The sequence below is a fragment of the Malania oleifera genome, chromosome 6 (genome assembly GCF_029873635.1).
Source record: "Malania oleifera isolate guangnan ecotype guangnan chromosome 6, ASM2987363v1, whole genome shotgun sequence".
NCBI lineage: Eukaryota > Viridiplantae > Streptophyta > Magnoliopsida > Santalales > Ximeniaceae > Malania > Malania oleifera.
The window spans coordinates 45481321-45625499 of NC_080422.1; the positions used below are offsets into that span (position 1 = coordinate 45481321).

Below are 144179 nucleotides of genomic sequence, written 5' to 3' on the forward strand. Positions count from 1 at the left end.
AACAATATTCGATGTACAAAGACACTCTCGAACAAAGAAAATTAGTACAACAATTTAGCACTATAATATACTTCAAAGTAAATAACAATATGGAATGAAATTGAAGCTCAATATAAATCTATCATCGGTATAATCTTTGAATGATTGAAAGATTCAGATTTGATTGCTCAATTTTAGTGAAAGAAGATTAGCAAAAACTTAGTTGAGAGAATAGCAAGATGTGAGCAAGATAGCCTTTTAGAATTGAGAGCACTTAAGAGTATTTAATTGCTGAATAATTTCTTGGTATTTGATCCTTGGGTTTAATCATGTATTTATAGAGTTAAAAATCATAATTTTCGTGTTGCCCAAGTTGCTTGGAGTATTCCCCAAGTTTTCACAAAGTTTGGTGCTCAAGAAACCAATTTTAGAAACTTTTCCCAGCTGTTAAAATTTCAAATTATATGAAGGTCGGGCTTCTATCAAAAATGGTCAGGCTACATGTAAGAACCCAACCCGAGGTAAGTGTATTAAATAAATGAGGAAAATTTAGAAGGGTAAAAACTATAGGGCTCGTTGACAAGGCTTCCTTGCTCGTCGACGAAGTTCTGGGGCAGCTCGTCGACGAAATTCAGTAGCCCATCAACGAGGAGATGCCAAGAGATTTTGGGAAATCCTGATATCTCATATTCGTCTACGAGGCCACCTAGAGGTCATCGAACTTCCTTCTGCGGCTCATCGATGAGGATGTCGTCTCGTCAACAAGGTCAGCCAGGTCAAAAGGTTATAAATATCTTATTTAATCTGCTTAATGGTTATGAAAGCTAAAACCTCTCTCTCTCTCTCTCTCTCTAGAACTTGAAACTTCTCTCTCCCTCTCTAGGATTTTCAAGTTGTCAATTGTCGAAATCCACGATCAGACATTACCACGTGGATCAGGAGGAGAATCTCTATGTTTATAGAGGATCAGAAATTCGTTTTGAGGATTTTCGGGTTTTAACCCAAAACCGAGGTGAGGGTTCGATTTCAGTTTCATTTTGGTATATATGTATTAGTAAGAATTGTAGTGAAGTATGGTTCTTGGATGTTTAGGTTTTGGTGTCTTGGTTCATAGTTTTGGAGCCGTAAAGTTCGTATTTTGGTATTCGAGAAAAGGTAAGGGGATTCTGTTTACATCGGTTATTTTATAAATCGGGATCGATAAACCTATAGTTTACAATCGTATATATATTTTGGCTACTTATTTGGGAAAATCTATTGGGTGAAAATGTGGGGTTCTTAGGTTACAGTTTTTGGGAAAATTGGGGGTTTCGGGTATCATCTCTATTTCTGTTGGAAAAACTGTATGTTTATAAAACTGTAGTATTGATATGACCATACCTGTATTTGTATTAAACTCTATTTTTCGAACGGAAAACGATATGATTTGTTGTATACTCAAATAAGTGTGGAATGAAATGCTATTTGTAAAATGTTCTAGGGTTTTGTAAAACAGCTAGGGGCGGCTAATTACCGTACACTAATGAGTATAGGGACATGAGTTTCAAAATTATTTCAAGTTTTGTAAATCAGTTACGGGCGGCTAATTACCGTACGCTGAATCAACTAGGGGAGGCTAATTACCGTACGCTGACACCATGTCTTGGCTAATTACCGTCGGCGAGAGTGTCTGACTCTATATTTGAGGGTGTGAAATATCACCTGTTTGTTTTAGCTGGTCACTGATGGGTGTGAGTGGACACCATTCTTGCAACGATATCGCTATGAGGCTTCGGTTATCGCAGGGTATCGTGTGCTTGAGTGCAACAACAATGACTGTATATTTGGTATCGTATGTACTGGAACTGATTTGTGAAAATACTGGAACTGTATTATGTTATGTTTTATGTTGAAATAACACTTGTATGCCACACACTGATATAACCTGCTTTCTTCCTTACTAAGAGGTGTCTCACCCCAAATATACAAATGTTTTTCAAGTCCTTCAGGTAGCCAAAACTAGCATCCTAGCATTTAGAAGCGTGGGTGTCGGTTAGCTATGCTTAGTACCTATGTAGGTATGAGTTTTATAACCGGGTTGTCAATATTGGGTTTTGTAGACACCTAGAGTATGTATTGTATTTTGGGATGTATATTTCCAATTATGTATAGACTTTGGTATGGTATGATATATGTATAGAAAGAACATTTTCGCTGCGTATTTGATGTGTATGGACATGTATGTAATTGTGTATAGGGTTTACGTGTACCCCACGGGATCAAACCCTCATTCAGTATAGTATCATGTATGTTTTAAATGATACAGCAATAGGTTAGGTTACTAAAATCACACCTGGGACCCATCCCGAGTTTGGTTCGTAATAGCTTGGTATCAGAGCAAAACCAGATTGTTAGGTCTTGTAGACTTGAATAGGCATAGCTTTGTGTACATACCAGAGTATAGGATATAGGGAATGGGTAGAGTAGGTCGAGGGTTGTTTTGTTGCTAGATAGTGACTCATTGGCGGTGTTCTGTGTTTTCCCTAGAATGACAATTTTAGTAAAATCACGGCAAACCATTGATGGATTCGTGTCGGTGCGGAGGACAGAACTGGACTCTTAAGAGTAGTAGCTGACATGATTAGCTTTCAATGATTTTTTTAACTATGTAGGATACAGGAATTCTAACCAAATCCTATCTTATTTTCAGAATGGAGCCCAAAGATAACGACTTAGATAGTAGTTCTGAGGGGACTGCGAGTGATGGGTCTCCTTATGTGCCTTGGGGTTTGACGAGGCGGGTTATGTGGGAGATCGGGCATAGTGTTAGGATACATGAGCACTCTTCTACTGCTACGGGTTGTACCATAGAGAGGTTCACCCGCATGCACCCTCTGACATTTATAGGAGAACCCGATCCGATAGATGCATAGAACTAGGTGCAAAAGACCGAGAAGATATTGGAAGTTCTGCACTGCACCGACCAGTAGAAAATTCTCTATTCTACTTTTCAACTGGCAGAAGAGGCTGAAAGATGGTGAATGGTTGTGAGTCTACTTGAGAAGCACAGATCTGATCCATCTTGTATGACTTGGAACCGTTTCAAGGAGGTATTTTTCGAGAGATACTTCTCGACTTCCACTCGTGATGCGAAGGCTGATGAGTTCTCAAGCCTAACACAAGAAACCCTAATGGTGCAGAGATATGCCGCCAAATATATTGATTTATCTCGTTTCATGTCGTACTTGGTCTCGAACGAGTATGAGAAGGCTCAGAGGTTCGAGAAGGGTTTGAGGAAGGACATCCGCAAGCTTGTGGGGATGCTGCAGATCTGAGAGTTTTCTGTTCTAGTGGATAAAGCCACCATAATCGAGGCTGACCTTCAAAGGGATGAGGTGGTATAGGAACTGAGGAAAAGGCTAGTATCTTCTAGTTCTCAGGGAGATCTAGCCTCAGCACCATGCACCAAGTGCCATAAATGGCACGATGGTGAATGCATGTCGTTCTGGGGTAACTACTACAATTGTGGTAAATCGGGCCACATATCCTGAAACTTTTAGGCACTGAAGGGCGATATGCTTGTACAGAGCCAGAACCTTGGGAGTAATCAGATGCCTTAGGGGAACTATCTGGCAAACATGGCTCCGGCAAGGGTGTACTCTCTTACTCCAGAAGATGCGGAAAACATTGGGAACGTCGTGACAGGTACCACTTTATTGCTTTCGAATACAACTGTTGTTTTATTTGATTCCGAAGCAACCCATTCGTTTATATCTGCTAGTTTTGTGAAACTTTGTGGGATTGAAACCCAAATGATGGATGAATGGTTTTCTGTGGCTACACCGACTAGGAGTATAGCAATTTGTAGTAAAATGATAGGAAATTGCCCAGTGGTTGTTCAGGGAAGACTGCTATCGGGGAACCTAGTAGTGTACAACATGTGTGGATTCGACGTCATACTGGGGATGGATTGGCTATTCTCCATTTATGCGGTGATTGATTGTTGTAGGAAGGTAGTAGTGTTCAGACCTCTTGGGGAGTAGGAGTATGATTTTGTGGGATCGTGTGTGCGTTCGACGCCATAGATTCTATTAGCTGTACAAGCGAGAAGGTTACTCTTGGAGGGTTATTAGGGGTACCTAGCTTGCATGAAGGAACCACCTCGGGATGATTTGAAACTTGAAGATATCCGAGTGGTTAACGAATTTCGGAAGACTTACCCAGTTTACCTCCTGATCATGAGGTGGAGTTCACTATTGGGTTGCTTCCAAGAAAGGCACCAATTTCTAAAGCTCCATACCAGATAGCTCCAGCAAAACTTAGAGAGTTAAAGGAGCAGTTACAAGAACTACTGGACAAGGGCTTTATTCAACCTAGTGTTTCACCCTGGGGAGCTCCAGTATTGTTTGTGAAGAAAAAGGACAAGTCGAGGTGAATGTGCATTGATAATCGCAAAATCAACAAGGTAAGAGTAAAGAACCAATACCCATTGCCTCGTATAGATGATCTGTTTGACCAGTTGCAGGGAACGTAGGTCTTTTCGAAGATCAATCTGCGGTTAGAGTATCATCAGGTGAGAGTTAGGATGGAGAATGTTGTAAAAACTGCTTTCTGAACTAAATACGGTCACTACGAGTTCTAGTCATGCCATTTGGGTTGACTAACGCCCCGGAAGTATTTATGGACCTAATGAACAGGGTTTTCCATGAATACCTGGATCAGTTTGTAGTAGTGTTCATCGACGATATTCTAGTATATTCTAAGAGTTTGGAAGAGCACGGAAACCATTTAAGATTGGTACTTCAGGTTCTGCAGGAGAAGAAGTTGTATGCCAAGTTGAAAAAATGCGATTTCTGGCTGAATCAGGTCACGTTCCTAGGCCACGTCGTGCCAAAGGGTGGTATCTCAGTTGATCTTGTTAAGATAGAAGCAATTGTTGACTAGGTGAAACAGAAGAGTGTACAAGATGTTTGGAGTTTCCTAGGACTAGCTGGGTATAACCGGAGGTTTGTGGAAGGATTCTCGAAGTTATCTGGCCCTCTGACATGATTGGCAAGAAAGGTGTGAGATTTTATTGGACCAACGAGGGCGAGCAGATTTCCAGGAGTTGAAATACCAACTGGTCATTGCTCCGATTTTAACCATTCCATCTGAGGATGGTGGATTTGTGATTTACAGTGACGCATCGCTGAAGGGGTTAGGATGTGTGCTGATGCAACAAGGGAAAGTAATTGCTTATGCTTCTCGGCAACTCAAGGAGTATGAGAAGAATTACCCCACGCACGATCTGAAGTTAGTGGCAATAGTATATGCGTTGAAGATCTAGAAACACTACTTGTACGGTGAATAGTGTGAGACCTTCACGGACCACAAGAGCCTCAGATACTTTTTCACACAGAAGGAATTGAACATGAGGCAGAGGAGGTGGCTTGAATTGATCAAGGACTACAATTTCACCTTTAGCTATCATCCAGGGAAAGCTAATGTGGTAGTTGATGCGTTGAATTGGAAGTCAGAGCATGAGTCAGTATCTGCAGTGGTAGGTCAGCATCATATCAGACAAGATCTGGAGAGTCTTGGCATGGAGTTGGTGGATGGTAATCATCAGGCTTTCATTGCTAGCATGGTGATCTAGCCGGCGTTATTTGAGAGGATGAAAGCCTCGCAAGCTAATGATGTAAAGTTAGTCAAGGTTGTAGAGAAAGTGCATCAAGGGTTGGCTACAGATTTTAACATCTCAGAGGGAGGTGTGCTAAGTTTTGGGACCGGACTGTGTGTTCCAAATAATGAGGGGATAAAGAGGACGATCCTGGAAGAGGCGCATCATCCTTTGTATACGGTACATCCAGGTAGTACGAAGATGTATCGGGATTTGCGTGAATCTTATGGTGGAGTGGCATGAAATGGGAGATTGCTCAATTTGTGGAACAATGTCTGACATTTCAACAGGTGACAGTTGAACATTAAAGGCCGGCAGGGCCGTTGCAGCTATTGAGTATTCCGGAGTGGAAGTGTGAGCATATCTTCATGGATTTTGTCACCGGGTTACCACCAACACTACACGGGAAAAATGCCATCTGGGTAATCGTGGAGGGGTTGACTAAATCTGCTCACTTTATACAGATGAAGGTTAGCTACTCTTTGAGTAGGCTAGTAGATTTGTACATGCAAGAGATAGTTAGGATGCACGGGGTACCGGTGTCCATTTTTTTGGATCGAGACCCGAGGTTTACTTCTCAATTCTATAAGAGCTTGCAAGAAGCACTGGGGATGAAACTTACATTCAGTACAACGTTCCACCCCCAAACTGATGGACAGTCAGAGAGGACAATACAAATCTTGGAGGATATGTTACGGGATTTTGTATTAGACTTTGGTGTTAGTTGGATTCAATTTCTACCGTTAGTGGAGTTTGCCTATTACAACAGCTTCCAGGCTAGTATCGGGATGGCACCGTTCAAGCCATTGTACGGTCGGAGGTGTCGGTCTCCTCTATATTGGGATGAGGTCTGTGAACGGCAAATATTTGGTCCCGAATTCGTACAACAGACTTTTGAGAAGGTCAGATTGATTAGAGATAGGATTAAATCAGCTTAAAGTCCGCAAAAGAGTTACGCGGATGTTCGCCGTCGTGAGTTAGAATTCAAGGTTAGGGGTAAGATATTTCTAAGAATCGCTCCAATGAAAGGAGTGATGAGATTTGGGAAGAAGTGCAAGCTAAGCCCGAGGTACATCGGACCATTCGAGGAACTGAAACGAATGGGTCCAGTGGCCTACAGGATTGCACTACCCCCAGTGCGCTTGAGGATCCATGATGTGTTCTATGTATCCATGTTAAGAAAGTACGTGTCGAATCTTTCACATGTGATCAGTTATGAATCGTTATAGATTGGGGATGCTTTAGCGTATGAAGAGATATTCATTCAGATTCTGGTCCTTAAAGTTTACAAGTTGCGTACCAAGGAGAAACCGTAAGTAAAGGTACTGTGGCGGAATCACATGGTTGAGGAAGTTTCTTGAGAGTTAGAGACGGAAATATGCCGGAAACATCCACAGTTGTTTTGAGTAATAGTTGTGATAGCAGGATCAGTATGGGTAATTATGTATGTATGTAACATTTTGCTATTGTAGTAATATTGTGTGGTTAGACTCTGGGAGAGTTTTGTAATACTGTGAGCTCTCGAGATGGTATGTATGTAACCATGGTATTCCTCCACCATAAGTGAGGGTATGTATGTATTTGGGATGGGGCTACTATGTGGGTGGCCGCCGGCTCTTCCTAGAGTCGGGTATGCATTTGGGTATGTAGTAGGAGTTGGTAAAAGAGAGATTACAAATTTCGAGGATGAAATTTTTGTAAGGAGGGGAGGTTGTAAGAACCTGACCCGAGGTAAGTGTATTAAATAAATGAAAAAAATTAAGAAGGGTAAAAACTGCAGGGCTCATCGACGAGGCTTCTTTGCTCGTTGATGAAGTTCCAGTGCAGCTTGACAACGAAATTCAGTAGCCTATCGACGAGAAGATGCCGAGAGATTTTGGGAAATCCTAAAATGTCAGGCTCGTCGACAAGGCCACCTTAATGTCGAAGAACTTCCTTCTGCAGCTCATCGACGAGGACACCGTCTCGTCGACGAGGCTGGTCGGGTCAAAAGGTTATAAATATCTTATTTCATTTGCTTAATGGTTAAGAAAGCTAAAACCTCTCTCTCTCTCTCTCTCTCTCTCTCTCTCTCTCTAGAGCTCGAAACTTCTCTCTCCCTCTCTAGGATTTCAAGTGTCAGTTGCCGGAATCTATGATCCGACGTTACCACGTGGATCAAGAGGAGAATCTCTACGTTTATAGCGGATCAAAAATTTGTTTCGAGGATTTTTGGGTTTTGACCCAAAACCAAGGTAAGGGTCTGATTTCAATTTCATTTTGATATATATGTAGTAGTAAGAATTGTAGTGAAGTATAGTTCTAGGATGTTTAGGTTTTGGTGTCTCGGTTCGTAGTTTTGGAGCCTTAAAGTTCATATTTAGGTATTCGGGAAAAGGTAAGGGGATTCTGTTTATATTAGTTATTTTTTAAATCAGGATCAGTAAACCTGTAGTTTACAATCGTATATATGTTTTGGCTACGTATTTGGGAAAATCTATCAAGTGAAAATGCGAGGTTTTCGAGTTACAGTTTTTGGGAAAATTGGGGGTTTGGGGTATCATCTCTATTTCTGTTGGAAAAACTGTATGTTGTATAAAACTGTAGTATTGAGATGACCGTACCTATATTTGTATTAAACTGTATTTCTCAAACTGAACACGATATGATTTGTTGTATACTCAAATAAGTGTGGAATGAAATGTTGTATGTAAAATGTTCCAGGGTTTTGTAAAATAGTTAGGGGCGGCTAATCACCGTATACTGATGAGTATAGGGACATGAGTTCCAAAATTGTTCTAGGTTTTGTAAATCAGTTAGGGGCGGGCTAATTACCGTACGTTGAATTAGTTAGGGGCAGCTAATTACCATACGCTGACGCCATGTCTCGGCTAATTACCGTGGGCGAGAGTGTTTGACTCTATATCCGAGGGTGTTAAATATCTCTTGTTTGTTCCGGGTGGTCACCGATGGGTGTGAGTGGACACCATACTGGCAACAGTATTGTTGTGATGCTTAGGTTATCACAGGGTATCGTGTGCTTAAGTGTGACGACACTGACCGTATATTTGGTATCGTATGTACTGGAACTGATTTGGAAAATATTGGAACCATATTATGTTATGTTTTATGTTGAAATAACACTTGTATGTCACACACTGATATAACCTGCTTTCTTCCTTACTGAGAGGTGTCTCACCCTGAATATACAAATGTTTTTCAGGTACTTTGGGTAGCCAAAACTAGCATCCTAACATCCGGAAGTGTGGGTGTTGGTTAGCTGCATTTAGTACCTGTGTAGGTACAAGCTTTGTAATCGGGTTGTCAGTGTTGGGTTTTGTAGACACCCGAAGTATGTATTGTATTTTGGGATGTATATTTCTAGTTATGTATAGACTCTGGTATGGTATGATGTATGTATAGAAAGAACATTTTTGCTGTGTATTTGATGTGTATGGACATGTATGTAATTGTGTATAGGGTTTACATGTACCCCACGGGGTCGAACCCTCATTCAGTATAGTATCATGTATGTTTTAAATGATACAAAGACAGGTTTGGTTACTAAAATCACACCTGAGACCCATCTGCGAGTTCGGGGCATGACACTACTGCCCAGCTTTTTTTAAAGAGGCAGTAGGGTGTCAGGCGCCTGGTAGAACATGGACAAGCTTCTCAGATTGTACAGTCAAGCTTCTAGGAGAACATGGTTAGGCGCCTGTCCTACTATTAGCTTTGAGCACCCTTTAGTTTATTAGTCATAACGTTTTCTATATAACTCCAAATTTGACGTTATTGCTATCAACAGAAATCTAAGATAAAATCCCACAACTTTCATGTTGAACACTTTTTAAAATAAGGTTGATAAAGAAAAATGCCCATCAATGCGAATATAGAAAAAATAACAGCATTTGGAAAATCCTATTTTTGATGTTTTTCATTCCAAAAATGATTTTAACCTTTTTGAAATAATTTTTGACCTTATAAAAATATTTTTCAAGTATTTTAAAATGTATCTATGTCCAAATAATTAACCTAAAAGTTTCATACATCCATATTGAAATTATTCGAAGTACTTACATAAAACTTCCTTAAGATTCTAAATTCTTCAACTCTTGAAGTCTTCATATATGTCCTTACTTTGAATCCATCTTATTTTCAAGCTTTCAATGTACTTTAGGCTTTTAGCAAGTTCGCTTTAATATGCATGCTTTCATAATCTTTAGGCTTTATTAAATCATCTTTGAATTCATGCATTAAGCTTCATATGATCATCCTTATTTGAAGTATAAGTTTTTAATGGATCCTTGTGAATACTTGACCTTGCATTTTCATAATTGAGTCCTGAATGTCATCACTTAACCAAATATGTTAAGTTTCTCTTATTTGTTATCATTAAAATAAGATTTTAAGCCTTGTAAAGCCAACAAATGGCACGAAAATCCTGAAACCTAATACTCGAAGAACAACACTTCAGTATAATCTTGTATACAACAAATCTACCGGACCAAAAGCAAAAACCAACCCTTACCTCGATTTTTGGAAAAAACTCAAAAATCTCTGAAATGAAATTCTGATTCGTAGAACCTATATAAATTCCTTCCCTGATCCACGTAGCGACGTCGGATCATCAATTTTAACAACACACGGCCCAGAAATCAGAGAGAGAGAGAGAGAGAGAGAGAGAGAGAGAGAGAGAGAGAGAGAGAGAGAGAGAGAGAGAGGGTTTATAAAGAAAAACCTAACTTAGCCTTTAAGTAATCAAACTAAATATCTCTTCCAAGATATTTATATATAAATATCTCAAAATATCTCCTTTCAAAATATCTTCTCTAAAATATCACCTCCAACATATCTCTTTATTTATTTATTATATATATACTTTGATCGGGTTACTACAATAGCACATTTGATAAATCTTCTACCCATGCCAATACTTAATGGAAAATTCCCACATTAGATTTTGTTTAAAGAAAAAGCCTCATATGATCATCTCAGGGTATTTGGATGTTTGTGTTATGTTTATGTTAAACCTGTGTCACATGATAAGTTTGCTGCGAGATCTAGAAAGTGTGTATTTCTGGGATATATCTTAGGAAGGAAGGTGAAAGTGTGGTATGCTTGGATACCACTTGTTGGCCCGGGTGTATAGAGTCTAGAGGGGGGTTGAATGGACACTTTCGCGTATTTTCGCTTTTCTCTACAAAATAATAATCTTGGCAAGAAGCTAGCAATTATATCCCAATATATAAATTAAAATCATGCACAAGATATAAACAATGGAGTATAGAGAAGAGAAAGCTTAATACTGGTATTTTGACGTGGTTCGGCTCCAAGCCTACGTCCACGCCTTGAGACCCAACTCAAGGATTTCACAATCCACTAAAAAACTCCTTCACCAAAGGAGAAGCCTTACAACAAGAGAACAAATCCCTCAACGCTCACCAAGAGCCTTCACACGGGAACAAATCCCACCGCTCACCAAGAGCCGCAAGGTTCACAAAGAAGCTTTGTAAGACGGTTCACCAAGAACCTTCACCAATCGGTTTACAAAAGAACCTTACAACTTTGTTCACAAAGAACATTTTACAAGAAGATGGGTATACAAAGCAAATGCTCCTCAAAATGAGTTGATATCAAATACAAAACAATCCTCATACTATTCTCTCAAGGAAGTAATATCTAGTTGAATGTTTTTATACCTTATATGCATATAATATGGGAGAGCAAATGTTAGGGAGCTCATGCACTATATATTAAAATATGCTTTGTGTTAAGGAGTGACAATTTAATGGGGGAAAAGGGGGGGAGAGATACTGCTCTAATTGTATTCTCCAGGGATTTATGACAAATCTATGATTGCTTGTGTTAATGTTTGTATGGTTATTCTCTTGAATATGAATAATACAAGTAGTCTTTTTCATTCGGGTGTTTTGTTGCCTTGGATTGTGAAATATCTTATTGTTGTAACATTATTCAGAGTATATGAATATCTTGCTCTTGTGATGCCATATCATTCCTAGTTTCTCTTCGGTATTGAGACTCACCTTGTGCTTGTGCTTGCAGGCTTGGACATGTGACCATTGGCTGACTTGTCAGGGGAGAGCACTCAACGAGTGCCGCACGACCCTTACTTGAATCCTATTTTGGGGGTCCATGATACTTTGCTTTCTTGTGAAAGCTGATAGCTTACATTATGTTGTAATATGGTGCCTTCCGCAAGAAGCCCTTTAACCTTACATACTGATACCTATATAAAAACTAAATTGTGATGTCACACTAGTTTATGTTAGGAATTCTGGTGTGGAACCGTCGGCAGCAGCACCTCCCCATGCAGCCTATGTTGAAATGAAGACCAGCAGCCAGCAGCCCTCCACATACGCTGCAGATTTTGTTGAAATCTGCAGCCACCTTCTTTGAATTTTGCTCCCCTTCTTGTATATATATATATATATATATGTGTGTGTGGAGAGCTTTGCATGATGTGAGCAGAGTGTTGTGCAGTGCAGAGAGTTGTGAGAGAGAAGTGCAAAGAGCAGAGAGTTGTGGTGAGAGAGAGAGAGTTGAGTAGTGGCTCCTCCTTATATTGTTTCTCCCAATTTATAGTGCAGTGGTGTGTGCTCCCGTGGATGTAGGTCAGTTCGGACCGAACCACGTAAATCCAGTGTTCCATTGCGTTTGCTTGTATTTTTCTTCGTGTGTGATTGTTACTCCAGGTCTTATTCCCAACAGTTTGCTTATATTTTGATACCACATATTCTAATCCCCTGATGAGATTGAGATAAATTGTGATGCCACACTAGTTTGCTTATATTTTGATCCCTCGTAACAAAGCTGGAGCAGATTAAACTTCTAATCCCCTGACGAGATTGAGATAAATGAGCATCCTTATATTCATAAGCTAATGATTTTTGTACTATCCATATATAAAATGCTATTTTTTGTTGCTGCCAGTCTATTCTGCAGATTGATCTTAACAATTAAGTAGACAGCAAGGATATTCGACAGATCTGAATATACAGATCTTAATTAGACGGTAAGGATATTTGATTCAGATCTGAATATACTGTTTATATCATACTACAACGACATATGTCTGTTGACAAGTACGAAAATGGCTAATGAGCTAGGCAATCTTTTCTGGTGCACTGCACTGCCAGAGCTGAAGATCCATATGTCTTCTACACAGAAAGGCTTTTGTCATCATCTTCAATATACAGGCGATGGTAAACTAACATGGAAAATTTTCTCATGGATGTACTCAATTCTTTTATTGCTGAAATCGCATGTGCCTTAAAGCCTTGCCTGTCCATTTTTCTGATCACCTAATGATTCTTGAACATCTATACATGCATAGACATTAATTGATTGTTGACAGAAGAGGAAATGCTTCCGGTGGTAAAAGATAGAACAAAATCAATTCACAGACGAGTTCATTTTGTATCGGGCAAGCTCATGCAGCAACTTTGGTTTTAGACAATTTTGGAGGGCAGAGGAACCCGCCTGCGGTATTCTGCAAGAGCCCATAAAGGATAAATGTTCCTGTATTCGGCATAGTGTAACATGCAATTCTTCATGAAGACACCAGTGATTTCCTGTCATGAAAAAGGCAACAATTGTTAGCGTAATTTGGTCATCTCACAATGCCAAGGAAAGGGCATATTTTCTTCACTTGAATTGAAGTGGTGTCCCAACAGAAATGCATGCTTTACGTAGTTCAAGTGAAATGCCCATCAGAAATGCATGTTTTAAGTGGTTTATAAATTATGGTTTTTCTCAAATCAATGAAGGTATTTAGAATCACATTGTTGGTTTTAACTTTTAAGCAAATTTTGCTTTATTTTGATAATCAATATTTCAAAAAACCTTATCTTTGTGGGAGCACATAACATGTTCATGTTTCATTTTTTTTTTCATTGTGGTTATTAAGATGTGTTCAAGACATCCACCTCACCTGTTGAGGGAAGTCGCCATTTTCCAATTGAGAGTTGATCAAAAGCTTGGCTGCACGGTGAAGAGGTGTTGGGTCTCTTTCAACCTACAACAGAGGAAAATCAAGAAAAGAATTTTTAAGGTGATAAATTATACAGAAACAAGTTACTTACAGAATCTGATGTTTGAGGTGTAGACTAACCTGCCCAGCATGAATTAGACCCATCATAGCCCATGCAGTATGCACCAGATTTGACCGGTTTCCTTCTAGGGGCGTATATATCTGATTCACCAAGCAGAACGTTAGGCTATAATTTTTATGTTTTTGTGTGTATGAGAGAGAGAGAGAGACCAATATATCTAAAACGCAAGCAGATGTACAAAAATGGTACTTTTGTAAAGTAGTTAATTCAAAGGCCTTGAATGTATGAATGAAATTAATCCCTCTTATACTTGGGACTTGTACTCAAGTCTGGAGAACAATATGTTGAATGGTTTAAATGGGATATATTCTTCACATTATTCAGAGTGCACAATAATATGATTGCTAATCCATTAACGTGATCATTAATTCAGTAACCGAGCACATAATTCATGTAAAAGAATTACCTTTCTTGGGCATGAAAGATAGCTCTCTCCCCATCCGCCATCGTCCTTTTGTGATTTTAGCAGAAAATCAACACCTCTACGGATAGCAGGACAATTATAATAGTTCTTCCCTGCAGCCGCTAGCCCTCCCAGTGCAAACCATGAACCATATGTGAAGCATACTCCCCAATTTCCGTACCTGTGAATGGGATCGTTTCATTATGTCCATTAATATGTCTTTTCAACATAAAAATCTTAGCATTAAAATACAGAAAATCAAGTTCAAGTATAATGCTCAAGTGGGGAAAGCATACCAAGAACCATCGGGCGTTTGTACATCTTCCAGATACCCTACAGCATTCGCGATGAAGCTCTCGATCTCCTTCTTCCTGTGTCCAGGATATAATTTCTTGAACAGAAGTAGAGCCTGGATTGCCGAGGCAGTGCACTCGACATACCTGGATTGATATTTGTTAGTCAGTCTCAAGGCATACATATACAGTTTAGAGGAATTACGTACAGAAAGGAAGGAGGTGAAAGAATCATCATACTCATGTTCTATAACGATGTCTGCGAAAAACTCTGTAGGATTGAGCATCTGAGGGAATAAGTGCGCAAAAACAAAATGAGACCCATGGACATTTGACAACAAAGGAATTGCAAAGAGAAAAGTTTACTCGGATATGGGACTTACCTCCAACCATTCCTGGGCTCCTGCACGCTCCCATGCTGTTAGACCACCATTTTCACTCTGTGATAATTCATGTGAATTGACATTTCAAAAAATAATTCATTTGATTGTGAGTTTAGGGAAAGAGAGGCATGCTTAAAGTAGAGAGTTTCTACATCAAGGCAGTTAAAATCTGAGGGTAACAAGCCGGCAAGGGCAATGACAGATTAATCCTTACCTGCAGGGAAAGCAAGACGTTAACCGAATCATACAGTCGCTCAGGTTCCATTTGCTCGCCGACAATTTCAGGTGGCATCACTGAAAAAAGAAGACAACACTGTAACAAAAAAAGGGAAATTAATTAGAATTCGAACTGCATTAACCATTTGTTGGATATTTGAAAGTGTAAAATGGAACTTGACCGGAGAAATAAAACATTTATAATGTTATGTACCTTCAGTCCCTCTGCAGTGCAATCAGACACTTGCCAGCCGTGATCTTGGTCGGAGAAAGTCCATGATCCTTTAGAGATGTGGCGGAACATCTTTTTGAAGTCACCAGAGGGATTGTCCTTAACCTTTAACCAATATTTCCAGCAGATAGCTAGTCAGGCTAACTTAATCCCCATGTAGGTTTGATCAATTGAAGCGGAAAAATGCTTCTTGCAATTTTTTAAAGAAGAAACTTAACCTGAGAATTCTTTATGAATTCATGTCCTTTCTTGAGCGTCAGTCCAATTTCGTCGGTGAGATTACTGGCCAGCAAAGCTTGAATGGCAAAACCAGTATCCCACTCCTGACTACCAAAGCTCTGCATTTTAACAGCAATTAATTAATTGTAAAACTTCATTAATTAATTAATTAATTAACTACCACTTCAAATCTCATTGATCAATAGTTTAAAGTTCGATAGTAATTAATTGGAGAAAGTATTTAATTTTTTTGTCACCTGCATCTTCATTCCATCCTCTGCAACCCATATATAATCAGGGATCCTAGCAAGGTGCTTCTTGAAATAATCCCCATCAGGGTCTTCAACCCAACAAGCCAGCATGCACAACACCTTCTCAACGCATCCGATCGTAATGTAACGACTGTTCTCATCTTCGTAATGAATGTAGTTCATTGTGGTTTGAAGTGCCTTCTCCCTCAACTTGTTAAAGGGCCACCGGGTCAGCAGAGGCTCTGTTAATATGTACAGACCATCCCACAGCAAGTCTTGAATTAAAGGATGGGGATAGTATATATCCTCCTGCATTTGTTATTTATTATTACACAGATCAATCTTCACTGGTACTGCTTCTGCTTCGCATATATAAACATTAATATAATTCATAACCACATTTAATCAACAAAACTCTGGATCCATTCATATCTATGCAGCAGTACGTACCTGGGCGCAGACATGGCGCACTTTCTTCCAGTTGATTTCGTGGTAAGGTTGAGTGTGGAGTTCTTCTCTCAACTGGAGAATGAGAGGGGTGATGGGGCCTACGAACCTTTTCCCATACAAATATGACATTGGCATGTAAACCATCCTACAGTAGCACCACATTTTTGCTGCGCGCAAATTTAACTCATAATTAATTCTCCATGATATGATTGGCTAGCTACATATGAATTGTATATTAATGCATTTAAATATATCGATCCCTCCACCACGTACAGTGCTTAATTTGAACAGTAGTACGACAGAGATGAACAGAAAATTATATATGTGGACGTAAATAGTTATTGTTAGTGTATTTTAATATTATTATTGTATTTATTATCTTGGAAAAGAGCATGTATTTTGGAATGAGTTATAAATCTACATTTAATTAGGTCATTAATTCATATAACTCATAAACTCATAAGATTAATTATGTGAGTGTATCTTAAAATTAGATGTGTATCCATTTAATATATATACATCTTATTTATTAAGTGCATGAAGAATGAAAGGTCATTTTGTGCTTATAAATAGACCCTTAAGACATTGGCATTACGCACCAATTTCTTCTCATCATTCTCATCACTTCTTTCTTCTTTTGAGTTTAAAGAGTTTGAGAAGTGAAGAAAGGTGTTCTTTTGTGGAGCTTGGGACTCCTTCGTTTGTGCAGAATTGGCGAGAGTCGTATGATTCAAGTCGGATTGTTGTATCCTAGGGGATACAAGTCTTGAGAAATTCTACTGCATTAGTTCATGGGTTAAACCAAAAACCACAGAGCTTGAATCTCCTTGAAGAGAACAAGATATATGTGTCTCAGCCTACTTGTGAATCATGCTTATATTTTTATTTTTATTTGTATTTAAGTTTAAATTTATTGCTTTTATTTTATTAATTTTTCTAACAATTTTAAGGAGATTTAATATATGGAGCCTACAGTTAAGAAACCGAATGAAAATGTTGAAGATCTCAATAAACCTTTTCGATTTAAAGGAGTCCACTTCAAGAGATGGAAATAATGAATATGATACTGAGGAGGTAAGAGGGCAAGGTGCAATTCTGCAAGAAAATAGTAATGCCAACAATGGTAATACCACAAATGTAAATTTAATTACTTTTGAACATAATAATTTTCCTAAAGGTTTTTTTTTCTCAAAAACCCTAAATTAAAGCCTAAGAGAAGAAATATGAAAATTAATGGTAGACCTCACAAATTGAATAGGGGAAACTCTAATCAAAAGAATTTGAACCAAGGACCCCCTTACAATCAAAACAAACAAAACAACAATTAATGTTTGTTATGTTTTTGACAAAAGTGGGAATATTGCTCAAATTTGCAAATTTCGAAAATGTGGATCTATTCCTAGTTGACGAACCATTTGTGGCGATGCTTACTGATATAAACATGGTCTACAATATTGAAGGGTGGTGGGCAGACTTGGGTACTAATATGTATGTCTGTTATGATAAATTTTGGTTTAAGGTATCCATTCCTTTTAAGGAACCCAAAACTATTATACTTGGTGATTCACATATCACTCATGTATGTTGAATTGAAGTTTACTTCGATCTGGAAGATTGAGTATAGTATTAAAAGATGTATACTTTACTACTTCCATGAGAAAGATTTTGGTATCCGGTTTTCTTCTTAATAAAGTTGGATTTAAAAAAATCATGGAATCTAACCAATATGTAATTACTAAAAATGAAATATATGTGGGCAAAGGTTATTCTTGTAGATGTCTTCCTTACGGCCCAAGCCTTCGCTCCATGGACTAAGCCTTAGGATAGAAATCTCTAATTAAATAGGGGTCGGGTCGGCATCCAAATTAAAACACAACTGGACTCCACAAAAGCCCAACATTCTTGTGATGGGATATTTGAAATAAGCATTGAGAATAACAATATAACATCTTCAAGTTTTTTTTTTTTTATATGATGCTCTCTTTGTTAAATTCTTGGAGTGCTCATTTATGTCATATTAATAGTAGATATTTAGGAATCATGAGTGGTTAATCAAAAGGAATATAATAGTATTATTGGTAGCCTGATATATGCAAATGATTTAACTAGACCTGACATTAATTGCATATGCAGTAGGAATAGTTAGTAAATTTTTTGGCAATCCAAGTAGAAAACATTGGAATATGCTCTTGAGCTTATAATGAAATATTTAGTTGGTACCAAAAATTATGGCTTATTTTTGCCAAGTATTGAAGGTTTTTGTAATGTTGATTGGAATACTTTGTCAAGTGATCCTCTCTTTACCACTAGTTATATTTTTTACTTTCGGTGGTAGTGCTATTTGCTGGAAATCTAAAAAACAAACAATAATTGTAAACTCAACTATGAAAGTTGAGCTTATTGCTTTAGTATCAGTTAGTGAAGAAACAAGTTGGTTGGGAGAAATGTTGTATGAAATTTCATTTTGGTAAAAATCAATATCACCTATCCTAACTAATTGTGATAATACTATTGCAATTGGAAGAGTGAAAAAATGTTATTATAATTGTAAATCTAGACCCATAAGAAGAAAACATAATATTGTAAGATCATATTTGAGTAGTGAAATGTGAGTTATATAAAATCTTCTGAAAATCTTGCGGATTCATTAATCAAGGTCTTAGCAAGAGAAAGGATCTAGAAAACATTTAGGGGGTGGGATTGAAGCCCGTAAAATCATGAAGATACCCAACCCAAGGACCAAAGATCCTGTAATTGGGTTTAATGGGAAAAGCGAATCATATACAAGTCGTAAGAAATGCACAATAATTTTTAAGCTCATACCTATGGTGTAAGTGCATTTATCCTGTAACGGAGGAGGTTGAGTTTTTAAATCTCGTAATGATAATATGTTTCGGAGCACCCTTGACAAATTTTACCTATGTGAGCATGAAAGTGGGGCCGCTCTCTATGAGAATTTAACTCTGAATCATGACTATTAAAGCTCATGTCAATACCTAAATGATTATGTGTGACATAATGAGTTTATTTATGAATCGTGGTTATATTTTGTATTTTATTTGTGTTTAAGTTTATTGCTTTTTTTTATTAAAATTTCTAACAGTTATTAAAGAGTAGGTAGGTCAGAATTGAACCTGGATGCATTGGAAGAAAAGAAGGGAACATCCAGAACTCTGGAGGCATTGGGTTGCTGCCTGTCCACTCAAATACACCCAGTATCTGCACACATACATATGCATAAGTTGATTAATAAATATATAATAAGTAGAGAGAGAGAGAGAGAGAGAGACAGACACAGAGATAGAGAGAAAGAGGAATACTGAAAGCCATGTCTTGCCCCAGGAGGGAATGGCGGTGACACCGCCACGGTCGTGAATCCATTTACGAGCTCTGGCGCAGGCATTGTCTTTGCCGCCGCTGGGTCCTTCGCCGAGAATGCGCATGCAAATATAGCTGAGGGCTGTGCAGAACATGGTGCTGTGCCCCTCTATGTGCAGTCCCCATCCCCCATCCTCGTTCTGCATTTACGTATACATATATATTAATTATATATACAAAAACCATTTACAAAAGTAGCTAGATCTTCATCAATTCATTATATATATATATATATATAGACACACAGAGACACATATGCAGGTACCTGATGACAGTAAATGTAGCGCAGAATTTCCTTGCGATGTTCTGCTGGGAATATAGAATCAAGATGGCCCGTAATGTACACGCACATCACCTGCATGCATACATATATGCATTCAAATTGACATAAATTATTGAAATATAATTATGAAAATTAAAGAACGCGTGTGTATATATATGAACTGTACTGACGAGGGGAGGGAGGAAGAACAAAGGGCCAGCAATTTCGGCAGGCCAGTGGCCGTCGGGGGACTGCAAGGCGGAAAAGAAATGGACTGCCCTCCTCAATGCCACCGTCGCTTTCTCATAGCTTATCTCTTCTCCCTCTTCCACCTTCTCTTGCGGTATTGTTTGCTTGAAATTTTTCTCTCTCAAATACTGCATGCATTCCATTTTTTCCATGTTAGCAAAGAACATTTAAATAATAATTAAGTAAAAATATATATATATAAAAATTATCCAAGCCCTTTTTAAAATTTATATTTATATTTTTAATAGAAGTGAATATTTAATTAATTGGCTCATCCCTTGTTTGTTTTTTTTTTTTTTTTTTTTTTTTCACATTCAAGCATAGTTTTGAAAACCATACCAAAGAATCGGCCACACGTTGGATTCGAGTGTTGATTAAAAATCGAAAATGATACGAACCAACCAAGAACCGGTGCGACCTTGATTCAATGCCGGGTCAACCCGGTTCATTTAAAAATGTATCATCATAATTAAAAATTAAAAAAATTAAACCACCCACAAAGCTGAAAATATGTATATATATATATATATATATATATATATGTATATATATATATATATATAACCACCCTCGAGGGCCACGCGGGGAGAGACAAGCTCCTCGAATAGGGAGAACTTTGATTGTTTATTATTCAGCAGAAAGAAAAAAGAGGAATAAGAATAAGAAACGGAGACAGCTTTGAAAATAAATATGTTATATAATAATGGATGGGGTTGCTACACTCCACCATTCACTTAACTTAGCCCCCCATCTCATGTCTTTGTCACCACCTCCACAGTCAAACTTGCAACTCTTTTAAGAAATATTATTTAAAGAAGAATTCATTTTCAGTAAACGTATAATTACCATAAAATATCCACCCCATCAAACTACAACACTATCCAAAACTAAAATAAAATAAAATATTATATGTAAATGATAATCCCAACTAGTCAACTTCGTATGCCCTTAATATGTCACTGGATCCAAAACCCAAGTGCAAGTAAAATGGAATAAATAATATAAAATGGATAGACCTCATTTTTATAGTTTCTCTATAGTAATAACAATTCGGTTAAAAAAACTACGCTTAAAATTTTAAATTTAACAAAAAGACACAAATTTGTATTAATATTTAGAAGACAAGCGGAAAGTGTATAATAAATAAGTCAAATGTTGAAGGCTCATGAGATATTTCAAACAAAATATGAGAGATTTTTTAAACCAACTCGGTAGGAAATTCTCTTCTTTTTGACAAATCTAATAGTAATTAGTATCTGTTATAATAGTAAATTTAAACAACTTATTTTTCTAAAATATGTTCATCATTCACTCAACTCCGAGCATTATCGTTTTTTAAGATGTCGTGTATTACAATTTCTATTTTTTTTAAAATTTTAATTTAAAATAATTTATTATATATGTTTATGTGTGTCTCTGTACTATTTTTTCTTAACAAAAAAGATAAGGGACAAATAAAATTAAAGTAGAAACGAAAATCAAAAACTAAAAATTAAAAATGAGCAACTTATTTGGTTAAGGTTTATCAAACTAATACAAATTAAAATTTTAATTAAAAAAATACTCATTTTCATCTTTAAACCAAATAATATTATAAAAATATGATTAAAATAATAAAATTACAATAATAAAAATAAAGTTTATTATAATTATTGTACTTAACTTTTATACTTGAAAATTTTACTTTAAAATAAAAAATTTATTGTACATAGTACTGAAAAATAGTAAAAGTATTTTATAATTGACTTTATTATTATTTTTTAAAATTTATGTATATTTTTGTTTTAATTATATTTAAATTTATATCTGAATCAGTAAGGACGAGAATAGTTTCTTCAGTCATTTCTTCTTGTTCTGAAAGAACAGATTCAGCATCTGCATCGAGTTCTTCATTCTATAATTGCTGGGCAAGTTTTGTAGATTTTGTCCTGTTCATTGGGCATTGCTTTGCATAGTGACCTTTCTTCTTATTTTAATTTAAAAGTGTATAAAATGAATAATTTAATCTAAATAATTATTTCTAAATATTAAATCATAACATTTGATTTTTAGTATTTTAAAAAATATTAAAAATTGATAAGAAAATTAACAACATAAACGAACACATTTTTATAATTTATTTTTTCACAAAATAGAAATATAATACAGAAAATAACAATAATTCCAGCCTTAAAAATCATTTTAACTGTTTAAAAAAAATCTTAACAAGAAAAATATAGCTAAGATTTTATTTACTAAAAGGTTATTACTTTATTTTTCTTAAAAACAAGAAGAAAACAAAACTAATTATGGTAAAGATCGCCTTTTTTTTTAAAAAAAAAAAAAAAGAAGAATAAAATGATTATGAAGTTTAAAATTACTGATGAGGTAGAGAGAGAGAGAGAGACCTGCATGCGCCAGAGGAGATCGGAGCAGGGCTTGACATGGAAGCGGTTGTTCCAGAAATGAAGGCGAGCTTCTTCAACCTGAGCGCGCTCCTCAGGGGTGCCGGCGTCAGGGTCGAACTCCCATGTCTGCCTCCCGGCGTAGTTGTTTGTGCTGTAGATGTAAGGGCTGTCCCCTCCTTCTCCCACCTTCAGCCTCCACATCCTCCGATTTCTTCTCTACTACACAGCCCTAGCTAAGCTGGCTAATTGCTATGCGGTATGCACTGAAATTGTAATTGAAAAGTTTATGCTCTTTCTTCCGTGGATGGAGCTCCCTATTTATACACACACACATACCAGACCAGCTCACCTGCTCACTGCTCGCGACCAACTCCTCTTTCCTGCCCTCCCTTAATTAATTAATTAATTAATGCATGTGCTCCGGTGGTCAGTCTCCCCAACGAGACAGATGGGGTCATACCACTCATACACCTACGCATGCCTCCATCTGTCTTCCCACGACACAACTCCTTTTATCCGTAAAAGAACGCAAGTGGCTGGGAGGAAAATAAGTTTCCATTTTATTTTACATCATAGGAACACAAGTGTTTGGAATTACTTAGGCAAAGTGCTTCTTTTTAAAAAAAAAAAAAGAAACATTACATTAAATTTAATGTAGAAAGTCAGTTGTATTTTTCAAGCATCATAAATATGCTTCTATTTTATTTCATCTAAAGATGATAATTTTTTTTATTAAAAATTTAACATAATCTTTGGGGCAAGCATGAAAATTTAACACAATCGTTATTTACATACATGGTGTTAGAATCTTTCAACTCCTTAGGCCTACACGTAAAAACTACCCCTTGATTAAATGGAAGGACAAGTGCGTTGTGTGAGATTGGGTGCGAGCGTAAGGCAAAAACTTACTCCAATTATTAAGTAGAAGTACTTACTACCAAACCAGCCCCAATCGTCACCCAAGCCTTCACAGTCAACAGAGTAACGTAACCCTAACCCTAGGAATGAAACAAACACAAATAAATATTCAACTCTGCCTGCTCGCCTCAAAGGGTCAGCATCAAATATTAATGCCCAACCATACAATGCCCTCACCTTTTTGGCCCCTTTTAGAGTATTGCTACTCCTAAATAAAGTATGTATAAAATTTGTTTTGAAATGGAAGGGTGGTACAAGTGGGAGGAGGGAGAAGGGTGCAAATTTTAGTATTGAATGCAGATGCATATGATTTTTGCACGATGCTTTATTTTTATGAATAAAATAATAGTCAACTCCTGTAAATAATAATAATAATAATAATAATTAAAAATAAGAGTATTTAAATATTTGATTAGTTGGCACCCTCTAATCAGGGCAGCCCACGTTTGCCTGTGTTGGCATAGCCATTCATATATAAATAAAGAAAGGGAGAAGCGAGGCCCTCGTTGTGCACGAGCTACCACGCCACGCCGCCGTTCTGAACCGGGAGATGCTGACTGAATTATTGCGCACTCGACGGGGCCCACAACTCATCTTATTTTAAAATGGCAGCACCGTAAATTTCTACCTAGGAAACTACAAAAATTAACTATTTCAAATTTTTTATCATATTTCTTCCAAATATCGCCTATGTGCAAATACTATAGCCCTTGGATTTAGATTTGTATCGAATACAATATAAAATTGTATTGAAATTTATTTAAATTTTTTGAAATTTAAATCTAAGATCTGAAATTTGTGCTCTCAAATTCGGCCTAAGTGTTAAAAGTTCAAACCATCATCTACTATTTATTTTTAAGTCAACTTAGATTGTGTTTGGACAAAATACAGGTTGGGTCTGAACCCCTTAGGCAAGGCACTGCAAGAATAAAAAATTAGAGATGTCAAGACGTGTTTGCCTTAGTGCTATCTAGAGATAAGAAAGTTACCCTATGTTTGGAAAGGGTTTGAATTTGGATAAAATATACTATAAAGTTGTATTAAAATTTTTTTAAATTCATACAAATTCAAATTTAAGTTTCAAAATTCGTACTCCCAAACGCAGCGATTGTTTCTTTAATAGATAAACATTGCAATAGTATTGGATTGTATCTGTACTGCTTTTTATTATCGATAGTGCATATAATGTATTAGAACATACTAGAGTGATAAAATCTAAGATAAATTAGGTAGGACTGTTATATAAAATAAAAAAAAATTCCAATGTTATATAAAGGTGGAAAAGAACTATATATGATGGAATCCTATGGATGGAATGTAATAAATACAAGACTTGCCAAAACTTCAAAGTTAATAAATAAATAAATAAAAAGTATAGAATATTGGAGGTCAAGTTATAAGGAAGAAGATGTGAAGGGAATAAGGAGTATCTGAACATGACACAAAACCTTATATGAACATAATTAAAATATTTTAAGCTCTAAACATGGACAATAAATCAAAAAATGAGGATTTGTGCTTAATAAGCATGATGATGTCTTTAGAATTAGAGTTAGAATTTGAAAAAATAAACGCTAAAATTGTTTGCATCATCTTTGTGCATACCCTCACTACAAAAAGAATTGATTTTTAGTGACGAAACCATTAGTGACGGATTCAATTTCATCACTAAAAGTGGGTATTAATGTCGATTTTAGCAACTGTCACTAATATGACACTATTAGTGACGGATTTGAAACCGTCACTAATGGTTTCGGCACTAAAAATCAAAAAATATCAGGAAAAAAAAATTTTTCACGCGAAAATTATCTTAGAAAAAATATTAGCGACGATTTCGCAATACTAGTGACAAATTAAATCTGTCACTAAAATATTCTTATTAGTGACGATTAACTAACCATCACTACTATTGTTTAAAAAAATAAAATTAAAAAATTTATTTCATAATATTAGTGGCGAATTTGAAAATTCATCACAATTAGCCACCTATTAGTGACGGATTTGGAAATCGTCACTAATACTTCTAAAAAATTTTAAAAAAAAATTTATTTCGCAATATTAGTGACGAATTTGAAGATTTGTCACTATTAACCATTATTAGTGACGGATTTGAGAACTGTCACTACTACTTCTTTTATTTAAAAAAATAAAAAAGAATTTATTTCACAATATTATTGACGAATTTGAAGATTTAAATTACATGTTCCCATATATAAAAGTAAGAGTTAGAAATCTAGAAAAATAATGAAAAGATGTTTTCTAACTTTCTTGTATAAATTTAGAAAATTGAAAAAGATGGCATTTTTATAATTATTAAAAATAATAATTTATTTTCGCAAGCAAAGAGTATCAAAATTATTTGTGATGCTCATTCATTTCATACGAATATTGTAAAAGTAAAAAATAAAAATTCCTAAAATTCCCCAATACCTAATTTGCATATTTGGATGAAAACCTTTTAGAGTTCTGACAAGTCAAGCATTCTTTCTTGTACCATACGTTTGATAAAACTTTTGGCTTTCAATTCCTTTCTCTCACTCTCCAATTCTAGCGACTTTAAGGAGACATCCCACGTGGACAAACATGTGTCCTACGATTTAATAATTTTGTTAATGGAGTCTTTTGTACCTTAAGAATAAAAAAAAAAAAGGCAGTTGGAAGGGTCTTGCTTTCTCTCACCTTTAAAAGTTTAGGGAAGATGATATGATTATGTTCTAAACATGAATATATAAGATTTTGCCTTTGCTTGCTGTGAGTGTGAACTGCTGAGCAAGACAGATTGAATAGAGGGAAAGAAGGAGAGAACAGAGAAAGAGGGATGGAGAGAAATTTTCGTGTTTTCCTTCTATGTTAAAGTATTGTACAAGAGCGTATATATAGAAAGCAAAAATGGAATCAAGGAATGAGTTAGTTACTAACTACAGGAATAAAAACAAAAAAAAAAATTGGTATTCCGAACAAATTTCTATAACGGAAAAGAAGGATAATAAAATAAAATAAAAAAAAACAAAGAAAAGGAAAGGAATCTGAGCCGTTATGGACTACTGCTCGCAGACAGTTTAGCTTCCTTCAATCTTCAACAGTCCCCCACAAGATGGAGAGTAGATGTCTTCTACTCCCCTCTTGGATAAACACGAATAAAAAGCTTGTAAGCCTAAGCTCTTGCTCTGGTTATGTATCTAGGTAAAGTCTACGAAAATAGGGAAGGTCGTCCGCCAATACAAGTGACTTCCCTCTGCACTGGTATCCACAGATAATTACCAGAGCACTCACTTCCTCAGCAAGCCCTCGGGTGGAAAATTTTACTTTACCATAATTACCCATGTAATTAGAGTTACACATATTCAGTGCCGTCATTTTACAGAGTTCCACACATATACGCATACCACAACCAATCCACACAGGATAATTCGTACAGTTTTCATTCGCACCCACACAGGTTTCATATCCACACATAATACAACGTCCACACAGAACTCTAATCCATATAAAATATATGTCCACACAGGACTATCAACCACACAGGTTACACGGTCCACACAGGACTAATCATCACACAGATTACAACACATACCACCATGTTCATGGTAAATAGGTAGAACAAACTCCTCATACCACTTCCAATATTTTATCCCCCAATATAAACGCTCATCTAACGATATCCTCATACCACTGTCAACGTTATATGACGGTTATATTAGGTATGATATAATGACCTCCTCATACCATTGCCAACGATATATCGCAATTTACATGAACCATAGGACATATCAATAACAAAACTAACCACTTAAGCACATCACACATCTACCACAGCACACAATCAGATAATATCCACAACCAACCAGTATTTTCAACCAAACAAAATTCGCAACCCAAACAGTATTCACAATCACACAATAAATCATAATTTTGCAATACTTGTAACCATTTAATTATCAAAGTTGTTTTTATACCACACGATTTTTTTCCAATATAATATATAATAAAAAACAATATTTTCAATACCTATACCGTTCAGAAAATTATACCAATATATATATATATATATAGAATTTTATACTCAAAATTTAACCAATTTAAAGTTAATAAAAAAGTTGTTATAAAGTATTTCCCTTTACCTGCTTCTCAAGTTTCTGCCTAAACCGAACAGAAAACGAGACCCTATAATCCAAAATTCCCAACTCACTCAATTCTATGAAAAATACTCATTTAATGCTTCTTAGGCTCCAAATAATTTTATTTAGCAAGAAAACTCCAAAATAATTCGCTTACTCTAATTTTGGTATGGTGCTCCAAAATCTTAAATCAACAATCAACTCCCGCAGCTTTGTAGAGAACGATCCTACGAATCTCGTGGTGGTTCCAGATCATCAAACTAAGTCAAATCTTGCCTGGAATCGAAGAGAGAAGGCAGAGGGACCATTTTTCTAAAGAGAGAGAGAGAGAGAGGCTTCATGCAAGATTTCTCGCTAAAAATGAAGGAACTCACTATTTATAGACAAGAACTCGTCGACGAGACATGTGGATTCGTCGACGATCCCATGAAGAACACTCGTCGACGAGACCATGAGTTTGTCAACGAGTTTCAAAATACCTTGAACCCTCTCGGTAACTCCTCGTCGACGAGACATTGCCCTCGTCAACGAGCCAAAGAAGAATGCTTGTCGACGAGACTAGTTGGTTCGTCGATGAGTTCTCGCTGACACCCATTTTAATTATTCATTTTTCTTCCCTTCTCTCTTTCGTTTCCTTTTCTTTTATTATTTTTATTAATTAAATTTTTTCCGGGTCGGAGTATATAAGTTTCTATTGAGAACACATCTTTTGAAATTTTGGCATTCCATGTCCCTTGTACAGTATTCCACTAAAGCTTTTTAATCTTGAATATTCTAGTTCTCTCCCCAATTTTATTAGAGCTTACTTGTATCCTGATTTTTTTCATGACTATTGCTTTTTATAGGACCAAATCTCCAATCTTGAAATCTCTAAGCTTTGCTCTAGTATTCTAATGCCAAGTTACGTGTTCTTGATCATTCAACATTTGTACTGTGAACATCTCTCTTTATTCGTCTCGTAAGTTTATATTGGCAAGAGGGCTATCATTTTTGCTTTTAGGATAAGAGCTTGTGGGCATGGTCAAGAGGATGATTTCCACTAGGGTTATTTCTTCTAATAGAATGACCATGCTTAAGGGAGTTTCCCTTATCATAAACATGATTGTAGAGTAGACTAGCAATTCATTAGGCCATGTTCCTAGGGTGCAAACTATCCATATCCTTTTACCAAACAAATTAATTATATAGTTCAACTTGTTGCTTCCACCAAACCATTTCTTTATAATCATATATTTTATTTAGTGAAAAGAAGGAAAATGAGCACGAAAATCATTTCTCATTGATTTTTCTTTCTATATCAAATAATACTAAAAATAAAAATTTGTACTAATACAATTAAATTTTTTAAAAAAAAAAAATCAAATGTTAATGGTGTGTAATCAATTTAACATATTTTTTTATATTTTTTTCATCAATTTGAAATATTTTTCATTTCTTTCTCACTTGTTTTGATAAACATATATGAAAAAATGGATTATTTCATTTTTGCCTTTGTGCCATGTTTTCATTTTGTGCCATGAACACCCCATCAGGCTCCATTATGGGCGACAATCATATGGGGGACTCTGCTTCTATGCATTTCATGAAATAGTGAACGTTAACAAAAAATTTTGGGATGCTTAATTTTTAAGATATAAAATTTCACATCCCAATCTGTCCGTTTTCTATAAAGATTTTCCAAATTTCAAAAACTCATACTTAGAAAGATTTCTGAAGATAAGGAAAAGGGCTTAGCATCAATTTTGAAAATTTTCAAGCTAATCCGGATGGGGAAAGATAAATTGATTTGAAAAGTATTTTGCACTCAAAATGGTAAATGAATGCTTTAATAAAGTTGAAGCAAGAGAGTTGTTCTCCCTAATAAGAAAACAATATTTCAAACTTCCTAAAGCAAAACATTATCCCGAGGAAACAGAAGCTTATGTCGAGGGACACATAACTCAATCATAAGTGCATATACAACCAGATCATGGATTGGCACCATTGATGTATCTTATTCTATAGGGATAACTTTTAACTTTATTTGACATATACTTGCAGCAGTATATATATATTCATATGACCAAGTAACAACTCATAGGCACCCTGTTTTGTAAACATTCTAACTTGCTAATAAAACTATTTCCTTAATTTTCCTTGTGGCTCTTTTTTTTAGGTACGTCAGGTTTCCCGAGCTTACGCGACAGACTAATCTCATGCCTACGCCAGCTGTTCCTTCAGCAAACGCATAATTAAAACCTGAACCATCCTCCAAGGTAAGAAGCTTGCCAAAATTAGCCCAAACCCTTGCATGGGAATTATATATCTGTGACCACCTCCAAGGTAGCTCTAAACTGGTTCAATTATGATAAGGTATTGTCCGCCTTAACTTGCCAGTCTTTCGATTTTATCCTATAAAGAATATATCACATAATTAAAACCTGAACCATCTTGTAAATAAAACCTGACATTGGGATACATTCTCAGGGCAAGGCAGTGTCCTATCTTTCTAAGACAATAACATAACATTGCATTGTCGTCGGAAATGGCAGCTATTATTCATGTGCCCCCTCCAAATGGTAAGTGAGAGTGTGAGAGGCATCAGCCACCCCAGTCCCCACTTAGATTTGTACTGGAAAAGTCCAAACCAGGTCGGCCCACCTGGATCTAGCAGTGCACATCTTATGTCAAAATAATGAAGTACAATGGGTCAAAGCACAGGAATATCTCATTAGCATTGAGTTGAACACTTGTAGGCACTCTAACGAGATAAAAGTAAAAATTAGACAACTCAAAATATCTATTCCTAAAACTAAAACAGTCAATACAAAAATTAGACAACTCAGAATAACTTCTTCATAAAGCAAATCACAGTAAACGACTCGTTAAATAAAATCAATAGCAAATATTTCCAAATTTCACTATAAATATGTTTATTCTATCGTATCGGATTAAATAATACAAACTTTTCTTTATGTACAACTTAAATCATTGTCTCCATATATAATTGTTATTTCATTCCCTGGTATATAATTGCTATTTCATTCCCTCCTCATCCCATCTGTCGATCACCTTTTCCTCTCAAGGACAAAGCCATATGACCCTATGGGTTTAAACAGAACATACCTTAACTACAGCCACAAGGCCTAAATCTTTAGACCCTGCTTCTGTATTCGAGAAAGCATGATCCTCAGAAATTAGAAATTAAAAAAGAACCCTGAAATTTGTTACTAGCAACAGATTAACAATGTATCTTTAAACAGCGACAATAATTTACAGTAACTAATATTAAGGTCGTGTATATATATTAGAAGGGATCATCAATAATATCATTAATAATCGAAGTCGTCTCTCCGGCGAGAAGCAGCAGGATCATCTCCTCTTTTGTTCATGCTCGAGCGCTGAACCAACCGGACCAATGCCTGCACCACCTCTGACATAGGTGGCCGGAATTCAGGCTCCAACTAAAACAGATGCGCACAGACAACGTCAGAATTCTTACACACATGAATGATTAATTGTTAAATAGTAATTACTGCTGAAAAATGTCCCAGTATTCTTAAGAAATTATTCGTATATCAATGTCATCGTTTGGACAGGACCCTACCCAGGTATCAGTAGGTCAAATGACTGTTGATAACAATAGGATCAAAACAAAATATCAGTTAAAAAGGTGTCATATTCGCCCAGCCAAGAGCCAAAATTGCACGGGAAAATATATGCTAATACCATAGAACTTTTGGAGAAGACAATATGGAAATAAGCTCAAGCCAGATTATATATTTGATCATTCATATAGATTCCATGGTGCAGCTTTGTCAAATTTTAAGTACAAGATCCAAGCTCATCTTCAGTGTTTCATTTGTTCGATTTCCTTCCCTTTTGTTTTATTATTTTTATAAAAAATTTTAACTCCCATTCCTTTTGTTTTTTTTTTTCTTCCTTTTTCCCTTGTTGGGGTCGAAGGATTTTGGGTGCATTTTGTGCTCAGGGGTGTGCAGGAGGTGTTGGATTTGAGGCACTCACCTGCACACATAGAGCTATGATATCAGCAAATCGGGAAAGCGACTTGGGAGGGTACAGTCCACGCAAGGCAGGATCCACCATTTTTTCCAATGCATCAATATCATGCAGTTGTGGGGTGGCCCAGCTAACTAGTGACTGCTCTGTTCTTGATTTTGAACTGAAACAAAGAAACAAAAATAACCAGTTCAGGTATGGATTTTCTTGAATTTCACTCATAATAATTATAATAATAATAATAATAATAATAACAAATTTGAATTCCCAATGCATGACAAACCTGTCAAAAGGCATCCTCCCAGTCAATAACTCCAACATGACCACCCCAAAACTGTAAACATCACTCTTTAGGGTATAAGCTGAGGGCTTTGTGCATTCTGGAGCATTGTATCCCAACCCCAGGTTTTGGCTGGTACGCTGATGAGAAAAACCACAATTTTATAAAATAATTTTTTAACATGTGTGCGTGTGTATAAGATCCTATAAAATATTTTTCTAGAAAGCAGTTTTCCTATTTTCTGTTGTTTGGTCCATGCATAATATAAAGCAACTGCGTTACATAAAGCATATGCCTCGTAGGCAAACAATGTGTGTCTCAGCCCGATGGCACATGGAGAGGAACAAAGAATGAACAGCACCCCCATAGAGAACATAATTTTTCATAAACAGGCAATAAATGCAGGCAACAAGAACAGAACCCATGACCTCCAAGCTGGCTCTGATACCATGTTAAGCAATCACTTTGCATAAACGTTAAGCAGTTATGTGGTGGGCTAACAGTGTATATCAAGCCTTAACGCATAAAAAAGGGAAAGATATATTTAGCAGAACACGGCTTCAATTTAGTGTAGAAAACAAGATTAAAATGGAGTTCAAAAGAAAGGGCCAGTTATCTTGTCTCAAGATTACGAGGTTCAGCCAACTTGGCCTACGTCATCGCCTTGAGCAACCACTCAAGGATTTCACTAAAATCTCTGCTCCTTAAATTGAGACGGAGCTTCCTCTTCTACCACTTTCCCTTTTAGTGATGCCCTCGGTGATCGGTTTATCAAGAAACAAGTCATACTAATTGTCTCGGCCCAAAAGTTCTTCGGTAGCCCTGCATTAAGCCTGAGACACCGAGCTCTTTAAGCTAGAGTTCGGTTCATCCTTCCAGACCCACCAAATCTCTAGGCCTTCCTGAATTCATCGGGTATCATGAAGGGAGCAAAACGCGACAGTTCCAAGAATTTGACAGCATACTATGGCACTGTCAAATGGCCCTGCGTTAAATTTAGGAACTCCTGCATCTTGACATCCCTAACTGAGCAAATCAGTGGCTATTCCATTAATTCCTAATGCGAAATTGAAAAAGGATGATGGTGGAAAGAAAGTGGATGCATCGATCTATAGAAGTCTTGTGGGAAGCTTGTTGTATTTGTGTAATACCAGACCAAATATCCTGCATGCCACTAGTTTACTTTCAAGATTTATGTAATGTCCTACAAAAATGATCATAGTACCAATGGGCCATTGAAGAAGTAGAAACAGCCTCCAGTTAGCAAACAAGAAAGCAACACTGAATTACACATTTGAATTACGCATTTCAGCAAACTGGACAAATCACCATGCAAGCTTAAACTTCCCACTATTCTGTATATAATCACAGCTGGGGCATCTCTATAACTCCAATTAAATTGTAAACCTAGTGTAAGGTTCCAGCACATTGCAAATATCCTTTTATGCTCACTTTTCGAAAGGACCACAACATTTACTGTTCAAATGTGGTGATATCTAAGGAGTGTTTGGATGCTTCTTCATCAAGCGTGATTTGGACCAATTTTACAGAACTACAAATGAAGTTGTATTTTTATATTTCTTTTTCCCCTTTAAAGCACATTTTTTCACAAGATAAGTTTTCTTTGAAAGTTAATTTTTACTAGTTGAACAAAAAATTCAGGAGAAAGATGAGTAATTGCAAAAGAGCTGCATGGTAAGATCTTAACAAAGATTTTGCACAATGTTTCTACATCCCATCTATCTTATCCTTTTCCCAAATTTTTTGTGAAAGAAAGATGAACTCATCCCATCCCAATCAGCATCACCAATGAAAACCAATTTCCAAGAAATCACTAATGATTACATTACACAGCAAATATCTGGCCACAAATAAAATGGTTCAAAACCATAAATCACCCTACCAAAGGAATCCCATCTACCTCAAAGAGGGCAAAGCCAAAAAAGTCTTCACATCTCTTGCAAATTAATTTCTGAAGCCCCACCACATAACTACCTCACCTTATGAAGGAAGCACGCCATTTTTTACAAAACCATATTTAGCCAAAATTACTTCCCTTCAAAAATTTCCCTTCTCTAAAAATTCCACAACTGCTTAACTAAGAGAGCTTAACGAAAAGGGAGTATTACTCTAATTCCCAACCCGCTTCTAGGAAGAGGTGATCTAATGAGTTCTCATTTGACAAGGTGACAGAAGTCATCTCCAAAATTAACCCAAAGAAATATTCTCTATTTTTCTTCAAGTTTGGTAAAGAAATGACTTAGAAATGAGAAAACATGAGAGGAAGTAGGACCTTTCTGTGGTGCAAGGTATTGACTGCTTTTGGTTTGCTATTTTTCCTATCCCTTACTCTCTGCTGGCCCATGTGATCAAATTGTGTAGAACCTTTCTGTGGGGGGTGTTAGAAGGAGGCCCATGGTGGCTTGGAGGGATGTATGTCTCCCAAACCTTTCTGTGGGGGGGGTGGTGTTAGAAGGAGGCCCATGGTGGCTTGGAGGGATGCATGTCTCCCAAAAAATGGAGGGCTGGGGGTGCTAGACCTAAAAAGCTGGAACAAGGCCCTGCTGACTAAGGCATTATGGAACATTCATAGTAAGAAGGACTCACTCTGGGCTAAGTGGGTTAGCCATGTATACCTGAGGGGTGGAAGTATTTGGGAAGCTTCAACGAAACATGAGGACTCCCCATTGTTCAAGAGATAGTAGAGATTAAAAACCTGGTCCTTCAGCAATGCAGTGACATAGACACTGCAGCTCATCAGATTGAACAGTGGACTGTGGGTGGGAATTTTGTTTGCTCAAAAGCTTATCAGTTTTGGAGAAATAGGGGATGCAATGTTCATTGGAAGAATCTGGTGTGGAAAAATGGATGCATACCGAAACACTCTTTTGTTTTGTGGCTTGCTCCTAAGGGTAAACTGCAGACTTGAGACAGGATCAGTGTGGAAGAACTAAACCAAATCTGTGTTCTCTGTAACTCAGAAATGGAGACACTTGACCATCTTTTCTTTCGATGCAGAATGTCTGCTGCTGTGTGGAGTAGTTTGAGGGGCTGGCTTGGCATAACAAGATCCATGTCCACTATTAAAGCAGCCCTCAAATGGCTTCAAAAAGAGGTCAAGGGTACAGGAGTGCAGGCTGTCTCTAAGAGGGCCTGCCTGGTCATCACGGTATATAGCATCTGGCATTTTAGAAACAGAAGGAGATTTGAAGGCACGGTTACACATCAGGATGCTATAATCAAAGTTGTTCAGACTCACTTTTATAGAATTTTTTATGAGAAGTTTCCTTTCCTTTGTATTTGAGTTGTAGTTTATGGCCTTTGGCACCTGGGAATGTCCAGGTTTTGATGTAATTGAGTAGTAGTTGATATGGCTCTGGACCCTGGGAATGCCCAGGTTCTTGATGTATTTGAGTTCTGTTTGCTGCTTGCAGTCTTGGCCTTTGTTTGGCTCTTGATTGTACTGCTTTGCAGTTGCTTGTTGGGGAGTTCTGCTCTCCCTCTCCTGGGTATACCCAGTGAGACTGTACATGTCCTTTTGGTCTTATAATTATAATTTTCAGATAAAAAAAAAAATGAGTTAAGGGATTCCACCCAGCTAATTTCCTGTTGGGTATTCCTACAGTTGGATGCGACATCACCTTGTCCTTGAAGTTGGTCCCTTGGAGAGGGCATGAACAAGTAATAAGAGATTCTTTAAGGTAGCATCCAAAAGCTCCAGCCAGAAGTTGCCCAGCAAGTTTACCAACTTGATAATCTCCTCAGCCCCAGAACAACAAATGAAACCAATACAGCAAACATTCTTAAACGGCCCATAAAGCTCAAAAGAACATCTCAATGATCAACAAACTGTATCGAACCAGGATGATGGTGGTGGTGACGATAACAAGGATAATGATGAGAATACAACAACAGTAATAATTAACTAACAAATGTTGGCAGATGGATCCAAGTGAGTTTGTTGAGACTAGCAAACTTTTCAAAGCAGTCAAATGGGAGCATCAGTAATATTACTAGGCTAACTTCTTTGCTAGTATTTGACATGCATACACAACATCCAATGCACAAGGCCCTCTCACAATATCAGATATTTTGGGAGGGCATTTAGACTATTTCTGTTACTTGAAAGTGACGATCTTTTGAGTGTAACATGTTTACAATTGGGTTGAGGCTTGCCCTCATAATATTCCTCATGCATACCCAAGCTTAAAATTTTCAATTAGCCATTGTTTATAATTTTTAAATGGTTTAGACTAGATTATATATATGTACCATAAAACAATTAACCAGAACAAACTAAAATAAAATAAAAGCAGCAGAAAAATAAAATAAAATAAGAAAGCCACAACTTTTGACTGAACCCATGAAATAAATTTGCGAACAAGGATAAGTCACTATGTCATGACTTCCACTCTGTGACACAAATAATTTTTTTTTTTAAGATTAAATCTAAAAAATCCAACATTTGGACAAGTTCCTAGTATTTATTTCTCTTAGGAAACTGCGGTATAATTTATAAATAGCATGCAGAAAGCCTTGGGCAAATAAAATGATGAGTCCCAAATAGAATGAAGCGATTCATAAACAATTCATTTACATAACGTTTGGTTTGCAAAATGATATGGGATAGGAATGGAATGGAATGAAAAACTTGAATGGAAAATCTGAAAAAGTTAAGAAATAAATTTGATTCCATTCCCATACAATTCCATTCCACTCCTACATACCAAACATTCAGTTAGAAAGTACATATAATTATATGGATACATCTAATATAATAAAACATTTAGCTTTACAAATCATATTATCTTAGACATTTTTTTCATATATAATTCAAAATATGTACATCCAATTAACTGTTAAAAGCACAGGGATATTTTTGTATTCCAATCTATTTATTTGATTACATTATTTTGCGAGCAGTCAGCCCTAGGTCTGGTGCTATAATTTTTCCCCTTCTCTCCTATTATTATTCTCGGATCAGACCATGGTATCATAGCAATGAAGATCCATTCTCTACCCAAGGTCATCTAGAGTCCTTTTCTTCTTTCTTCATCATTATCATCTTCTTATTCTTCTTCCCTTGCCTTTTAAAAAATAAATAAATAAAATTAAAAAAATTTGGATGCCAAAAGAAGATTAGTGCATTAAAAAGGAAGAATGTACAAAAAGGAGAATAAGAAACCCTTCAAACCAAAACGGAAAAAACAAAAATAAGGAAGAAACAACCAAACCAAAAAATCTCATCAGTCCCATTACATGTCAAAGAATCTTACTCCTTTAAAGCACCGGCATCAACACACTAGAGTAATGCTAAGTAATGAATCTTGTCTCAACAAAGAAATTTTCAACTTCTACCCGGTAAATATACATGCATAACATTCGAGCCATACACCCCACCACACTGCAAGTACATATCTCCATAAAGCTACAGCATCCTTGCTTCTACTAAAACCAGAAAAAGAGATGACCAACAAATCCTCCACTATATCCAGGCAAATCCAAACTTTCTCCCAATAGACCAAAAAGCTTATTCCACACCTTCCATGCACAATCAAAGTGCAAAAACAGATGAGGAACTGTTTCTAAACTGTCTAATGGAAATAAAAGAAAAAAGAAAATCATCTGGAGAAAGTACCTTTGAAGGTCTCCTACTCTACAACATATTGTTGGTGCTAACTCTATTAAGAACAACCAACCAATTAAAAGCCTTGATTTTTTTAGGGAACTTTGACCTTCCAAATTATTTCAAGGAGTGGAAAAGAGAAAGTATTCAAAAGATCAAAACGAGATTTAAATGAAAAAAAAGCCCTGAAGAATCTAAAGACCAAGAATGACTATCCACTCCAAAGGAGAGATAACTTTCCAACATCATTAACAAAAAAGAAAGCTTTTCCCCAGTTCCCTATGATTAAGAGATCCATGAAAGTAGAAATCCCAAGAAGGCATATGACCATCAAAAACCAAAAAAAGAATAAATAACAAAATTATGCCAAAAAGTTGAACAATTATGCTTGATGGTTTTATGGCCTATCTAAAGACCCGTCTTGTTACTAAGGGATACACTCAGGTGTATGGTCTAGATTATTCTAATACTTTTTCTCTAATTGCCAAAGTTACATCCGTATGTATGTTCATCTCCTTAGCTACTACTTGTCATTGGCTTTTGCATCAACTAGATGTGAAAAATGTGTTCTTGCATGGTGACCTTGAGGAGGAGGTTTATATGGAGCAACCAACTGGGTTTGTTTCTTAGAGGTAGTTAGGCTTATTGTATCAACTCAAGAAGGCTTTATATGGTTTAAAACAGTCTCTCAGAGCATGGTTTGGTCTTTTTAGTGTTGTAGTACTTGAGTTTGGTCTTCGGAGGTGTGTTGTGGATCATTCTATGTTTTATCGTCATACTTCATTGGGTAGGATACTTCTTGTTGTTTATGTCGATGGTATTGTTATACAGGTGATGATAATAAAGGTATTCAGAGTCTAAAACTTTTCCTATAGACTAAGTTTCAAATAGAAGATTTGGAACCATTAAAATACTTCTTTGGTATAGAAGTATCTAAATCTCGTATAGGAACCGTTGTGTCACAGAGGAAGTATGTTCTTGATTTGTTGGATGAAACTGGCTTGTTGGGATCTAAACCGGTTGATACACCCATGGATCCTAACAACAAGTTAATGTCAGATATGGGTGATTTGCTACCTAATCCTAGACAATACCGGAGACTTGTTGGAAAGTTGAATTATCTCACAGTTACTTGGCCAAATATATCTTTTGCAACAAGTGTTGTGAGTCAATTTCTAGATTCTCCGCGGGCAAGTCATTGGGACACAACAATTTGCATCTTGAGATATCTCAAAGGCGCACCTAGTAGAGGTCTTTTATATCGTGATAAGGGTCACACTTATATTCATAGATATACAGATGCAGATTCGGCTGGATCGCCTTCCGATCGGAGATCCACCACTGGGTACTATATCTTGGTTGGTGGTAATTTGATTTCTTGGAAAAGTAAGAAACAAACTATGGTGGCAAGATCAAGTGCTGAATCAGAATATAGAGCTATGGCTCAAACTATCCGTGAACTTGTCTAGTTGAATTCTCAGCCAATGAAGTTGATGTTTAATAATCAAACTACTCTTCGTATTGCCTCCAACCTGTTCTTTCATGAAGTTGATTGCCACTTTGTTCAAGAGAAACTTGTGCAGAAGCTCATTACAACCACTTATGTGAAGTCGAATATGCAGCTTGCTGATTTGTTTACTAAAGCGTTGGGGGGTGCTCGTGTTAAATTGATTTGTAACAAGCTAGGAGCTTATGACATTTATGCTCCAGCTTGAGGGGAGTGTTAGAGGTTATATATGTCTTTTAGATATTATTGAGTGTGTTAATATGTTAATTAGTGAGAGTTAGTAAGGGTATTATTGTTATTAGAATATATTTAATTTGTATTATAAATATAGGGAGAGACCTATCTTCAAGTTAGGTCATTCATTTTAATCAAATCTTAACAAACCCATTTAAATTTAATCTTCTTCTTCAATCTCCAACTTCCTTTATCAAATCCTCTAGCTCATTTTCCAATGAAACATGATTAACCTCCTCACTCTCTAAAAGACCATCATCTTCTTCTCTCTCTACAAAATCCAACTCATCCAAAATGCTAACCTTCCTAATCCAAATATCACCAAACACCTTGTTATTCCACCCTTCCAAGGTGCACTTAAGCTTCTTCATAAACATATACCTTTCCTAATCCATAACAAATACTGAAAGGAATCATGCTCAAGCCACATATTCTCAAAATGAAAAGGAGGACTCTGATTAACCTACTAGACTCCAAACAGACACAAATATGATCGCACAAGTCTAGATAAAATAGTTTGTGAGATTCAAAAACTCATCCTCCCACAAACCAAGAGAAAAGCATGTTACCCAAAGGGAGATCCCTCAAACAATAATCTCTAATGAACCCATCAAAACTTTGCATGCTCTAAGTAACCTTCCCACCCCCTTTTTCTCCTTGGGAAACCAAAGTACATTAAAGTCACCACCTATAATCCACCTAGGGAAACAAAAGCCAAAAACAGCATATAACTCATCCCAAAAAAAAAATAAGTCCTAAGAGTGGGTCTAGAAAGCCTTTAAGCAGAAAAGACCCACCATTGACACCTACCTTTCGAATCTACCAGACCAAGGGGGAGATAAACCCAACAGGGCTATCAAGTTTAGAAATGGAGTGAACACCCCACAAAATACAAATGACCTTACACAAGCTCCTAGAAGGAAGAAACTCCCAATCCTCACATATATCCTCCAAAGGCTCCTCACTAACCCCCTCCCCCAAAATAACAAAGAAAAAAAAAAATCAACAATCTTAAGCTTAGTTTCCTGAAGAAACACAATATTAGGAGAATGTCTAAACAAAACTTCTCTAATCAGACCCATCTTCATAAGATCCCATAAACCTAATATTTCAACTAGTGATATTCATAATTTAACTTTTTCCCTACACCCTTACCCCCCCCCCCCCCCTCTTTCCCAACTGCAGCAAAAAAAAATTACAAATAAAAATAAAAACACCATAATTGATAGATGAAGCTAAAATTTTAAGTTCTTTCTGAACCTCTTTTTTTGTCCTCTCATAGGTTCTAGGAGTAACCCCAACCTTCACCTCCTACCCTAAAGGACTCATTAACTTTAAACCCAGGTCCTTAAGGAGTTTTTGCGAACCTAAAGTCTATTTCAACCCCCACAAGACTAATCAAAGAGGCATCTCCCTCATCGAAAACCTCCCTCTGGCTGAAAGTATTAGATGTAATGACCGAATAGGAATGCGAAGAATGCCTTGTTTAAAATTAGAAATTTCAAGATCCTCCACTGAAACGTCTTTCACATCATCACTCACCTCCTCCATCAGAATTGGATAACCCAAAATATCAATTATATTTTGCCCATGATATCTCATTAGGAGAGAAGTGGAGAGAAGAGAAAAGTAACTCATTTCTCTCCACCTTGTTGGGTTTAATAAAAGAGAACTTGGAGAGAAATATGGGGAAGGAAGACAAAAGTCAGTTGTCATTTACAAGAATGTTCCCCAAATGGCTACTTTTTAAAGTTGCCTAAAGTATTTTAGCCTTTTTTCCCAAGCTTTTGTCCATTTTATGTCTGATTTGAGGGAGAAACAAAGTGATCCCTCTTTCACCTTTCTTCTCTCCTCTTCTTTTCTCTTATCTCCACCTTATGTCAACTTAACAAGAGAATTGGAGAGAGAGTTATTCTTTTCTCTTCTCCTCTCTTCTTTCCACTTTTCTCCAAACAAACAAACTCTTAGAATTTTGTACGACTAATCATAGGACTCAAGGCACTAGATTGCTGATGTGAGCACTACATGATTGTTATAAGGGCAGGTCAAAATGAACATGGCCTGAAGCATGAGGCATCTCAACAAGCAGCATTAACATTTACTCCAAGTTGCATAAACTCTAATCATTCAAATGCATTTTACAAAATATTTCCGAGGGAGATTCTATTTAATTGCTTGTAACCTTATTAATAGAATACCAACTTCAGCTCTCAACAGCCAAACCGCCTTATTCACTTTGGTAATAGATAGGCACTTATTTTGACTATGTATTTTGGAGTGCTAGCTTTGCTCGCCCCTTGACTCAAGGAAATGATAAATTGTGTTAGGATTCTCCAATCAATTAGGATTGAGTCCATTAAGGACTTGGATTGGGATATTTTACATTCCTAATAGGATTTAGTTTCTCTACCCTATATATATGTAACCCTACAAGGGTTTTCCATCCAAAAAATAACATAATTCATAGCCTTTGGCTAATTTGGAGGCAGATTCCCTCAAAGTGATCAAACCCCATTTTCTCTTACTATTTTCCCTTCTTAAAATTTCCCCAATTTCTCCACGATAAAAATTAGGGTCTTAGGATTTGGTATCAAAGTCGGCATTCTCTTGGATGCTGCTTATCCGCCAACAAAAGCAAGATCTTGGAATTCTTGACCTTCACTTATACACAATGGCCTCAAAAAATTCAGCAAAGTCCTATATGGAAGCTAGGCTAAAGGTTGAACTTAGCAATATGTTTAAATCTCAATTTGAAGAGATCCAGGCATCGATATCTAAACTACTCATTACATCTTCCCACAAAGAGAGAGAAGATGATGCCTCTACATCAGCAAATCGTAGGGAGCAGCTGTACGCACGTGAAGGAGGTTGCCAAGGAGAATGCGATTGTGGTCATTCTTGTATGAAGGTGGAATTTCCTCGATAGGACAATGATGACTCTACCGGTTAGGTTTCTAGGGCTGAAAAATACTTTCGCTTTCACCAAACTTCAGAAGCATCTAAAGTTGAGGTTGCTCCTATTAGTCTAGATGGCAATGCAATTCAATGGTATGACTAGTTTGAAGCCCGTTATGGAATGCCTTTATGGGCAGAATTTGTTTCTGGATTACTTATCCAATTTGGGCCCACTAGACATAAGAATATCGATGGAGTGCTACGTCAAACTAGCACTATCTTGGAGTACGAAACAGGATTTGAGTGGCTATTAAACAGGACTAAAGATTGGAATGAAAGCCAACTCGTCGATACTTTTATTGAAGGCCTCCTACCTAACATTTGACATTAGGTCGAAGTATTTGGCCACAAACTATGACTGCTACAATTTCCTTTGCATAGTTAGAAGAAAGAAGTTGGGAGAAGAACAACGTCACTCCAACAAGACCATTAGCAAGAAGAATGTCAGTAGCACTATCACGCCACCTGCTCCTCACAATTCTCTTGCCAAAAGATTGACTCAAGGGGAACTTAAAGAGATAATGACAAAAGATTTGTGCTAGTATTGTAATGAAAAGTGGCATAGAGGGCACTGTTGCAAAAAGGGACAATTGCTGATGATTGAAGCAGTGATGGAGCTAGAAGAGTTTAAGGGTGACCCCCCTTATTTAGATTAGGAAGGTACAGAATCTAATTATGATGATGAATCTAGCACTTCTTTAGTTCATGCCTTAGCTGGTTATGCTAATCCTCAAGCCAATAAAATTATTGGCTTCCTAAAATGCCAACTTATTACTATCTTAGTTGATACGGGTAACACTAATAATTTCATGGACACTAAAATTGCTACAGAGCTAGCCTATCCTGTGGAGCAACGTGAAAAGTTTGATGTGAAGGTTGCAAATGGAAGAACCTTAACATTTTAGAGCAAGCGTCCTCAGGTTAAACTTACTATGCAAAACCATGGCTTGTATGTTGAATTCTCTTTTCTGCCACTAGAAAACTATGAAGTGTTTTTGGGTATTGAATGGTTAAGGACTTTAGGTGATATACCATGGAATTTCTCTAAATTGGTTATGAAGTTTGCCATGAATGGCCGGAGAGTGACTCTTAAAAGCAAACATTGTGCTAACCTCACTACAATTTCAAGCCATCATATGGAGAAGCTCCTTAAAAAGAGCAACGTGATTGTTGGTACAACTTCAAGCACTAGAGTTACAACATCAATCTAGCTAGGACAAAGGGCTAGACTCTCTTATTTTAGAATTTTCTGACATATTTAAAGAGCCACAGGGATTACCATCTCAACGAACACATGATCACCGTATTCCTCTATTTCCAAGTAGTGTCCCTTCTAATGTCCGCCGTTATCGCTATCCTTATTTTCATAAAGAAGAAATAGAAAATATAGTGAAAGAAATGTTAGATGTGGGCATAATTCAACCAAGTGTCAGTCCATATTCTTGTCCTATCTTATTGGTGAAGAATAAGGATGGCTCTTGGCAGATGTGTGTTGATTATCGAGCACTAAACAAGAACACTGTGGAGGATAAATATCATAATAGTCAAAGGTGCAAGGCACACCGAGGTGCAAACGGTACTTTGAGCCTATGCGCAAGGCATGAGGCAAAGGCGCACAATTCTTAAAATTGTGTACAATGCCTATTTGGTGGGTAATTGATATATGAACACATCAATAGTAATATTAGAATTTAAAATGCCAAAATATTCAGAAAAATGTATAGTTTGTATACTACATTTCCAAACAAATTACAAAACAGCAGCTAAATTCAATAAAAAATGTTATATATTAATTATAAACTTGCATTAAACTACATAATTAATTAAGACGAAGAAGAAGATGATGATGACTTACTAGTTTGAACTTCAAAGCAGTTTGAACTTCGAAGCAGCCTGATGACTCATGAAGGCTCGAACCTCAAAGACGAAGGGCTCTTGCTCGTTTGAAGGCTCGAAGAAGAAAGGTTCAAGCTAGTTCAAAGGGTCAAAGATGAAGGACTCCTGCTGGTTTCATGCTGCTTCAAAGGGTCGAAGACAAAGGGCTCCTTCTGGTTTCATGCTGGTTGGTTTCGTGCTGCTTCGAAGGGTCGAAGACAAAGGTCTCCTTCTGGTTTCATGCTGGTTCAAAGGGTAGAAGATGAATCCTTTCAAGTCGAAGGGTCGAAGACAAAGGGCTATGACAGTAGGGTGGGTTTGAGTCGAAGGCTGGGTTGGAAGAGGGCTAGGGCTGGTTCTGGGCCTTCTGGCTATGTTTTCTTTATTAACAGGTTCAAAAATTTCAAGGCTGGACTCACTGCACCTGGAGCATCAGTGCGCTTCAGTGCGCCTGGCTGCACCTCTTGAAGTCACCTCACCTCAACAGGATTAAGGCGCTGGCCTCATTGCACCGCTGTGCCTCACCTCTGGTGCGCTTTTGACTACTATGATATAAATCCTATCCCTATTGTATATGAATTGTTAGATGAGTTGGGAGGTTCCTAGCAGTTCACCAAACTTAACTTGAGATCAGGCTATCACCAGATTCGGGTACACAAGGATAACATTCAGAAGGCTGCGTCTAGAACTCACGACGGCCATTACAAGTTCTTGGTTAAGCCTTTTGGATTAACCAATGTGCTTCAACCTTCCAAAGTCTCATGAATGACATTTTCTGACCTTACCTACATAAGTTTGTTCTCATATGTTTTGATGATATCCTGATATATAGCTCATCTCTTGAAGATCATTTAGGTCCTTTGCGAATTGTACTCACCATTCCTCATGAGCATCATCTGTTTGTCAAGAAATCTAAATGCAATTTTGCTCGATCACATGTGGAATACCTTAGGCATACTTTTTCCCAAGAAGATGTTTCAGTTGACCCTTCAAAAATAAAAGTGATGACAGACTGGCCTATTCCACAAACAATCAAAATGCTATGAGGATTTTGGGGATTAACTAGTTACTACTGCAAGTTTGTCAAGGATTACAAAAAATTTGTGCTCCACTGACCCCTATATTGAAAAAGGATGCATTCAAATGGAGTGAGGAAGCTGAACAAGCCTTTGTCAACTTATGCATGCAATATCCACCACACTAGTTCTTGCCTGGCCAGATTTTAACACGGTGTTCATCATTGAGTCCGACGCATCAGGAGTTGGCATTGGTGCAGTCCCATTGCTTTTAACAGTAAGGCTCTTTCTCTATCCCACATGGGAATGCCTTATGACAAAGAGATGCTAGCCATAGTGCATGCAGTTTCAAAGTGGAGACTAAAAGTATTGGTCGGCATTTCCAAATCCAAACTGATCACAAGTATTTTTTTGAGCCATAAATCTCTTCCATGGAACAACAAAAGTGGGTCACTAAGTTGTTGGGCTACGACTATGAGATTTAGAAGAAAGGAACCGAGAATATGGTGGCAGATGCACTCTCATGACTTCTTGAACAAGTTGAACTTATAGCTATTTTCTATACCTGCATGTACTACTCTTGAACAAATAAGGAATGGTAGCAAAATCTGCAGACTAGAGATATTATCCAAAAGCTACAAAAAGGGCCAACTTTTGTCCCTCCTTACCTTTGGGACTCTTTACCTTTGGGACTCTTTAATTCAGCCCACAAGAAAACCATACTGCCAGAATTACATGCATCACTGACTGCAAGTCACTCTGATTTTCTTAGAACCTACAAGAGCATTTCTCAGGAATTTTACTGGAAGGGAATGAAGGGTGAAATTAAAAAGTTTCTGGCAGAATGTGATGCTTGTCAACGACAGAAAGGGGTAACTGTGGCACAAGTCCAAGCTTTCTACAACCTCTTCCTATTCCAGAAGAAGCTTGGACTGGTAGCTCCCTGGATTTCATTGAGGGACTACCATCTTCTCAGGGAAAGTCTACTATTTTCGTTGTTGCGGACTTCTCACAAAATATGCTTATTTTTGTGCCATAACTCACCCTTATACTGCTATAAGTGTTGCTCATACTTTTGTTGAGAATATTGTCAAGTTGCATGGAATTCCTCAGTCTATTGTCAGTGATTATGACATAGTCTTTACCAGCAACTTTTGGAAAGAGCTTTTCTAGTTTGCAAGGAACACAATTGAATATGAGCACTGCATATCATCCACAATCAAATGGGAAAACTGAAGTTGTTAATAGGTGCTTGGAGACTTATCTTCATTGCTTTACTAGCGACAACCCAAAGGATTGGGTGTGATGACTCCCATGGGCATAATGGTGGTATAATACCATTTATCATTTCTCCATCAAGTTGACTCCATTCGAGGCTGTTTATGGTCGAGCTCCTCCTATTTTTGCTAGGTATTCAGCTGGATCATCCAGAGTTGATCAAGTTGACGAGATTGAGACAAAATGCTTTAGCTTCTCAAGGAAAATCTTGTTGTAGCTTAAGCTCGTATGAAACAAAAAGGAAATTCACAGTGGGAGATTGGGTATTTCTTAGGCTAGAGCCCTATAGACAGATATCTGTGACTATTCTTTCTTTAATAAAGTTGTCTCCTCGATTCTACAGGCCTTATAAGATCTTAAAACTTATAGGCCTTGTTGCTCATCATCTAGACTTAACAACAGGTTCTAAGGTACATCTAGTTTTTCATTTCTCTTTCCTCAAAAAGAAGTTAGGAGATCAAGTTACTGTGCAGCGCCACTTGCCTGATGTTGCACCTACAGGTGAGGTCCAAGTGCAGCCAGAAGAAACTTTGGATCGCTGGGTGGTCAAAAATAGAAGTCGAGACATCATAGAAGTTTTAGTTCACTAGTCTCACTTCCCATATAAAGATGCAACTTGGGAAACTTATCAATCCTTGGAGGAGAGATTCCCAGAGTTTATTGCTGCTTAGCCTCGAGGACAAGGCTGATTTGAAAAAAGTGAAAATGTTAGGATTCCCAAATCAATTGGGATTTTTATTTAATGTGTTAGGATTCCCAAATCAATTGGGATTGAGTCCATTAAGTACTTGGATTGGGATATTTTACATTTCTAATAGGAGTAAGTTTCCCTACGCTATATATATGTAACCTTACAAGGCTTTTCCATCCAAGCAATAACATAATTCATAGCCTTTGGCTAACTTGGAGGCAGATCCCCTCGTAGTGATCAAACCTTATTTTCACTTACGATTTTCCTTTCTTAAAATTTCCCCAATTTCTCCACGATAAAACCCTAGAGTCTTATCAAATTGTCCCTTAGGTTCTTGTGCCCAAAAGAGTTATTAAATGTTGGAACCCTCAAACTCGCCATCACATGGAATGAATTGTGATCCTAAGCGGGGACAACAGGGTGTGTGCTATTGCTTTTTCCCCTTCTCTCTCTTTATTCTTCTAGGATTTAAAAAATTTGGATAGATATAATTAAATAATTAAACTTATAAAACAGATTGCCATGCAGACCTTTTCTTAGGTAAAATACAAAAATATCATACATTAAACCAAAATTTTAAACAATTTCTTCGAATTTAACCCTTTATTTATCACACCAAGAATTAACATGAAAATATTCACAAAGTTTTTAAAATATTTTGGACATGCTAGGTAATTTAATTACCATTAGAATCAATAGCTATTCCTCTTCAAAAACATAAGAAAGTGATTTATTATCTCATTAATTAATAATTTATGGGGAAAAAAGAAAATTACTAACCTGATAAAAGGTTGCGCAACCACAGTCAGAGAGATGGGGATTGAGTTCAACGTCAAGAAAAATGTTGGAAGACTTGATGTTCTTGTGAACCAAGGATGGAGAATGAACCTCATGGAGATACCTAGAAATGGAAGTGTTTGCCCAAAGAATTAGAAGGTCCAAAATAGTCATTGATAATTCTTGTGCAACTATAAATGGGATTCAAAATTAAGAACATAAGGAGATAATCCAACAATGTCGATGCATGCACAGAAAGCCCAATTCTTGTAACAATATTCCCCACTACAATCTGATATGTGTGTAAATTTATCTATTCATAATTCAACATCACTTATGTGCTTATATATACTGAAGCACAACTGTTCAAGCATGCATAGATACATACAATGTGGTTTGTGAAGAAATATGCGTGCTTATACATCATATTGAGTTTTATCTCCAGTATATTGCTCACTACAACCAACAAACTAGACCGATCTCTAAAAACATAATTTGGTTGGAAAAATCTAGTTCACTAGCTAAACGGTGTCAGTTTAATTTTTTGGGGCTAATAAATCAAATAGGTTTAAGCTAAGTCAGTTATAAATCTAGGTTTGATGGATAAAACCCAGATTGAGGTTAGACATTGTAAGAGGCATAATTATCAAAATAGCATAATTTGATTTGATTCACTAGCCCAATAATTTCAATCTAATAAGCTGACTAAAAATAAGCAATCTTTGACAATGAAACTGCAATCCTCAATTCAAATATTACAATTCAGATTCATATGTTACATTTAGCAATTCAGTAAACAGTCAATCCAATCAAGATCCAACATATCCAATTGGTTCCCAGTCAAACCATAATACCTTACCATCTAAAAATCCAGAAAATAACCAATTTGTTAATACAAAAAGCCTTCAAACCTTTTTGAAGGACCTCTGGAATCAAAATAAACAAAATTCTTCAATTTTGGTATCTCTATTGAATTGTTTTAAAAATTAAGGCTTCCTAAACTATTTATAGATTTTTATCCAATAAGTCTTCACTTGTTTTTTTTTTTTTTTTTCTAAATGAAACCTAAAAGTGGTTAGTTAAGGAGATTTTTCAAAGGTGAGCTATGTTCACTTTTACAACTTTCTCATAAATAGCACACTTTTTATTCATACACAGATGCATATGAATGAATATTAAGGTGTGAATGAATATTAAGGCGCATGATCATTCAATTTTCTTTAATATATTTCATTTTTTTAATGCAATCTGTTTGTTTAAGACGAAAAAAGTATGATATAACAAAGTTCTTAGAACTTGTGGGAAATCTTATATTCATTTCAATTCTCAATTCTCAATTCACAAAATTTAGATTTTGATTCACAATTCAATTCTCGATTACACAGGTATGGTCAGGGGGAAAGAGTAGAGCTAGAAAATTTTGGATTTACGTAGTAAAGAAGGATTTTACAGACCACCAATTTTTATTTTTATTTTTTGTCTTCCTGGATCAAACAGAACGACGGAAAAAAGATTGACATAGCGGAGCTTGAATTGAAGGACTTAAGGATTTTTGGTGTTTATTGTTATTTTTGGATAACGAGTTGCTCCCAAACACATTACATACATGAGAAAACTCAAACATACGATGGTTTAAAGTTTTAAAATTGGGGATTTATATATTGAAAGGACAACTATGTCTTGAATATTAAATATTAGTACTGCGATATTACAGTATGGACCACTGTGAATAAACCAGCCATACCAAATGCAAATATAGATAAATCATCTCAAAATTATTACCAGTGTGTGATGATTCCATTGCATAGACATCCAACCACCACTCACACACACACACACAAATATACAGAGAGAGAAGGGATTCCAGGGTTACCAAGACTCATGCCAACCATAAAGCGTACAACACTATAGCTAGACACTTATTATGTATCTTCACTATTAGTCACAGCAGTAAAGGACATAACGAATATTCCAAAATATAGTTTAAACATTGACTTACTCAACAGCACGTGCCGTGCCAAGAGCAATTCTAATTCTGGTATTCCAAGTAAGTGGGTTGCTGTAGTCATCAGACAAGTGTAGGAACTCATGAAGTGAGCCATTCCTGAAATATTCATAGACTAACATGTTATGCCTCTGTTCTGAACAATAACCAACAAGTTCAGCAATGTTTGGATGGTGAATCTTGGAGATGCTTGAAACAATATCTGTAAAATCTTCCACACTCTGCTCTTGAAAAAGTGAGGAGTCTATCTTTTTCACAGCTAAAACCTGCAGGGCAAAAATAGCTAATATTTAATCATAGATATCTAACAACCAAATACATTCCGGTGCAAGGTAGTGGAGTATTAAAGTGTAAATTGATCAAAATATTGGCTAAGAACAAAGAATTCAGCAGCAAGCAGATTATAATGTCATATAATTAGCCCACTTGAATCTTTTAAAGACTTTGAAAAGCACAACAAAGATCAATGAAAGAAACACAGATTTCTTCAAAGAATGAAGGATAAAACCATAGAATTTAAACCAAGAACAATTATTCATGTATTAACATGAATTGCAGCGGTAAATAGAATATGACGAAAAAATGCAAAAGATGAAATTACATAAAAATTTACACAAATTGGTGTCAAGTATATGGACAGAAATGGAAGGGCATTCTAAAGACTTTTAAAAGCACAACAAAGATCAATGAAAGAAACACAGATTTCTTCAAAATGAAGGATAAAACCAGAGTTTAAACCAAGAACAATTATTCATGTATTAACATGAATTGCAGCGGTAGATAGAATATGATGAAAAAATACAAAAGATGAAATTACATTAAAATCTACAGTAATTGGTGTCAATTAGAGTATAGATATGAACAGAAATGGAAGTGCTGAGTAAAACTGTTGACGTATCCACCAAATCTGTTCTAGCCTAAGCAAACCCTATAAGAATGTTCTGTCCTCATGAATAATGATACATTTTTTCAGATAGAAATGAAGAAGTCAAAAAACAACCATGATAATAAACAAGTTCAGAAGCAGTGGGCAGGAAAACCAGAAAACAAATGGAAAGTAGGAACACTAGAAAAACTATATTTACACAGGTAAATAAAAAATTAAAGCCTAGTTAGAAAATAGTTATAATGTTTGTTAGACACAACAGATAAAGATGACAAATAAAAAAACTCAAAAAAACAAAGATTTAACTTTTTTAGGCAAGTAGATAATACCGAAGGACCTAATCAATAGAAAAAGTGTTCATGTTTATAACTCTGCAGTTAATTCTTGTTTTCATAATGTTTTCAAGTCAGTTGAGACCCAAAGCCATCCTCTCTGTTACATGCTTGATGCAAGATCTTTCCAACCCAACACCATAACAAAAAATCAGGATTACAGCACCCTGTAACACTACATCAATTTGATGTTTTTCCGGCTTAAATGTAGGATTAGTTACAATTAAAGCATTCAATAATTACTTTTTCATTGGGTTAAGTATGCTTCCTGACAAGCAAGAAGCCTAAAACAGTTCTATGCTCTCAAAAGAATGCACCCTTCATAATCAAGATATGGCTATAATAATATCCCCCATGTGAAAAGATCAACACTATCGAGTACATTGTAGGATCCATAGACTATTAGCAAAACAACTGACAAGCTACATCACCAAGCAATCTGTGTTATTTTTCACTTCATAATGGATGATTTCTCATTCGACTAAGCTTGATTTCCATGGGAGTTGGGAATAAACAAAAAAGAACATGTATTATCACTGGCATAATTGTACACCATTTGCTTAGTGACCTAAAGACAACTCAAAAGCAAGTGTATACTTTGATAAGGATATATGTCAATATATAGAGTATGCAAAAAATGAAATTTTGCATTCAATGGAAATTTTAAGCAGCACAAAATATGGAAATGCAGATGAATATATCAACCTCTATTTTGAAAAAATAACGACTTAGAATTAAAATGTAGAAATTTAAAATCAAATCCAGGAAAGTGCTAACAGTGAAAATGTTAATAATAAAAAAAATAAAAACACTGCAATTAAAATGCCTAAATTATAAATATGCACTGTAGAGTGAAAGAAGTATACCTTAATTTGTATATAAAAATCTATAGAGTTTAGTTATGAACCTGATAACCAATAAACAACAATTGCAGTCTAAACATATTGGAGGGGTTGGCCAGAAAAAGAAGTATGCATGCACAAGGGCATTGCACATAAGGGAAGGGGATGGAGAAGTGACCAAATGAAGGAGCACAGAGTAAGTGTAAAGCAATCCTTACAGGAGTTCATTGCAAGCCTTGGTCTTAAGAGGAATGGTATCTCAGTAGAATAACGAATTTAATTAGTTGATAGGATGAGGCATTCAGTGTACTTGAGAAAAAAAAAATCAAAATCAATGATACCAGAAGCCTTGAGGGAAAAACAAAGGATTGTCATACCCAGCTTGCTAAAAGATAAGTTTGTCAAGCCAGAAAAAAAAAAAAAATGCTGTATTCTTTGTTCTGCCAGAAACAAAAGCCTTGAAAAGAAAATCAAAGTAGGTTCCAACGTGTGAGATGCTGGGAGGAAACAATATCTTCTCTATGAAATTCAGCAAACATGCTCCACGGAGAAAACAAACAGTTCTCAGAAGAGTTCCAATCCACTCTTACGATTGCAATTTCAGATTCTTGCACCGGTATTGAGTTCAGTGCTAGACGATGACTGCTTTAGAATTTTCAAGGGAAGTGTTCACAACTCAAGTCTTCTCCCTCATAGGAGGTACCAATACACCTATTATTTTGCTTACTTTTTTCTACCGTCAAATTTATTGCATTTTTTAGGGAGGATGATTCATGATATCAGAAAAACTTAAGATAAGTTATGTCCTTAATAAAATAATCATTGAACTTGATAAAACTGAGAACCAAAAACTTCTAAAAATAAAGCAGTGCTCCTAGCATAACCATCTAGACAAAATTTACATGTCTTTTTATGATCACTTTGCTTAAGGATTAACAAAAGGGAAGTACACAAATGATAATGCCAACTCAGTGGCAGAGAATAAGTTATGAAAGGAAGCATACCCTCCCATCAGTATATTTGGCCCTATAAACGCGTCCAATGGATCCCTCACCAAGAAGGCGGCCAGTTGCAAAGTTGCCTGTCGCTGATTGTAAATCTGACAAAGGATAGCATCTAGCATGAACAGAAGTGCTTCTTTTGACATTCAGGCGATTTGCAAACTCATTATCATTAAATGACCTAATTCGATCAGAAGGTGGTGGCTTAAGGCCAGCTGAAGGAGAAGTCTGCAAAACCTTTACAGCAATTGAAGAAGATGAATCAAATGACTTCAGCCCTGTCGCAGTATAGCATTTGATCAGTTCAATAATATCAAATTATCCATAAACACTACTAGATGCAACATTGGCATGAGAAAGATAGCCTAGTATCATAAAGCAAAGATGAGTCAAATGAATTCAGCCTGTCACTAATGTAGTGTTTGCTCACTTCAATTATACCGAATTATACATATTCAATGCAAAATTGGCATTAACAAATCGCCCTGGGGGCAATAATTTAAAATATAAAAAAAAAAGTCTAAGTATAGACAACCCACCAATAAATTAATCACAAACCTTTAACCAATGGCCACCGGCTTCCACTGATCACTCAGGATTTTGGGCTTGATGGCAATTGGCAAGACAGCATCCAGCAAAAGTTTCATTTGAAATAATATGCATTTGATGTATTTTCACAATAATAATGAATTTCATTATATTCAAAGCAGAGTCTCACAGCTCATGACCAGAGCTGACATGCCAGAAAAAAATTTACAGTCAATCAACAAACAAATTCACAGCCCAAAAAAAGTGTGTTTATATAATTACTTTCTATACCCAAACTTCTTGTCAACAAAATTTCAATAGTTACAGCAAAGATGCTCCAGGACTTTTGCATTGCACATCACAATAGGCAAAGCTGCACCAATGAAGTTATTTAAAAAAGGAGCAAACCTGTTTTAAAGTATTCAAAGATTTATGAATTAACAAGATTATTATAATAATCCATAAAATATTCCCCAAAGAAATGGTGATATGAATAAAGGGTTACCTTTAAAATCCTTGTGTGCATCTGCATGTAAATCAGAGGACAGCTCTTGGGATGAGAGGGGGCTAAATGATCTAAGCTGGCCAAGCCTCTCTTCATCAAGAAAATGTGGAGCAGGAGAAGCAGATTTTCTTGAAAGCAAAACTATTACAATTACAAGTGCCAGCAAAACACCCAAAGCTATCCCAGCTATGGCAGCTCCACTCAGACCAGACTTATCTTCTTTTCCATCTTTGCTTGTATGCCTACTAGAATGATGGTACGAAGGAGGAGCTGGCCCTGATGACCAAGAATTTCCTCCAGTCCTTAACATACGATAGTTGCAAGTCAGGATAGCTAAAAGAGAATTGCATCCTGAAGTAAATACATTTCTAAAAGAATACTCACTGTATACTTTTTATATTTTTCAGATCATCAGGGATCCAGCCAGTAAATCGGTTATTTGCAATGTTCCTGTCAATACAATAATGACTTGTATAAAATTCTTCATATTATCTATATGCAACTTCAGCAGGTACAAGCAACACTTGAGGATCAATATATTGAGAAGGGGTCGGAAATGTCTTAATTCAGGAAAATATTATAAAGCAGCAGTAAAGTTAACCTAGCCATGCCTTCTCCCAATTGTTTTTTTTTTATATATATTTAAGAAAAAGAAATATATTAAGAAAAAGGAATGTACACAGAGGATGAGAAATCTTCAAAAAACAAAAGTAAAAAAAAAAAGAAACAGAGAAATCTAATACAAAAAGAAAACCAAGACTAGATTAAAAGAGCCACCACGTCGCAATGAATATCATCAGAAGCCATATTACCAGAACACCATGTAGTGAACACCCAAATGGACACTAAAAATACAATTGGTCCCAAATCAAATTCACAAAATACCCATGATGTTGAAAAATCCAAGAGTTTCTCTCTGACCATATAACCCAAATAACAGGGGGGAAAAAAAGCATCACCACATGGTCCTAACACCTTTACGCCTTCCAAACCTCTAAAATCAACCATCAAGAAGGCCTCCAAATGGCAGACCCAGCACTTTGCCAGTAAACCAAAGAGCTCGTTCCTGAGACTCAGCTATAGTGCAATGCAAGAATAGATGAGCATGATCCCCATTACTAATGTAATAAATAGCACTAACATCAGGGGATATAGCCATGTATGGTATTCAAACCTGCAGCACATCATTGGTGTTAAACCTATTGAGAATGGCAATCCACACAAAAGCCTTTACCTTTGAAGGGAGTTAAGCTCTCAAAAAATCTATTGGCCAGGGAGAAAAGAATGAAAATACCTATTTAGATGAGCATAGAAGGATTTACAAGAGAAAACACCCGAATTATCCAAATAACAGATCCTAACATCCCCGCAACGAAAATGACAAAAACAATCCAACAACACCAGGAGGGAGGAAAGATCACCAATCTCCCTATCATTACGATCACGATGAAAGTTTAAATCCCAAGAAACCTCAGAAACATCCATAACAAGAAAGAACATGATAGGAGCATCAAGATGCAAAGAGAGACAAAAAATGGAGGGAAAGGTGATAGACAAGGAAACATCCCCAATCCAAACATCCTTCAAAAACCGAACCCTACACCCATTCCCCACATTATATTTGATACAAGGGAAGAACAAAAAGGTTTCCTACCAGATGAATTTCCAAGTTCTTACATGCAAAGATCTAGCTGACTGAGCTAGTAATCCTAACTCCTTGTTTTGGGATCCAGTGGGCGGTAGGTTGGAGGGTTGGAAGAGGGTATATTTATCCTTAAGATGTCATACTACTCTCACCAATGTTGCTCTTTCTAATATCACCATTTGTTTCCTCTCTTTTTAAAATTCCAGTGGGGGTGGCTGATGCCTTGGAGAGGCTTATGAAGGATTTTTTGTGCTCAGGATCAAGGGAGGGTAAGAGGAATCATCTTGTTAGATGGGATAAGGTTTGAAGACCTAAGTATGAGGGGGATTTGGGCCTCAGGAATGTCGTGTCTAAAAATATTTTTCTAGTCGACAAATGGCTATGGGGTTCCCCTTAAAGGTTGATTCCCTTTGGCACAGGACAATTAGAAGTAAGGTTGGTTTGCATGGCAACTGATGGGATGCTAGATTTAGTGGCAATGCTTCTCATGCAAGCTGTCATAAGTTCATTTCTCAGATACTCATTTATTCTACATGTCTACCCTCTAACTCATTTCCAAGTTGTAAATAGGAATTTCATTCAGTTTTGGGAAGATAATTGTGTGGGAGAGGTTTGACTGGAGTTGGACCCTCATCTTTTCTTGCACACATAATGCCTTAATCTCCTCCTTTTTTTTTTGTGGGGGGGGGTGGCACTCTCTTTCTTGAGATTCTAATTTCAAATCTTAATGGAAGAGAGGAGGATCATATAACCATTTATTGAGAGTGTTGGATTCTTTCACTCCTTAAGTGAGAAATGACTCAGTGACTTGGATAGGGATACCTCTGGCTCTTTCTCTACAAAATCTTTTTTCTCTGAGCTCATCCCTGAATCCTTCTTCTTTCCCCTTGAATAATTTCATCTGGAAGGCAAAGGCTCCTTTCAAGATCAGGGCTTTCATGTGAACTATAGCTCTTTGTAGGATTAATACTAATTATATGCTGCAGATGCAGACACTTTATAAGACAACCAGGTCAGATATCCATTTTATGTTTTTTGAGTGAGTGAAAGTACTGACAACTTGTTTCTTAATTATTGGGTCGCCAAGCAGCTTTTGGGTCCTTCTGTTTTCAGTTTTTAATGAGACTTTGGTGCTACCTCGGACTGTTGACACTTTCTTGGTCGTGCAGTACAGAGGTTTTGGGAGGAGTAAGAAAGGGCTGGCCTTATGGATATGTACTATCTTTATCTCTTTTGAACTTTGTGAATTTGGAAGGAATGCAAGGACTTTTAATGGCAAAACAACCCTCTCTTATATTTATGGGATAAAGTTGTTTTCCTTGCTTCCTTTTGGGCTCGCTCTTTCGGTTTTTTTCCAGGGAGTTTCAAAGGGATCAGAGGGGTCCTTATTGTAATTGTTTTTTTTTTTTTTTTTTTTTTTTTTTTTTCTTTTAGGATGATATCTTATTAATCTCTGTAATTTCTTCTCCTTTCTGCTAATGGCGGTTCTTTTTCTATAACAAAAATAATAATATGATAATGCAATGTATAACCTAGAGAGAAACCAAGTCCAACAAAACTTAAAGTTAGAGCAAGAATGGGCAGTGATTGTTTACAATTTGATGAAAAATTATCAATTCAAAGTTCATTAAAAAATTGGGACAGATACTTACAAATCATCCAGGGGAAGGTCAGCAAGGGCATTTATTGAACCAGTGAATTGATTGTTCTGCAAATGCCTGCATAATGACAAAAAAAATACTGTTAGAAGCAAGAAATCCTAAAGATATAAAATAACTGTCTTATTTCTTACAATGTAGCAAGGCTTGAGAGAGATCCAAAACTCTGAGGCAAATTGCCTGAAAGTGAATTGTAGGACAGATCCCTGTATACCATCAAACGAGTTAGCTAATAAATACAACTTCCTACAAAGTGAGATACTGAAAGCAACTAAATGAGAATGAAATTGCAACAAAACATACGCACAATAATTTCTTCATAAAAATTTCCAAAAACAAAGAATAGAGTTGATTTTTTTGTTTCTACCATCAATATTTTATTAAAAGATACTCCTTCCAGCCTGATGAGGATACCATGTCATTCTATAATTTATGTACACTAAATAGGATCAATAATTTCATGGTAATACTCAAATTGGCAGCCTTCCAGATAAAAGGTATCAATACTTCTGTTTTGAGGTTCACTGTCAGCAAGTTCAGCTCATGTACTAAATATGCAAGAATTTGAAGTACTGATCAAAACTGCTACTAATTATTTATGCAATCAAGAGAATCTCACAGCTATGCCTATCAATGAAGTTGAAAATGTAGTAGGATATCAAATCCTAAGCTTTTCTCGCATAACTAAATTTTCTCCTTTTCCTTTATATTTTAATCAGTTTTTTTAGCCCTGATATCAGCACAAAACAAAGTGTTAAGAGCAGCAACATACATACTACACAAAATGATATATAGGGTAGCTACAGCTAGGCACTAGGAAAAAGTTGAGCTTTAAGAAAACATAAGAAATGTTGAAAGGAGAAAAATAAAATACTTGTCTTTTGTTAGAGATGTGTTGGATATTATGTGTTTATCATGTTTATGTGGGTGTATTTTTTCATATGAGGAAGAGTGTGTTGGATTTTTTGGGGGCCTTTACATGCAAATGTTTCTCTGAGTTTTTTATCCAGGAGAACATGTCTTTTTTATTCTAACATAGTATTTAGAAAGCCAAAGTTCATCCTAAAATTAAGGATTTTATTTGGTTGATTGTCATTAATAGAGTAAGCAATAACAATATGTGGCAAAGTAGGAGGCCCTCTAAAGGCATTATCTCTGGGTGTGTACATCCTTTGCTTTGATGGTTCTGAATTTGCCTCACATTTGTTTATGCACTGTTCTTCCTCATGGAGGATATGGAATCAGCTTTTTTCATTTGATTAGGGAAAGATGATTTTTTTCAGTCGATAGAGGATATGTTGAGCATATTTTTTGAGGTTATAAGCAAAGACAGGTCAGCCCCATGGAGATGTGGGTTATATGATGTGCTGTGAGATATTAGGAACGAAAGGAACACTCATATTCTTAGAGGAAGAAGACTTGGTCTTCGGTTTGGGATAGGATTCAATCTCTGGCATCATCATGGGCTGTTGTTGCAGGTTGTGTAAAGGGAATGTGTTTTGAGGATATTGGGCATGATTATTTGGCTGTTTTATATTAACTGTTTTCGTTTTTTCTTTTTCTTTTTTGATAAACAATGACATTATTAGAAGGTAGAAGAATGTACAACTGAAAAAATAAAAGGGAAAGAAAAAATAAAAGGGAAGGAAAAAATAAAAAAATAACAGGGAGAATAATAAATCCTCCTTTTACATCAAAAGCAATTTGTTACAAAGAGAACACAACATAAACTGAAATCTAACTCAATGAAAACATGATGACAAAAGTCATTAGCCAACACCCACAGCAACACAACATAAACCACTCTACTCCAAAGCAAATTGTTAGCAGTAGCCACACCTTCGAAAATTCTAGCACTCCCCTCCAACCAAGCATGAAATAATAGCCATAATGTGCATCGCAGCAAGGCTTTCCTATCCTTTCCCTTGCCAGTGATAGTACACAAGGCCTTCAAAATGGAGGAGCAAACCCATTTTTCACCAAATTATCCAAATAATTATTCCAATTAGTGTGAAATGGGCAATAAAGAAACATATGTGAGCAAGTCTCTCTACTCCTAAAACAAAAGACACAAACATCTGGCCACCGGGCCTTATTAAGCCTTCTCTTTTGATGCAAATCATTGGTGTTCATCCTTTCAAGCATTGCAATCCAAATAAAAGCTTTTAATTTTGAGGAAGCTTTAGATTTTCAGATCAAAGAATACAGAGCAAAAGGATCAGCATTAGAGTCATGAGTCAAGTAGGTGAAAAAACATTTACAAAGGAATACCCCATTGGGCTCTAAACTCCAAACCCTTGTATCACTCCCTAAATGAACATGAAAAGAGTCAAGCAAACTAGTTAAGAGAGCAAACTCATTAATCTCTCAATTAAGATTTCTCCTAAAATGGAAATTCCAAGAAAGATCTTCCCTACAAAAGAAAAAAAAAAAAAAAAAGCAGAAATAGGGGTATCATAAAGACTAGATAATTGAAACAGACAAGGGAAAGTAATAGATAAATGCATCTCCCCCACCCAATTGTGCTCCCAAAGACAAAATTGTTCCCCATTACCCAGCATATACTTCACTTTTAGAAGGAAATAATCATAAAAATGAGACAGAAACTCCCAAGGACTCAGATAAGTAATATAAACCCCTCTTTAACCCCAAGGCCAAATTTACTGCAAATTACCTTATGCCAAAGAATTAGATTCTAAAGGGAAGTGCCATAACCATTTCCCCACCAAAGAAATGTTTTTGGACACTAAATTACCTCAACTCAAGCCTCCCTCGCTTTTATATCTACACTTAGTCTCCCAAACAACAAGGAATATTTATTCTCCTCCTTAGGGCAACCTTTCTCTATTAATATAATTCTTCTTTTCCGATGAAACAAAAGAAAATATATTAGGAAAGAGAACATACAATCATAATGAAGATATTAAATCCTCAAAAAGAAACAAAAAAGAAATTAAAAACTCTAATAAGAAAAAAAAATAAAAGCAAAAATAAAGAAAAACTGATATTTTCGGCCCAGAAATCACCTCCCATCATAGTTCTATGAACACTTCAAATTAGCTAGTTCCCTTTGACCCTCTTCACCTTTGATTTTTCCCCTATCAAGCCCAACTTCATTTCCTCCTTTATCAGACAACTCAAGGCCCAATCCATCCAACAAACACTGAGTTTCAATGTCTTTCCCAGAGATTTCTTGGACTGGAGTAGACAGAATTCCATCCTTAACCTTACGTTCAACTTTAGCAACATCATCATCTAAAGGAGAAGGCGGCACATAAGATAAATCCCCGAGGTGATCAGTACAAGAATCCAAGGAATATCCAAACTGATCCCAAATAGAGTCCAAAAGTAAACCTTTTTCGCATTCATAATCACTACTCCCTACACTATCCCAAGGTCTTAAATTTCGATTTCGACTCAAATTTCGAAGCTCCAAAAGTACGGAAATTTCAACGGAAATTTTGATTTCGATGTCAATCTCGATTTCAATTTGAAAAAATAAAGGAAATCAGTAGTGAAGCATGAAATTATTTGTGAAACTTTAGAAATAGTTAAAAAGCATAATAATGTAAGTTTTAGGACTAATATATTACAAGTTAAATACATCTATGTTGTATATGAAATGGAAAAGTTGTAATATAGTATGTGTATCAAACATATTTGTAAGATATTGTGTACAGTAAACATATTCAGCTAATACAAATGAAATTCATAAATCATTTAAATATTATTTATTATACAAATAATGATAATTTAGACATAAATGGTTAAATAAAATGCTGCTGTAAGTTTATTTTTTCATATAATTTCAAAAGAATTTTTAATAATATTTTGTTTCGATAAAATAAATTAAGAAAGAAATTTCACTTCACTCCTAAATCTATTATTTGAATTTCAAGGAAATTTCATTGTATAGTTAAAATTTCGACAAGTTTCACTGAAATTTCGAGATTTCGATAAATTTTGGGATGATTCGTTGAGATTTCGGTGGAAATTATGCAAGACGGAAATCGATTGCCATTTCGATTTTGAGGATGACGGAAACTGGAAATTTTGACAGAAATTTTGACAATTTCATGGAAATTTAAGACCATGCACTATCCTCATCCAAAACATCTCCCCATCTCTTACTATCCTTGCACCATTTGGTCCTCTTGCCAATTGGCCCCTGCACGATACTGAACATCTTTGGAATCACTCTTAATAATTTTATGCGTTTTCTCACCTAACAAATCTTGCATATCTCCATCAAGTTTCCTCCCCTCAATACCAGTTTGCACTTCCTTATGACAGGCATAAACCTTTCCACTTCTCAAGTTATCCGAATTGACTTCCTTACCATCAAGATCTCCAACTGACTCAAACATGAAGTTCTAGTTTTCAAACTCCCAAGAATTAAGTTCCTAAATACTCTATAGCAAAATAAATTCATTAGTAGGAAGAGAATTTAAAAGAGGGAGAAAAAGCATCTTCCAAAAAAATCTAGAACAAACCAGAAAAAAACTAAATGAAAAAAGCAGAAATCAATCCAACCAATTCCTCCAATCCCTATTTAAATCCTGAAAGCTAGCTTCTCTTAAAATTCCAAACCCGATACACCATAAAGAAGTCAAGAACTGAATATTTTCTCACACCAAACACGAATTCAACTTCTTCTCAGAAAAAATTCCCACATTACGTTCCAACTAAAAACCCCATACATTTGCATACTTACTACACTTCCACAGAGCTGCCCTTTCCTTCCTTCTTCCAAAGCCCGCAAAAGAAATGAGTACAAATTTCCCATTGAATACAGGCAGACCCAACTCTCTTCCATAACACCGAACAATTTATTCCAAATCCTCCATGCAAAATCATGATGCAGAAAGAGGTAAGAAGCTGTTTCAGAATTCCTGTAACAGAGCACACAAACATCTGGAGAGAGAGCCTTCAAATGTCTCCTAATCTGCAGCAAGTTATTGGTATTAATTCTGTTAAGCACAACCAACCAAGTAAATGTTTTAATTTTTTGGGGAACTTTAACCTTCCAAATAAATGAACAAAGAAGAAAAGTATATCAAAAATTTAGAGAATGATTTACAAGAAAACACCCTCCAAATGATTTTAGGCACCAAGAACGAACATCCCTACCTAAGGATAATTTGCAATTCTTCACTAAGAACAACAAAGAAGACAACTCCACCATCTTGCTATCATTCAGAGGTATCCTGAAATGAAGATTCCAAGAGACTAGAAAGCCCCTCCCACTATCCACAAAGAAAAAAATAGCTCTGATTGGCTCAGAGCACAATCTAGAAAGACCCAAAAAAGAAATGGAAAAAGAATCGGTCCTGAGCCACGGGTCTTTCCAAAAACTCAAATCTGAGATCCCCTCCCTACTACAAATTTAGTGTGACGAGTAAAACTAGAGTAAATCTGGGAAATAAAACCTCCACAGAATCCCCAAAGAACATCTCAAAATAGAACTAGAACCCCCCCCCCCCCTTTTTCATCCCTGAAACTTCCCGTATTATCATTGTTCTCCTGCTGAGGAGGAGCACCTCGACTTCCTACTTCCATCACCTGCTCTTTGCTGTTATCGGAACATCCCTCCTGATGACAGCCGAGGATGTTGCTAGAAGAGAAGCACAACTTAGGACCTTTAATATCATCTTGTACCTCGTCTGAAGATGACCACTAATCATCTTCCTTCTGCTCTGAAAAACTCTGAACTCCCATAGCCTCCCTAGATTTGGGCTGAAGGAATTCCTTTTGGTTAGGGACCTATAAGGACTTATGGGCCTGCTCATTTAATTGACCCGTCTGCATTTTATCACTGCCCAAGCCCAGTGATAAATCATAAAATTGCTCTCGGTCCCCCCCTTAACCAACAAGCCCAGCAAAGAGTTTAGAAGAGATTTATTACTCTCTAGCAGCAGGCCCAAGTCTAGATTAATCGTTAAACCAGGCCCAGCCCACTCAATCTTCATCAACTCATCACCCTGCACAAAACCCTAGCTGCCCCTAATCTTGGCTGCTCAGCCGAATGCAAAGGCCTTACTGCTGACTATTGATCATGCGATGCTGATGGAATGAATTTCTCTTGCATTCTTCCCCTGCAGCAAGCACAGACCACCTCTGGCACACTCTTAGGGATCAAATGACCTCCATCATCATTTGCGCTGCTTGAAACAGTCCGACTCCATGAACGATTATCATTCCTCTTGTTATCTGCTGCATTAGATCCTGACTGGCGAAGAGCTCTCCAAACCAACAAACGCATCCCCGAATAGAGACCATCCTTCCTCTTTCAGCCCTTAAAGAACAAAAATGGAATACTTTTAACCCCTCCATCCATGCCCTATTTCCATGAACGTCCTTTCCCTAGTCGCGTGAATCCCCATCCAGTAATTGACATATCCGACTCAAACTCTTCAAAAACCTTTGCACAACCTAGAAACAGGAGATGAGAATCCCTAAGAAAACCATGAAGTTGCAACAGAAGAGAGACTTACCCACTGATTTGCACTAGTCAGTTCATGCTAGCAACATGATTTCATGCAAAAAAGAGACATGCAAAAGAGGGTTTTTTGCAAAAAGGCAAAACCATCACACCCAAAAAAACTAAAAAAAAGATATGATTCTCTCCTCTAGCAAATGCACTTCTCTTCTTCTCCTTCTTTCTCCAATTCTAACCCTAACTTCATTTTTTCTTCATTTTTTTTTTTTTTTTTGGATAGTAAAAGAAAGTATATTAGATAGGGAAAAAAGAAAGAAGGTACAACATGTGGGGACAAGGAGTGCACCAAAAAAACAGAAATAAATAAATAAAAATAAAAAACTAAAATAAAAAAATCGAAGATCACACAATGAAACTAGATAAAATTAACCAAGAAAACCCCTTTTCAGACTCTTTCCATCACAATTTACCAAACTCTTCAAATTTGCTAATTCTCTTTGACCCTTCAATTTATGACTTTTGCCATCATCCAAGTGAACCTCATTTCCTCGAATATCACTCAACTTTTAATCCATCTTATCCAAAAGATCTTGGGCTTTTAAATCCTCCTTGGGAATTTCTTCCACAGAAGTAGGCAATATTCCATCCCTACACTGTGAATTGTTGACTAAACCATCATCTTCAAAAATAAAGACTCCCTCCAAACCTTCCAATGGGGCAGGATGAACTTCAGATAAATCCCCTACTTCGTCACAATAATCAAATACCTACCCATATTATTTCCAAATCTCATCCAACAACAACCCCCACCCCCACCCCCCCCCCCCACTATGGTCAAGTTCACTCAAATCATCACTTTCTAAATCTAAAATATCCACTCATTTCTTAACCTCCTTTTTTTTCCATTCCCTGTTGCTGCCCCCAACCTCCTTTGTAAGCATGGTCTTAAATTTCCACAAAATTGTCGAAATGTCCGATTTCCGTCACCCTCAAAATCGAAATGGCAATCAATTGTAGTTTTACATAATTTCCATCAAAATATCAACAATCATCCTATATTTATTGGAATCTTGAAATTTTGGTGAAACTTGTCAAAATTTTGACCACAAAACGAAAGTCCTCAGAATTCAAATGAGAGTCTCTCTAGGAGCGCAAAGAAATTTCTTTCTTAATTTATTTTATTTGTTTATTGAAACAAAAAGATTAATACAAGGGATTCTGAAATTATATGAAAAAATAAACTTAAAACAACATCTTTTTTATCTACCCATTCATGTCTAAGTTATCATTATTTGTATATAATATTTAAATGATTTAGGAATGGCATTTGTAATAACTAAATATGTATAATGCACATTATCTTACAAATATATTTGATACACAAATTATATTATAACTTTCCACCTCATACATGACATAGATGTATTTAGCATGTAATATATTAGTCCTAGAACTTATATTATTAAGCCTATTAACCATTTCTCAAGTTTCATAAAAGAATTCCATGCTTTACTATTGATAGTCTAGGTATATACTAGAGTTTGATCTACCCCAACTTGAAGTTTGGAGTGATGGACTCTAAATGTGTAATTTAACGTCCTCCTTCCCACTACTTGTTTCTTGGGCTCTAAGGACTGAAATATGGTCCTTCCCATTCTTGAGATTCAACTTTGACTTGTCTAATTCCCTATTTCCTTGTCCAGCATCCTTACCTTCACCATTTACCTTCTAAATACAACCCAAGGAGTGAGGACTTGCCCTAGACTCCTCATTAGAACCACTGTCTTAAATTTCCACGAAATTGTTGAATTTTCCATTGAAATTTCAAGTTTTCGTCACGCTCGAAATCGAAATGGCAGTCGATTTCCGTCTTTCATAATTTCCATCAAAATCTCAACGAATCATCCAAAATTTATTGAAATCTCAAAATTTTAGCGAAACTTGTAGAAATTTTAACTATACAATGAAATTTCCTCAAAAGTGAAATGAGAGGTTTAGGAGTGAAGTGAAATTTCTATTTTAATTTATTTTATTTATTTTTATTGAAACAAAATATTATTACAAGTGATTTTGAAATTATATGAAAAAAATAAACTTTCAACAACATTTTATTTAACCATTCATGTCTAAATTATCATTATTTGTATAATAAATAATATTTAATGATTTATGAATTTCATTTGTATTAACTGAATATGTTTAATGTACATTATCTTACAAATACATATGATACACATACTATTTTACAACTTTTCCACCTCATACACAATAAATGTATTTAACTCGTAATATTTTAGTCCTAAAACTTACATTATTATGTCTGTTAACCATTTCTAAAGTTTCACAAAGAATTCCATGTTTTACTACTGATTTCTATTATCTTTTCAAATTGAAATCAAAATTGACATTGAAATTGAATTTTCCATTGAAATTTCCATACTTTTGGAGCTTCAAAATTTGAATCAAGATCAAAATTTAAGACCTTGATTAGAACCCAACTTGGATATACCCAAGTCTTGGAAGGTAATAGAAGACAACTTGAGGGGGAAGGGGCAATTAAAAGTTTTAGTCTAGAAATGATCTCACAAATATTAGAAAGAAATTTTTTTTAGCCAGATTCTGAGAATGCTCAAGTAGGTATAAATTTTATTAATAATAATTTTGATAATTTGATATCTTTAAATAATGTGGGACTTTTGTCTTCCGACACTGGCCTTGGGCTCAATATTTCTCTTGTGTGTAATCCTATTATTCCTGTTGATATTACTGTATTAATGTTGGATGTTTAAAATTTAGAAAAAAAAATACATGTTTACTAAATATTATATCATCAAATTTATTTTAATTAAGTATACATTAAATTTACTGTATTAGTTTTAACTTTTTTAAAACATTAACTACTACTTTACCGGTTTTGTTAACCCTAGTGGCTAAGGTTCTTCATTCCAGCATGTTTTGATGATAACAACCCATTAGTGGTTCTTAAGTTAGCTAATATTTTTCCTCAAGTTCAGTTTAGATAAATAGGATAAAACCAAAGCAAGCATGAAGGCTAGACATTTATCAAAGAAGCAATGAGCAAAGGGTCATAACCAAAACACATACATGGAACACCCAAAGCACAACCAACCGGAGCATATATGAAAGCTTGTATTTTTTACATGTTTGTTGGGTTGTGTGTGAGGTAGGAATTATGCTGTAACTCTTGTGCGTATGATGTGTATGAGAATCTTGCAAGAGCTGAGAAATTGCATATGCATTTGATTCATACTAGGTTAAAACATTAAAATCGAGTTTTCACATGCATACCAAGTCACCTAATTGCATAAGATGTCAAAACGAGTATTCAAACATGGTTTATCAATCAAGACATCTTACACTTGGTCAAAATTACTTTTGGACAAGGTTGGATCTTTATTAGAACAATCACACTTTATTTGAACTTGTCCTAGTACATTTAGAGACCTTTTTAAGAAGTAAAACAAAGTGATTCGTCGACGAGAATAGAGGACTCATTGACAAGTAAATACAGGGGATCGTCGACTAGAAGATCCCAAGACCACCTGAGATTGCAAAGGTGACTCGTCGATGAGAACAGGGGACTCGTCAACTAGTATATAAAGGTGACTCGTCGACGAAGAGATACCGAGACCTGTCTGAGCCCTGCAGAGAAGACTTGTCGACGATAATAGGGCACTCGTCGACTAGTCCATTGACTCGTCGATGAGTGACCTTGAGCAGACTGTAATAAATGCGCGATAACGACTAGTTTTTGCCTTGTCTCTTCTCCATTAATGCCCAACGGCTAGCCAGCGACATGCTCGTCTTTTTGGCAATAAATATACCTCATTAGCATTCATTTTTGATTGATTAAGCATTGGTGGTTGAGCATATTCATTGTGCATTCATTCTAGGTCTCATATTTGCTCTCTTGCTCTTTATTCTTGTTTACACATCATTTGCAACAGAGAGTAGTGTGAGGTTTGAACTTGTAATATCAGCTCAAGGAGGAGCATTTTGTATTGTACCCACTTGCTATTGATTCATTGTACTTAAAGGTTCTTTGAGAACCATTGTGAAGGAGGTTCTTGGGGAACTCCTTGTTGTAGCTCTTGGTGAGCAGCTAGGATAGAGTCCCATCTTGTAAAGGCTTCTCCGGCTTGAAAGGAGATTGTTTAGTGGAATTGGGAATCCTTGGCTTGGAGCTAACGCGTGGACGTAGGCTTGGAGCCGAACCACGTTAAATCATTGTGTTGAGCTTCTCTCTCTCTGTCATCTATTTATTTGTTTGTGTTTATTTGCTTTGGAACAATTGTGATACATTTCACTTGCTTCTTGCCTAGTCATTTTATTTTGTAGAAAAATATATATATATATCCGCGAAAGACATCTATTCACCCCCCCTATAGATGCACCCCGGGCCGACAGGTTTCCTATTTATGATGCTGGAAGTTGTACTTAATTTTACTTCTATAAACTGTGATCTAGCTTCATGTCAAGATACAATTTTTCTTCTTCAAAATAACTTTATCTTCCACTCTTTCTTAAGATTTATATTTTGTTGGGTAACTAAATAACAATACATATCCTATAGCTCTGGTGTTTGTGAGTGCACACAAAACTGAGCCAACTGATCAATTCTGGAGGTCATGTGCACACTGACTATATGCACCAAGAAATGTTCTTCGTAGGAGCAAAATCAGCTTTAAGGATAGTGGTCCTTCCAAGCCTCAACTTTTGATAAGTATTTGTATTTTTATTCAATATTAATTTTATTAGTAAATATTTTTCCTTTTATTATATTTCCAACAATTCCTTCTTGTGGTATTGGGGGGATATGAGTCTAAGAAGGGTGATTGATCCTGGTCCATCTAGTATTTGTAAAGATATCCTTCCTCTTCCTACTCAACACATTCTCTCTTCAGAAACATATGCAAAGGGAAGACTCTAATAGAAGGAAGGGATGTGGATTTAGCTTTAAGGGTGCTAAGAGAGATAGCATACACTCACAAAAACTTCTTGGGGATCTAGGCCTGAAATCATTACTAGGAATCTAGTAAGGGTAGGTTTGAGCCCTAGAATGTACTAGAAAGAGTTAAAAGGGTAAGGAAGCAGAGGAAACATGTCAAATTATGAAGATAGTAAGTTGGAATACTAAAGTTTTACGCAGGGGGGAGGGGGGGGGACTAGGAAAAGGAACTTGGTGAAATCAATCTTGGTAAATTACTCCTCGAACATAGTTCTTATTCAAGAAACTAAACAAAAATGGTGGACTAGGGGTTATTAGAAGTATTTGGGGAGCTTGTAGCACGGATTGGGATTTTTCGCCCGCACATAACACATCTAATGGCATCCTTGTCATGCAGGATTCTTAGCATGTATCCAAAGTGAACACACTAGTGGGGATTTGTTTCCCTTACAATGCTTTTTGAAGCGATAGGGAAAGGGCAGTGGTGGGTTTCATTAGTATATAGGCCTTCACGTCCAATTTTTAAAAGCTATTTCTAGGAAGAATTTTACACTATTTATGGTTTCTGCTCCCCCAACTGGATAGTGGGAGGAGATTTTTAGGGGGAGAGGGGCGGGGGGAGCTTATGCTAGTATGCAGAACTTTGATTCTTTGATTAGGGATTGTTGTTTGAGAGAGTACCCTTAGGGAAAGCCTCTTTTTTGGTCCGTGGTGGGGTGGGGGTGGGGGTGGGTGGGGGCTAAAGAGGTGGCTAGTAGATTGGAAAAATTCTTATTTTGCACAGAGCGAGAGGAGTTTCCAAACCTTAATCAAAGTACTCTCCCGAGGACCACTTCCAACCATTTTCGTAAGGGTCCTACGCCTTTTAGGTTCAAAAATACGTGGTTGGACCATGCGACTTTCAACTCTAGTTAGGGAGTCTTGGGGAAAGAAACAAAAAGGGACTAGGAACTAGGAAGGTTTTACATTCATGAGAAAATTGAAATGCTTGAAGGAGAGGCTGATATTTTGGAATAAAGAGGAGTCTGAGGATGTTAGAATTATAGAACCTAGCATTATGAGTGAGTTGGTTGCATTGGATAGGGAGGAGGAGGAGACTAGTCTCTCAAAAAGTAGGGAGAGAAGGAGAGTCTCCTTGAAGAATGAGCTAGAAGAGGTAATCTTCTAGGAATTGGGGAGTTGGAAGCAAAAAACCAAATTTAAATGGGTAAAAGATGGAGATTGTAACTCCTTTCTCTTTCACAAGTTAGCCAATGGTAAGAGGAGTAAGAATTTGATTAGGGAGTTAGACGTGGGGTGTAGGAGAGTTACTAATGACCAACAACAAATCGCTTCCGTTACTACGAACTTCTCCCAAAATTTGTATTTGGAGAATTACTTTAGTAAACCAATGTTAGAGGGACTAGAGAGGAATCCTATAGCCTTTGATCAAAAGAGTTGGCTAGAGAGACCGTTTGAAAAGGAGGAAATGAGGGGGTGGTTTTCAAGACAAAGAGATAAGGCCCCAAACCTTGATGGTTTCAACATTGCTTTTTTCCAAGATTGTTGCTCAGAGCGATTTGTTGAAAGTTTTTACTAAATTCTTCAGGAATGGGACTTTCACTGAGAGCATCAAATCCTATTTTATAGCCTTGGTGACTAAAAAATCAAATTAATTAAGGTTAAGGATTTTAGACCTATTAGTCTTGTCTCTAGTGTGTACAAGATTATCACTAAAGCCTTAGCTAATAGGTTGAGAGTGATGCTTGCTAATACTTATATATATATATATATATATATATATATATAAGTTATCATTAATAAAAAGAGATTTTACAAGAGGGAGAATGAGAAATCTCTCAAGACAACCTAAGACTCTCCAAGACTAAACAAAAAACATAAAAAATGTCCAAGAAAAAAAAATTATCTAGTAAACATGTTCCTCCAATCACTTCGCAACTCCTGAAAGTTTGCCTCTTTAGAAAATCCATACCCAACACACCACAAAGAGGCCAAATACACATTTTTTTCCCAAATCAACAACTAATTTAACTTTCTCCTAGAAAATATCTGAGTATTACATTCCGTCCATAAACCTTATAATACTAAAAAAAAAAATAACCACACTTCCGTAAAGTTGCCTTGTCCTTTCATCTACCAAAACCTGTGAAGGACATTTCTAAAAATTCTTCCACCGAGGGAGGGCAAACCCAACTTTCTCCCACAACACCGAAAAGCATATTCCAACTACTCCAAGAAAATTCACATTGCAAAAGAAGGTGAGAAGTTGTCTCAAAGTTCTTGTAACAAAGCACACATACATCAGGAGAGAGAGACTTCATAAGTCTCTTAATTTGCAACAAGTTAGTAGTATTTATCTTATTAAGCACAACCAACCAAGTGAAAGCCTTTATTTTAGGGGGAACCTTAGCCTTCCAAATACTAGACTACAGCAAGAAAGGAGAGTCAAAATGAGTGAAAAACTTCTATATATATATATATATATATATATATTGAATGGAACATCAAAAATTCAAATAATATTATTTCTAGCATTCAAAGTACATTTGTGGTGGTGGGGGGGGGGGGGGGGGGGCAAATAGTGTATGTTATTCTAGTGCCCTATTAGGTGGTAGAGGATGGTTGTAGGAATAAGAAGAGGGGGTTAGTTTTTAAATAAGATTTTGAGAAAGCCTATAACCAAGGTCTTAAATTTTGATTTTGACTCAAATTTTGAAGCTCAAAAAGTATGGAAATTTCAACGGAAATTTCAATTCCAATGTCAATTTCAATTTCGATTTGAAAAAATAATGGAAACCAGTAGTAGAACATGGAATTTTTTATGAATCTTTAAAATGATTAATAGACATAATAATGTAAGTTTTAGGACTAATATATTACAAGTAAATACATCTATGTTGTGTATAAAGTGGAGAAGCTGTAATATAATATGTACGTCAAACATATTTGTAAGATAATGTACATTAAACATATTTAGTGAATCAATTAATACAAATGAAATTCATAAATCATTTAAATATTATTTATTATACAAATAATGATAATTTAGAAATGAGTGGTTAAATAAAATGCTGTTGTAAGTTTATTTTTGCATATAATTTCAAAAGCACTTGTAATAATCATTTGTTTTGATAAAAATAAATTAAAAAAGAAATTTCATTTTACTCCTAAATTCCTCATTTGAATTTCGAGGAAATTTCATTACATAGTTCAAATTTCGACAAGTTTTGCTAAAATTTCGCAATTTCGATAAATTTCAGATGATTGGTTGAGATTTCAACGGAAATTATGCAAGACAGAAATAGACAACCATTTCGATTTCGAGGGTGACGGAAATTTCGACAATTTCGTGGAAATTTAAGACCATGCCTATAGCTATGATTAAGTTGGAGCTTTTATGATAAAATCTCTGCAAGAAAGGGTTTTATTGAGTGTTAGCATCATTGGATAAGGGGATGTTTCTTTAGTGTGTGGTTCTCAGTGATAGTGAATAGTGAACCCATATCCTAGCGTAGAGCTTCGAGGAGGCATTCAAAAAGAAGACCCTTTATCCCCCTTTTTATTTGTTCTTGTAGCTGATGTTTTGAGCAAGATGGTAGAAATGGCTATGGAGAGCGAGTTGGTTAGAGACTTAGAGCTAGGGAGAGAGGGAGTGATGCTATCCCACCTCTAATTTGTTGATGGTACCATTTTCTTCCTTGATGATCATAGAGCTTCTTTTAGGAGATTTTTGGGTATTCTCCAAATCTTTGAGAGGGTGTCTAGCCTTGAAATTAATATAAGGAAGGGAGGTTTAGCAACTTTGAATATGCAAGGAGTGGGTCATGGAGTGGGCCGCTAAAGTAGGGCGTGGCATTCTAGATTGGCGTTTGACTTACTTAGGGGTCCCTTTGGGGGGTAAGTGGTAACCTTAGGGCTACGAAGTTTTGGAATCCAGTTGTGGGGAGGGTGACGAAGCGGTTAGATGGGTGGAAAGGGGCTCTTCTCTTTTGGGGGAAGAATTACCCTAATTCAGGCTTGTCTTTCTAGCATTATGCTTTATTTTTGGTTTGTCTTCAAAATCCAACAGGGATTGCTAGTAAGCTCGAGAGAATTATGAGAGACTATGTATTCCAGTGGGGGGGTCACAAGGACCAGTTAGTCAGATGGAAAGAGGTCTGTAGGTCTAAGAAGGCGACAGGGCTGAGTCTTGGCAAGTTAGAGTCCACCACTCTTTTAGCTAAATGATATGGCGCTTCCCTTTAGAAGAATCTTTCCTTTGGCATAGAGTAATAAGAAAGGAGTTTGATTGGATAAGAATGGATGGGACACCAATATTTGTTAGAAGTAGTAGCCCGGCAGTATGTACGTGTGCCCCGCAGCGGATATGCAACATAGAGTCAGAGGGGGGGGTGAATGGCTCTTTTCACATATTTGAAAATTCTCTCTACAAAACAAAATACTTGGCAAGATTCAAGCAATTATATCACAATATATGGAATTTAAATCATGCACAAGATAAACAATAAAGAGTAGGGAGAGAGAAGCTTAACATGGGGATTTAACGTGGTTCGGCACCCAGCCTACATCCACGTCTTAGCACCAAGCCAAGGATTCCACAATCCACTATAATCGCTCCTTCCCCGGCAGAGCAAGTCTTACAAACTTAGGAACAAATCCCTACCGCTCACAAAGAGCCTTCACCGATTCGGTTCACAAAGAACCTTACAACTTGGTTCACAAAGAACCTTTCACAAGAAAATGGAAGATTACAAAGAATGTTCCTTACAATGAGCAAATATGATTTACAACTCAAACCTCACACAACTCTCTCAAGAAATTATTCAAACAAGATTTAGAGGACAAGAGAATTTGAGCACTTTGTGAATATGAACTATATGCACGGTGCAATGTGCTAGGTTTTTGGATTTAAAGATATTTCTCACAAACATGATCAACAATAATCAAAAACCTTCCTAAACAAGTTTTGGAACTTGTATTTATAGCCCAAAGCCCCTAATATCCGTTAACTAGCCGTTCGGAGCACTCCCCAAAAAAACTAGCCGTTTTCTGCCCATTAGGATGCTAGGCTCGAGAACGCTCGTCGACGAGTCCACATACACGTTGACGAGCCCCACATACACACTAGTCGACGAGTGCCTGTTCTCGTCGACGAGACTCCTCTGCAATTCTCAATTGGGTCTCTGTATCTCTTCATCAATGATTCCCCTGCATACGTCGGCAAGTAACCTTCACACACCAGTCGACGAATCCCCTATATTCGTTGACGAGTCACCTCTACAATTTCAAATGCTCTCGGGATCTTTTCGTCGACGAGTACCCTGTGTACGTCGATGAGTTCCTCATACATACTAGTCGACGAGACCACGTGCTCGTCCACAAGTCACCTGGGGCTGAAACTCTCATACTGTTTATTCTTTGTTCAAAAAAACCTTTTAACACTTAAAACATTTCTTAGACAAAATATGAGAAAGATATTAAGTCTAATGAAGTTCAAAAACTTGTCCAAGTGAGTTTCCGATTGATTATAAGATATCTTGTTAATAAAAACCCATTTGAAAGCTCGTTTGATATCTTATATGCCATTATCTCCTTTTATGAAAAATACTTGACTTCTTTGAAGCTTTTGGACATAAGACTCGTTTTGACACATTTGGGACCAAGTATGAAAATGTTTGTAAAACCAAGATGTTAAAAACTTGTCCCTTTGAAAACCATGTTTGAGTTTAGGATTCATTTAACAAACTCTTTAAGTTTAACTTTGAAAACCATGAAAGGTGAGTTTGTGTTTATGACTTTAGTGCAATCCTATAAACTCATGTGTCCTAGTATGCATGTGCTTTGCTCAACTCTTGCTCAGAAATCATGCAAAAACAAAATGCAAGAGTTACAAACTGAACCTACCACTCACACAACCTTTATTACAAATAATTCAACAATTATAAAACATCCGGTTATGCTTGGGTCCTTCCAAGTATGTGTCCAGTAGATCTTTCCTTCTTGACGCCTACTCAGTCCGATCTTTGCCTCTCACTTGGTACTTCAAGCATTTGCCACTTGTACCTCTACTAACCATAACTGCAAAGATGGGAAAACACTAGGAACACACAAATAGGTCAATATCATCAAAACACATTAAATATGATATTGTAGCCAACAAGGCTAACAATATTAATTTAAGATGTTCTTCGAGGAGTACGTGGGGATCCATCTCATATTTATTCCTCCTTCGCTCCTCATGCTAAACTTGAGGTGAGGAGGGGTTCACGTATTGTTTCTGGAAATACCCTTGGCTAGGGAATGTAGCTTTTTCCACTTCTTTCCCTTGTTTCTTTTGTTTGAGAGCTGAGCAAAATAAAGTCATGTCTTTCTTTGTTGGGGCTTTGTAAAGTCCTTTGGTTTCCTAGAATCTACATTTTTTAAGGTGACCTCTTACAAATAAGGAGATAATGGACTTGTCTTCTTAGGTATCTTTATTGAATGGACGTAACCTTTCATGTATGAGGTATGTTTGTTCTTGGTCCTCGGATCACTGAGTGTGTATTCATGCAAATATTTTTTTTGAATTCTTGATCCGTTCTACCTCTTCATTTCCACTCTAACCTATTATATATAAGGCAAAGGCTTTCCTAATTAAGGCTTTCACTTGGTTGGTTGTGCTTAATAAAATAAATACTAATAATTTGCTGCAAATCAGAAGACATTTGAAAGCTCTCTCTCCCAAAGTATGTGTGCTCTGTTACAAGAACTCCGAGACAGCTTCTCATCTCCTTTTGCACTGTGATTTTTCTTGGGGGATTTGGAATAAGATTTTTGGCATTGTAGAAGAAAGTTGGGAATGCCCTACATCAGTAGAAGATTTATTAGCCATTTCTTTCACAGGTTTTGGTAGATGGAGGATTGGCAGCCTTATGGAGGCGTGGCATGTTTGCAGTTTTATGGGGGATATAGATGGAGCATAAAGCACAGATTTTCTCTGGGAAAAAATTAAATTGGGAGCGGGTCTGGGGTAAAATTCAGCATTCAACATCAATGTGGTGCGTTAATTTAGATTTTTTCATAATAGGGGGCAGGTGTGGCACTTCTGGTGGTTTATATTGATGATATCATCATCAAAGACAGTGATCCTAGAGGGATTGTAGATCTTGAGTGTTGGCTTAAGAAAAATTTAAAATCAAGGACTTGGGCACTCATTGTTATTTTCTTGATCATGAGATTGCACAATGCAAAAATGGTTTAAATCTGTCTAAACAAAAATAACCATTGAACATGCTAAATGACAGCAGTGTGTTGGGATTTAAACTGACAATATCCAATGGATCCTGAAGTTGTATAGGGGTGCTGGGCCTGAATTAAGACGACAACATTCTAACGAAGCCAGTTGGCAAGTTGATGTCATTTTTTTTTTTTTTGGTTGACAAGGAACCTGGGATCACCAAGGCCCTTCGGACCCTTACCTCCTTGCCAAAACCAAGGGTGAATTGACCAAGCCTGCAACAGCCAGCATCAAGCAGATCAGAGGTGACCCAGTGAGGAATCAAACCCAGGACCTCTTTCAGTTCTTCGTCCGCCCTTAACAGAGCCACGCCCTGGCAGGATGGTTGGCAAGTTGATTTATTTGACTATCACTACACCTAACATATCTTTGTTGTGGGGTTGGTGAATCAGTTTATGAAGAATCCCAAGCAAAAACACTAGGATGCTATTTGTAGGATTCTTTAGTATCTCAAGAACTCTCTTGGAAAAAGCTTGGAACATAAATGTAACAGAAACTGTGATATTATTGGATATTCTGATGCAGATTGGGCTGGCTTTGAAGAGGTAATCTTGTTACATGGAATCGCATGAAATAATATACCCAGCAAGATCTAGAGCTGAGGCAGAGTTCTATACTGAGGCACATTCAGTAAATTAGTGTGGTTGAAGTCTCTTATGTCTGAGACAAGTTTCCTGATAACAAAGATCATGGATATGTTTTGTGACAGTCTGCCATTTATATGGCTATCAATCATGTGTCTCCTGAGAGGGCAAAGCACATTGAAGTTGACAGTCATTTTGTGAGCAATGCTGTGATAAAGGTTGTGAGCACTTCATTTGTTAAGTCTTCTGATGAAATACGAGATTCATTAAAGGCTTTATTCAAACCTAACTTGACTAATATTGTATCATGTTGGGGTTAGGTGACAGTAATACAGATCCAGCTTAAGAGGCAGTGTAAGACAGGAATAGGGTATAATGTGTTTACTTTGTGCATATCAGATAATTTTTCATATGAATTTTATTAATCAAATAGGATCTGATCTGGAGGGAGAATAACATAAGATTCTCCCTGTGGAAAACAGCACTTCTCCTTCTTTCTCTTGCTATAACCCTAAGGTTATGTTTGGTTTGCGGAATGCCAATTCCCAGGAATAGATTAGTTTAGTAGGTTAGTTACAATTAGTTATACAAGAAATTATGTTGTTACTATAAAGATAAAAAACAATGTGAAACATTTTATGAGTCCATAATAAGGAACAAATAAGAAACAACTATTCCTAAATTTCATCATGAGGATGTCTATTTCTTTCTTATTACATGTTAAATGAAATAATTAGGAATATATAAGGAATAACTATCCCCTTGATTCCCAAAATTTAAACTATATTCCATCTTATTCCAATGAACAGCTATTCCGCTGAATCAAATGAGCCTTAAATTCATTATTTCTTCATTAACCCAATTAGTTTGTTTCAGATCTACGACATTCTTATGCATTAAATTCAAAGCTCACGAAAAAAGATATTAGCTCTATACCAATGAGGGCCACCATAAGAATTTTCTAGAAAAAAACATGGTAACTATAAGAAACAGTGAGGAAATAGTAGTGTAAAATTGAGTCATGATGGATGAGCCTTGAGCCTGAACTTTCTTGGGTTCATTGATATGGACGTGCAACATCACACGGTGCAAGATGATAGAAAGACATTTGATTTCAAGTTGCTAGATGATTCATCATGATGCAATACTAAAAAAACTGCGGATGATCTTCATCTGTGATTTTAGAGGAAGATGAATTTAAATGGCTAGTCCACAGGTGTGTGCACTCTGTGCAATAAATCAATCTGCCTGAAATTGTTAGCAACTAACAAAGGTCCCAACTAGTCTCTGCGGAGGATTATGCAACAGGGTTGTGCCACGAATTGTCAAAGATTCCTTCATGGCCATGTTTCGGTTTTGTGAGTAAGAAAGGGATGCTTTCACGGAAGTGTGCCATGTTTGCTCTTTTTTGGACTTTAAGGCATGAGAGAAATGCTAAAGGATCTTTAATGACAGATCAATTTCTTCCTATTTATGAAGAGATAAGAGTTGTTTTTTCTAGCTTCACTTTGGGCTCACACTGGATTTTCAGGGATTTTTGTTGTCTGATCTTTAAAGGAATTGATGGATGGCCTTAATGTAATTTTTTCTATGGTTGCATTTAGGAGGATGTCTTATTCCCTCATTTCTGTAATTCTCTCTCTTTTATTTTAATTATATTCTCTTTCGACCAGGGTAAAAAAAAAGGCACCTTTTATCATAGAGTTCTTCCAACATTTCTTCATTGAATGTTCGTCTAAAAAACTACTTTTCTTCACATTGGTTTCATTTCCTAGCAAAGTCATACAAACAAGTCAGAATGCTTAAAAAGGCATTAATGTTTCTATATGAAACTTTTGCCATTAACACAAAGAAGTTCATTTAAGGTTTCAAGGATATAATGGGCATTTCAACCAAATAAGAGAGAAAAGAAAACGGAAAAAAAATAGATGAAGAGAGAATCAAGCAGATGATGCTATAAGCAACCAGGCGAAGTTAAAAGGCCTGTTGTATTTGTGGGATGAATTGCAAATGGATCTGGAGATGAACCAAAATTTCCCTTTTAAGTTTAGTCTTTGGGGTCTTCAGATTATGTTATTATACTTTCCCCCACTATGTACATGCTGCGAATTGGTGGGGCTGCCTCCTCTACTTTAATAGAAGTATACTTCATTTAAAAATTTTGTTTATCTGCTTTACTCTGAAAATACCCAATAAATTAGCTTCCATTTTTCAATAACCTTCTCACAGAAAATTGGATGCAAAAAAAATAAAATAAAAAATGACGCCATAATAATGCTTACAGTGATGAGAGTTTCTGCAGTTGTCCAAACATATCACTCAACTGTCCATTAAGCTTATTATGACCAAGATTTCTGCGCCCACACCAAAATATTCAGGACAGGGAGCAACAGTTTTCTACCAACAGATAAACAGTGCTTACAGGTGTTTAAGCTCAGACATCTGAGAAATAGAATAAGGCACACCACCAGTGAAACTATTCCCAGAAAGATCCCTGCATACGAAGGCCAAAAACGTAAGTACAGTGGGCACAGTAGGTCAGTCAACCAATATCTTACATTTGAAGAATGCTTGAGCAATGACAAGAATCTAGTAGTACAGTACAACTTTTGAAATGAGGATTGTCTTAAGTATAAGTTCTTTTGCCATATGGATCACAAAATTCCAAATTTACCATATTTAAAATGTGATCAAATTCTGATAGTAACATATGGTTGCATGATGCACCCATCTTTAAAGTGATATCAAGAACATCTCACAGAAAATCTAACCTACTCTGGTCATTCTAGCCAGCCTACATGTAGACAAGCAGGAAAAATGTCACAATATGAACAAAATTAAAGAAAAGACTCGAAAAAATTGTACCAGAGAAACAACATAAAACCACATAATTCTTATATACGCCCATAAAATGTAACTGTGGCTACGCAGGTTTTTATGGTGTCATATACACTACAACTTGTGCTGAATTAATAAATGCACCTGATTATAGTAATTATTTTCCTGCTGACTTACATGTCAACCACATTAGGAGGAAGTTGATATGGTATATCACCTTTAAGGTTGTTGTGGCTCAAATCGCTGTACTATGACAAACAAATGCATCAGCTTCAGAATGAAGTTAGTTCTTACAAAAGAAAAATAAATGACAAGTGTGTGCCAGTGCTCAAAAGCTGAGGCCTCACAAGGAAGTGACTGATGTCAAGCTTGATAGCTGATATCCCATTGATCCAGTGAGTCCAAGACCAGATAAATTTCTGCAAAATTTTGAACAGAAATAAGCACAGCTAAAATATTCATGAACATATCCCCTTTAAATTTCTGGTAGCCTTTGAAATGATTGCAAAATTCACGAAAAGTATATATGGATATCCCAAGAGCCCCACAAAACTGTAGATGGTATTCCAATGAAACCGCCATAATAAAAATAGCTGTGAGCTCACAAATATGGCATAGAATTTGAAATATTGTCATTTCAAGCAAATATTAAAATGATTCCAAACAATCCAGTGTGATGAAATCCATCATTGTCTTTTTAGTGGTCCAATTCGACATGGGATCATATTCTACATGAGAATTCTTGTCATAAAAGGTTATAAAGAAAAGCAATTAATGGGCATTTGAATTCCAAGGACATCCAAGGTCCAACACACCCTAAACAGATTTTTATAAATGCAATTATGCAAGTAGCGATGCATAAACAGCAGTGTTACTACATTTCAGTTACAGATGAACCCGAGCATTTGATTCCTATCCAGTCTTCACCACACGGGTCACCTCCACTTGATTTCCAACCAGTCAGCTGGGAAGGAGAATTTAAACTGCTATACATGACTGTGAGAGCAGAGACTGCAAAGACATTTATCAAACATCAGAATGTTAAACTACAATTGGAGATACATAAAGATACAACTGTGCATTGCTTTCACAGAGAACAAACCAGTCATAAGTTTTATTTTAAAAACAATTGCAGTCATGATAGTTGAATATTAGGAAAGAAAAAGCCTATGAATCTGCTCCAATAATGCAGGAAATATGGTCAAAATTCTTAGGCATGGCCTAGATGACTAAGAGCTGATATTGATTTACATGTCATATACACTGCTTTATTTTAGCTACATCAGCGACCTACATATATAGTATGTGCTTATATTACTTTGGCTAAAACATTCACCAGATTCACCACCAATAGTAAAGATGCATTTCAATGTCCCACAGAAATTTAATGACACCATCATATTTTTCTGATGCAAAAAAGACATGAATCAAGAAAAAGCAAATTTACGGCAGCACTTTATTTGTAGTGTATCTGTTGATTGTTTGAAGCATCAAATCTTAGAGGCAGTCATAATATTATAATTTCCAGGTGAAGAGTTGTCATTTATAATTTTAAGGGGATGGAGTTGTAATTTTCATACTTTAAAATATTTTTCATGGGCTATTTAGAGGACCTTATGCACTTATCAATTTCAGAGATGAATGAATAAGAATTCTAGCATTGATGCTTTCTCTTGGCCATGTCGATTACTCACAAATCCTAAATGGATCTATCATGTTCTATTCTTCTTCTCTTTATATTCTTTCCTCTATTTAAAATTCAATTCAAGCCTAATTCCTCAGCCTCTGTAATTATAAAACCCTGGCTTAGTCTCCCCAACACATAACCAGAAGCTTGGAACTTCAAATGATACAATGTAATTACTGTTTTTGGCACTGTTCATGGCTTAAACTTTTAGAACACCTACTATCTCCTTGCATTCTTCTTCTTCTTTTTTTTTTTTCCTTTTTTTGGATAGCCAAATAACATGATTAACTAAAGCCGCCAAAAGGGCACAAGGTGCACAATCCAAGCACAGAAACAAAGATCACAATGAGAAGGAATCAATAAAATCATTGGAAACTAAGGAATTAACAAAATGCAGCCATTGATCCAGAAATGCAAAATTTTAATAAATCAGTATTTTACTCCATTTATTAACAATTCAGTAACCATAAATGCTCCTCTATTTCTTTCCCTTCACACCAGCCAAAAAATGGTCTAAGGAATCATCTGCACAAGGTCTCTGTATTCCTTTCCATGCCCACAGTTCTCCCTTATACAACCTGTGCTGCCTAATGATTCCCCACAAAGCTGCAGCATAGTCCGAAAATATCCTGGTCCAACTGCAGTAAATAAAAAATCCCACTCCCTGAACTTTTTGATCTCACTCCATTGTCCTACCTAATATGGCAAATCGCTCATATACAGTAGACAAATTATGGGAAACTCTCCAATTTTATTGAGCCTTCAATAGAATGCCATATCTCAGGCAATCCTCCCAGCTGAGTTTTAGTAATTCAAGCTAACCAAAGTTTCCTTTTTACTAGGTGGTGCAGATAGAGCCTTGTGTTCCAGGCAATTTCTAGCTAGTGAGATATTGGGGCTTTGGAAAGAGCAGAAAAAGCCAGAAATGGAAGAACTTTATGGCAGCGTACGGTCATTGTTATTCTGTGGACCCTCTGGATTGAGAGGAACATAAGAACTCCTCTTATTGACATTTTCTTTTAATAATTTAATGCATATCAAATGTTACTTTGCTTAACATTGGTGTAAAAAAAATTGAAGAGACCTCTACTCAGGTTAGAGAGCTTTTGCACTATTAATTCATATTTGATTTTATATTTTTAGCTGAAGTTATTCTCTCATTCTCTGTACCCCAATAATTTTTTTCTCTAGTGTCAATTTATTATGGTCAGTTCAAGGCTTCTAGTGCAATTTCCAAATGTGTTGCTCAGTTGGGGCCGAATTACAATTAAATTCATGCAAGGTAATTTCTAAAATGCTTCTTGGTAAGGCTGAATGGCAATCATATGCTAGTCCAGTAATGAGGATCTAAGGTGATCTCTATAACTACATGATTAAATGTAAAAAACTCTATATTTTCTTTTCTTTTCTCAACATTTTATACTTGTTCATGAGAAGGTGTAAACTCGATGCCCCTTCTCCCATTTTTTTTCCATTGGAGTTACATAATTTGGAAGGTAAAGGTTCCTTTGAAGATTCAGAGCTAGATCTGGCTATGTCTCTAAATAAAATTAATATGATTGATTTGTTACAGACAAGAAGACCCTACAAATCTATCAGTCCTAATATGTGCTTCATGAATCGTCAGTCCTATTATGTACCTTGTTTCGGTCTTCAAAAAATTTCTCTCTTATCCAAGAAAAAAACTATATTATATTAAAATTGAGTAATTGACTCCAAATGCCTCAATCTTGCTCATACTTGACCTCTTGACATTTTCTATCAATACTTGGTCAAACTATAGGGAAAACCTGTTCTGTCCAGAATAGACCAGTTCTTTAGTGGTAAGAGCACTTCCTCAACGCTGTACAAAAACTTTTATCTATGATCAACATCCTATTTTGCTGGATTTTTAGGGGTTTGCAGAGGAGGCTCACACCATTATTTGAAAACATGGGCTAAAAGGTTAGGGTTACAAAGATATAGGGTTGGGGGTTGGGGCTTTCCAGTTACTTGGTGACTTCTAAACTTAAGGGATTGAAAGCCAAATTGAAGAAATGAAACGGAGAAGTGTTTTGGTGATGTTAGAGTGGGAAAGGAGAACCTTATCCATGTAATCAATTAGCTGGATGATAAAGAAGCTACATAGGGAATTTCTTTCTATTGTGCAGGGTGGCCTGAATGCCAATGCACAGCGGAATAACACAAATTGAATTAGGAACAAATAATGCAAGCAACCAACGATAAATATACGGAAATAATCAATCACAAAGAGAATAAAACAAAGCAATAAGAACACACGACACAAGAATTTACGTGGTTCAGCAATGTGCCTACGTCCACGGGAGCAAGCGGCTGATTTTCACTATCAATTCGTCAAGCTTACATCAAGGATTACAAATATAGTTTATATATCGACCCTATGCGCACAAAAGAATTAGACTATATCAAAAACACTCCTGTAGCAATCCCCAGAGGAAAATCCTCCAAAATCTCCCAATCTACTGATCTCTTGATTCAAAATCCGTGATCTGCACTGAACAAAACCATCGACAGTTTTAGCAAACCGTCGACTGTATGGACTGAAATTATCTACCAAGGCTAAACCCTCGATCATACGTCGACCAAACAGCCGACACTTTCTTCCTGCAGCCCCCTTCCTTGTTCTTTGCTTCACCATGCTTTCCCAGTGCATGCGTTCCACTCAATATGAGCCACATATCCAACACTTTTCAAAAAAGAGATAGGAGATTTATGGTGAATTAGAGAACTGGTTGATGTAATTGAGATGAAGAAGATCTTTTGGAGACAAAAGTAGAAGGCTTTTGGGTTTAAGTAGAGGGATTAAAACACAATTTTTTTCATAGAATAGTCAAAGAGATTGGAGGAACCTACTGCCTTGTTGATCTTTTCTTTTTTTCTCATTTTTTAGGTGTTTTTCTCTGGTTGTTCCAGTTCTTTTTCAGGCTATGTCTCATTCACCCTCACTTAAATTCTTTTCCTAAATGAAATTTTCTTTTGCTATCAAAAAAAAAAAGGTCAAATTCTACTGCACAAAAAACTTTATCAGTGAGGTGGAGGTGGAAGGTAGGGAGATTGGATGGGCAAAGAAAAGTGAAGTCAGTCATATGTAGTTACTACTTACTACTTACTACCAAAACCTTCATATGAAGACACCCAACTGGAGACCATTGTGAAGAATGCAAGGAATTTGAAAGAATAAGAATAGGACAAGAGAAGACATGCGGCTGGAAAATTCTTAAGATTACAATGAGGTTGAAGCAGCCCTTTAGGCATGCTATAGAGTCAAAGCGCTGGGACCAGACAGGTTTACTACAGCATTTCTTTAGGAGAATTGGGAAGTGCTTAAGAATGACATTATTTAGTTGTTTGAGAATTTTTTTGATAGTAATTTTGTTTTGAATTCGCTTTTGATAACAAAAATAAAATGGGGTGATCAATATTGAGGACTTTAGGCATATCAGCATAGGGGAAGGTCACCAAATCCTTGATGCTGCCCTTACTATTAATGAAGTAATGGATAGTAAATTAAAATTATATTTGGTTTATGGAATGTGTATTCCTAGGAATAGAATCATCATGGTATAGGAATTTAATAGCACGCAAAAAAAGAAAAAGTTTTAGTCATCATAGAGTAAATCACAACACAAAAACTTTTATGAATACCTAACATACAGAATAGACAAGGAATGATTATTCCTAAATTTCACCTTGGGAATGCCTATTCCTATACTTTTCCAATTTCCATGTTTAATGGAATCCATAACACAGAATAGAAAAGGAATGATTATTTCCAAATTTCATAATCAAAATGTCTATTTCTATCTTGTTCCATATTTGATTGAACATAAACTTTTACATTATCATTTGCTCTGTTATGATAACACTTTTCTTTTGTAAACTATCAAATCCTTATAATATGCCCATTCTATTAACAGGAAAAGACATTCCGTGAACCAAACATAACCTAAGGAAGGTATTTATTGGCTGATTTGTCAATTGGACGTGGAAAAAGCGTATGATCACGTCTTTTATGAGTTCCTCTTCTATGCTTTGGGTCTAGGGGAGGGAAACAGGTCAGGTTTGTTTCTTCTTCATCCTCCTTAATGGCCTGTCTTCCGCCCCTTTCAATTGCTCAAAGGTAATAAGGCAAAGGGATGCCCTTACCCTTGTCCTATTCATTTTGGTGGTGGAAGTTCTCAGTAATATCCACTAGGGCAGAGGATAACAGCGTCGTGTTTGAGTTTACAGTGAGTAGGAGAGTGCAAGACAGAAAGATCATATCTCGCCTTATCATTGCAGATGGTGCCATGATTTTTTCTGGTGCAAACTTTTTTTTTATAAAGGAAAAGAAACTTTATTAAAAGCAGGCAGAGAAAATATACAAAAAAAAAAAAAGCAGAACAAGAAGTCCTAAGAAAACAGAACATCTTAATAAAGCTCAATCCTAATCACCATGTGCCATAGTTAGAGAGATGTTTTTAGATATCATATTACCAAGCCCAGTCACCCTTCAGGTTTAGGTCTTCCAACCACCTCCCAGCTAACAAGATGATCCGCTTATTACCCCAATACTCAATCGAAGAAAATCATGCATCAACCTCTCTAGCAAGCACCCTAGTGACGCTCGTGGGAAGTCTAAAATGAGATTAAAGTAAATGGACATATTGGAAAGGAAAGCACTAACAAGCATAACACAATCCTCAAGAGAAAGATACACCTTTTTCTGCCCTTACAATCTCCTACCCACCCTCTCAACCACAGGATCCCAAAAAGCCAAGACAGTAGGATTGCCCCCTAGAGGGATATCTAAACAGGACAGTGGCCAAGCTAATGATGGAACCAGATAAAGTCTGAACCTCTCTAACACCACCTAAATTAATGCCCACCACCCCACTATTGAACATATTGATCTTTAATCCTATATCTTTTGAAAACTCTCAAATAAAACAATGACCTCCTGAAATTTCACAACTTTATCTACCAAAAAATTATAGTATCATCAATTGAAGATTGAGACACCTCAAACTTTTCTCTCCCTGTTGATAAACCTCTAATCACCCACAAGCCATCAGCAAGCAAGATCAGCTTACTTAAACCATTGACCCCCTGTGTAAACAAAAATGGTGATAAGGACCCCTTTGCCTTAACCACAAGAAGCCCTAAACCTCTCTATCAGCTGATCATGAACAATTATTGACATATTAGTCAAACTTAAACATCCACTTATCCACTTCCTCCATACCAGCCCAAAACCTTTCCAACCAATCACTTCATCCAAAAACCCAGGGCACCATGTCATACGCAGAGTCCTTCATAGAGATAGTTGATTTTTTGTCTTTTATTTGATTTTGTCCCTGGGTTGTCATCCCCTTGTTGCCCCTCGATGACAGATCTACCTCTTTACTCATCAGAAAAAATAATTAAAAATATATATCACAGGAATCTAAGAAACCCAGCTAATCCATGAGATTCCCTCCCATTTTAACCATTCCTCATTCGTAGGGGTAAACTGCTGTGTAGTCTAGGGCTAGACCAGTGGACCACCAAACAGAACAATGAATAAATAAATAATAAATTTTTGCCCCCAATGGCTAATGTTCCTCTCTCTGCCACTTGGGTCCTTTACGGACTTATGGACTAAACAATCAGTACTTTTCATCAATACAGTGGTAAAACTTCTGTCCATTATGAGTGTACAGTTGGCTCTGCCATGCCTCACTGATCTAGTATGATTACATAGAAACAAATACTCGTCAATTTTTATTAGGCTAAACTATATTAGGCTTGATTAGGCCTTGGACAGAAAAGTTGTGTTCATCTAGGAGTTGTGTGACACTAACGAATGTAAAGAAAAAGCTGTTCTTGCTGGAGGCTAAATCTCAGACAGCCCAATTTAAAATGGCAGTTTCCACAATTCATTGAGGCAGAAAATTTGTTATTTTTTATTCTTCATTGATGCTTCTACTGTTCAAAATTGACAAATATAGCTCTACCCTATCAATTCAATTCAACGGTGATGATTGTATCAACAAGTTTCTGCATTGAGCCAAAAATTAAAAATAAATAAAAACTCAATGTAAATGCCACGACAACCGCCTATAACTATGTTTCTGTCAATGAATATCAGAATCATTAACATTTCAAAAAAAACATCCATAAACAAATACAAGTATTCATATAAAATAAGGGAAAGAAGGATTGAGAGAGTACTATCTGGGGAATCGGTCTTGCAATGGACGAGGGGGTTCAGCAGCGCCAAGAACAAAGCAGTCCATAGCCCTACAATTCTTGGGACGGGCACCATCTTCCCAGGAACAAATGCAATGCTTGAATGGCAAGACAAATTTCAGAGAGCAAAGATGTTGATTCCGCGGCGACTGTGTCATAACCTTATAGAAGGATAACAGAAATATATTTCTGCAATTGGGTTGGTTGCGGTTTGGGATTCCAGTTGGAATTTTTGCAGTTTTCGGAAAATGGCAGGCGAGATTAAGGGGAAGAGAGCTAGAAATAGGGATGGGAGTCGAGAGCAGAGACATTGGAGTCAAGACAGCGAGAGGCGCGGCCCAAAGCTGGGAATGGCAGAGCCTGACAGTGTTTTCCGGAGTTCAACTGCGTCCTCTCTCTCTCTCTCTCTCTCTCTCTCTCTCACCCTGTTTCATCTGTGCATACAATACATTCCATAATACAACGTAATCAACGAACCAACCATGATGTTGTGTTTTGAAACCCTGAACCGGCCAACTCGGTGGACTCACCCGGTCAATTATTATTATATTATGTCACAATCGGTTTACAGATTGAATTTTGAAAATGATGCCCATATTTTATTTTCTAGTTTTTCAAAAAATTTATAAAAACTTTAGTTTATTTTTAAATTTGTCAATATTCCTATTAAAATGATAGAAAATAAAGAGTTAATTTAAATATTCAAAAAATTATTTTTTATTTTTAGATTTCAAAATAATCACAAAAAAAACTTTATTAAAAATTTTTTAAAATTTATTTTACATAATATTTAAAATCATGAATTTTGGAATTTGAATTTAGACTCATGTAGGCTTAAAAGAAACTCTATACATAATTTACACAAATTAAAGTTTAAAATTTGAATTCCATACACCCATACATAAAACTTTTTACATAAATTCAAAAAATTAAAAAATAAAGTCACATTTTTGTAATTATTCAAAAATTATAAATAAAAAATAAAAATATTTCCACAAGCAAATAGTGTCAAAATTGTTTATTGTTCTTCATTTATTTCATACAAATGTTACAAAAATGAAAAATTAACTAACTTTTTGTAATTTTTAGAAATAAAAGTAAAAATAAAAACTATTTCTCACAAGTCTTTGATGGTTTTGAAATTTATTTTTATTAAATTATACTTATATTTTAATTATCAATCAATTAAGTTATAATTTAGTTATTTTTATCTATTAATTGTCAATATATGTTATTTTAATGACAATTTCAATCTCTAAGATTAAATATATAATTTGATAATACCATGAGATCTATTATTATAAATTCGATAGATAATTTGAACTCTTAATATCCCAAAATGTGATTTAATAATTATAAGATATAAATTATATTAATTTAAGGATTGTATTAGAATATTTAATAATAATAATAATAATAATAATAATAATACTAATAATAATAATAATAATAACATGGATCAAGGAAGGCATAAAGAAAGTTTCTATAAATAGCAAATAGTAAAAAAACTATTTTGACAACAATATCAATCTTTGAAGATAAATAAATTAAATATATAATTTAATAATAATATAATATTTATTTTAATAAATTAAGTAAATAATTTCAATACTTAATATTTAAAATTTTTGTTTAATAGCTATGAGATATATAATATAATAATTTAAAAATTGTATTAGAAGAGAAGAAAGTTCCTAGAAATAGATAATAATAATAATAATAATAATAATAATAATAATAATAATAATAATATTTTGTTCACAATTAAAGGGATGGTAGATAAAAAGAAAGAGTAAAAGAAAATAAAAAAATAAAATAAAATAAAAGAAAATAAAAAGAAGAACTAGTCGAGAGAGAAGAATGAGGAGGGAAAAGAAAAGAAAAAAATTTAAGAAATTTTATAATTTTAATACGTGTCAATGTAATCTAGTTAGATTTTTTCAAGTGGTAAGGATAAAGTTGGACTTTGGTGACCTCAAGGTTTCATGTTTGACTTCCTACTTGTGACAGTTTGCCTAGTTAATTATCAGAAATGTGTCAATGAAAGGGCAACACTGTTTTCATTCCCTGAATTTGGTGTTGCCTAGGTGGATCTGAAGGGTTTGTCCAAGTTATAGTTTTGAATCATTAAAAAAAGTGTCGATGTAAATTCAACATGATACACATATTTCTATATTTTTTATAACTTAAATTAATTTTATAATTGTAATGTATGTAAATATAAATGGAGAACAAAAAAGTGGGACCAATAATTTGTGCTAGCCTTAGAGGTTACGTGAGTTTAATTGTATTGTTTTGATGATAACAACTCATTAGTGGTTCTAGGTGAACTTGTCTTTGCATAATAAGTTATTGTAAGTCAAACTCAAGTACAAAGATTAAGTAAATTATTAATAGGTTAGATATTATGAAAAAAGGGGAGAATGTTAGCATTGTTGGCTACACTATCATGGTCTTATGTGTTTTGATGATATTAACATATATATGGTTTTTAGTGTTTTCCATCTTTGCATGTCATGTTTAGTGCAAGTTCTGTGGCAATTACATGAAGTACTAAGATCAAAGATAAAGATCAGACCAAGTTAACGTTCGAATAGGAAAATCAAATGGACACGCACTTGAAAGGATCCAAGCACAACCAAAGGAAGTTTAACTATTGAATTATTTGTAATAAGGGTTGTGTGAGGTACTATGTTTTGTAACTCTTGCTGGTTTTGTTTTTGTATGATTTTTGAGTAAGAGTTGAGCAATGCACATGCGTATAGGACACAAGAGTTTATAGGATTTCATAAAGTCACAAACTCAACTTTCATGGTTCTCAAAGTTAAAACAAAGAGTTTGTTAAAAAAAATCCTAAACTCAAGATATGTTTTAAAAGGGACAAGTTTTCAATATTTTCGTATTTTGAACATCTTCATACTTAGTCTCAATTTTATCAAAACGAGTCTTATGTCCATAAGCTTTAAGAAGTCAAGCATATTTTTATTAAAGGACATATTGACATATAAGATATCAAAACGAGCTTTCAAATGCGTTTTATCAAACAAGATATCTTATATGCAAGGGGAAACTCACTTGGACAAGTTTTAATCTTTAATAAACTTAATATTTTTTATATACTTTTGTCCAAGAATGTTTTAAGTCTTTAAAAGACTTTTTGGCAAAGAAAAACAGAGCAATTGCCGACAAACGTAGTGCAGTCTTAAGTCTTGAGCACCTTTCGGTATTTGGGGCATAACTTTTGCTAGAAAAGTTTAAAAAAGACGATCTTGGTGTCCCTAGAAAGGTAAGAAAAAATTCCACAACTTTCATGTTGATGACTTTATTTTTATTCTGAACACTCGTCGATGAGTATAGGACACTTGTCGACGAGTCGTAGTGTATCACTAGTCGACGAGTGCAGGGGACTAGTCGATGAGCCCAACGGACAGAATGACGCTAACGCGCAAAAACGGCTAGTTTTGTTTGGGAATTGCTCCCAACAGTCCAATAACGACTAGTTGAGTATTTTGGCTGTAAATACAAACTATTAAACTTGCTTAGACAAGATTTTTGATCATTTTAGTCAATTATATCTTTGATTTACAAAACCTAACACTTTGCACCTTGCATATTAGTCATTCATTCACAAAGTGTTCAGTCCTCTCTTGCTCATTGATCTTGTGTGAATCATTCCTTGATAGATAAGAGTGAGAATTTGATTGTATTTCATATCAACTCATTTGAGGAGCATTTCTTTGTATATCATCCTCATTGTAATAAGTTATTTGTGAATCGCTTGGTGAAGGTTCTGTGTGAACCGAAGTGAAGGCTCTTTGTGAGCATGTAGGGTTGTGTATCCTAGTTGTAAGGTTTACTCCATCGGGGAAGGAGCGTCTATAGTGGATTGTGGAATCCTTAACTTGGTACTAAGGCGTGGACATAGGCTTGGTGTCGAACCATGTTAAAATCCGGTGTTAAACTTTTCTCTCCCTACTCTTTATTGTTTATCTTTTGCACAATTTACATTCCATATATTGTGATATAATTGTTTGAATCTTGTCAAATATTTTATTTTATAGAGAATTTTTAAAAACGCAAAAAGAGTCATTCAACCCCCTTCTAACTTTATATTGCATATCTGCTACAAGGCACACGTATATACTCTCGGGCTACGACCGTTTAACAATTTGGATTAGTTTGATAATTTGAACACCCAACTTTTACTTTTCTCAAAAGTAGAAAATTTAGAGGAAGAAAAAAATATAAAAGAATTAATTTTTCACATTTAGTTATTGATAGAAAGAGAAAAATACAATAAAAAATTTCATTTTTTACTTATTTTTTTTCAAATGACATCTTTAAATTAAATTTTTTTGAAAAATAAAACTTAAAAGGCAAAAAAAGGAGAGAGAATGAGATGCAGCCACATGGGCATTCAAGGGGAGAGAGAGAACTTAAAAAAGACAAAAAAATATATAATGTCACATCAGTTATGGTTTTTTTTTTGTTTTTTTTGTGATGAATAGAGTTCTCCAATAAAATGACACATAATTATGAAGGAGTGATTACTTAATGTTTTAGAACAAGCTGATTGACAAAGGAAAATTCATAAAATTAACCCACCTTACAGCTTAACAAAAAAAACATTTAACAATTCTTTCAGCTGGAAGAAGGATTGGATTAGCTATCACCGTATACTTTATTTGGTACTTTAGAAATAGGAAAAGATTTGAAAACTATGCATTATCCCCTATGGAATTAATTAAAGTAATCCAAAGACATATCTATAGGGCGGTTTTTGATAAATTTGATATGTACTCAGTTTGATATTGTTGAGCATATTGATGCTCTTGTAATATTTTGGACACATTATCTCTTGATTGGTCATTGTGGCTCCCGGGTATGCCCGGGTTTTGATATAATGTTTTGGATGCATATTCAGTTTATCACACTTGTATCTAGTTGACCTGGGTATGCTCAGAGTAGTTGTATATATACAGTTAATCAATACATTTACCCATTTGATAAAAAAAAACATTTAACAAAAGCAGCATTTGATATTTATGAGCACTAATTTGGTTGTCATGTGGTAATCTTGTGCATTAGCCACTTGTACCCAATGCCCATATTTTATGCAAGTACAATTCACTTTCTTTTAAGGATAAGTTCTAATTATAAGAAAAATGTTACCTGCCCTCAAGATGACTTAAGCTTTGTGATTATTTTTGTTGCTACAACAATAATAACAATAGCAAAAAGAACAATCTAAAAAAAATGCACGTTTAAAATTGGACAATCTAACCACAAGCCTTAACATTTATCCTTTACGAATGCTTGGCTGCGGTTATTTCATTTGAAATCTAGTCTCTAAAAATTTCAATGCTAAAATTTTGCCATGTTTGGATTAAGGAATTTATTAGAAAAGAGAGAAAGAAAGAAAGAAAGAAAAAATACATTTTTCTTTGTATTTTTCCTCTGTATCAAATAATTTTAAAAATTAAATTTTATTATAATATGATTAAAAATTAAAAAAAAATAAATGTTAATTATGTATAAAATTAAATTTTATTCATTAATTTGCTACACATTTTATTTTCCTTCTCACTTTCCTCAATAACCAAACATGAAATATTGAATTCTTCCATATTTTTCTTATCCTCATATTTTTCAAATTCCAAGCATAACCTTCAAACTTTTTGGAATCATACACCATACCTTAGATTTATGAAAATGCCTGCCTTAGAGAATGCAAATTACTCCCAAAATGTAATTGGCTACCTTTCATGGCAATTTTGATTCCAATGGAACAATAAAAGTCCAACTTTATGGGAAAATACTCTTCCCATTCATCACGCATGGAAAAAAAAAAAAGTTATTTCCTGTTGGCAATTGTATATTAGATACAATGCGTCCAAACTCTTTGACACTAGGAATCTACCAAAATAGCAAGCTCATCCCTCTACCACTCTCCACTTAAATATCAAAATTTAAAATAATATTCTATAAGAAATATAATTACTAATAATAATAATAATAATTATTATTATTATTATTATTATTATTATATATCAAACAATAGTCATGTAACCTCAAGGACCCTAATGAGCAGAAAAAAATAACTAGCCTGCCATGGAACAAATTTTCAATCCTTGGCTAATCCCCTAAAGCAATATGAGGGGCAAATACAACACTTAACACTCCCAGTACCAAATGCCTGTACATAAAAATAAATAAATAAATAACCCACTACCATCTGCTATCTTGGGAGAATAAAGCATTCACATACATACGTGTGCGCGCGCGCTACGGCTTCAAAGGCCTATTGAATGAATGAACAAAATAAACAGAAACAAATAATGAAACTACATCAGAAAAACTGAACAACTAGCACTGGTGGAATCAACTGCTGCTATCAACACGGCAGATTTGTTTCTACGGGGAAAATAATAACAGCCTCCTAACACAAATCTGCACTTGTGCGATAATCTGCCAGTCATTTCACTGATGTCTTCACTGATTACTAAACCGACCATTTCACTATCATCTTTGATCCGGCATAAAATGACAATCTCTTCTGCCTCCACTAGCTTCAATACCAATACAGCATCTCTCCACAGAGCTGGCTTATGATTTATGGTGACGTGCGCTCCAAGTCCCTGCATGTTTGGACCACATAATTATTGCCACAGGCACAGCTGCACAATTTTTCACAAAAACCAAGTGAAACCTTCTATTCCGCGTCTCAGATCAAAACCACTTAGTGGATGAGTTGTCATTCCTTGCAGTGGAATGCACCAGTTTCAACAGCTTGAACCATACCATTATGGAAAATTAAGAATGGCATGCACGAATACATTTAAAGTTCAAGGAAGCACATGGGGTAGAGGAATATATTTATGCACATAAATTCAACAAAGGAGACAGTGGCAAACAACTTACAAGAATACATTTACTTGGTGTGTACAGAAAGGAAACAATAACAGCTGTTACATGGGTTAACAATTGCGCCAGATGTCAGAGCTAGTATATGATATGTGAGGAGCAGCATAAAAACTAAGAACTTATATTGTAATAATTATAACAGCAGCTATGCGATAAACCAGTGTCAACTTAGCCTGGTTTGGCTGGATTGGGAATCATGTCTGGTCAGCTTTTTCAAGATGAATGCCATGGCAACTTTAGCGCCCAGGGAAGAGTGACCACGAGATAGGCAGATCAAACCACCAAGTATAAGCAATCCATTGGCTATCAATTTCTTTGACGGCCTTCTTGAGGACTTCTGCCCACTGGCTTCACTAGTGATTTGTTCATGGCTGACACTTGCTGCAGAGGTTGCTCGAGGAGCTGCACAGGTTATGCCATCAACTGCTTCTAGTCCAGGTGGGACCTAAGTGCAAAAGAGAAATATATTTATTAGCACAACAGCAAGCTGAGGATCTCCCAAACATGAATAAAATCAATTACTAAATCCAGAATCTTCTACCAAGCCATAAGAGTTAATCACTGCTTTAAATAATGTTTTGCAAATCCGAATAGCTACAATCCCATTCAGTTGATGGATGAGTCGTAGTATACTTTTTGAAAAACTCATGAAAGGGTGAAGGAAGAGTTGTTGAACCCCTACTTAAAAGCCATATTTATTAGGGGTTGTGGCTTGAAGGATACAGCTCTTTCAAATGCTCATTTTATTTGGTTCACTAATGGCTCTAGATATGTAGCTACTAGGATAGATAGGTTCCTGTTTACTTATTGGAAAGATGCTTTTCCTACTTACTCAAGAAGTACTCCTAGAGTTGTTTCTGATCATTGCCCCTTGATTCTTGAATCTAATTCTGTTAAATGGGGCCTGACTCTCTTTCAGTTTGAAAACGTGTGGCTTACTCATACTGATTTTGGGAGTTTGAATAGGAGTTGGTGGGGGGAGTCCACTGGAAGGGTGGGAAGGTTTTTGCTTATGAAAAAACTATAGTATTTGAAAGAGAAATTGAAACTTGCAATATTGAGACCTTCAGTGATGTTAGATCTAATATATATATATATATATTCTTGAGGAATTGGGGCAATTGATACACTAACTGAGGAGGGTCTCATTTCCAGGAACATTGCTAGAAGACGTACCCAGTTGTTCAATGAGTTTGAGCAGGTTGTTCTAAGGGAAGAAATGAGCTAGAGGCAAAGATCTAGGATAAATTGGGTCAGGAGCGGGGATTGTAATTCTAGACTCTTACGTAAGGTGGGAAATGGCAGGAGAATAAAGAATTTTATTAAAAAGCTTGAGGATGAAAGAGGAGAGGTTATTAGGGATTCAGATCGTATTTGGGGCCAATTACTTCAATTCATCAAGGTTCTTTTGGGATTTATTGGTCGACAAATGATGGTCACCTGTCTTTAGTCCAAATATTGATAGTTAACACAGAAAATTTATCACACACTAGATTAAATAAAACAATGCTTTATTCATCTTAAGCACAACATGTTAAATCAAATGTTTGAAAACATAACTGAGTGCATAGTTAATCGCATTCATCTAATGTAAAGCTTTGCTGGACCAAGGTTATTGGTTCTTTTTTCTCTTTCAAGGCATGCCCAGTTGGCTATTTTCTTCTTGGAATTGTGTAAATTCATTCGTTGGCATTGGAGGCTTTGCTTCGCATGATTTTTATTCATTTGCATTTTTATTATGAACTTCCTTTTTCTTTTTCTTTTGCTCAATTCATAATTTTTCTTTTCCTTTTGAATTTTGATTTTTCATACTTCCTTTTCTTTTTCACTAGCACCTTCAAAACTGCCCTAATGTGGGGGGTGATCCTTTAACAGATGATCAAGAAATATATGCATAGGCTCAATTGAATTTAGCAAAGGATAATGTTATTTTAAAATTCAACAACTGAAAGATAACCTGCCTTCATTTTGGCATTTGTCATTATCTCAATTAAATCATCATTTACCAAGGACCCCAGACCCTAGGTTATTTTAGGTAAGTGACTAAAAAAGAAATTAGCTTACTCACTTAGGCTCAATAGGCTAACAAATGGGAATCTCTTTTCAGAGGATGACGGAAGAGTTATGGTTGAGGGGCTGGACTGGTGTCCTATATCAGCTGATAAAGCCAAAGACTTTAGACCAATTAGCTAAGCCAAAAGTGTGTACAAGATTTTGACTAAGGTGTTATCTAAGAGATTAGCTACTATTCTAGCGGATACTACCTCTCTAGTTAGAGTGCTTTTATAGGTGATAGGCAAATCCTTGATGCTGCATTTATAGCTAGAGGGGTCTAGTGCTGAAACTGGATTTTGAAAAGCCTATGTTAGGGTGGAACTAGAGTTTCTTGGACACAGTTATGGATAGAAAAGGTTTCAGACTAAGGTGGAAGAAATGGATTAGAGGGCGTTTATCTTCTGAGGTCTTCTCTGTTTTAGTTAGCAGTGAGGCTAAGTCTTGGTTTCAAGCATCCAGGGGTCTTAGATAGGGGGATCCCCTCTCCCCTTTTCTCTTTACTATTGTAGTTGATGGTTCGAGCAGGATGGTTGAGAGATTAGTTGATAGAGGGCTGATGAAGGGGATTAAGGTAGGAAATGAGGAGTGCTTCATTTCGCTTCTCCAATTTGCAGATGAAACTATTCTCTTCCTCACAGATAACATGGGTTGCTTCTCTTGCTAACTATCCTTTAGATTTTTTAGAAAGCTTCTAGTTTTGAAGATTAACTTTTCTAAGAGTGGTCTAGTAGGACTTAGCATTAATGTTAACCCTCTTGTTAGGTTCGTGGGCTGTGCAGTTTGAATTGGCTGATTATCTATTTAGGTGTCCCCTTAGACGGTAATCCTAATGTTAATTCTTTCAGGGATCCTGCTTTTGAGAGAGTGGCTAGGAGACTTGATTGGTGGAAAGGAGCTTTCTTCACCTTAGGGGGTATGATTACTCTTATCCACGCACGCCTATCTTCCATTTAGTTGTATTCTCTCTCTCTTTTTAGATTTCCTGCAATAGTGTCACGCAGGCTTGAAAAACTAGTACAGTATTTCGTCTGGTTGAGAAGGGAACAGAGTCAAAGAGATCACCTTGTAGGTTAGGAGACTGTGTGTAGGCCTAAAAGAGAGGGACGTCTGGGTTTTGGTAATTAGGTATCCAAAAACATTTCTTCGGGGGGAAATGGTTATGGTGCTTTCCTTTTGAATCTAGTTCTCTTTGGCCTAAGGTAATTCAGAGTCAATTTGGTATGCTACGGACTGGGTGGGATGCTAAAGTTGGGGTTAATATTAGTCATATGAGTCCTTGGAAGTTTATATCTCAGATTTACGACTAGTTCTTTCCAAAAATCAAGTACATGGTGGGTAATGAGGAGCAAATTCGTTTCTAGGATGACTTTTAAATTGGGGAGACGTCGCCAGCTCTTGCTTTCCTTGTATTTATGGAGTCTTTATTCTTCATGATACCCTAATTTCTGATTTTTTTTTCTTTTGCATAGGGATAGTCTCTCTTGGAATTTCCATTTCGAGAGAAATCTCGAAGATAGAGAGTTGACGAGTTGGCTCTTTTAACTAGCTTGCGTGATTCTTTCACGTTCATTTGGGGAATGATAAATGGGTTTAGAGTTTAGATCCTTTATGGGGATTTCTCTTGAAAATCTTTTTTCTCTTATTTGACTCGGAACCCTAATAAGGATCCTTTTGGTTTGTGCTCTTTGATTTGGAAAGCTAAAGCTCCCTCAAAAACAAAATATTTTATTTGGACTGCAGTACTAGATAGAATAAATACTAATGATGTGCTTCAGAAGAGAAGGCCTAATACGGCCCTATCACTGGATGTTTGAGTTCTTTTTGTTTGAGAAGTGGAGAGACTTGCTCACACTTGTTTCTTCATTGCCCCTTTACTTGGGTTGTTTGGAATATAAATTATTTGGCATCTCCGGTGAAGACTGGATTTGTCCCTCCCCTTTGAAAGCTTTTTGCTCTATCATATTCAGAGGTTTTGAAAACAGAAAAGATAGGTAAGCCTTGTGGTGATGCATTATTATGGCCGTTATATTTGCTGTGTTTGGCTGGAGAAACACCTGAATTTCCAAAGGGGTAGCCACAGCTAATAATTTGATTTGGAGTAGAGTGGTTTATCTTGCATCACTGTGGGTGGCGACTAATGGCTGTTTTCAGCATGTTTCTCTAAGAGACTTGCAGTGGGACTGGTTGGCTCTGCTTCATTGAGTTGGCTTTCAGTTTATGATGATCTTCTAGTGCAATTTTTTGTTATAGTTGTAAAAGGGAGGATTTCTTATGCTCCCGGATTTTTCTTTTCTTTTCCACTTTTTTCTTTTGTTCTACATTTTTTCCTCTTCTAATAAATTTCTTTGTTTATCCAAAGAAAAAAAAAACTTGCTTCCTCTTCATCATAACAATTAGGCACACATATCAGGCCTGCGATGCACACGTAACATTTTCTACAGCATAATTTGGCCTGCCTGAACTCCAGTTTGAAATCCAGTACTTGAAAGTTGGAAGTAACATTGATTTCTTGTGCATGCAGGGATTTCTCATTTGAACTGAAGGGTTTTTCATTGCTTAATTTGAAATTTTATAGAGATTCAGATGATTCTGTGTATTTGATGTTGAAAATATGGTTTATGGTTTTAGAGGCATGACAAGCAGTATTGCCTTTCTCTGTGTAAGATACTTTGTCAGGTAGCACACACTTGCACATACTGAAAATTAGTTTTGAAATAGCTCAATGCATGTTTGGTAGTAGTGATCACTATCAAAGAGTATGTTTTGTTCATGGTTGATTCATATAGTTGCTAAAATTGGCAACAATAGACAATGATTCTGTATATTTTTAAAACTTTAGCATGGGTCTGGAATGACACGAAGATTGCCTCACTGGCGGGGATGTTAGTTGTTCCCTGTATATATACTGGTATCTCTGTCCATTGACATTTGGTCAGTTGTAGATTCTCCATCTGCGCTAATGTTCAGATAGGGAAAATTCTCAAGCAATAAACTTAAACCCAGAACTTGACAATCTGGAAATCAAGCTAAACATTTTGGTGTATTCAACATAAAATTCATTGGCATTTACCCCAAAAATCCACATTTATAATGTTTAGTTCCATTAACTAGTTAGCAGCATAGAAGATGACAAATCTTTATTTTGTATAGGGAGAAACATATGATTTCCAACTTACCAAGTTACCTGCTACGCTGATCTACCAACCTGTTGGTGATCTGCTCAACATTTGCAGAGGATAATTTTAGACATGCAATTAACAAAATTATTGCTGTGATCGGTTATTTATGTTTTTTTCCTCATTTCTTAACAAAGGTTCTAATAGCAAGCAATTCCTAAATTGGCTTGGTTGTACAGCAGGGAATCACCCAATAAATCTAATGCAGTAGCGTACACATGAGACAAGTAATTACTTAAAGACTTTTTTGTTGCATATAGTTTTCGATTGTGTTGGAATGTAAATGGAATGCATTGGGATTTCGCTTCGTTGGTTTACTGTAAAAAGTCAAAGGAGCCAGCTTTTATTCTCCTTTTTCCTCAGGTTCACACTGAACAATTAATGTTTTAACTTTTCCTTTTCTTTATGAATTCGGTTATCCAATAAGTTTGAACTTGTTGTTTTAAGAGGAGATGAGTTGGCAGCAGAAATCTAGAATGAATTGGAACAGGGACTGGGATTGCAACTCTAGACTTTTCCATGGGGTGGCAAATGGTTGGAATAGGGACTAGGACGGGACGGCAAATGGTTGGTGTAGAAGGAATTTTATAAAGAGCTAGAGGATGATAGGGGGAAGGTCACTAGGGATCCTGACCATATTGCAGGTTTGGTTGCTGATTTTTATAGGAGCCTCCTTTCAGAGATGGATGAGGGAAGAGCTCGTCCAGAGCTAAGGTTGCAAGGCTGAACTAGTGTCCTATCTCAGTAACAAAGAATCTTAGTCAGAGAGACTTCTTGAGTAAGAGGAGATTAAGAGTTTGGTTTTTGAGATAGACAAAGAGAAGACTCCTGAAGGGGAGCCTGGGCACAATGGTAAAGTTGCCACCATGTGACCTGGAGGTAACAGGTTCAAAGCGTCAGAACAGCCTCTTGCAAAAATGCAAGGTAAGGCTGCATACTATAGATCTAGCATGGTCTGCTCCTTTCCTGGACCCCGCATATGCGGGAGCTTTGTGCACTAGGCTGCCTGATAAAGAGAAGAATCCTGGACTAAATGGTTTTACTATAACCTCTTTTCAAGATTGTTGGGAGTTCTTGAATGAAGATGTTTTCAAGGCTTTTTTGAGCTTTTTCACAATGGAGTGGTAGGATGGAGTATGAATTCTACTTCTATTATCCTGGTGTCTAAAAGAGAATGTGTGGTTAAAGTGAAAGACCAATTAGCATGGTAACTGGCGTCTACAAGATTTTGACTGAGGTGTTATACAAGTCTGCAGATCTAGAGAATACTAGTTCTCTTAGTCAAAGCACTTCTATAGGTGATAGACAGATCCTAGATGCAGCCTTGATAGCAACAAGATGGTTGAAGATGTTCAAAAGAAAAAAAGGAGAGGTCTAGTGTTGAAATTATAATTTGAGAAAGCTTATGATGGGATGAGATAAAGTCTCATAGATAAGGTTAAGGATAGAAAAGATTTTGGTTTGAGATGGACAAAATGGATTCAAAGGTGTTCATCTTCAGTGGTCTTTTCAGTCTTAGTGAGCGGTGAGGCTAATAAGTCTTGCATTCATGCATCCAGGTGTCTAAGACAGGAAGATCCTCTTTTTCCCCTTTCTTTTTACTATAGAGGTTGATGCTTTGAGTAGGATAATTGATAGAGGAATTGATAAGAGGTTTCATGGAGGGGCTTAAGGTAGGGTATGAGGGTTGTATCATATCACATCTTCATTTTGCAGATGATAAATATCCTTGTCCTTCCAAAGAATTTGCGTTGCTTCTCTAATTTGATGACCACCTTTCAGTTTGAGAAAGCATACAGGTTGAAAATTAACTTTTGTGAGTGTGGTATGATGGGTTTAAGTTTAACGTGGATCCATTTGTTAGGCTAACAAGTTTTGCTCTTTTGACTTGGCCTATTACCCATTTGCGTGTCCCCTAGAAAAGCATGGATACCAACACGAGACACAACACGACAGGATACTAACACAATGACGTGACAATCTCAAAAAATAAATGAGGATGTGACACTACAGGAATACGTTGATTAATTAATATAAAAACATATATTTAGGCCTGTTTTCCTTTTAGATGATAAATATTGTGGTAATTTTGATTTAGAATGAAATATAAGCACCATTTGTGCAAAATCATCAATTACACATTTTATGAACTACATTTGTACAATCATCAAATACATTCTTACTATCAAGTCTTGGTCCAACAACAGAAAACAACTCAAAGGCATATGGCTAATGGTGGGCAATGGCATGGCTCACAACTAACCAAGAAATTTTTTTTTTTTTTTAAAAAAAACATAAAATAAAATAAAAAAAGTAACTAGGAGTGGCAAACTGGTGAACCCCTGTTTCTTCAACAATATCTAGGTCCAAAGAGGGGGGAGATTTGGGGTTTAGAAGGTCCCACGATGCTCTGGTTAGCGCAATGGCACTAGGGCTCTAAAGTCCAACCACTCCAATGCCAAAGAACCTTTACTCTTAGTCTTTCAACTTCCCCTCAATTCTTTTTTTGGGGGATTTTGTTAGCAAAATCAAAGAAGGCAACAAAATGTCTTAGTGCAAGAAGTGTCATCATCGTGTCAGGAAGCATCTCAATTGTGTCCAGAAATAAAATTAATTAATTAATTTCTTTCAAACACATGTCAGATACATGTCGGAGAGTGTTGGGAAAGTTTCTATATCTAACACATGTTGGACATCAACACTTCAGGATTCCAAAAGCATCCGTGTTTCATAGGGTGTCCCTTTAGGAGGTAACCCCAATGCAGATCCTATCGGGGCCTCAATTTTTGAGAGACTATGTAGGAGATTGGATGGGTGGAAAGCAGCATTCATCACTTTAGAGGATCATATTACTCTTATCCACGCTTGTCTGTCCTCCATCCCTTTGTATTTTTTTGCTATCTTTAGAATTCCTATGAGTGGCGCCAAGGCTTGAGAAATTGATGACAGATTTCTTATGGTCAACTGGTTCTGGTTGTGAGGGTTCTAGAGACTATCTTGTAGGTTGGGGGACCCCATGATTATATCCAAAAGGGAGGTATGCATGGGTCTAGGTAACTAAATCATCTCTTTGGAAGGGGAAATGATTATGGCATTTCCCTTCAAAATCTAATTCTCTTTGGCATTAGGTAATTTGCAGTATTCGTTTACTACAAAAATGGATGGGGTGCTAAAGTGGGAGTTAGTATCACTTATTTGAGTCCTTCAAAATTTGCTTCTCAAATCTATCTTCCTTTTCTCCTTGAAGTCTAGTACATAGAGGGTGGGAGAGATTTCACTTTTGGGAGGACTTTTGGGCAAGGGAGAGCCTTTGGCTCTTGCATATCCTCTTCTATTTCTATGATCAAAATCTTTGTGATACCTTGACTTCAGCTTTTCTTCTTTTGCAAGAGGAAGGGCATTCTTGGAACTTCAACTTTGGGAGAAATCTTAACAACACAGAGATAAATGAGTTGGTTCTTTCGACCAACTCGCTTGACTCCTTTCATGTGCATTTGTTGACAGATAAAGGGTATGAGTTTAGATCCTCATGAAACATTCTCTTGTTCAGTCCTTTTTCCTATCTAACTCGTGAGCCTAATTCGACCCCTTTTGCATTGCACTCTTTGATCTGGAAAGCTAAGCGCCCATTTACCTATGGAAAACATTTTTTATTTTCCATTTTTTTTAGATCTCCAAAGAATTATAAAAGTTTTAGCATAGTTTTAAATATTTCAAGATTCATAGTGAAAGATAGGAAATAAAGAGTTCATTTAGTTGTGCAAAACAATTTTCCATTTTTATTTCTAGATTTGAAAATATTACCAAAAAAAAAAAAACAAGTTGTTTTTCAATTTTCCAAAAATTATATAAAATAGTATTTGGGATCATGGATTTTGAGGCTAGGATTTGAATTTCTATGAATTTGGAAGAAACTCAATACATATCCATGCAAATAGTCCAAAATCCAAATCCCATGTTTCCACATGCAAAGTAAGAGGTCTAGAAATCTGGAAAATAAGATGTATTCCAAATTTTCTATATAAATTCAGAAAATTAGAAAATAAGGTGGCATTTTTCTAATTATTTGAAAAAGTAGAAATGGAAAATAAAACAAATATTCTCAAAACTTTTATTGTTGTTCATTTATTTTATACAAGAACTGTAAAATTGAAAAATTATCTAACTTTTTTCTTTGGAGAACTAAAATGGAAAATGGAAACTTTTTTCCACAATTAAATAGATACTAAAGTTCCCTAAAAAAGAAAAGCTATTATTTGGTCTACCATGGTTAAGAAAATCAATACCAATGACTTGCTAAAGAAGCGAGGACTTAATAAGGCCCTGTCACCTGATTATTTGAGTCCTTTGTTCGAGGAGTGGGAAGACTTGCTCACATTTGTATCTTCATTGCCCTTTCACTTTGTATTTGGAATAAACAATTTGTTATCTTTGGTGAAACTGGTTTGTCCCTCCACAATTTAAGGCTCCTTTTACTACCATATGAGAACATTATTTAGGGGACTTGACAAAGGAAAGGATTGGAAAGATCTGTGCTGGTGCACTGTTATGGCTGTTATTTGGTGCATTTGGCTGGAAAGAAATGTTAAAATCTTCGAAGTTGTTATAGCTACTAACAATTCGCTTTGAAGTAAAGTAGTTTATCTTGCATCACTGTGGAGCAAGAAAGGTTTCTTTCAATGTGTTTTTTTTGAAGACTTACAGCAGATTTGGTGGGCTCTGATTCATTGAGTTGTTTTCTGTCTTTCTGTGATCTTGTAGATGCTTTTCTTGCTATAAGAGGATTTCTTCTTATTCTCTTTATTTTATTTTTCCTTCTATTTTTTTCTTTTGTAATTGTATATTTTCTCCTCTTCTAATACAATTATTTTTTTTATAAAAAAAAATAGAAAATAGAAAATCGAAAACGGAAATTAATGGATGCTGAAACTACCATGTATTGTGTATTTCTTTTTCAATGCTTTCACTGATTTTGACTTCAGATCTTGAAAATGGTGGTTGCTTTTGGTAGCAACAGGACTAATATACAATCGCATACCATGATACCAAGAACACCAAAAGAAGAAAGAAAGAAAAAGGGAAAAAAATGGGCCCTTTCATCAGTAAAACCAATAGAAAAGGGGCTCAAGGTCGCACCTAAATATGGTATCAAGTTCACTGTCATGTGCTGAATGGGCTTAAAGAGTGGGCAAAATGTTGCAGCTAAAGCTTGCTATAGCAACATACATAAATGTTTCTATCAAAAGCATTAGTGTCGCACACTTGTCAGACAACTACTTAGCAACTTATATTATAGGACAGAAAAGGGAAAACTTTTAGGAATAGTTTTTTAGATTTTAGAGACGATGATACTGGCCGCTAAAAGCTCTATTCTAATGGACAGTCAGGTACTAACACACCATCTGAGAAATGATCTTTTACCATATGATGCCAAGAAAACCAATTTAATCCAACCATCTAAACGATGCAGGGGGTGTTTGCTTGGACTTAATGAGCTCTAAACAATACCAGTCCTGTTTCTTCACATCTCTGGATGTCCTTTTGAACAGCTCATATTCTATCAGCAACAAAAAATCATTGCCTAATGCCATTCAGGAGAGAATTAAGCTTGTCTGCATCCTGCTCCGAGTACACACACCTCCTTCTCCCATCTCTTCCTTGTTTACCTCTCCCCCTTCATCCTCTCTCTCCCAATGAGCAGCAGCTCCAAATTGGCAGCAACCATGGCCCCAAATTGAAGGCAACCATGGGCGTCTTGCAGCCAGAAAGATATCTGAGGTGCTGTGGGCAATCGTAACAGCCCTTGGCCCTCTGCTCCTGCACGCTGGTCTTGTTCCAACAAAGCACCAACCCAGCTTGGCTCCTAACCTATTGATTTGCATTGATGACTCCACGGATTTGCTCTTGGTCTTTCTCCTCATGTCAATTGTAGCTTTCATTGAGCAGCAACCTCACTACAAGCATGGATTATGGGCAATCACAAACAAAATTTGGCATTATTACAATGGATTGGGGCTTCACAAATTATGGGAAATCGCAAAGGGATTTTATTTGATTTTTTTTGTTGAACATGGACTGTAATTTGTGTTTTATTTATTTTTTTGAATTGTTTGTTAAATCAAAACAGCAATTTGAGTTCAATTTAACGTTATTTTTTACTGAATTTTTTTCTTGAATTGAAATAAAATTCATGTTCAATTTCTGTTCTATTTTTGCATTCAATTCTTGCTTGAACTTGAACCGAAATGCTCGATTTTGTTTTTTTTTTTTTTTTTCTTGAATTTGAACTGTTATCATGCTCAGATTTGTTTTGCGTTGTTGAATTTTTTTCAGATGTTAAATTACTCAATTATCAATTAGATATAAATGATGCAGTCATCAGACCAATATAATGGTTTGTGAACCAGTTGATTTATTTAGATATTGACTCATTCAGCACTTAATGCTTAATTTTATCAAATGCCCCCTCAGTGTATGATAAACACCTAGCCTAAGGGCACAAAATGTGGATTGAATAGAGTACAAACATGCCCAGGATTATAACCAGCAAATATGTACGTAGGATAACAATCCTCACCTTCCGAACAAGAGTGACTGCAGTCACAGCCAAATTTTGTTGAGAACGGCTGGAGGCAGAATATCCTCGCAGAGCAGTATCCATTCTGCAGATGTAACTCCATATGCCCTTGGCAAACGCCAGCTTTGCCATCTCCACATTCAAACCAGCATCTTCTTGATGCACCAGTTTGATCTCACATGCATTTCTACCAGGTACTGTATGTACAAAATCCAGAATAGATATCAGATGAAACCAGTTCAGTTCTTAATCCTTCCCAGCTCACACATAAAAAAAAAATTCTTCCATTTAATATAACCAGACAGAACGACCTGAAACATATGAGGGAAAAAAAAAAATTGTCTGTACAGTTTCATGAGATCAGAATTCAAAATTTCATATAAAAATAGGTCCTAATATTTCACATTTTGCTTATCAAGCAGAAAGTTTCAAAACAAAGGTAAATCAATCAGAAGGAATTAAAAGGAAGAACTAATGAGAAGTACGAAGAAGATGGAGAATGCAACATGTAAATCAGGCACTTGCCTTTCCTAATTCGCCAACCAGATCTAAAGAACTCAACACGTACATACTTCTTTTGTCGTGGTACTGAAGGGTGTTCACATTCCTAACCATGATCAAAGGAAAACTTTAAAATTATTGGGTATTATTGCAGAAACAGAAGCATCCCAAAAGGATAAAGAGCAACAGAATCCAGAATCGATAAATAAATAAATAAATGCAGACTTATGCACTAAAAAAAGGATTCTTTGACAACATAACAGAGTTACAGAATTTTCAAAAGCCAAAAAAGGAAGTGGCCCTCGTTTCCACCACTAACAAAAGGAAAAGGATATGTGGAATCTTCATCCCATGTCTCATTTCCAGCTTATGTATATTCCCACTAGGCACTAGCTCACCAAAAAGAGACAGAGAGAGTGAATATTGAGTAATTAAGTATACATGCCATCAGAAGGAAAGGAAACAGATCACAAAGAAAAGCAACTTTGAATTAATAATCTCATGTTCTGTAAAATCAAACTATGATCTATCAAGTCCTGAGTCTTGGGGATGAATAAGCTTCATTTAATTCAAATTATTAACAAGAGCCACCAATAATGCAGTTTGAAAAGGTCATATAAATCAATTTCATGGCAAACATAAAAGTCTGTTTCACATGCACTCATGAGTATGAAGAATGCAGAAACACACAGCTTAGTTTTTCAGAATCGATTTCAGTTTTAGCATCAATAAGAATCAATGTCTTGGTATTTATACTATGAAATATTAGTTACAAAGTTACGGGAAAAATAAAACTATCCAACAAAAACAATGTGTGTGTGTGTGTGTAAATACATACGCACACAAAATCAAATTAATTAAATAGGAAATTTGAAAAATCATATCAACAAACAAGACTGTGGATGCATGTAGAAACCAACGTCAAAAACCATGCAGCCCCACACAACATTGTACACTTGTATTTTTTAAGATAACCAATCATATCATCAATGGAAAATACCCAAAAAAAAACCTCTCATTGCCTCCTTTGACACCATCAAAATCTTCCCACTTTCCATATTAGCATCATAAACATCCTGCTGTAGATCCATGTGGCCACATTATATTTAGCTCCAGGAACACCCAACAGCCACCCACTTATTTTAAAAAAGATAAAAATTTAAGTGAGGGTGAACTTTTGACATAAGCTAATGCAAGATGGTGAATATAGGTCCATCTCCATTGGTCTATTACGTTCAGCATATCCACCCAAATTCAATCACTTTTCATTTATTTTTAAAATGATAATTGAAAAAAGAAATAACAAATAAAAGGAACCATACCTTTTTCTCATAAGAAACGCTACCTTTATAAAAAAACAAACTTAGATCTGTGAATACCCCAGATAAATAATAGGTGTTGCATCCTAATAAAACACGCATGTACAGATGCATGCACGCAAACCAAACCATACATGATTGCATGCAAACACATGCACTCAAAGAGCACTGCTTACAACTAAATTGATGATCGCATCACCATATCAGCAATACATATTACTAAACATACAATTAGTAGATACTGAGATCTATGTTGCTTTTATCTATGAGTAAGAAAACAATATTTGTGTCAAACACACTCCAACCATGAAGTTTATTTCTAATTTTTAAATAAATCTATCAATTTCTACACGCATTGGGCATGCAAAAAATGATTTGTTATATCCTTTTTATTTCATTTCAATAAAAAAAATTATAATGTGAAAATGCAAACTATATTGTCATGCCTATGTACTCCTTAAAACCCATTTTTTTATCAGCAAATAAGTTATTAAAGAGCATCAAAGGCATGCCACCCTATTTCAATGAAGGTACAACAATATAAGTACAATGAACATCCCTTCACCGTAGAGCATCAAAAAAATCAAGGATTACAATAATTTCCCTAACAAACAGCCCAGTAAGTCCAACAAACTTTGATAACGTGAAGGGGCAAAGCCAATCCTTCAAAAGCTCTCCTGTTTCTTTCCCTCCTTCCTTCTTTCCTGACTGGAGTGGATGCCTTTCCAAGCCCATAGCGTACCGTCCACAGTTCTAGCAGTGCAAGAGAATGCGTGCGCTCAACTAATACAGTCTGATGCAAACATAAGTAGCACCTATTAACGAGAGGCAAGCCCCTTTTCTGAAGGTTGTCAATGGTAAATTTTTACAAGAGTTACCTCCTATGTGACGAAAGCAACTTTTGTGGGGATTGCAGTTTCCCCATTGAGTTTCCAAGGGAATTTGCTGCTGTTTCCTGTCAAATAGATGAGGTGTTTATAGTAGGATCTGACTGAAAATCTTGGGCTCATTGGTTGTGTTCTGGCACTAGATTATAAAGACTGCTGTAGAATGCTGCCAAATAATCAATTTCCCAATTGAAGGCATTCCTAACCAGGGAATATTGTAGAACATCCCATGATCAATGAGCTCGAGGTGCAGGCTAATAAGGGCATCTTTGTCAAGCACAAGCCTAAAGATAGAAGGCTCATTTTTTATGAGGGGACTTGTCACGCTAAATTTCATGCCAAAAGAAAACATATATTCTCCCTGTTCCCCATTCAAAAATAAATGGGAGAAGAATTTATCTCATCCTCTCCTGATGAAATTGCAAACACCAACACAGTGAGCTCCACCAACCTCTTTAGAGGCCAATTATTATAATTTATATTGTATTTAGTTTTACTTGAGAAGAGGGCCTTATTGAAAGTGGAAAGAGATTTAATACCTAACTCTCTTTTTTGCATAGACTGTTTAACCACCCACCATTTGACAATATGATATTCAAAATCCTCACTTGTGTTCCCCATAGAAATCTGCTTTGAAAATACCTTCCAATCTCCTCTCTACGAAGCCAAGGATAGGGAAAAGAGAGACAAAATAGACTAGGAGGTTGGATAAAGTGCTTTTAACGAGTGCGAGTCTTCCACCTTTTGACAGATAGTTCCTTTTTCCAACTAGCAAGTTTTCTTTCAAATCTTTCAACCATGGGGTCCCAAACACCTATATCTTTAAACTTTGCTCGTAGAGGAAAATAGGAAAAGCCCCCAACTTACACCCTACTAACACACCCACAAGTAGAGGACCATTCACAAGTCCCCGTTAAAACAATCAAACTTTTGCCAAAGTTCAATTTCAGGCCTGAAACTGCTTCGAGTCTGAGGTGATTGCACCTGAGATTGAGGATTTGCTCAGGATCATCCTCACAGAAACTAGTAGTGTAATCTACAAAAATATGGGAGGCAACAAAATTTGGTGTGTTCCCCTTGAGTAGGCATCATTTGCTGGCTTTTTTTTTTATCATAAAGCCCAAGACTTCCATAATCATGATAAACAATAAAGGGGAGAGGGGATACCCTAGCCTCAAACCTTGAGATGAACAACAAAAGTTCATAGGGCAGCCATTGAGCACTGAAAATGAGCAGTTAGAAAAACATAGATAGATCCTGCTGCACCAGTGTTCCCTAATACCCATTCTTCTAATAAGAATATACTGCAGAAAAAAATTCCTATCACATGGTCAAATGCCTTCTGCATGTCCAACTTGCAGACCACTGCTTTCCTTTCCTTTCCTTAATATAGGCACACAAGTTTGTTTGCAATCAAGGCTCATCCATGATATGCCTGCCTGCTGCAAAGGCATGCGGGGCTTCGTAATAACTCCCCAAAGGCAATTTTAAGCCTTGCTGGGAGGACTTGGGAAAGGAAATTATACAAACTGCCAACCAGGCTATATTTTTTATGTTGTGAACCCCCATTTTTTCTTGGGAATCAAGAAGACAATGGTTGAGTTGATACTAGTCAAAAATTTGCTTGTCCTATGAAAATCTTCAAAAATGCAGATTATATAATGTTCGAGAAGACCCCAATTCCTTTGGAAAAAAGCAAAAGTTAAACCACCAGGGCCAGCAGCCTTATTTCCATTGCAGCCCTCTTTAAGAAGAGAAAGGAGCAAAGAATTGGGCTCCTCAGGGGGCCCAGGGCTCATGTTCCATGATGGCATAAGGCGTAAAATTTGAACTACTGCCATAACTCTGCCTTAACCCATTGCTCATGCTTCCTATAGATATTTTTTCCATAACTATTCTCACATTTTGAATTCTTAAATGCTTATGTTCCCTAAACAAAATGAGTCAGAAATTAGATATTTTATTGCAAATTAATATAATTAAAAATCATAAACCAAAATGAACAAGATGCTCAACAAATCCACTAAATATAAAACAAAACCTTGCATTTTCATTTACTGTAGATGGATGACACATTACTAAAACCAAAAGGTAGCTCATTTTGGATGCTAGGGTCAAACTAGAAACATGGAACATAGGGAGATTATTATAGGTAAAGCAATGAGGTCGATGAAAAATTAACATAATTTGCCTCCAATAAACTAAGTGGGTAGGAGGAAAGCTTAAAGAAATTCAAAACCTAGGATTTCAACTTTGGCACATCAGAAAAGAAAAACATAAGAAATGGGGTAGGCATCCTTCCAAACAAAGACTTAAAAGATAGTGCTGCAGTTGTAGATATTAAAAAACTGGGGGGATGGTAAAACAAAAAACAATAGGAAAAGTAAATAAATGTCACTAATTCTTATGCTCCTTGAGTAGGCTTGGCAAAAAACCTTAAAAAGCAATATGAGGAATATGTATACATATAATATTATATAAGAAATATAAGGGCGAGAAAAAATATTTATAATAGCAAAGTTGAACAGTCATAAAGGTAAGGACAATTAAGGTCAATGTTTTAAAAGACTCAATCGAGGCTCACCTCAAGGCAAGCATGCCTAAAACGCCTTGAGGCGCAATCTAAAATACCAAATCCAAAAAAGGCTAACACATCACATGCTAGGACTTACACATTTGTACAAAAGGCAGGCCTTTTGCCCCTTTTTAGTTAAGGCTTACGCATTTTCATGTGTGATTCTCAAGTTAGATTTGGCTAGAAATTTTAACTCCAAGTTTATATAAAAGGGAGTAGATTTCTAAAACTCTAGAACCTCAACCTTTCCAAAATAATTGAGAGTTGTATCTTAGATCTTGAAAATAATTTGAAGTTTATAATGTTACCTTGTTATGGTTTACGTATTTTAGTAAACAGTTTCTGAATGACCAACAAATAGTTTGCAAATTATATTTATTTATTTTTTTACATTATATTTGTGATTTTCTTAATTTTTTCTTTATTTTTAAAATATATGTAGCTTATTTACATGTTTTTATCTAAAAAAAATCCTCAAGAGGCTTATGCCCCAACACCTTAAGGCTTACGCCTCACCTCTTAAGGGTTAAAATGCCTTGCATTACGCCTTCGCCTTTTAAAACATTGATAAATGCTATGAGAGGATACATTGAAGACATGGATATGGAGACAAAAATAGTCTACTAATGTGGGTCTTAGAGTTTTCTATGGGACATGATCTGATATTGACAAATATATGCATTAGCAAGAGGAAAGAAGGGGAAAAAAAAAAAACACTTAATGACCATCAAGTGTGTAAAACCAAAAGTTAAATTTTTTTCCTTGGCTAGGAGGGAGCATCTTTCTTGATAGTAAAGTTATTCTAGAGGAAAACTTAACCATACAACATAGAATACTAACATTACATATAGACAGTAAAAAATGGGAAAAGGAGTAATGGATTGGTGTAAAAGAACTAGATGGGCGAACTTAAATGGACAAAATATAATAAAATTTAAATTTAAATAATAAAAGAAGCAACTCAACAGTAGGGCAAAACATAGAACAAACACTCCTTGGAATAGAATGACTAGTTCTATTAGATGGATGCCAAAAGAGGTTTAGGTTAATCTAAAGGAAGATGCTTACACTGCTTGTAGTCCAAAAACTAGGGGATTTTGTACCTTGAATTTACTATGCAAGCAAAAGGAGAAATTGAAGAAGACACAATACACAAAGTTCAAGTAAATTAGATAACACAAAGAAGTACTTCAGGTTGTGTTGTATGATCACACTAAAAACTAAAAGGAATTTCAATGCAAAGGCTACAAAACCAGCAATATTATGTGGATTAAAATGTTGGTAATTAAGAAATAGCATATCCAAAAAGTAAAAGTAGCAAAAATAAGAATGCTAAGATGGATTAGTGGGAAACCCTAAAAAATTAAGAATTGAATGCATCCTTGAAAAGGTAGACACAGCACCTAAAGAAGATAAGGAAAGGGCAGTTAAGATGGTTTGGGCACTTGCAATGTAACCCACATACAAGTGTGGGGCAGTGAATTAGTTGTTATTAGTAGCAATAAGAAGGATGAATAGACTTGAAATAACTTAGATTGAGACAATGAATGAGAATTTATAAACACTCCAAATTTCAAAGGATACCATACATGGTACAAGATGGTGGAAGGGGATTCATGGGGTCAACCCCACATATTGAGGCTTAAGGCTTGGTTGTTGCTGTTGTATAAATCAAGCAAATAATAGAATCTTTTGATGCTATAAATCTCAAATTTCTCCATCAAGAAATGTTCTAATGTAATTCTCCTCTACCAATTTCTTCCAATTACACATCATATGCATAACAGGTTTATCAAAGATTCAAAAATACAATAGATATAACAGACGGAATACGAAGAGAGGATAGACAAAAACATCTCAAGCATCAACACTTGCATCTGGGAATCTGTATAAAAAGTAGCAATTCTGGAGGGTAACTATAAGTGCATTAGGGCTGGAGTTTTGTCACAGATACCTTGATAAAGCAGTAAAAGGACTTGTCTCTTCCCTCCCACAATCTCCAAGCTAGTACATACTCTCTAGGAGTCAAGAATGGGAATTTTTTGATTGTACGACCAATTTCAATTCCATTAGTTTCATCCACCAGCAGCTGCTCATGCTCAACCACGGTCTTGTCCCACAGCTTTCTATAGCCATTGTCCATGTAAAAGTCTCTCAGCAACTCAGTTGAACAATTCTCAAATATCGTCCAGCTCATGTATTTCAAGGGACCATCCTACAAGCAAGCAAACATAAAAATGCACACACCAAACATATTTCAATTTTGTTCAACCTAGATAATTAGATATACAGTTCCTTATCAACTAGCTGTGAGCACACATATCTGTCTTTTAGTTTTAAAAAAATAACTGTAATAAATTGCAGAAAGAGAAATCCACTTTCAAATAATAACAGATTACATGCTCTTAAAGATCATCTATTCCATGCAAATTACGCTTGACACCACTAACCTTCGGTTTGCAGCATTTCACTTTGTACGAAAGGTTATCCTTTTTCTTGTCTATGACATTTTCCCATCTATCACTCTCACTATTCTTCTCATCCAAATTGTTGATTAAAGTTTGTAAATCTGCATCTGATATGATCTCCACAATTCTGTAAAACAAAAAAAATAACTTCCACATCAGCGATGCAACCACATAGATACTTCCTATTTCCTAAGGTCCATTTGTTCATACTGATCCATTCAAGAAATCAACCAAATACTAAACCTGGCTCACTGCTTCCAAAATTTTCCCTTTTTTTTCTTTTTTTGTTTTTGTTTTTGTTTTTTAAATTTACAGTCTCAACTAATACAAACAGTTTGTGCTTAAGCTACAAAGGCATATTCAAACAAACGCAGAAGGTAATCTACATCTACTTACAGCACTTTGCAAACAATTTACATGCGATCCAACTGCTGATTATATTGTGAATCATCAACACTTCTATATTTTCTAATTTTTTTTAAGAAAAATGAGAAAACATAGTATATGTGCAAGAGTGAAGTGCTTGATAACTGTAAAAGAAAATCTCGGTGAATTATATCCGGAAAAATCATACCCAACGAAAGACACCAAAGTCAAATTTCAGGTTGCAATTTCTCATAAAGGCAATACTACGCATCAAGCTACACTCAAAAATGAAAGTGGATTAAATCACAAATAATTACTTAGGATTTCCATAAAAAATAGTTAATAAAGACACCAAAATTATATTAAAAAAAAAAATTACCGGAGCTGCGGACTCGCGGGGGGACAAAGGGAGGGTTTGGTGGGAGAGCGAAAGGCGAAAAGGGAGAAGTACAAGTGCCTGGCTAAGTGCCATAGCAGTATGGCGAGTAGGGCAACTAGGGTATTGGTTGCCCACCATGCTCCTCCCCCGCTGCCGGCGCTTGCACCCTCTGAACATCCCCTCTCCGATGCCGGAGAAACAGAAACCCACTCCTTCACCATATCTTCTTCTTCTGCGTCTCTCCGAGGAGGGAAACCTCAGCCTCGCCTGAGAATAGGTAGGGACAAAAGGGCGCTGGTGCCTGTGATCGATTCAATTGTCGATTGATTCGCCGTCGCGCTAAGAAGTGGCTTGGGCCTTCGGCAAGGGTGTCATGGTCATTTTACATTAACTGGTGGGGGTATTCAAGCCTTTCTATTTGTTTTTGGCTGTGGACAGGCCTCCATTCCTTGTACATTTGTTCTCCTATGTGGTATGTCAATATTTGCATTTTTTATTTTTTTGATATGGTTGGGCTGGGCTTATAATCCTATGTCTGTGCTAACTGTGTCATCGACCTACACGTAAGAGGCAAATAACTATATGCGCTGCAGGTGACAGAATTCAAACCCCAGGCTTCACTTTTGTCTAAGATCGTTTGACATAAGTCCTTACTTACCTTTTGAACTTATACCAAACGCTTCAATTTTTTCCCTTCTGTTTTTATTTATAGTAGTCCTTTGTGATGCCAGGTGTGCGTGAGGAAATATTACAAGAATCGGAATGGATGAGAAAATATCACAGGAATGTGGTATAAGCGTCCACGTGTCAATTGGTACGCCAAAACCATTTCCCAATGAAAGGTGTGTAAGAGACGAGAGTGTGGAGCCCATCTAGTTGGATCACATCAAACTAATATTTTTTTGGTCAAAATAAATTATTTTTGGATAAGGTCTCTCTCTCTCCTCAATGTGTAAGAGACCAGAACCTCCATGGCCTCTGACCACCCATAACATGACACACATCCATGGGCCTCTTTACTTTGGCCACCTACAGCAAAGTCTCACCATTAAAATTGAGTATGTCTTCAATTGAAAATTTATTTATAAAATTTAAAAAGTTTAAAAATTAATGGTCATAACAATTGAAAATAAGGATCAACACAATTTTAAAAGTTTATAAAATCCATCCCTCTCCATATGCAGGACTACCATGTAATAGCTACCGCATATACTAGAACACTCCACAAGCAAACCGCCATATGTGTAGTCGTTTCATCCGTAAAGAACCACCGTCAACACAACTACCATCACCATGAAGCATTTAAAAGTGTGAAAATATTTTGGTAACAATGTTCTTTTTTATAGTTCCGGGTCATGTGTAGAATTATATGCACTCGTTTCTATAGTATAGTACTTCATGCACTAAATGACACTTGGTCAAGTATATGTTGTGTAGTCATTTGTATAGGGGATGAGATCTAACGGGGGTTATAACCCATCGTTTTACTTTCAAATTAATTATTAGTCATTGCAGTTAAGTATGTTGGCTAGCTTAATAAAAGAAATTACTTTCATTAAAACATGAGTAAGATTAATTAGGGGCATTCAAGAGAGAAAAAATTCTAAAAAACAAAAAATGATGCAAGTAGGATCTTAAAGACAATAAGCATTCAAAAAGATATTTAAGAGAACAACAACAATATTTGGTTATTGACGCTTTTCTGGAGAAAATATTGTAAAATTTGGAGAACACATTTACATCTAGTGGTTTTTCTAGCATATAATTGTCTATTTTCACTTTATTTACATTCTTTTTTTCAAGATGAATGACTATTTTAGGGGTTATATTTGAGAAAAATATTAGAAAATGAAGGAATTTATTTTTTGAAGCTAAGATTTCATTGTCTGTGGATAGGAAAAAACAAATGCTTTTAATTTTACACATGCTCACGTCACCATCTCACTTGTTTCAAATGAGGATTTCATTTTCTATGATGGAAGTCGGATTATTTATTGGAGTTGAACCTTTTGGCAATATAAGGTTTTTGTATACGTGGTGCTCATAGTGATATCAATTTTTTTGTACTATTTTTTTTCAATTATATTTATTCATAATTCTAATTAATGAGACTTTTTTTTAATTATTGATGTTAATATAGTAGATAATTTTGTTGCAAGTCAAGATATAATAATTACAAACATAGTGAAACATTATTAATAAATTACTTATTTATATACTCCCCCCAAAAAATAATTCCTAGATTTGCCACTATGCATGAATAAGTGTGCATGGGAACATGTTTTGATTTGCATGTGTTGATGCCCACTTTTGACTCGATCTTAGTCCAATCATGAATTTGTGTTAAATTTGAGCCTTTTCAATAGCATTTTGCATTCACTTTTGCATTTGAGTGATTTTGGACCTTCAATTCTTAGTTGTCCACATTTTAAATGTTTATTCCGGTTAAGATTAACCTTGTTGGACTCCTAACCACCCTTGAAGACAAGGGGACAATGCCCCTTGCCCCTTGGGGCACTATTGAAAATCCATTTTTGTGGCAAGACCCTAAACCCTAGCCTTTTCCTATAAATAGGAGGGGAAAACAAGCTGAACGAATGCTTGAAAAAGGGAAGTAGCCTACACTAGAGGGGAAAGAAGGTGAACATGCTAAGGAAGGAACAGACTCACTCTTGAAAGAGATAAATCATCTATTTTACTTAAAGAAGTTTCATTTTTCTTTCTCTTTGAACAAACCTTCAGTTGTTCTTTACCTACAAGCTCTCTTTATTATAAATGTTACGCCCTGATTTTAGAACCACTTTTTTTTTACATAAAATATTATTACTCTAATACCATGATATATAGTCAAAGTCAACTCGGACTCATAGGTATCGGGGATGTACATGTTTATAAATACATATCACCTAAACAGCGGAACCAAAATACACTTTACTTATATACAATAACTAGAGTTTCACTATTTCTACATATGAACGTATAATCCCCAAAATTCAACATGTCCCCGACTCATCTACTTACCTTGTTACTGGGTAAAACCAACGTACTCCTCAGTCATAGAGCTCGCTCCACTCATCTATTGGGATTTCCTGAAATATTTGTAATATTAGGGTGAGACGCCTCTCAGTAAGGGAAATAGACTAATATCAGTGTATGACAACATGAGTTTGTCATATCATAAACATAAACTGCAAATAATTTAATTGTAGTATAACTTAAGTTGTAGCAGATAATACATGTAAATCTGCACTTATAAACTTAATCATAACAAATTTACATAACATTAAATCGTCTGATAAATCTGTATAATACTAAAATTATACCCTAGATGTCTGTGTATCATGACTCCCCCCCTCATGATCTAGATTGTGCAGCCCGAAGGCTGGACCTAACCTGGTTGGCCTACTAGGTTAAGTCAAACACAATATAACTATGCATGATTGCCCACCCAACCTGACCTTCCCATACTACTACACCGTCACACACCTCTAGCAGGTCAATAACACAGTGGGTATCCTACTACATTATCATACTTCTGGGCTAATCGGCCACCAACCCACACTTCCTTACTAGTGTGGTTGTATTGTTGGCTATACCCAATTTGGTCCGCCCAACCTACTGCACTGTCAAAACCACTGGGGTCGGCACTCAGTGGGTATACCTACTACACTAATCAACTAATTAGCTACGATATCATGTTCTTAACATGAGTAACCATCAGGGTTCTGATACTATATAGTACATTTCACATAATATATATTTTTGTGCATAAATAGCATTATCATATTCTTGAAATAGAATCTGACTTTTACATATTTCTGAATAAAACTGTTATTTCATAATTTATGAATCATAACATCAAAATAATACTGATCACAGCATCTGCGCCGGCTATAATATCTCGGCATCTGCGCCAGCTTTCATGTCTCAGCATCTACGCCGTCTATCATATCATAATGTACTGAAAAGTATCTGAATTTCTATACTGATTATCATTTTTTCTAAAATCACTGTAAAATCATATTTGTTCTATGAAATATAAACATATTCTGATATACTGTTAATACATTCAATTTATACTCATGCCACACAAATGAGTAATTCTATATAATATTATCAGGCATAGAAAACATACTTACTAATAAAAGATTATTAAATATTAAACCATGCTTCACTCAATTCAACATCAGTATTTCCCAAAACTAATTATATTATACATGTCATTTCTAAAACATATACTGAATTATAATAAACACTAAATTTTCTTAAAAACCTGACTTAATCTATTCCCTTATCTGATTCTTGAGAAGCCTGCTAAAACGCTAAATCTATGCCCTTATGGTGTTTGAAACTTAAATCCCTGAAATTATATTTTCCCCAAATTAATTAGCTCAAACTCCATAATATTATCATTCTGTATTTTATAAGCTCTAAATACTCCAAATAAACCATTAAAACCAACATTTAACACCTTTACCTCAGTTTTGGGATGGTGCCCGGGAAACCCAAACTAAAATTCTACTCCACGTACATTGTAGAGAATCATCCCAAGAATCCTATAGTGGTTCCTAATCGTCAATCTGAGCTTTAATGAAGCCGAAATTGAAGATAATTGGAAGGAGGTCCGTGGGTTGGCATGAGAGAGATAGATTTTGTTTTTAATTTCAATTGAGGCTCTGGTACTTTTATATCTCAACTCTGCAGACAAAAACCGTCGCTGGTTTTCTTGGTCTCTCAGAAAATTGTTGCTGATTTTCTATTTAACTAGCTCGATTTTTACCATTTACATGTTGTTGTCCCGCAGCAGATATCCAAAACCGTCGTTGGTTTTCTCCTTGTCTAGCAAAAAAGTCATTTTTTTCCAATTTATTTTATTATAATATTTTCCGTCTCTCTACAATAAATGTAGGATCTTCACTCGTTGGAGTTAAGAAATTCATCCATCTGATTCCATGGAGGATCGATATCTCAATTATTTCTTTTAGCTCTCATTGTAGATTAACTTCTGTAGGCAAGGTTATTTTGCACATGTTCTTCTTTAGGATATATGAGTACATGGCAAGATCATTATTGTAATGACCCGGATAATTTTAACTATTTAAAATAATAGGAAAGATAATAAAAGGGAAAAAGGGAAATAGAGAAAAAAAAAAAAGGAAAAGAAATTTTTAAAAGGGTAACAAGTAGGTGCTCGTCGACGAGCAGGATTTTCTCGTCGACGAGAGATCTTATGAGCCTCATCGCTGAGTGTGTATGTCTTGTCAACGAGAATTAACTGAGAGGGTTTGAGATGTTCTAAAACTCATCGACGAGCTCACAACCTTGTCGATGAGTATTCTCTGTGGTTCATCGATAGTCCTATCTTCTCGTTGACTAGTTCATGTGGCAAAGTCGAGTATAAAAAGGTTTGGGGAAGCTTCCACACGAAGGAAACTTATTTTCCTTCATTTATTTCTCTCTCTAAAAGTCCCTATGCCTTCTCTTTAGCCTTTAGCCTAGATTCAGCTCGAAACAACGATCAGAGGCCGCTATAGTGTTCTAGGGAAGATTCTCTACACATCTAGCGGAGGAGTTTTCTAAACTGGGCTTTTAGGGAAATGCACCTAAGTTGAGGTAAGGGTTAAGATTATCAGTTTGGGTTTATTTAAGGTTTATAAATTGAGAAATTGCTGAAATAGTAAATTATTTGGAGTTTATCTCATTAAACTAGGGTTTTTGAATTAGGGTCCCGGTGAGCATCACAGGCATCAGTTTGGGATATCTGTTGGTGTAGTTCAAGGATTTAGGTAAGGGGAAATTTATATATTAAATCAGGTTTTCATGAATTAAATGAAAATGGACTATGTTATATATATATATATATATATATATATATATATATATATATTATGTATGTATATATGTTTTCATATGGGTATAAAATGCCAACCATGTAAATTATGTTTTCTAAGCTTAGGGCTGCTTATTTAGCTATGTATATGTAAAAATGAACTGATGAAAGTGAAAAATATTTTCAGAATAATTATGTAAGAAATGAAGGTATATTTTTAGTATATAAACGATTAAATGTTGGTTGGCTTATTTTACCGGCATTGTATGAATTTTACTACAAAATTGTGTGGCATGAGTGGATAGTAATGCAGTGTAAACATATGTTATATGTATAAGATGCAGGCAATGTAAAAAATGCATTGATAATGAAATGTTATAAGAATTATGTTGCTTGTGTTTGATAATGCAACCATGTATACAATGACAGCTAAAATGAGTTGTAGACTAATTGATGACAACTAAAAGGAGCTATGTTAGCAGATGTAGTGCATATCTATGAGGACTAACTGATGTACAACTAAAAGGAGCTGTAGTACAAATGAATGAAATGAAATGAAAATGTGAATGAAATGAATATGAAATGTGAAATGTGAACGATGTAAAAGGTGAAAGGTTACGTAAAGTGAAATGCTATGAAATGTTAAAGTTATGAACATGAATAGATATGAATGGTTAAATAACAACAGACAGAATAATGTATTAGGGTATTATCAGTATTTATGTTAGTAGAACATATTACGTTTGAGCGATTGCCTGAGGGTTTGCTGAGAAAGGCGAGTACTCTAAACTCTTCACTTGAGAGCTTGTTGAGAAAGGCGAGTGCACTAGTAGTATTAGATGTAGCAGTAGGCTGCATAACGCACTAGGATAGAGAGAAATTATTTGTATGGGCGGGTAGATTTTCCTATTCTCGGGAGCCTTCGCTGGTAAACTTTTGTATGAAATATGTGAGTACGAGATTTATCTAACACTTGAGGGCTTACTAAGTGAGATGAGTGCCCTGGTATGCTTCAACTGTGACCTTTGGGTTGCTTAATGTATCAGAGTAAAGGGGTGCTACTTGTATAGGCAGGTAATCACCCCTATCCTTAGGTAGTCTCATGGGTAAATACTTTGCATGTGCTTGAATAGGATCAGGAAATGTTTAACGGAATTTATGTGAATGATTTGCAAATGATATTAATATGTTATTTATAAATCTCATGTTGGTCACACACTATTTTAATATATTGTTTCTTCCCTTACTGAGATGTGTTTCACCCGAATACAAATTTATCTTTTTCAAGACCGCCATGAGATCGAGCTTAGAGAGCTTGAGTTGGATATAGTATTTTTTTTTTTTTTTTTGGGCTTATAGAAGGAGAAAAGGTATAAACATTTTGATGATATTTTGGGATGTTTATAAGTTATGTTTTATGTTTTAAGTCTTCTAAGATATGGATGGTTATGCAACATACTGGTGTTTGTGAATACTAAATGTTTTTTGAGATATGTGTATATATGAGAATACATGTAATAAATGGTTATTATGGATTATGGATAGAAATAGTAAATTCTGGTATTTATTTTATGATTGAGGATCATAGTTATGTTTTCCGCTGCGTATTTATTTATGGAACAACGGGATTTATGTTTTCTGCTGTGTATTTATTTTTGTTTTTCAAACACGAATAATCCTATTATAATGCATGTTTAAAATTTTGGGCCAAAACCATAAGCTTTGGGATTTGGAGATTATCTTTTTTGTAAACTGTTATTGTATTTGTGATTTTTGGTGTAATCCTAGGAGGGGGTGAATTGGATCTTTTAAAATCTAGGTTAATTAATATCCTGTTTTCAAAATCACAATCAGTATTACACAACCTAAGGTCATTCTAAGCAATTAGTATTTCTCAATCAATCTCAAGTCATTAAATATTTAAATGCTAACAATATTAAGGCAAGCATAATAATCATAATTATGACGCCCCAATTTTCATACCATTTTTTTTCCATATAATCAACATATCAGCCACGTTAGCCACTGATACCATATTACATAACCCGACTCGAAAGTGGGTACTGGGTATACATTTATACTCATATACATAATCCTAACAGCGGATGTTTTTTCACATATATACAAACTACTCAAGGTATCAGCTCCCCTCTATCTCGGAGCTCCATTACCAGGTCTATCTCGGTTTCCTAAAATAATTAAATGATTGGGTCAGACACATCTCAGTAAGACAGAATAAATTATCTATAGTGTGTGGTAATATGAAATTCATTATATCATAACATATATTCGTTTCAATAATAATATCTTCCAAGAAAATATACAATTTCCACAATCATAATCATATAAACGTACAATACAAGCTTTCATAAGCTTTTACTTCCATTTCCAAAATCATTCGTTCTTAATCCAAGTTTACCAATGAAGTTCCTGAGAATAGGGAAGCTTACCCACCCATACAAGTAGCTTCCCTCTCGCATGATATCGTTTGGAGCCTAACCCGATTAACTCAGGTTTAGCTACAACTAATATTTATCAAAGCACTCACCTTACTTAGTAAGCCCTCAGGCAGTGTGTTTTACTTTGCTTTAATTATTTATTAACTTCCGCTATATCATTTCTCATATACTTTCTCGTTCCTGTTCTCATTTCATTTCCATTGTCATTTCCATTTCCATTTCCTTTTTCATTTTCCATTTCCATATCTAGCTCATGAGTGTCACTAATAACTAAAACATCTATGTCTGTACTCATGGCTACCCTGAGGATATTTCTTCACGTCATGCTTCCCCCTATTAATAGGGTTGTGCAATCCGAAGGCTGGACTTAACCGCGGTTGGCTGACCCGGTTAGGTCAAATAACATCATATATCCCATGTATGTTGTACGACTGGCAGGCCAAAAGCCCTGATGTGGACTCACGGGGCACAACAACTCTACTATACAACTCAGTCTACTGTCATGCCACACGCTCCACGAGCCCGTGTGGTTGCACTAACACCTCTAGCAACGGTATTGTGCTCAATATCACTACCCATTATTAGGGTTTTCATATCCATCCATTAGAGTTATCACTACCACATACTAGCAATCATTATGCGGTATTAGTGTTTCATCAATCACATGTCTGTATTCCTATTTCGAAATTTAACATTTCAATTCTCAAAATTCAATAATCATATTATAGAGTTAACGGTGCAATATTCACATTTCTCATTTCCATATTTTAATATCTGTATTGTAGCATTCACATTACAATACACACATTCACATATTCTCAATTTCATATTCTTAAATTAGTATTGTCCTTGCAATATTCACATTTTCAGTGTATTCATATCACATTCGTATTGCAGTATTTACGTTACAATATTTTCATTTCTCTTTTTTCACATTTCAAAATCTACATTGCAGTATTAACATTGAAATATTCACATAATCAGTATTCTCAACTCAGTTTTCACAATTCAGTAATCATAACTCATTTCATCTCATATTACCAAATACATATCTCAATTCATCATTTCTCAAAAGATATACATTTTTCAGTGCATTTCACTTTCATCATTCTTCCCCATTTCAAATCTTATATCTCATGATCTCAATTCATATTTTCAGGATAAATCATTTAACCCAATTTAAACATTTCTCAATATAAATCATATGCCACACAAATTTCATCTGATATTTATATCATAATAAATTTAAGGTAAAATAACGTAATTCCATTTCTCATATTTCTCAACCTATAATTTTTAGAAAAAGACCGCCATACTTTATTCCCCTTTCCTAGCTTACTGAGAGGTCCACTAACACCCCAAATCTGATGCTCCACGACGTTCACAACCCAAAAGCCTAAAAATCACATTTTTACCAAATTTAACAACCCAACTCCCATACCATTTATCATTCAGAAATCTCTAAACTCTTTATACTCCAAGTTAACTTAACAATCCTTAAAGTATCTTACTTACCCTGGGATGGTGCCCCAAAACTCCAATCTGAAAATCTACTCCGCTTAAGATGCAAAGAATCTTCCTAGGAACCTTATGGCGGTTCTCGATCATCAATCCAAGCTCTAACAAAGCCGGAAATGAAGAGAGAAGTGAGAGAGAGTTGTGGGTGCAGAGAGAGAGAGAGAGAATGACGCAGAAAAATGAAAATTTCACCCTTTATAGGCCAGAATTCGTTGACAAATTCAAGTGGTTAGTCAACGAATCATGAAGGCACTTTGTCGACGAGGTGGTTGTTGACCTTATAAGTTACGCCTGGTTTTGATAATGACAAATACCTGTTGTATTTGATGGGTGCTTGAGGATATGTGCAGGTATATAGTTGGCAGGCCAAAATCAGACGGCACAAGGAATTGAAGTTGAAGACCCAATTTATGTTGCATTTAATTTCATTATTCTTTTAAGGATCTCTAATAGTAAATAGGGCTTTGATTGTAATAACCATATGTATCACCTGCATGATTTGATAAGTAAGTTCAAACTAAAAAGGATCTAGAAATGACCCTAGGACACTCACTCATGCATATATATCTTGGTCATTTGAATAGGGTGATTGCATGCTTAAACATGACCAAAATGCTCTAAATAGGCACATTCGGTCGACCGTGCTTGTTAGTACAAAATCCTCCCAGTCGATTGAACTGAGACCGGGTCAATAGTTTGACCACTTCCCGGTTGATCGAACTTGCCCAGTTCATTTTCACCCAGTCGACCGAACTACCTAGGAGTCAACAAATTGACCATCTGGTCGACCAAGCCCAAAATGCATAACAACGCCCTAGTCGACCGAGTTCCCACATGTGGAAATCAACGGTTTGATCAACCGAACTAGTTAGTTCAAAAAGTTTCCAGTTGACTGAACTGCGCTAAATAGGAAAATCGCCCTTGAACCTCCATGTCCGGTCCACCGAACTTGTAATTTAATTTATGCCTGGTCGATTGAACTCAGCACAGCTCGGTCAACCGAACCTGCTTCGGTCGACCGGTGCTTTCAGGTTGCCCTAATATTTTTATCGTGATTAATATTTTTAAATGGGGTTAAAATAATTAAATTATATTAAAACTTTCCTAATAATTCCATATGTGTCCTAAACGGTTATATTTTTGGGGATGTCTACATATATCCCCCCATTTGGAATAATTAGCATGGATTACCAATCTTAATTATGAAAAATCCTTTGAAATTCGAAAATCTATAATACCCATTTTTGAACCTCCAACACTCATTTCTTACCAGATTTTATTGCTCAAATATCTTTGTAAGTGTGATTTGAGTGTTCTTATTCTATAGGTTTGCTCTCTTAAGTTTGGGTTTGTTTGATACTATTTTATTTGAAAGCAAAACCTCAAGTGTTCTTAGGGGACTTTATTAATAAGTCTTTCCTAAGAAGACTTCACTTGAGCTTTTGAGTATTGCATTGTCATTGCAATATCTTGAGAAGTTCTTATTTGATTTTGGTTGCAAAAATCTTTTCAAATCATTTTCAAATATCTAGTGTGTTTCATCTTGAGAAATCTTTGAAGAGATATTTGTTTATGTGGAGAAGATCTTTGTTGCAACATTCCTTGAGCAATATTGTTTGTTGAACACAAAGAATAAATCCTCTTTGCAAACCAAATTTATATATCTCTTGAGCTTTATACGTTGAGAAAATCTACTCGTTAAGATATCTAAAGTGTTGCTAATATCTTTGCTTAAGCATTGTGATTGAATATATTTTTGTGATACAAAGATCATATTGTTTGCTCTCTCACGCACTGATTACATCGCTCATATAACTATTTGAGAGTAGACATCTAAGACCACATTGAGCTTACTTCATTATATCATTTGGTGGTGTATGTGATAGATTATATTGGTACATACAACTTATGTAAGAAGCATTTACTTGTACATAAGAAATTGTCTTTCAAATATGTTGTATTCCAGGAACGCGCCTGAAGAGGGAGACTAGCCCTGTTGAATAGTCCTGAATTGGCTTAAACACGGCTAGGAAAGCTAGGTGCGTCATCCTGTTAAGGCGTGTTGGTTGAGGTCAGCCCCTTGAATTGACCTAATTGTAGTTTGTACCGGTCCACCTGTTAAGTGAGCCTTTAATGGAATCCTCGAGCTTGCGAGTGTTGACTTTTTGAGTCCGACCCCTGTTTTGATAATGACAAACCATAGTATCCCACTTGTGTAACTAAGTATGAACAGGTTTATATTTCTATAAGCACAAGTGATGAATGCAAAATGGAAGTCATAAAGAGCACTGAGAAGAACACCAATTGGCATATTCCATGGAGCATTGAGGAGCAGAAGACACGAAGACTTTATTTATTTTATGAGTTGTAATAGTAATTAGGGTTGAATGTGCATGCATCTTACATGATTTAAAATTGAAACTCTACCTGACCTTAGATTGACCATAGGACCTCCAAATAACATGAAAAACTCTTTTCATAAAGTGTCTAACTTATACAAAGGAAGGCAAAAACTAAATTTTTCAAAGGGGTTGGTCAACCGGCCAATCGACCGAATGTTAGAAATGAGCAATTTTCTCACTCAATTAGACCTCATATCAAGCCATGTTCAACATGAAAATTGTGGCATTTTCCCATAGCTTGCATTTGATACCAACAACGTCCAAATTGAAGTTACAAGGAAAAAGGTATGGCCAAAACACTGAAACATGTCCGTAGGAGAAAAACTCCCTTCATGTTTCTTACATCTCATTGATGGACATTTTTCTCAAACCAAAAATCATTATCTTAAAATATGTTCAACATGAAAGTTATGGGATTTTCTCTTATCTTTCTATTGATATCAAGAACATCCAATTTGGAGTTTATATAGAAAAAAGTTATGGCCAAAACACTGAACAATGTCTGCCTAGAAAAGTAGAAGCCGGTCGACCGAACTTTCACTACGGTCGATTGAAACTCGTTGATTTCAAGGCTCGGTCGACCATACCTTGAGCCTGGTCGACCGACCTTCTCGGGAAAGTGTCCCAACAGCTGAAAAATGGCTAGTTTTCAAAATAAAAATATATTTTAAGGTCCCAACGGCTATATAACGGTCACAAAGGGTTTTTACCTATAAATACAACCCCAAAACACTTGAAAATTGTTGGAGAATCCGTTTGTTAATTTAGTTTATCATTCTTTGATTCTCCCACACTTCTATACCCCATTTGTTCTTTAAATTCTCATTTTTCTCCTACTCTTCTTTTATTTGAAAATCATTTTGGGAGAAAATATTCTTGGGGGTTTTATGTGAAGAGGCTTGAGCATATATCATATACATATATATTGCTTGATGGCCTTCTGCTTTCATTTGTGATATATTTTCAAAGATTAAAATGTCTCCTATTCTCTTCTTTTGAAAACCGTTTTTGGGGAAAATATTTTTGGGGTTATATTTGAAGAGGCTTGAGCATATAACATTCTTTATATATATATATTGCTTGAAGGTCTTTCTATTTTTCATGTTTTCAAAGATTAAATTTCTCCCATAATCTTTTATTTGGAAAAATATTTTTTGGAGAAATTTATTGTGAATAATGTCTTGAAGGCTTGGGCTAATATTCTTATTCATATATTTTGCTCGAATGCCTTCTTGGGATTAATTTTACTAAGGTCAATCGTTTTGAAGAAAACCCTAATATTCTCCTACCCTTATCTTGACATACATTTGTTGGAGAATTTCTTTAGGTTATACAAGAGGGAGCCTGAGGCATATATCAATTTAAAATATACTTTCTTGAGAGGCTTCTCCTTCTATTTTATAAAGGTCAATCATTTTAGAAAAGAAAATTATTTTCCAAACTCTCAAGTTTTACTTGAAAAATATTTTGAGAGAAAACTCATACTCTACATGAGCTTCATTTCAAAATCCTATGAGAATGCATATTAGATTTTAATGTTGTACATCTCTGCTTGTATTTCAGAAGCATATTTTATGTACAAAATGATTTTATTGTAACGGTTCGGTTCAGCCCATTAATTGAACTGGAGAGTCTCAGCCCTGTAAGTGAGACCAATTCGGTTCAGCCCGTTAATATAATTGGGGAGTCTCAGCCCCGCAAGTGAGACTAATTCGATTCAGCCCGGAATTGAACTGGGGAGTCTCAGTCCCGCAAGTGAGACTAGTTTGGTTCAGCCTAGTAATTGAGCTGCGGTTTTCCTCGCCCCGTAAGGAGAGGATGTAAAAGGCTTTTGCTCTGTCCGTTTAAGTGAGCAGGTATAGTGGAATCCTTGGGGGTAAGCCCAAGGCGGGGATGTAGGCTGGTTTGGCCGAACCTCGATAACAAATCTAGTGTCCTTCTTTCTATATTATTTAAATTCTTGCACTTTAATTTCAGCATGTGTATGAATGTTTATTTAATGTCAAAATTATTTTCATACACACATTTGATTTAAATAAGATACTGCACACGTGTATGTTTGCTTTTATTGTTAAACTCGTTTTACATACATGTATACATGTTGAATGGGATATGATACTGTGGTGAATCAGCGAATTGTTTAAATTAGTCAAAACGTTTTTAAAACCCAATTCACCCCCCTCTTGGGATCACACCAATACCAACAGTGAGCTAGAGGCGGGGACGTAGGCACAGTTGGCCGAACCCCAATAACATATTGTGTGTGTTCTGTTTATATTTCCGTACTTTATATTTACCACACATGTATGTTATATTGTGAATGTTGTGCATGATTTAATTTTCGTATATTATTATCTACGCAATTAGTGTATGATTAGAAAGACCCTAGGTTGTGTTATACAAGTATCTCGTTTAACCTAGAAGATAATTTTTAAAATTCCAATTCACCCCCCTCTTCGGAATACACCAAAACTAACAGTGGCTATTTCATCGACGAACCTGAAATTTCCTAAACTCTCTCGGTAATCTCTCGTCAACGAGACACGTGTACCTCGTCGTTGAAATCTACAGAATATTCATCGACGAAAACCCTGTGTTTGTCGACAAAGCTCGGCTATTCTCCATTTTTTATTTTTTTCCCTCTCTCTTTCTTTATTACTTTTATTAATTTAATTTTTCAGGTCTCCATATTCTCCCCTCCTTATAAAATTTCGTCTTCAAAATTTGTCATTCATCACATTTCCAAACTTAAAGAATAATTCCACCATTTTATTAATTACCCTCACTTATGGCAGAGGAATACCGTGGTTACATAGGGGTTTTGGGAGATTACAAACATTCAAAGAAAATTCTCCCCAAAACCATTAAAACCAAAATACCACCTATTCTATACAAATTCAATTACATAACTTATTCCTGATTCCCATTAAACAGTTGTGGGTATCTCTGGCGCATCTGCTCCTCTAATTCCTAAGAAGCTTCCTTTATTGCATGGTTGTGCCACAGAATTTTTGCTAGCTGTATGCTTTTCGTACGCAACTCCTACTCTTTTCGATCCTAAATCTATACTAGCACTTCTTCATAAGACAAGACATCACTGAGTTCCAGTGCCTCATATCTGATCACATGGGAGGGATCTGAGATGTATTTTCTCAACATAGAAACATGAAATACGTCGTGAATTCTAGTCAAAACTAGCGATAACACCAAACTATAGACAACTGGACCCACTCTTTCAAGAATCTGGAATGGTCCAATATACCTAGGTCTTAGTTTACCCTTCCTCCCAAATCTCATAACTCCTTTTAACGGTTCCACCCGCAGAAACACATGATCTCCAATGTCAAAATCTAACTTTCGTTGGCGAGTATCTGCATAACTCTTCTGCCGATTCTGCGATGTTCTAATCCTATCCCTGATGAGTCTGACTTTATCCTGAGTCCGCTGTATCAGCTATGACCTTAATACTTGTCTCTCCCTAATCTCATCCCAATATAATGGGGATCAACATTTCCTACCATATAATGCCTCAAATGGTATCATCCCAATGCTAGCCTGATAGCTATTATTATACGCAAACTCAACCAGTGGTATAAACCATAAACAATTGTCTCTAAAGTCTAACACACATGCATGTAGCATATCCTCCAATATATGTATCATCCTCTTCGTTTATCCATCTGTCTGAGGATGAAATGCTGTGCTGAACGACAATTGAGCACCCATGGCTCCTTGCAAACTCTTCTAGAAACGCGATGTGAACTGTGGGTCTCGATCTGAAATTGTAGAAACCCAAAGAATTATAGTAATTAAATAATAAAATAAAGGAGAGAAAATGATTTTTCAAAAATGGAATTCAGTAAGGTCTCGTTGACGAGTGCAAAGTACTCTTCGATGAATAGGTTTCTTGGGCTCGTCAATGTGGACGTGTGTCTCTTTGACAAGACATTACCGAGAGGGCTAATTTCATGGCCTGAAATTCATCGATAAGGAGTAAGTGTTCGTCGACGAACTCCTTTTATGGACTCATTGACGAGGTGATGTGTCTTATCGACGAATTCGTGTTTTATAAATATGTCAAACTCGGGTTTTCAACGAAGAAAATTGCACGCAAGGTTTTTCTCTCTCTTTAAAAATGTTTTTCCCACCTTCTCTCTAAATTTTCAGCTTCGTCCTTCGTCAGTTCGCTGATCGAAAGTTGCCACACTACTCCTAGGAAGATTCTCTTCAAGTCTGCTGAAACAGTTCATTGGTTAGGCTAATTTGGGCACCATCCCAAAATCTGGGTAAGTTTGTTATTTTAAGTTTTATAAGGTATTTGGTGTTTTTGAACTGAGGAAAATGCTTTAGATAGAATAATACTGAAATTTTGTTAGGAAAAATGTAATTTCAGGGTGTTGAGCTGGGAACACCACAAGAGTAGGTTTAGTTATTTTGTAGGCTCTACAGTAAGTTAGGGAAAGGGATAAATTAAGCCAGTATTTTTCATGAAATTATTATGAATTAAACAACATTTATTTTTAGGAAAATATGTATGTTATAGAAATATGTTTGGGAATATTGTCGTTGAAGAGAGAAATGATTTTAACACATTTTATAAGAAAATATGATTTCAGAACAAATTATGAGTTTAGAAGGTTATTAATATATGTGTGACATGAGTATAAGATTCACATGAAAATTATGTTATTTTGAAATATTATGATTTTTTCAAGATAAGCATGTTATAGTAGTTTTCAGGAAAACCATAAAAACAGTACAAGATCTATGATTTTAAGAATATTATGTTAACAAGTGCAAGAATTTCACGTACAAGTATGTCATGTTATGTTGGTGCAGGTGTTGTAATAACCCGAAAAAAATATTTAGAAAATTAATTAAAAAAATTAAAATTAAGAGTAATTATTGATTAGTTAATTAATTAAACTTTATTAAATCAAATAAATAAATAAAAGGAATAAAAAAATTGAATTAAATTAAAATTATTTATCATAAATCAATTAATTAATTAAGTATTGTTAAATTTGATTAATTGAATAAATAATATGATATATATATATAATATTATATTTATCATATGATAAGAAAGTAAAGGAAAAAAAAAAGAGAAAAGACTGAGCTTCCTGTGAATTGTAGAGAAAGAGAGAGAGCTCTGCGCTCTTCATCCACTCCTTTGTCTCCTCTCTCTCTCCCCTCATTTCTCGACGGATATTTAGCCGATCAAGAAACAGAAGGTGTCGTTGGATTCCTAACTTTGCCACCGACATTTCTACTGGAGCGGATTTGTTGTGAGAGCGACATAGGCACTATTTCTGGGGTAAGGCAAATTTCCCCTAATTTCTCAATTTCTCTTTAAATCTATTGTCAAATCAACGATCAGACACCATCACGGGGTCCTAATCGTGATCGTCGTCAGTTTAACATAACTAAATTTCCAATTGGGGTTTTCTAGGCCCCACTCCAAAGCGAGAGTGGAATTTTAAAAATTTTGGCAAATTGGTTATATTTGAGGGTATAATTGTTTATTTAGTATTTAAGGGCCTAGGAAATATTAAAATAATATTTTATTTAGGGTTAATTTAATGGAATTAGGATTTTTGATTCAGGGTCTGGGTGAGCACCACAAATATTTTTCGGGGTCCCTATTGGTGTAGTTCAAGAAACTAGGTAAGGAAAAAATATATATTAAACCAAAATTTTTATGAATTTAATGGAAAATGAATTGTGTTATAAATACGTGTATATATTTCGGTATGAGTTTAAAATTCCAACCATTTAAATTATGTTTTTCCAAGTTTAGGGTTGTTTATTAGATACATATATGTAAATTGAACTGCTGAAAGTGAAATATTTTTAAGAATAATTATGCAAGAAATTAAAGGTATTTGTCTAATATATGAATGTTAAATGTGAGTTGACTTATTTTCAGGCAATGTATGAATTTTATTACTAAATAGTGTGGCATGAGTAAATATGAATGTTGTGTGGAAATATGTGATATGTATGAGATGCAGGATATATAGAAAATGAACTGAGTATGAAAATGTTATATGAAATATGCTGCATGTGAGTGTTAATGCAACCATGTAAAATAACTTAAAGATGTTGGGTAAATGCATAACAAGTGAAAAAAGTTGGGTAAAATAACTGAAAGATGTTGGGTAAAACAGTTAAAAGATGTTGGATAAATGTATGACAGTTGAAAATTGTTGGGTAAAACAACTGAAAGATGCGGGGTAAATATATGACAACTGAAAAATACTGAATAAAATAGCTAAAAGATGCTGGGTATGAAATGAAATGAAAATGGAAATGAATGAAATGGCAATGAAATGTGAAATGTGAACAATGTAAAATGGGAAAGAGCCACGTACAGTGAAATGAAATGAAAAATAAAAAATGAAAACATAAGCAGTTGAGAAATGCAGAATAATGGCAAACAAAATAATGTATTATGGTATTATTATTTATGCTAGTAGAACTTGTTATGTTTGGGTGAGACAAACTCTTCGCCCGAGGATTTTCTGAGAAAGGTGAGTGCCCTGGTTGTATCAGATGTGAGGGTAGGTTGTATAACGTGCTAGGGCAGAGGGAAATTACTTGTATGGACTGGTAGATTTCCCTATTCTTGGGAGCCTTCACCAGTAAACTTTTGTATGAACTGTGAGAGTACGAGATTAATCTATCACTTGAATGCTTACAGAGTAAGGGGAGTGCCTTGGTATGCTTTAGCTATGACCTTTGGGTTGCCTAATGTATCATAGCAGAGGGGTGCTACTTGTATGGGCGGGTAATCATCCCTATCCTTAGGTAATCTCGTAGGTTAAACCTTTGCATGTATTTGATTAGGTTCAAAGAATGATTTCAGTGTTTATGGAAGTGTTTTGCAAATGTTATTAATATGTTGTTATATAAACTTATGTTAGCCACACATTGTTTTAATATATTGTTTCTTCCCTTACTGAAATGTGTCTCACCTGAATATAAATGTATTTTTTTTTCAAGACCTTCTTGAGATCGAGCTTAGAGAGCTCGAGGTTTTATAGTATTTTTGGGAGATATAAGAAAAAAAAAAGATATAAACATTTTAATGATATTTTTGGGAATGCAAATATTTTATGTTTTATGTTTTAAGTCTTCTAGATATTATGAATGGTTGTGAAACATATTGGTGTTGTGAATACTGGAAGTGTAGGTTATGTTTTTGGAGATATGTATATATTTGAATACAGGTGGATGATTAATTTATTATGGTTGGTAAATAGATTTAGAAAACTCTGGTATTATATTTTTTGGGAGATTATATTTATGTTTTTTGCTGCATACATGATATTAGAATGTGGATTATTAGGTAAATGAATGGATTAGTAGCACTCCGAGCACACGTAGAGGGTTGGGGCGTTACAGGTGTCGTGATTTTTACGTTATGATATGACGACATAAAATGTCATAATTATGCATGTTATGTCAAGATTCAAGAAAATATTACCATGTCATGTTTTACCCTGAAATATGAAACTATTATGTTTAATATCATGAAATGTATTATATGTTATCACAACCCAGATAGCTTAGTTTAGTTTCACGAAGCACGATACCATAGTTGTATGTTCACGTTTACGTTAGTGCTACCACACATATTATATAGAGTGTGGGAGATGACAATCGATGTGGCTTTATGGGAATGTCATAGTTCCCCTGGTAGTCCGGCATAGGTGGAATAGGCCAATTGTACTTACATACCTATGTTTAACTTAGCATGGTTGGCCAACCATTGCTAGGTCTCGGCTTCGGGCCGCACAACCTTGTCATGTGGGGGGTAAGACATGATGATAGCTAACTATCTATCTATCCTGGGTAATAATTCAAGTATGATATGGTTATACAAGATGATTTTTCAAGTATAGAAATTTAGTACGTTAAGCTATGTTATGATAAATCATGTTTTATTCAGATATAATACAAATGTTTATACCAGTTATGAATTATGTACTGTTTACAAGTATATTATGAAAAATACTCATGTTATCACACACTGATATTAATTTATCTCCCTTATTGAGAAGTGTTTCACTCCAACATTACAAACATTTTAGGAAATCCAGGTAGGAGGGTGGATAGAGCCCCGCAGCAGTTGAAGTGGACCAAGCTACCCTATTTGTAGGGTAAGAGGGTGAGCTAGGGTTAGATAAATTTTTGGGTTATGACCCTACGATACTTTTGGTCTTTTTGGGATGTATGTATATGTATATGACAGATTTAGTAGAACTCTGGTATGGTTTCTAGTGTTTTATGGCATGTATATGATTTTATGTTTTTCACTGCTTAGGTATCAGAGTTTTATGACAGATATATCCTTGGTACCCATGAGTCTAGATTTATCATGACTTGGGCAGTTTAACAAGTTATTAGAATTATTATAAATGTTATTATGTGGAAAAAAATGGTAAAATATGCAGGTCATTACAGAAACGATGGACATTGGCATGCCATGCATTCTCACTATTTCTTGAATGTACAACTTTGCCAATCTGTTTGAGGAGTAGTTAACTCGGATAGGCAGAAAATGGGCAGTCTTCATAAGTCGATCCACAACTACCCAAATGGGGTCCTATTCATGCAGCGCTAATGATAATCCTGTGATAAAATCCATCGTTATATACTCCCACTTCCACTCAAGAATATACAACGACTGTAATGATCCTGCCAGTCACTAATGCTCAGCTTTCACTTGTTGGTATGTCAAACATTGTGCTACAAATTCAAAAATATCTCTTTTCATTCTACTCCACTAAAAATATTCTTGAAGATCCTTGTATATTTTAGTGTTACCCGGATGTACCGTATACAAGGATCGGTGCGCTTCTTCCAGAATTACTTTCTTAATCTCAAGATCGGTAGGTATACATAACCTGGCACGGAACCTCAAGGCTCCATCATCTGAGATACTGAAATCCTCCCCCAGACCATTCTGTACTTTCTCTATAAGCTCTATCAGCTCTGCATCACTCCTCTGCGCTTTAATTCTTTTTTGTAGAGTCGGTTGCAACACCAGATTAGCAATAAATTTTTTGATGATCACCCTCTATGAGTTCTATCCCTAGTCTCTCCAGATCCATCTAAACCGAATGATGAATCGTTATTGTGGATACTAATGCACCCACTAATTTCCGGCTCAAAGCATCAGCCATCACATTAGCCTTTCCTAGGTGGTAACTGATGGTATAGTCGTAATCTTTTATTAACTCCAACCACCTCCTCTGCCTCATGTTCAATTATTTTTGCGTGAAAAAGTATTTCAGGATTTTGTGGTCTGTAAAAATTTCACGCCTACCCCTATAGAGATAATGCCTCCAAATATTTAGTGCGTATGCCACTCCTGCTAACTTCAGATCATGGGTAGGGTAATTCTTCTCATATTCTTTCAACTGTCGTGAGGCATATGCTACAACTTTCCTCTACTACATCAGAACACAGTTGAGCCCTTTATGTGATGCATCACTATAAATCACGAAACCCTCTTCACCTGAAGGAATTGTCAACACCGGTGCAGTGATGAGCTACTGCTTCAACTCCTGGAAACTCTACTCATATTCTTCAGAACACTCAAATTTCACCCTTTGCCTGGTCAATCTAGTCAACAGACCCAACAATTTGGAAAAACCATTAACAAACCCATGGTAGTACCTAGCTAATTCCAAGAAACTTCTAATTTTCTGCACATTCTTTGGTTGCACCCAATCTACTACTGCCTCAATCTTACTCGGGTCTACTGAAATACTACCCCTGGATATCACATGTCTAGGGAAGGTAACCTGCTCTAGCAAGAATTCACATTTCTTGAATTTCGCAAATAGTTTCCTTTCCCTTAACACCTGAAGCACTGTCCTCAAATGTTCCTCGTGCTCCTTTAGGCTCTTAGAATACACCAGTATGTCATTGATAAACACTACCACAAGCTAATATAAATACTAGTCCAACACTCGGTTCATCAAATTTATAAACATTGCAGGAGCATTTGTCAATCCAAACGGCATAACCAATAATTCATAATGGCCATACCGAGTCCTGAATACCATCTTTGAAACATCCTCTGCCCTAACCTTTACCTGATGACACCTAGACCGTAAATTTATCTTTGAGAAAACCTGTGTCCCCTATAACTGATCAAACAAATCATCGATGCGAGGAAGCAGGTATTTATTCTTGATAGTCACTTTATTAATTTCTCAGTAGTCGATGCACATTCTCATCGACCCATCTTTCTTTTTCACAAATAATACTAGCACTCCCTAGGGTGACACGCTGGGCTAAATAAATCCCCTGTCTAATAATTCCTGCAACTAGTCTTTCAATTTCTTTAATTCTGCTAGTGCCATTCCATACGGCGCTTTCGAAATCGGTGTCGTCCCCAATACTAGATCAATTGAAAACTCTACCTCACGATCAGGAGGTAGTCCCAACAAATCCTCGGGAAAAACATTAAGAAAATCCCTCACTACTAGAATATCCTCAATCCTCAACTCATCTTCTGGTACCACATTTACATAAGCCATATAACCCTAACAACCCTCCAATAGCAATCGCTTCGCCTGAATGGCGGATAACAACTGTGGTGGGGTACGCACACGAGACACCAAAAACTTGTACTCCTATTCCCCCTGAAGGTCTGAACACTACCTCCCTCAGATGACAATCTATACTGGCATAGTGAGCAGCTAGCCAGTCCATCCCCAATATCACCTCAAACCCATGCATATCCAACACCAAATCAGGTAATAAAATCCTCCATTAAATGCATACCGAACAGTTACTAAGTACCCTATCACATATCCCCACAATCCCTATCGGCGTAGCCACTGACAAACTAAACCCAACTGTTGTATTTCAAACCCATAAAAATTAACAAACTCCTAGGGGATAAAAGAATGAGTCGCCCTTGAATCAAATAAAGCAGTAGCTATAAATGAAAGAATTGAAATTGTACCTGTCACAACATCCTTTGCTGCCTATGCATCCCCTGGTGTCAGCACGTAGACTCGAGTTGGGGCAATATTTTTCTCTGCTTTTCATCTCGAGGTGCCTGATGACCTCCTCGATATGGTTTAAGAACAGGTGCGGCAACTGAAGGTGCACGGAAGCCCCTCACCATATGCCCAAATTGATAGCATCGATAACATACCATCTCCCTAACTCGACACTCCCCCGAGTGTCTCTTGTAGCATATGAGACAAGAAGGAAGCGTCTGACTGCCCTATGCATCCCAATATCTCACTACTTGTCTCCGTCCTCCCTTGCTATCCTATCTCCTCCAAGGCCCTCGGTTGGACCTTGCCTAAACATCTTGAGGTGTGGGCCTCTTTCCCTGATTTTGTGTTGCGGTGCCTCTTTGAAGGCCACTCTCAATCATTGCAGCTCTATCCACTACCTCTGCAAATGTCTAAGCCTGAAAACCTATAACCTGCTCAATAGACTCTGCCTCAGACCCTCCTCAAACTTTCTTGCCTTCCTCTCCTCATCTGGTACCAAATACGGAGTAAATCGAGACAACTTAATAAATCTAGCCACATATTGCTCTACTGTCAACGGTCCTTGTGTCAGATGCAGAAACTCCACTGCTTTCATACTCCTGACAGTAGAGGGAAAGCACCTCTCAAAAAAGATTTCCTTGAAGAGGTTCCACACCCCCGCTACAGGATCCAGTCTTTGCTTCTCCGACAATCTCATCGATCCCCACTAGCGCTTTGCCTCCCCCGTCAGCTTAAATGTCGCAAATAAAACTTTCTGCTCATTTATACATGGAAGAACTGTCAGCATGTCCTCCATATCCTAGACCCAGTTTTCAGCCACAAGTGGGTTAGCTCCTCCAGAAAACGATGGAGGTATCATCCGCACGAACAGCTCAATTGTGCAGCTCCGCCCCCCCCAAACTTCTAGTCATCTCTATCATTACCTGCTGGGTGACACTACATAATACAACATCAGGGTCTCCTCCACCCATACCAGAAGGCACTGTATCATCACCCCCAGCATGAGCACTACTACTCCGTAGATCCATCTGGAAAATGATACAAAACCATTTTAGAACTCTATTATCATATCTCACTAACACACGCAGCATACTCAAACTCACAAAATATTCTGCTACAAACATTTCTCTTAACATTCTCAATCCCCATTTAAGAATAAATCCTACCACTCGGAAACATGATCTGAAGATAGTATTTATAGTTTTCTAGAAGTCGTCACACCAGGAAAAATAGAAAAACAACCTCGAAACTCCTGCTTTCAGGTCACAAGACAGAACCCTAAATTCTAATCTCATCCTCTAACAACAACTGACTCATATCTCATCAATATCCATTCTTATACTCTGGTATTGTATTCGACTGTTTACTAAAGTTTGCAGAACCTAGCAAACCTAGGCTCTAATACAAAACTGTGACGCCTCGATTTTCATACCATTTTTTTTCTATATAATAAACATATATATATAACCACATATTGGTCACGTCAGCCACTGATACCATATTACATAACCCGACCCGAAAGTGGGTATCGGGTATATATTCATACTCATATACATAATCCTAATAGCGAAAGTCTTTTCATATATATACATACCATAGTGAATTCACATACTAGAGTATCAATCATCCATAAATACAAGTCCAACACAAAAACTCTAGGGGAATCAAAACTCCTTAGCTCAAAATACTCACACTAACTACTCAGGCTATTAGCTCCCCTCTATCTTGGAGCTCTATTACTGGGTCCATCTCGGTTTCCTAAAATATTTAAATGATTGGGTGAGACACATCTTAGTAAGACGAAATAAATTATCTATAGTGTGTGGTAGTATGAGATTCATTATATCATAACACATATTCGTTTCAGTAATAATATCTTTCAAGAAAATATACAATTTCCACTCATAATTATATAAACATACAATACAAGCTTTCATAATCTTTTACTTTCCTTTCCAAAAGCTTTCGTTCGTAACCCAAGTTTACTGGCGAAGTTCTGAGAGTAGGGAAGCTTACCCGCCTATACAAGTAGCTTCCCTCTGCCCTGATATCATTTGCAGCCTAACCCGATTTACTTGGGTTCAATTACAACTGATACTTATCAAAGCACTCACCTTACTCAGTAAGCCCTTAGGCGGTGTTTCTTACTTTGCTTTAATTATTTATTAATTCACGCTATATCATTTCTCATTTTCCTTCTCGTTCCTATTTTCATTGCATTTCCATTTTCATTTCATTTCCATTTCCATTTCCATTTCCTTTTTACTTTCCATTTTCATATCTAGCTCATGAGTGTCACTGATTACTAAAACATCGGTGTCTGTACTCATGACTACCTTGAGGATTTCTCTCCACGTCACGCTTCCCCCCATGAATAGGGTTGTGCGGCCCAAAGGCTGGACCTAACTGCGATTGACTGACTGATAGGTCAAAAAACATTATATATCCTGTGTCTATAGTATGATTGGCCGGCCAAAAGCCCTGATCCGAACTCAGGGGGCACAACTCTTGACCTAATAGATCACACCCAGTTTTGATTATGACAAATACTCTTGGTATTGATGAATGTACTAAGGCTTGCATACAGGTTCACCTTGTGCGCGCTTTCGAACTAAAAGACATACCATGATGGCATGTGGTGTTTGTGCCAAAGAATGAAAAATTGTGTCTTGTATTTGTATTTAATATTTCATTTTTTCATTCTAGGATGTAATTATTATGGACTATACACCCTGCAGCTTATAATAATTTGCATCATGCATTGTAGGTAGGTATGCTCATGACAGACCCTAGTTGGACTATAGGTACGTGCATTTAGTACATAAGTCCCAAACATCACTTATCATATCAGGGGAATCAATTCAAGCTAAAAATGAACTTAATAGATAATATTGAGAGGGTTCGGGCGACCAAACATATGTCATGTAAAATGGCTCGGGTGACCGAACAGTCAATATGTTGACTTGGTGTTCGGGCACCCGAGCCTGTGTTAGGTTCCTTTTCAACAACCCAGGTGCTCGAACGATCATGTTCAAAATGAGCTTGGGCAATTGAATTGGTTAGTTCGATTAATCGAACTTGGAATCGGGCACCAGAATTTACGAATAAATGTTATTGACTTTTGTTTAGTTGGCTGACTCTCAATTCAAGCACCCAAACAACTAAAAATTGGATTTATGACTGAGTCTGTTCGAGCACCCAAACCTCTAGCCGGGCACCCGAACCTTGTAGGTTAAAATAATTTTTATCGATTTTTTAATGGGGTAAACTGGATTAATTTTCTTAATAACTTTTGAAACAAATTTAATTATTCCCATTGTGTCCCCAATGGTCAAAAAATCCTCCTTACCTATAAATACCTATTCATTTGTTATAATTAGCAAGGATTAATATTTTGGTTAAGGCAAAAATTCTCTCAATTTCCAAAATAGTTTAGCTATACTACTCCAAAACACTCATATACTCCATATTTCTTGATCTTTCAAGTGTTGTGAGTATTTCTAACTCTATTGTGCTTAATCTTACTAGTTAGAACCTTCACTTTTATTATTGCTTGATTGATTTTCTTTGAGAGTTTAGCATTAAAGTTTTTCCACCGATTTCATTTGATAAATCTTGTGTGGGAAGACTTTGAGGGTTGTGGTTCTTGCATTATCATTGCAAGATACCCAAACCTATATTTTTGTGTGCAAAATCCTTTTCAAAAGCTAGTTTTTCAAACACTCCATTGTGCTTTGTATATTGAAATATCTTATTGAGATTGTTTGAATCAACTTGCTTAGCATATTTGAAACCCTGATATGATTTTGTATCATTCATGTGTTGTGTTTCAAATCTTGTTTTGATATACACTCTAGATCTAGACTGATAATCTATACTTGATTGAGTGTTTAGCACACATTAGAGCACTAAACATATTTACATATCATTCGTGCTTGCAATATTGATTAAGTTGTACTGGTGCACATATCTTCTTGTGTAGAAGTGTATTTTCGTGTACAAATTTTATATACATTGGTTGTATTCCAGGCGCAGGCCCGAAGAGAGAGACTAACCCTGTTGAATAGTCCCAGACTGGCTTAGACCCGATTAGGAAAGCTAGGTGCGCCATCCTCTTAAGGCATGTTAGTTGAGGTCCGCCCCTTGAATTGACCTAGTTATAACCGGTGCCGCACCACCCATTAAGTGATATTTAATGGAATCCTTGTGCTGGTGTAGCCAAGGCGGGGACGTAGGCAATTTGGCCGAATCTTGATAACATATTACATGTATTGTTTACTTTTCCGCACCTTACTTTTCTGCATATGTATTTTTAATTTCTAAATTACGCAGATTGACCCTAGGTTGTGTTATACTGTTGTTAAAACTAGTAGACCTAGGCAATAAATTTTAAATACCCAATTCACCCCCCTCTTGGGATTGCACCAAAACAAACAATTGGTATCAAAGCCTCGTAACTTAGACTTAGACATTTTTTAGTTAAAAATCATGATGGCTCGTGTTAGTGCATCCCCTTCATATGAGGGAAGATTGGTCACACACCCACCAGTGTTCTATGATGATAACTATGCTGTATGGAAATTCAGAATGACTGTGTATGTGAAAGCTTTAAATTGAAAATTTTGGAAAGTCATTGATTAGGGTGATTGTGTGCCTATGAAATCTACTAGGTGTACTGATGTTCCTAAATCTGAGTGTGAACCAAATGATCATGATAGGAACCTAGTGTAGGTAAATTTTAATGCCATGAATACCTTATTGCATGCTTTAGATTCTAATGTTTTATGTGAGGTTATGGCATGTAGTAATGCTAAGAAGATCTAGGATGAACTTGAGAGGAGATATGGTGCATCCACGCGAAAGGAAGTCATCTCTCCATGCGACTCAAGCTCTACTGATCTTGAGGGAGGTAACCAGTATTTTGTTGCTTTAACTGATGATGAGGTTATCTCTATTCCTTATCTTTAGTAGATAAATATGAAAATGATTTATGTGCTGATTTGAATGATGTGTCTGGTTGTGAATCATATGATAGTAGTGATGAGAGAGCATGCCTACTTATGAAGAACTAAAAATTGAATATGTTAGGACTCATCAGTTACTTGTTAAATTGAATAAGCTATGCTGAAAAACAAGTATGATGCATGCATTAAAGAATGTGACTCAAAAGTTATTGCTGAAAGAGAAAATAATTTGAAAATTAAAAAACTAGAAAGCAGGAATGAGTCATTAGAAAAGGAATTAACTATTTTGAAATCTCAAGTCTCTAATGATAATAAAAAAGACCACTTGATTGCCGAACTTGAACAAAAGGCAAATGATTTGACTAGAGAATTCATTAAACTTCAGGATGATTGCAAGGGTCTTAAAAATTTGAAAATAAAATAGCTTAAAGAGAAAATAGAGGACCAGCCTAGGATCATTTACACATTCACTAGAGGTAAGGACAACTTTAATAAGTTGTTAGGATATAAAAAATGTCCTTAGATAGGGAAGGTATAGGTTTTAATGGAGATGAAAATAAGAAAAGGAAGAACCTATACATGGGGTACTTTGTAAAAGAATCGAAACATTATGCTAGTACCTCCTCTAGTCCATATACTCACACCACATGTGTCTTGTGTAAAAAGAAGGGGCACATAAAATTTGATTACTCGTTTAAAAGAAAAGGTGTGAAACCCAAACAAGTATGGAAATTAAGAGAATCACCGACTCCTAATCCATCAAGAATAAAAGATAGAAAAATGGTATGGGTTATTAAGAAATCAAACCCCTTGAAATTCAAGGAAGAATTTACTCAAATAGGAATTACATGATCACATAATTCTTCCTTAGCATTTAGGATTAGCCATAGAGGGTAGTGTTGATGAAAGGCTTAGGAAGTGGTTCGGGCTGAAAATGTAAAATCTTAGTATACATCCACTATTTAAAATTTTACATACTAAGTATTTTGAAAAATCAAGCCAATCTACATATCCAAGTATATAACCAATCTGAACTTAATGCATATATTCATTGGTTCAAATATGAAATTATTGGCTGTTTGAATAAAAATTCACTTCCAAATGGACAAGGCAATTGTGCCTAACATATTATTCTCAAATGCTTAATTCATACTTGAATATACAAATCTTAAGTTAAGCATACTATGTCCATTGCATAAGTTTTGAGTTGTAGGAAATGAATTCTTCCAGTTTATCATCTTATCCTAAACTCATATTGAAAGCCTAAAATGCCTAATAAATTTATTTTGTCATCACTCTAGGCGTAAGTACTTTTGATCATAACTCCTTATCTATTTGGTACTTATTAATAGACATTCCTCTTGGAACCAAAATTAGAGGCATTCACTAAAGAATTCAAGTTTTATTGACAAATCAAGATATCTTCTTTGAACTTTAAATGTAAAAATCCTTTAATTTTAGTTTATCTCCTCCATAGGAAATCCTTACCATACCACGATCACATCTGGTAAAGATCCATCCTCTCGTTGGTTTGTATCCTTACTCCACAATTGTGATCATATCTAAAGGATACATTCCAATTACCGAAGAGCAGT

The 144179-nt window shown here is 35.9% G+C and overlaps 3 protein-coding genes across 3 annotated transcripts; all 3 read right to left on the reverse strand.

Moving 5' to 3' along the window:
- Positions 1–12625: 12625 nt before the first annotated feature.
- LOC131157465 (beta-amyrin synthase) lies at positions 12626–22746 on the reverse strand. The gene is made up of 17 exons (XM_058111646.1): positions 22455–22746; positions 20010–20195; positions 19822–19911; positions 19499–19696; positions 19313–19397; positions 16179–16345; positions 15735–16037; positions 15477–15596; positions 15241–15363; positions 15025–15123; positions 14811–14867; positions 14668–14714; positions 14431–14574; positions 14138–14315; positions 13731–13811; positions 13551–13634; positions 12626–13191 (listed from the first exon to the last, which is right to left on the reverse strand). Exons 1-17 carry the CDS (start codon positions 22653–22655, stop codon positions 13069–13071), a joined length of 2286 nt encoding a protein of 761 aa, XP_057967629.1. The 5' UTR covers positions 22656–22746; the 3' UTR covers positions 12626–13068.
- Positions 22747–30362: 7616 nt separating this feature from the next.
- Positions 30363–87610, reverse strand: LOC131157466 (protein STRUBBELIG-RECEPTOR FAMILY 5-like). Its single transcript, XM_058111647.1, has 16 exons — positions 87137–87610; positions 80115–80247; positions 79584–79655; positions 79414–79479; positions 78821–78892; positions 78681–78752; positions 57265–57336; positions 57125–57190; positions 54212–54277; positions 53828–54129; positions 52798–53072; positions 49728–49999; positions 47732–47852; positions 31773–31909; positions 31496–31652; positions 30363–30933 (listed from the first exon to the last, which is right to left on the reverse strand). Exons 1-16 carry the CDS (start codon positions 87228–87230, stop codon positions 30802–30804), a joined length of 2109 nt encoding a protein of 702 aa, XP_057967630.1. The 5' UTR covers positions 87231–87610; the 3' UTR covers positions 30363–30801.
- A 6388-nt stretch (positions 87611–93998) lies between these two features.
- LOC131157467 (uncharacterized) lies at positions 93999–115058 on the reverse strand. The gene is made up of 6 exons (XM_058111649.1): positions 114382–115058; positions 113619–113763; positions 113123–113383; positions 106412–106493; positions 105887–106083; positions 93999–94523 (listed from the first exon to the last, which is right to left on the reverse strand). The coding sequence occupies exons 1-6, from the start codon at positions 114600–114602 to the stop codon at positions 94242–94244; spliced, it is 1188 nt and encodes a 395-aa protein (XP_057967632.1). The 5' UTR covers positions 114603–115058; the 3' UTR covers positions 93999–94241.
- Between the last annotated feature and the right edge of the window lie 29121 nt (positions 115059–144179).

Excerpts from the sequence above, each read along its gene's own strand:
- LOC131157465 (XM_058111646.1), bottom strand. The coding sequence starts at position 22,655 with ATGTGGAGGCTGAAGGTGGGAGAAGGAGGGGACAGCCCTTACATCTAC. Across the intron at positions 19,697-19,821 it reads GCTACATTTACTGTCATCAG|AACGAGGATGGGGGATGGGG; the intron begins GTACCTGCATAT and ends ACGTAAATGCAG. Across the intron at positions 15,597-15,734 it reads AGGATGGAATGAAGATGCAG|AGCTTTGGTAGTCAGGAGTG; the intron begins GTGACAAAAAAA and ends GTTAAAATGCAG.
- LOC131157467 (XM_058111649.1), bottom strand. The coding sequence starts at position 114,602 with ATGGTGAAGGAGTGGGTTTCTGTTTCTCCGGCATCGGAGAGGGGATGT. Across the intron at positions 113,384-113,618 it reads TGAAATGCTGCAAACCGAAG|GATGGTCCCTTGAAATACAT; the intron begins GTTAGTGGTGTC and ends GCTTGCTTGTAG. Across the intron at positions 94,524-105,886 it reads CAGTCACTCTTGTTCGGAAG|GTCCCACCTGGACTAGAAGC; the intron begins GTGAGGATTGTT and ends TTTTGCACTTAG.
- LOC131157466 (XM_058111647.1), bottom strand. The coding sequence starts at position 87,230 with ATGGTGCCCGTCCCAAGAATTGTAGGGCTATGGACTGCTTTGTTCTTG. Across the intron at positions 53,073-53,827 it reads TGCACACAAGGATTTTAAAG|GGCTGAAGTCATTTGATTCA; the intron begins GTAACCCTTTAT and ends ATACTGCGACAG. Across the intron at positions 47,853-49,727 it reads GGCACGGCACGTGCTGTTGA|GTATCTCCATGAGGTTCATT; the intron begins GTAAGTCAATGT and ends TTCCATTTCTAG.